Source organism: Capricornis sumatraensis, chromosome 17 (genome assembly GCF_032405125.1).
Source record: "Capricornis sumatraensis isolate serow.1 chromosome 17, serow.2, whole genome shotgun sequence".
Taxonomy (NCBI): domain Eukaryota; kingdom Metazoa; phylum Chordata; class Mammalia; order Artiodactyla; family Bovidae; genus Capricornis; species Capricornis sumatraensis.
The window spans coordinates 60633646-60772114 of NC_091085.1; the positions used below are offsets into that span (position 1 = coordinate 60633646).

The following is a 138469-nucleotide window of genomic DNA, read 5'->3' on the forward strand; positions in this document are numbered from 1 at the left end:
TGAGAGTCCCTTGGACTGCAAGAAGATCCAGCCAGTCCATTCTAAAGGAGATCAGCCCTGGATGTTCATTGGAAGGACAGATGCTAAAGCTGAAACTCCAATATTTTGGCCACCTCATGCGAGAGTTGACTTATTGGAAAAGACCCTGATGCTGGGAAGGATTGGGGGCAGGAGGAGAAGGGGACGACAGAGGATGAGACGGCTGGATGGCATTGACTCGATGGACATGGGTTTGGGTGGACTCCAGGAGTTGGTGATGGACAGGAAGGCCTGGCGTGCTGCGATTCATGGGGTCGCAAAGAGTCGGACACGACTGACGGACTGAAAGGAACTGAACTAAAACAGAGATTCACCACATGGAGGTGGTATTATCGTCTATTACGCGTAAGGATACACGGCTACTTGCAACCTGACCTGGCTCTCTGCAAATGGCATTCGTGAAATTCTAAGGAGGAAAAAAATAGTTTATTCACGCATTAAAACAGAGCTAAATGAAACTTCCGAACTTTGAATTTAAAAATTAACCTGATCAGTTAAATACAAATTTTAAAGGTGCACGTTTAATTTCGTTGCTTTTTCTTGTTTTTTTTTGTTGTTGTTGTTCGGACCCCGCAACAAGCGGGATCTTAGCTCCCGGACGCGGGCCTCCTGCAGTGGAAGCTCCCACTCTTAACCAATGGACCGCCAGGAAGTCCCTAACTTCGTTGACTTAACCTCACTTTAAAATTTAATTTTAACTATTTTCAAATTAACGGCCTCCTGGCCGTTCAGACCTTGACCGAAAGCGTCGACTCTTTCACGCCAAGTCCATACCGACCCGGAACCTGCCCTCCTGCAAAAGTTTCTGTAGGGACTCAGTCTTTAGGTGCGCCGCCTTTGCCCCACCCATCACGGTATTGTTGGGCATTTTTATTGGCTATAGAGCTCTGGTTTCGTTGCTCTGATTGGTCATCGCGAGGATGCCAGTTTCCTGGGATACGCCGTGGGCCAGCGGAGGCCTAGGGGAGGTTGTGAGGTTCCCTGAGCAGGAATCCGGCCAGGGCGCGCACCGGATCTCCCGGACTTAGTTCGTGGGTGCCATGGCCAGCGTCCACGAGAGCCTCTACTTCAACCCCATGATGACCAATGGGGTGGTGCACGCCAACGTATTCGGTATCAAGGACTGGGTGACGCCGTATAAGATCGCGGTGCTAGTGTTGCTGAACGAGATGGGCCGCACGGGCGAGGGCGCCGTTAGCCTCATGGAGCGGCGAAGGCTCAACCAGCTGCTCCTGCCGCTGCTGCAGGTGAGGGTCTCCGGTTCATCCAGCAAACCCTTACTGTGCACCGGCTCTGTGACGGGACAGCTCCCTGGGGGCTGCGGGCACGGGGGTTTATCGGATACTCTCTCTGCCCTTTTGGACCGCGAAAAATATAGTTATTACCACCGGCTAACAGTACTTACGGTGGACCAGGCACTTGACATGCAATTTTTTGGGCAGGTTTATATATGACTCCAGCATTTATTAGCAGAGTGACGGGGGAAAGAGTTATTTTCGCAGATCATCCGTCTTATGTAGAATGAGGCTACATGTAGGCTTGAGCGTTGGAGACACAGGTACAGGCGCTGTACCCTAGAGGACCGTAATAAGTGGTAACAATGACATAAAAGCAACAGCCAACATTGATCACTTACTGTGTACTCAGCACTTGATGGGCTTCCCTGGTGGCTCAGACGGTAAAGAATCTGCCCACAATGCGGGAGACCCGGGTTCAATCTCTGAGTTAGGAAGATCCCCCGGGAGAAGGGAATGGCAAGAACCCACTCCAGTATTTTTGCCTGGAGAATTCCAAGGACAGAGGAACCTGGCGGCCTACAGGCCATGGGTTCGCAGAGTCGGACACGACTGAGCAACTAACACAAACACTTTACATGTTTTATCTCCCTTTGCAGACTCAGATTGTAACTCTACTGCTTACCTGCTGTGCGACTTGGGCAAGTTCCATAACGTGTTTGGGTCTTTGCTTTTGCTCTGTAAAATGGAAGACCATGATAGGAACTGTCATGTGATGGCTGTGTTAAGTTAGAAAATCCATGAGAACATTTTACAGTGTTTGGCACATAATAAATGCTCGATCAATTTTAGCTATTTTCATTTTAATCTCATGCACTTTCCCTTAGATCAGTTGTGGGTTTTCCATTTATTCGGGTGATTATATGAGTGACATCTCTCTCCCCTACTAGACTGTAACCTCCATGAGGGCATTAGTTTGTCCTGTTCTTGCTCATCTTGTATCCCCAAATCCTAGTACACTATCGTTTATAACAGGCTTTTTTTCAATTAAGAATTTTTTAAAATGTGGACTGTTTTTTAAAGTCTTTATTGAATTCGTTACAATATTGCTTCTGTTTTATGTTTTTATTTTTTTGGCTGCAAGGCATGTGGGACTGACCAGGAATCAAACCCACACCCCCTGCATTGGAAGGCAGTCTTAACCACTGGCCCACCAGGGAAGTCCTTATAAAGGGCTTTTTTTAAATCCATCACCTTCTTTGGGGCAGGGGGAGGAGTACTGAGGACACAGATTAAGTGACTTGCCCGATTAGTTAATAAAAGTAGTAGGGTCTCTAGAACTTGCAGCTCCCAGTCCTGTCTGCATTACTGTTATAAGTGTAGATCCCCCCAAAATAAAGTCTGTCACTGTTTCCATTGTTTCCCCATCTATTTGCCATGAAGTGATGCCATGATCTTAGTTTTCTGAATGTTGAGTTTTAAGCCAGCTTTTTCACTCTCCTCTTTCACTTTCATCAAGAGGCTCTTTAGTTCTTCACTTTCTGCCATAAGGGTGGTGTCATCTGTGTATCTGAGGTTATTGATAATTCTCCCAGCAATCTTGATTCCAGCTTGTGCTTCATCCAGCCTGGGATTTTAATCAACATGGATATAGAATTCATCTAGCTAAGTTCCAGCCTTTACTTACTTGCTTATTGTTTGACTTTAAAAATTAGCTGATTTTTAACTACTCAACTAATACACAAAGATTCATTGTAAAACTTTAAATGATACTAAAGTTGATAGAGTGGAAGTTGATGGTTCTTTTGTAGGCCCTCTAATCCTGTTTCCTCTCAGAGATTATCAGGGTTCATATTCCTTCATTCAGCTATTAATACTGAGTAACAGTTCAGAATAGATCTTTCTAGACCTTTTGCTATGTATATGTGTATATAGATAGGTTGATGCATATGATTATAAGGATGTATGAAGAAGTGAAGTGAAATGAAGTCTCAGTCGTGTCCAACTCTTTGCGACCCCATGGACTGTAGCCTACCAGGCTCCTCCCTCCATGGGATTCTCCAGGCAAGAGTACTGGAGTGGGGTTTCCTTCTCCAGGGGATCTTCCCGACCCAGGAATCGAACCTGGGTCTCCCGCATTCCAGGCAGATGCTTTAACCTCTGAGCCACCGGGGAAGCCCATAAGTATGTATACTTGTATCCTTTTTGTTTAATTCTGCATTTTTTGTTTGTTTGTTCATTTTACATAAGTGCTACTTCTATTCTGCAGCTTGTTCCTTTCACTTAGTAAGCCTTGGAGGTCATTCCATGTCAGCATATTTGAGCAGATTTGCCTCATCCTTTGTAATGGCTGCATTGTATTCCACGGTGAGAAAAGAAACAGAATTTAACTAACTCACACTTTTTAAAAATTAAGCAGTTTTTTTTTTTTTGCCATACTTTAAGGCATCTAGGATCTTAGTTCTTACATCAGGGACTGAACCCATGCCCCCTGCAGTGGAAGCCAGAGTCTTACCCGTTGGACTGCCAGGGAAGTCCTTAACTCATACTTTTCATTAATGTTAAAATTTATAGATTATAAATGAGCTCTGTATTGATGGTCTCACAGATTCTTTAGTTTTTCTTCATTTTGAACTCATGGGGAATAAATTGGGAGATTAGGATTGATGTATACATATTACTGTACATAAAATAGATAACTAATAAGGACGTACTGTATAGCACAGAAAACTACTCAATACTCTGTAAGGGCCTATATGGGAAAATAATCTAAAAAAGAGTGGATATGTGTATATATGTGTATATATACATATGATTCACGTTGCTGTTCACCTGAAACTAATGCAACACTGTAAATCAGCTACATTCCAATTTAAAAAAGAAAGCAGAGAGGTTGATAAATGAGTAGTTCCTGTATGCAGCTGTTTATCAGTCTCCAGCTCTTTAAAATTTTTCTGTAACCTTTCAATCTCTCCTTTACCCAGGGCCCAGATATTACACTGTCTAAACTTTACAAATTAATTGAAGAATCTTGTCCTCAGCTGGCAAACTCAGTGCAGATCAGGTAAGCTCCATTTTCTTCTGTATATATGAAAAGATGTCAAAGTAGATGGAAATTAGAAAAGGGCACATGGTGATTATTTTGTTAAAAAAAGATATCTTTGTTATTCTAGCTTGTTTTCCTAAGTACCTTAATTTGATTTTTTAAAAAAATGGATAGCATTAAACATACTCCTTCAAAATTTATTACTCTTCTGATCTGCTTTGTTCCTTTTAGTTGTTGCAGAGAATTTCATTTTTACTGGCTGATAATGCTACTTTGAGAAATTTTATAATCAAGAAAACATCAGCAATGATACTTTTCAGAATATGGGGGTGACATTTTGGATTTTCAAATAGATTCATTTCAGGTGATTGTGGAATATGAAATGTGGGAAGATATTCAAAGGGCCTTCCTAAAATCCTTACCTCATTTTTCTTGTTCAGAATCAAACTGATGGCTGAAGGCGAATTGAAGGATATGGAGCAATTTTTTGATGACCTTTCAGATTCTTTTTCTGGAACCGAACCAGAGGTTCACAAAACAAGTGTAGTAGGTATGAAATTCTTCTAAGGAGAGCAGAGACTATTTTCACTGAAGTGAATGGCTGTCTGAGTCACACCTGTTGTTAACTCTGCGGTAATCCGAGCACAGGCAGTGGGGATGTTGGACGTTTTAGTTTGTGTCCACGGCCTTGCCATTTTGATCTGTGTTTAAATAACTGTCTCATGGGAAAGCGTCTTCTGTTTTGTCTACTGTCATCAGAGTATTAGACTGATTGTGGAGCCTTTCAGGGTTTCTCAGCTTTCTCCCGTGGTCCTCTGCTCACTTGTACACATTGCACAACTAAGTCAGGGTCACCAGCTAAGGTTTTATGAAGAGAGTAGGAGTAGATTATTGTTATAGTTTAGAAGTCTAGGGTATACATGAAGTTTCCTGATGCTTTTCTGTTAGCTTTATAGCTGTGCTCCATCCACCTGACTTTTCTTTCCTGGTAGTTTTTATGTTATTCACCATCAGTTATTTGTTGATCCTCCCTGCGCCAGGCTCTGGACTTGAAGAGAGACTGGAACCTTTCTCTTAACGCACATTACATTCTTGTGGCTGTGGGGAGAAGGGCGGGCAGATAGTAAAAAGTAAACAAATACGATAACTTCTGATAGTTGTAACAGTCACGAGAGGATACATTGGCTGGATAAAAAGTGGAGTGTGGGTGGAAGGACTGAGCTTTTAATATAAAGAGAAAATCAGCTTCAAAGGTGATGAAAGAACATTCTCGGTGGAGGAAATAGCAACTGCAAGTGTCTTTTTTTCAATTCGTTTGAAGGAACAATTGCAACGAATGGTCATTGACCTGGAGTCGCCTGGTTTTCGAGTTAATGCCTTCGCCTGGTCTGTGTCTTGTTTGTAGGCTTATTTCTGCGTCACATGATATTGGCCTACAGTAAGCTGTCTTTCAGTCAAGTGTTTAAACTGTACACTGCCCTTCAGCAGTACTTCCAGAATGGTGAGAAAAAGACCATGGAGGATGCTGATATGGAACTGGCCAGCAGAGAGGAGGGCGAAAGGAAAATGGAAAAAGAAGAGCTTGACGTATCTATAAGGTAACTTGGGTTTCTCCAGCATGAATCCCTTTCCTGTGAAATAGCATCATTACAGGCACAGTAAATCCTCATGCATCCAGAGTTTCTGCATTGGCTCTCATCTTTCTGTCCCTCCAGATCCAGGAAGTGGACCTTTACATCAGTTAGTTCCTTCCCGTCTAACTTGTGATTGGGAGGCACTGATGGGAAATTCAGAGGGTCAAGGAGAGTAAGGTCAGGGTGTTGATTCACTGGTTCCCTCCCTTCAAGGTCATGGTGGACTGGGTGTAGGGTCACCGCCTCCATCAGGTGGCCTGCTCTGCAGACCTTAAAGGTCTGGTTACTGGGAAGGTTTCCCAGGCCTGGTGCGAAAGGTGCCCCACTGTTCCCAGCCCAGGGGACTGTATTACTCACTATGGCTTCTCCATCCCCTGCCGCTGTTTCTGAAAGTGGTCCTTTATTAAACTTTTCTCATGTTACCCTATTTGAATATGCCATTTGTTTTCTGCTGGGACCCCGAGTGGTAGTGTAGTGTTCATTATATCACAGTGAGTTAACAATTGATTAATTCCGTGAAAACTTATTGAATGCCTCCTAATGTTTAAGCTCTGGGGATGTGGTGGCACTGTTCAGCTAGTTGTTCAAGCCCAAAGCCTAGGTGTGTCCCTGGGTCCTTCCCTTCCTTCACCCCAAGAGCCAGTCCTTCTGCAGATCCGGCCAGAACTTCCTCCACAGTGTGTTTGGAATCAGTTCACTTCTCTCCGTCATCACTGCTTCCCTGATGGTCTCAGTACCTGGTCTCTTTCCTGGATGACTGCTCCAGCCTCCTGGCTGCTTTCCCTGCCTCCACTCTTGTCTCCTTACTCTCAGTTTTTCCTGCAACATCCAAGGGAACCATCACGGATGTAAATCACACCACATGTTCTTACACCGCAAACCCTCCTTGCCTGTCCATGGAATTTAGACAGAAACTGGGGCTACTGTGGCCCTGGCACCTGTCTGATCTGGCCCCTGTCATCTTCCTCACCTCTTTATACTGCCTCTCCCTCCACTGCCTCTGGCTTGATTTCAGTTTCTCGACATGCCCAGCCGAGCTCTGCCTCAGGCTGTGCTCTCCCTGGCTTCTCACCTCCCGCCCTCCCTTTCACCCTTTGGCTCCCATGGCCTCACACAGGCCTTCCCTGACTACGTGTGTGAAATAACCTCCATCCTAAGAACTTCCATCTTCTTTATTTCCTTTATAGCTCTCCTCAGTAAGCAGCCTTTTGCATTTATTTACGTATTCATTTATATCTGCCTGTGTCCTCCATCAAGAGTTAAGACTCTCCTTCCTTTTCCTCAGGGCTTGGCTTGCAGTGTCTGAATATGTGTTGGACGAATGAGAATCAGAACATGTCATCCAATGAGACATGTCCAGTGAGAGAATCAGAACATGTCGTCCAATGAGACATGTCCAGTGAGAGAATCAGAACATGTCGTCCAATGCCCGCACTGGTGACTGGCCCCATAAAACACTTTGTGTTGACTCCCTTCCCTTTGCTGTTTCACGTCCCCTCTCCCCAGCTGTTACCTGGGATCACCTCCCAAATAGACCACTTGTGTTTGGAAGGAAAAACGCGCGCGCGTGTGTGTGTGTGTGTGATCTCAGGGAGCCCAAGGTCTGGGGAGGAAGACTGACATGGAAACAGATAACGACAAGTAACGGTGTGTTCAGAGCTCTGAGAGAAGCAAGCCCCGACCTGCCCTGTATAGGCTGGCCAACCCCCTTTGGGCCTGCAGGTGTAGCCAGAGAATATTTCCCTGCAGTTCTTAGGAGTGGCCTTTGTATGGTTATATGATTTGTTCAGCACACACTGGGAGCAAGAAGATTATAGTACCAGTGAGTACTTGCAAAAACTCAGACTTGCTCACAATGCTTCTCACGGAGTGGAAGGCTGTACCTTGTAGAGTTGAGTCTGGCTCTGGAGTCAGACCTCTGGATTTGAATTCTGGCTCTTCCACTCCCTCACTTGGGCAGGTCACCTTCTCTGTACCTCAGATTTCTCACCTGCAAAATGGGGCTTATGTCACCACCTCAGAGGGTTGTTGTGAGAATTAAATGATAAATCTGTATACAATGTTTAGAATTGTGCCTGGTATATTGGACAGATATATACTATTCTTCTTGAAATTTCTCTTTTAAGAAGCTTCCAGGAAGCAATGTGATCTCTGTTCTAGCTACCTTATATGCTTTTAAAGTAGGAGAATGTCAGTTCTTCAGAAATGTAAAATTCAGACTTTTCTTAATTAGGTCTGACTTTCTCCTAAATTAATCTCATTTATTTATGTCTAATTACATTGTTTTGATCCTGTTCTAAGAATTCATTTGTGTGTAATGTAACAGTATGTCTAATGTTAATGTGTATAGTTTCAGAAAATGGTAGGCATTCAGTAAACTGAATTTCATCACTGAAATAGAAGAAATGTATTTAAATGTTATTCTGCGGAGTTCCCTGGTGGTCCAGTTGTTAGTACTCGGCTCAGTCACTGGTTGGGAAACTAAAGATCCCACAAGCTGCACAGTGTGGCAAAAAAAAAAAAATCCCATTACAGAAGAACGTGCAGACTGACATTTAGCTTCAGCTTTTCATTTGCTTATTGTTGCTACGGGGCAGCATTTGTTTCTTGCAATAAGAGAGGAGGCTTATAGGGTTACACCATGTGGGTTTGCAGCAGAGACTATTAGTCGCTGGAACTACATCTTCTCTGTGCTCCAAAAAGGACCTAACAGAAATCCTTTTTTAAAAAACAAATTATTTATTCATTTATTTATTTTTGGCTGTGCTGGGTCTTCAGAGCTACATGCAGACTCTCTAGTTGCAGAGAGTGGGGGGTCAGGGGGGAGGGCTACTCTCTAGTTGCTTTGCACGGGCTTCTCATAGCAGTGGCTTCTTTCGTTGCAGAGCACGGGCTTCAGGGCCCAGGGGCTTCGGTAGTTATGGCTCCCGGGCTCTAGAGCGCAGGCTCAGTAGTTGTGATGCACGGGCTTAATTGTTCCGTGGTATGTGGAATCTTCCTGGACCAGGGATCAAACCCATGTCTCCTGCATTGGCAGGTGGATTTTTTTTTTTTTTTCCAACTGCTATTGCTCAAGCATCTCTGCTCAGACAAAACAAAAACATAAACCCAAATGATTGAGGTTAGAGAGAATACAAAATAACAATGCTGAGAGCTGGGATGGGGAGCGGAGGCACATCCTTCTTAGATTAGAGCCACCTGTGCCTTCTACTGTCTGTGGAGTTTGCTTCCTCCCACTGGGCTGTTGGAGAAGGAAATGGCAACCCATTCCAGTGTTCTTGCCTGGAGAATCCCAGGGACGGTGGAGCCTGGTGGGCTGCCGTCTATGGGGTCGCACAGAGTCGGACACGACTGAAGCGACTTAGCAGCAGCAGCAGCAGCACTGGGCTGTGGCTTGCGGGTCTGAAATCCATTCTCCACTGGGCGTCGACAGCTGTAACCACTGCTGTCAGTTGATGAGGCTCGCCTGTTGCCCTACCGAGGAGGTGCAGGATGGATTTTCAGTACCATGGGTCCGCCCGGTGCTGCTGGTTGTAGAACTGTAGTTTGATCTGATCTTTGATCTGACTCACAAGGTTCATGGACAGCAGGATTCCCCCCAGCTGCGGGATGGCCAGGCCCAGTGCCACACCACCACGTACGAAGAGGTTGCTGTGTATCCAGTTGACTAGTCTGTCAATACAGCCATGGATGTAGATGACTTGACTAGCTTCCAAGTAGTCAAAGGTCTGCATACCTTGGTCACACATGGTGTTGATCACTCCCTAGTTGGGGGTAGGCAAACAATAGGAGTAATGCAAAGAACAGTGCTCACGGCTGGGGTTGTCTTCTGAACAGTTAAAGTACATGTTCAGGGACCAGTCCTCGTAGGAAATCCCTCCACAGTAGCTAAACTCCTTCTGGCCAAAAATCCAAGAGGTTCTGAAGGTCCAAGTCATCTCGGTAGTGCACGATGGCATTATTGATAATCTTACTCACTTTGCCCCACACTTTGTCTGAGAAGACGAAGCCCAGGACCCCAGCTGCTAGCTGTAGCAGGAACACGATGGTCTGCCTCCTGCAGACGTTCTCGCAGAGAGATCATGTGATGCAGTCACAGAAGGTGAGCAGGAACCTCAGGATGCCCACCATGATCACCAGGATGGCTGGGCCCATGGCCAGGCAGGCCTGCGCTGCCTCTGGGGGCAGCGGCTGCCTCTCTGTCTGCTCTGGTGCTGACTGAATGGGGTACCCGGGGTGGGGGGGCACTCCCAGAACTGTCCTCCTCCCCTGGTGGGGGATTCTCCAGTGTGGCTAGGTAAAGGTTACAGGGAGCAGTACTGCCCTCCCACGGGGAGAACACCAAGGGCCCAGAAGGGTCTGTGGCCTTTAATTTGAGGAACTAACAACTTAAGAGCCTTTATTCCCAGGCTTGAGAGAGGAGGAACCATCTTCACTCCAGAAAAGAATTAGATTGGCATTAGGCTCACTGGCTTTTGCCGATTCTGTTTCCTGGAGACTTCGTGTAGAGGAATAGGAATGCAGGTTGCGTTTCTCCAGAACAGAGTGAAGGGAGGGCTGAAGCCTGTGGTTAGTCTTTGCACCCAGAAGCCTACCTTCTTCCCTAGACACACCCTAAGCCTAAAATGCAGGCGGATCTCAGAAGATTCGTGGGAGCTCGGGGAAATCCAGGTGACTTGGGTGGCCAGGCAGAGTAAACCTCCAGGATTTGGCTAGAGGGTGGCTGCCCCCTTAGCTCCATAGCTTCTGTGGGGAGGAGGGCTGAAGGGCCAGGGGTGAAAGAGACAGAGGAGAAAGGGGCTGGCAGGCTGATTCTTTACCATTGAGCCACCAGGGAAGCCCCAAAAGTCCCCTTTAACAAAAATTTCTAACAAAAGTAGAAAGTCTTTGGTGTTTCTTCACTTGTCAATGATTTAATAAAAATCTCCCAACTTCATTAATTTATTCAACAAATGCTTATTCAGTGCTTCTGGTGCGCCAGGTACTGTGTTAGGTGCTGTGCTTTCTCCGTGGAGGAAAGTCCCCGTCCTCGTGGAGTTTACGTGGGGAGGGTGAGAGGGGAGTCGAGAGGTAACTACATCAACAGGTAATGTAACTTCAGAGTATGCCACGCAGGAAAGGAATACCTAGGGCTTGAGGATACAGAGTAACGGGAGTGCTGTCAGGAAAGGGCCCTTTCAGACTGGGAGCTTGCTGACAGAGGAACCAGCCCTGAGAAGAGTTGTCAGACTCTTGCAGACTCACAGCTCCCAAGACAGGACAGACTGACATGCTGGAGGGACAGGAGGAGGACAGTGTGGCCTGAGCACGTGAGGTCAGGAGGGGGGGCTAGGTCACCCCTCTGGTCACATGCCTCCAAGCATTCAGGTCCTCTTGGCCTCCTTGGGTGTTTTGAAACTGTTCCCTGTCTCAGTCCTTCCCCTCCCCTGCTTTTGTCTTGTCACTATCCTGCTCAGGAAATCTCCAGAGACAGAGTCTCCCGGCCTGGTATCTGAGGTGTTCCCCAGTTGACCTTTCTGACCTCAATTTCTGTTCCTCAGCTTGGGTCCTTTACCCCAGCCATCCAGCTCTGCTCGTATCCCTCCAACAGGCCGGGCGTTTACCCATTCTGCGTCTTTTATTTTCCTTTTCTAGAATGCCTTCTTCCATCCTCATCATTTCTCCACTCCTTCCCCACTTTTAAAGTCCTCACCACTCCAAGTGGAGTGGTTTCTCCCGTTTCTAATGCAGCGATAATATTCATTCATTCATATTGTTTACTGCCATCACGTCACATGGGCTGGACTTAGCCTTCACCAAGACCGTGAACCCGTAAAGACGTTGTATTTTCAGGGACGTAGACTTGTGTTTTATGTATGCCCCGGCCCCATTTGTTGATTGTTTAATCCTGTTGTATTTTTAAAATTTCAGTTATAGTGGGTGATTTAAGTGCTTTAGAGGAGTTTCCAGAGTTCTTTTGAAAATCAGATGGATGCCATGTACTATCCTCGCGTTAAAAATGTGTATTTTGCATGCAGTTTTACAAGGCTCATGGGCTCCTAAAGCCCTTCATAGGCCCAGGTTAAATGCCTTTGATATACAGCCACTTGTAAGTCTAAAATTCTGTCTCAGCTGGTAATTGGATTCATAAACAAATTTATTTGAGTCCTCTTCCTAAATGAATAACACCCTTCCTAAACTGAATACCTTTGTGGCCTGTTAAGAGTTACTTTCTCTGGCATGTATTTGAGGCCCTGAGGAAGCACAGGAGGAGTCAGTAAAAGGATGGTTTGGGCAGTGGTATTCTCACTTGCTTTTCCCAACCTTGTTCACGTTGGCCACTGTTGCCACCATGGAAGAAAGTGAAAGTGAAATCGTTCAGTCGTGTCCAAGGCCAAACTTGATCTTCATTTATAGTAAATCTATTTGCCTTTATTTGTAGCTTTTTGCTTTGTGCGATTTGGGTTCTGTCTATTTTATTAACATTTATTGTTCTTGTGTCCTTTATTATAAACTACCTCAAATCTTTTTTTGGGGGAAAGCGTTAAGTAAATAAAGCATCTGGTGACGGTGAGCATCATGGACCTTTGAGGAGGGTGGGCCAGGAGCAGTGTATCCCATTTCATCCAGATCCTCATTGGCCTGTAGCCTTTTTGTGTACTGCCGTATTTATTTCAAGACTTGGGCTTACTTTCTTTGAGGGATATGTTAAGAGAAAAGGGCATCTTATTGTCCAGACACTTCACTCTTTTCTGTTTGAGAACTTGGCCTATGAATTTTCTTTCCATTTCCCTCTAGGTCACTGTTGTTTCACTGATCTTTGTTGTACCAGGTCGGGGCTGGTCCTGGGCCTCTGATACCTGCAGAATCTGATATACTTGCTGCCTTGTGAAACCAAGAGAATATTAGAGCAGCTTTTCCCAGAGTATTTTCTATGGGATGCTAGCCCTTCTTGATAGATGTGAGGAAAGAATTCCTTGTTCAGATGAATTTGGTAAATGGTGCATTAAATAAAAGTGAATAAAGTGTCTCTCTGTTGGATTTATTTAATGTGTGACTTGAATCTCCAAGGAGGAGAGGGTATAGAGCTGTCCCCAAGTGATTTAAGCTCAGCAGCATTTTTTCTTTTAGAATACCCATTTCCATATTGTTTGCATGAAACAGTTTGAGAACTGCTATATTAGACAGAGTACTTATAGAAATATTGTTGAGTAAACATTAATTTTTTTATCCATTATAATCCTGTATAGAGAAAGCATTTCTTCAGAATCATGTGGCAAAAGGGTATTATTCATACCCTGTTCTCAAAAATAAGACTGTGCATGCATAGATTTCTCAAGTTTAGATTATTATCAGTATATATCTTGTTTATTTGTTCTGTGTAATCTCAGCTTCTAGGCAAATGGTTATTTTTTAGATGAATCCTCTTGTTCTTGAGTATAGCACCGTCTTAGATCTGTAGTGAAGCATGCGAAACTATTCATTTATCTCCCAAACTCTGAGTGCCCATTGTGCGCCTGGGCACGGACTGGGTGTTCATATACGAATATACGAACAGCCAGTTTGACGGTGCTAGATGCTGTGACCCGTGTTTCTGGGAGACAGTGGGAGCTCAAATGAGAGATGTCAGGAGAGATTCTTGGAGGATATGGCACTTCAGGTATCTTGAATGATGGATGGTGCAACAATCAAACAGTAGATAGAAAAATGGGCCTTGCAGGTCAAGAAAATGGCTGGTGTGCATCTTGGCATGATAGGAAATTGTAAGGAGTTCATCAGGGCTGGGATGTAGATGAGAAGGCAGAAGAGAGAGGTAGGACCACTCAGGAAGCATTGCACCTGCCCTGGTAAGCACTGTGGGCTTTATTCTGGAAGGCAATGGGATTCCCCAGAGGGGCTTTAAATCAGGGGTGATATACTTGCGGCATGTGGGATCCTAGTTCCCTGACCAGGGATCCAACCAGCATCCCTTGCTTTGGAAGCGGCGTCTTAACCACTGGACCCCCAGGGAAGTCCCTAGACTTGCATTTTAGAAAGATCATGGTGGAAGCTGTATAGAGTTGAGATCTGCTTATTAAATCGTGTAAACTTTATCAGGACATTCAGCATCATTCCTGAGAAAAGAGAACTAATTTAAAAGTTTTTAAGCTTTTCTGATGAAGAATCTATTTGACTTTATAAGCATTACCATTTTTCACTATTGTGTAATTCTTTATTGTTTTTACTTAATTTTTTTCCAGAGAAGAAGAGGTATCTTGCAGTGGGCCTCTGTCCCAAAAACAAGCAGAATTTTTTCTTTCTCAACAGGTAAGTTGATTCTGTGATTTGTCATAATTTTTTTTTTTAAATTCTGACATTGTTTGTTGTTGCTGTTCCGTTGCTCAGTCATGTCCAATTCTTTGTGACCCCATGGACTGCAGCACACCAGGCTTCCCTGTCCTTCACCATCTCCTGTCGTGACATATGTTTGTTATGTGAGTAGGTTTATTAGTAAAGCGGCATTATTCTTACTCTTGGTCCTTTTTTCTTCACTAACAATGCAACGTAGCTATATGTCCCTCCCTATTTTGTATGTGATTTTATTTCTCTATTAGAGTTGTAATGCATGTTCATTTAGTAATGGTGTGTGACTAACACAGCCCCAAAACGTGATTTGGAAGATTTACTACCCTTTTCCCAACTTTTCATCAAGGACATTTTCAAACAGAAATAAAACTGAAAAGCCTTGTACAGGAAATACCCACATACCCATCATCTGGGTCCTACAATTAATATTTCGGTCTGTTTATCATACATCTACCCATCTGGTCACCATTTCCTCTTTTTTTTTGATACATTTCAAGTTGCAAACACCAGTACACTTTAGCCCAGACATTTCTTACTACTGTTTTCAAACCTACTTTAGAATTTTTTTTGTTGTTGTTAATACAAGCTGAACGTTTTTCTTTCATGTTGTTTTCAGCAAATAATTTTGATTTTTGCTCAATTTTTAAGTTTCCTCTAAAGTTTCCTTATTATTAATTTTCTTTCTGCTGAAAGATGTAATGTTTAGATATAGATGCAGATAATAGAGTCACCCCTGCAAATGAATTTTAGACAGATTAGAAAAACCCATCTAGACAATTGGTTACCTGTAGAGGAGAAAATAAAGCTGGACCCTCACCTCATCTTTGCACCTCAGTACTTTACAGGTAGATTAAAGGCTTCACTATAAACATTTAAAGTTATAATTAGACTAGAAGGAACTCCATATTAACTTTTAACTGATCTCTGGATGGGGAACTTTCTAAACATAAAAACTGTGGAAGAAAACATGTAGGAGATCATTTGACTTTTTTCAGCATAAAAATGAAAAATGTCTGCATGTTAGTACATGTTCTGACAAAATTAAAAGTCAAACAACAAAATGGGAAAAGGTTTTGCAATACATATGACAAAGGATTGATACTTTTGCTTTAAAAATGGTATTTTCAAAGACCAGTTGATGATGAGACAAATGTATAATATTTGAAAAGGGCAGATAGTAAAATGATATATTCTAACTTTGTTTAAAAAGAGTGCATGCTGCTGTTGCTGCTGCTGCTGCTAAGTTGCTTCAGTGGTGTCCGACTCTGCAACCCCATAGACGGCAGCCCACCAGTGTATATGTGTAAGCACATATACACACAAACACACATACATATACACACACATAGAAAAAGACTGGAATAAGATACACTGACATAAAAATGGTGTTATTTCTGGATGGAAGAGTAACAGATGATTTTCTGTGTGCTTTTCTATTTTCTTCTGTATCTTTTTCATATTTTTGGAATCTTAATGCTACAATGAATTAAAATGGAGTTAGAAATTATTGTTAATCAAAGAAAAATTTGTCTAGGTAAAATTGAAGTGTCTATAACCCAGTTAAGGGCTAATCATTAATTTAGAAGTAGTTTTCTACGTATTTTATATAATCGTTGCTGGTAACATCCATATGAAACAGATAACCAGGAGAAGGGCAAGTGTGTGCCATAAGGCTCTTTGCCAGACTATGAATACATACTTCCTGCCTTGAAGGCACTTATAGTCTGGGGGTGGGGTCAGCTAGCGCTTTTAATATAATTTAATAAGTACTGCAGGAAGGGTCAGTGCAGGGAGCTTATAGGAGCATGTAGGTGCTTATGGGAGAAGCAGGTGGCTGAAATCTAAACTGGGCCCTGAAGGCTGAGCAGGCGTTTGCATGGAAGACTGTGTGGGTGGGGTTGGTGGTTGCGAGACATAATTCCAGGAAGAGGAAACTGTTCTGCAAGGTCAAGAGGAGAGTGTAGGAGCTTTCTTGGTGGCACAGTGGTAAAGAATCCGCCTGTCAATGCAGGAGACACAGGTTTGATCCCTAGTCCAGGACGATCCCACATGGTGGGGAGCAACTTGGCCCACGTGCCATAACCATTGAGCCGGTGCTCTAGAGACTGGGAGCCATAACTACTGAGCTCATGTGCTGCAACTACTGAAGCTCTAGAACCTACGCTCTGTGACAAGAGAGGCCCTGGAATGAGAAGCCTGTGCACCACAACTAGAGAGTAGATCCCGCTTGCTGCAACTAGAGAAAAGCCCGCACAGCAATGAAGACCCAGCGCAGCCAAGAATAAATAAATGAATAAGATTGTTAAAAAAAAAAAAGGAAAATGTAGCTGCAGAAAAGAAAGTAATCAGATGATGTTGTTTAGCATATATGTCCATATGTTTATTGGCCATTTCTTTCTACTGAGAGTTGTCATTTTTAACTTTCAGGCTTCTTTGTTGAAGAATGATGAGACCAAAGCCCTCACTCCAGCTTCTTTGCAGAAAGAATTGAACAACTTATTGAAATTTAATCCTGATTTTGCTGAAGCGGTGAGCCTCTTCCAGAATCTGTTCCTAAATTAAAAAGCAGGGACAAGACTGTTGAATAGTCGAGTAAAGGTGGATTGGCCTGCCGACCTGGGTTCTTGGAAAGAAATCCTGCGGTTGGCACGGCACGTAACTGACTTAGCCTAGGCTCCTCCCCCACCCCGGGGCCCAGGAGGGATTTCTTCAATCTATTGATGTTCTATTTCATTCATCATCTCTCTGATGTTGTGAATTATGGACAGGAGATGAAGGAGATGACAGACTGATTTTTTTTAAGTTTGAGGCCCAAAGATTCTTTTCTCCTCTTTTGTAAATGTTTTTGGTTTTGTTGTTGTATATATTTTTTAAGTTAAAATAATTGTATTCCTTATTGAATTTTTATCCTGAGAACTTTCTTAATAGCACCTGGGTTTTGCCATCTGACTTTATCCACATATAGAAATACATCTGCCTTAGTAACTGGGATCTGCCTGCTGGAGGGAGTTTTAATTCAGTGAACCAAACAAAATGAAAATAGTGTCAAAATAGAAGATAATTAACTTCTAAAACTAATAAACTAGTAAAAGTCTCACTGGGTTTTAACTTGGACATTTAGAAAAATTGGTTTTATATTTGTATGAATTCAGGTTTTAAGACCTTTTTTTTATACTGACACAATTCCTTAATACCTAAGCTAGGTGATTCCCCCTCCATCCTCATGTATAATCCATGGATCCTAATATAACCAGTGGATGAATATTTAGGACAAAAGTCTGACACCCATGCTGGTGGAATTCCCTATTTTTTGTTTGGGGACACATTCTAGGGGAGAAACCAGCTAATGTACCTTAAGTCTATTTTATTCTGCCTGTGGGGAAAAGATTAAGCTAAACTGTGACTTAGGAGGGTAGGGGATACGTGGATGTCTACAGCCAGTGGACCTCTCTGAATTAATCTAACACAAGAGGAACAGAACATTTAAAATATGTTGAATGTTCCTCCTTTTAGCACTACCTCAGCTATTTAAACAACCTCCGAGTCCAAGATGTTTTCAGTTCAACACACAGCCTCCTTCATTATTTTGACCGCCTGATTCTTACTGGAGCCGAAAGCAAGAGTAACGGGGAAGAGGGCTATGGCCGGAGCTTGAGATACGCGGCTCTAAACCTGGCCGCCCTGCACTGCCGCTTTGGTCACTAGTAAGTGTATAAACTTTTGTCCATGTAGAAATTGAAGAAACTATCTCTCAAATGTTAATTGAGATGTGTTTTTAAAAATAGGCTGTATTTGACTTAAAGAATGAACTTAATGGTTACCAGACGGGAAAGGGTGGGGGGTAGGGATAGTTAGGGGGTCTGGGATTGACTGTTTTTATATTTAAAATAGATAACCAGCAAGGACCTACTGTGTAGCAAAGGAACTCTGCTCAATATTACATAATAATCTAAATGGGAAAATAATTTGAAAAAGAATAGATACATGTATTTAATAGATGTATAACCAAATCACTTTGCTGTATGCCTGAAACTAACACAGCATTGTTAATCAACTATACTCCAATATAAAATAAAAAGTTTAAAAAATATGCTGTGTATTTTTTAAAAAGGAGGAGGAGGGGGAAGAAAAGAGAAAAAGAGATTGTTCAACCTGACCTTGTCAATAACTTGCAAAGAAGGAAGCCTTTTCCACTGAACAGAAGATAATGAAAGAGTCTGCCCCCTGGAGTCACTATTTAGCATTACTGTTTAAGTGCTTGGCCTCTTGCATTACTTCTAAGAACAATGGGCACTGGATTAAAAGGAAATTAGGTCATTAGGCCAGAGATTCCCAACAGGATTTTTCAGAGGAAATAATGGGTATGTAAAAGTTATTTTCAGTATTTCAAAAAGCCAAAAGGAAGCTGTGCCTTTATTTGACAAAAGACTATGTGGCTTGCCGAAAGTCACATGTTTGTGTTTTTGGTTGGAATTCAGGGGACTCAGTGAGATGACAATGACTTATGCCATTGTTAAGGTATGCCTATGATTTTAATAAATAAAAATAGGAAATTGATCAGTTATTTTATTAATATTTAGTAAATAGAGTTAACAGGATAGTCTTTCAAAATATGGAATCTATTTTGAAAATAATGAGATAACGTGAATAATGGTGAAAAGGTAGGAAATTACTGATAGAGTCTCTCTACCTCTCTATGGCTTTTTCCCATTTAAGAAAAATTGGTTTCTGTCACAGGCATCTTTAAGTAGAGACTAGAGTGTATTTCTAGAAATGTAGTGTCCAGACTTCTACACCTTGCTCTATGGCCCAGGCAATAATAAGGAAATTCTATTAATTCTGCTTGTCACATTTTCAAAGGGACATAGACAAGCTGGAGCTTGCCTGGGGAACAGTCTCACTGGAGGCATTCAAAGTCATGCCATATAAATAGTGTGGGAAGGATGTGAGAATGTTTAGCCTGGAAAAGAGACAGTTTAGCTAAGCGTGTATTTGACATATCTTTCTGTAGTGAAGGTTGTGTGAAAAGGACTTAGATTGATTGAGGGTGTGACTACTAGAGGAGATTGAGAGCTGGTAAGTGCCAGTTAAAGGGCAAAACATTTTTGCTGCTTATGAGGAGGAGATTTCTTCGTATAGAACCTTCTGAGAAAGGTGTCAGCAGAGTGCTCAGGTGTGCAGCGGGGGTGGCATTCAGAGAATTCAAGCCTCAGATTGATACTTGACCCCAAAAATGTTTAAGGCTACTCTGAACTCCATGATTTTGTGAGAGTCCATATTCTAAGAGTCAACTTCTTTTTGTCTACCCAGCTTTAGTAACCTCTTTGATCACAGCCTTTCATGTTTTATGTACTCGTAGTAAATAGCAACACCATTTGGATATTTGCCAATAACCTGTTTTCTGTGTTACTCACAGCTTGCCCTTGCATTTGGAAGTTTGTATGTAGTCTGGTAGACACAAATAATTAGTCTGTTGTTGTATAGAATTTCTCTGTGTTTGCAGTATTGTCAATGGATAGGCAGCTAACTGTATGGAATTAATTACTAGTGAATTTCTGATTTACTTAACTCCAGGCTTCTTTATTTTTAGTCCTGGAGCTATGAGACTGTATAATTGCCCCTGAGCTAATAGGATTGTGGTAATTTCTTAAAAATCTATGTACTAGGCATTGTTCTAGGTGCTAAGGATACAGCAGTGAAAAAAAGGGAAAAAAAATACTCTGTTCTCATGGAGCTTCCAATGGGAGAAATAAATAATAAATAACACTAAGCATAATTTATCAGGTAGTGATAGATCAGGATAAGGGATTAAAGAGAGATGATGAGTGCTATTGTTTTCATAAGTAACACTCTTCTTCCAGATAATTGCACTGGTGTTAATCTTCAATTTGTAAAATTTCTGTTTAAATATTAAGGCCCTCCCTAACCTTTGTTAATATTTGAATAGAGATTTAAATAAAGGATTTGAGGGAGTGTATCTGTGTGTGTATCTGGAGAAAGAGTATTCATATTGCCTAGGACAGCAACTACAAAGGCCCTGAGGCAGGATTTACTTGGCATGTTTGAGGAGGAACAAGAAGTGTGGTCAGAGTGACATAAGTGAGGGGGGAATAGAAGCGAATGAGGTCATAGAAGTGGCAGAGGTCAGAGCATTTAGGGTCCTGTAGGCCCAAGTAAGGACATTGGCTTTTACTCTGAATGACATAGGAAGCTGTTGTTAGAGGCTACAGATCTTTCTGCTCTGGCATTTTGCAAACAGTGTGACAGCCAGCATGTTTCGAATATTTCAACCAGTTTGCTTCTTGCTCTTTAATGAAAATTTTTTTCAGAGGTGTTTCTGATGAGCAGCAATGGAAAACCATTGGTTCTTCAAGGATTTGCCAGAAACTTTGAAGTTTCTGTGCTGGTAATCTACTTTTTCTTCCTGTCTGGGAAAAATAATCTTTCTTTAGTCCTGTTTTAGCATCCTATCTGTACAATTCTCCCAGAAGACTTTTTCTAAACATAACATAATTTATTTGGTCATCAGATGTTCAACAAAGTTAAATTGACTGGTATTTATAAGGGGCCCCTGTGTGAAGATATGCTTCCTGCCTTCAAATAGCTTATATTCTGGTGCATCTTAGCATTAAAAGGGATTTAAAAGAAATATAGGGGCTTCCCTGGTGGCTCAGAGGTTAAAGCTTCTGCCTACAAGGAGGGAGACCTGGGTTCGATTCCTGGGTTGGGAAGATCCCCCGGAGAAGGAAATGGCAACCCACTCCAGTACTCTTGCCTGGAGAATCCCATGGATGGAGGAGCCTGGTGGGCTACAGTCCACGGGATCGCAAAAAGTCAGACACGACTGAGTGACTTCACTTCAAAAGAAATATAAAATAGGTTAAAATGTTTCTTTATCCAAACAGGTAGTTCAGTTCAGTTCAGTCACTCAGCCGTGTCCGACTCTTTGCGAACCCATGAATCGCAGCACGCCAGGCCTCCCTGTCCATCACCATCTCCCAGAGTTCACTCAGACTCACGTCCATTGAGTCCGTGATGCCATCCAGCCGTCTCATCCTCTGTCGTCCCCTTCTCCTCCTGCCCCCAATTCCTCCCAGCATCAGAGTTTTTTTCCAATGAGTCAACTCTTCACATGAGGTGGCCAAAGTACTGGAGTTTCAGCTTTAGCATCATTCCTTCCAAAGAAATCCCAGGGTTGATCTCCTTCAGAATGGACTGGTTGGATCTCCTTGCAGTCCAAGGGACTCTCAAGAGTCTTCTCCAACACCACAGTTCAAAAGCATCAATTCTTCGGCACTCAGCCTTCTTCACAGTCCAACTCTCACATTCGTACATGACCACAGGAAAAACCATAGCCTTGACTAGACGGACCTTAGTCGGCAAAGTAATGTCTCTGCTTAGTATTGAGGAAGAATTCAGCTCTCCCTGTTAAAATTAACAAAGTTAATATTGCTCTTATTGAAAGAAAATTTTCAATAAAATTTTCCCTACATAAGTGATACCCATAGAATTTCTGATTTTATTTTGAGATCTCAGTGACCCAGCATTTACAGAACTTCTGTGACTTGCCACTGGGAAGCCCCAAGTTTAAGACATCTCTGGTGCCTGCTGCAGGTTAAAGAAATAAAACTAACATTAAATAGAGGGTGGTATACAATAGTATTAATATTTAATTAAGCACTGCAAGCAGATACCATTTCTATGGACTTTTTCAGAAGTGAAGTCTCAGTGGGGCCAAGAATAGTTTGTTTTTTTTATTTTTTTGCCATGTTACATTTTATTTTATTTTATTTTTTTAATTTTTATTTTTACTTTATTTTACTTTACAGTACTGTATTGGTTTTGCCATACATTGACGTGAATCCGCCACGGGTGTACATGAGTTCCCAATCTTGAACCCCACTCCCACCTCCCACCCCATATCATCTCTCTGGATCATCCCCGTGCACCAGCCCCAAGCTTCTTGTATCCTGTATCGAACATAGTCTGGCGATTCGTTTCTTACATGATAGTATGCATGTTTCAGTGCCATTCTCCCAAGTCATCCCAGGGCCAAGAATAGTTGACTGAATTTCCACAAAAGTTTCAAGGTAGGGGGAGACATCCCAGATGGAGAGGAACCACATGAGCAGAAAAAAGAAATCTCAGAAGTGAAAATCTTCCAAATACTTTTCAAAACTAGTTTTGAAAAAAATTATAGACATATCAAATGCCATAGTTCACAAAATTTTTCAAATAATACTGAAAGGAAGGTGATGAAAAGTAAAATCTTACATCCTCTCCTTGTCCCTCCCCTCAGCAGGGTGTGTGTGTGTGTGGTGTGTGGGTGTGTGTGTGCCTACATGCATACGTGCTTAGTCACTCAATTTTGTGTCCAACTCTTGCAACCCCATGGACTGTAGCACCCCAGGCTCCTCTGTCCATGGGATTTGCCAGGCAAAAATACTGGAGCAGGTTGCCATTTTCTTCTCCATTGGATTTTCCCATCTCAGGGACTGAACCTGTGTCTCTTGCATCTCCTGCATTGGCAGGAGGATTCTTTTAATGCTAAGCCACCTAGGAAGCCCTCAGCATTAGACAACTAAAAAAAAAAAAACAAAAACTTAGGAGCTGAGATAGGGAAAAACCAGTACTTCAGGTCCCTTTTAGTAGAACTCCACCTTAGAAGGGACATGTTCTGTATCTCTAGTGTTACTGTTTCTTTTGCTACTGGGATGGGGGTGTCTGAGGAGTAAGCCCACGGTTTCAACTTCAACCCAGAGGCCTGCATGCTGGTGAATTACCATACAGATGACTTCCTGTTACCGTTGCTTACACATGTTTGCGGTTGTTAATGAGTTATTAATGTTCAGTCTGTCGTTAGTCAACAGGCAGAGCTTGCCCTGCAGGAGGCGATTAGGATTGCCCAGGAGTCCAACGATCATGTGTGTCTCCAGCATTGCTTGGTGAGGCCACCCTCCTGTCTTGGAAGTTCTGCCCTTGGGTTGGGTTGTTGGCCTCTGAAAGGTCCCATATAAATTAGGTTGTTTTGCAGTTGGAAGGTCCTCAATGGTGATGGGAAACTAGTTATATGGTCAGGGGGATTCAGGAAAGGCAACCCAGCTGTATTTATCTTTCTTAATTCCTGATGTCCGTTTCATTTGGGGGCATTTCTTGTCTACAAATTTAAATGCAGCTTGCCATGCAAAACTGTCACAGCAAACAGTGGCGCAAATTTAAATGCAGCTTCCCATGCAAAACTGTTGCACCAGACACTGGCATGAAGGAAATGTGTTTGCAGCACCTGGTAACTGGATAAGAGCTTGTGCTGTCAAAGTGTCATCGCCAAGCACATCATCAAACAAGTAGAACCCAGTTCAGCAACCACCTGAGAATTTCACTTTCTCACTTCCAAGCCTTCCAGGGGCCTCATGTCTTTTTTTTCTGGAACATTTGCCACTCACGGCTCTCAGAGGTGAAGAAGATAAATGGCTTGTTTATTTCAGTCTGATGGTTTTAATGTGTTAGATGGGTTTCATTTCAGTTCATAATTTGTGAAAGTGTGTTTTAGAGGGCTTATTTTGTCCCTTGTTAATTTGTTCTTACAACCATGCTGACGCTTTCAGTAGAACATTAGCCATTATTGTTGTTTTGATACATTTTGATGACTTCTCTTGCCAGAGCTGGCTTTACGTGCTGGGACAGAAGAGATCTGATAGCTATGTTCTGCTGGAACATTCTGTGAAGAAAGCTGTACATTTTGGGTTACCAGTAAGGCTCATCTTTCTATGAGATTGTTTAAACAGTTGGGGTGGTTTTATTCTTGGTAGTTTCATGTGCCCTTAATTATTAATCAAACCACTAAGTTCTTTGAATAGGTTTCTCTCTCCTCCTCTTATCCTAATAACATCCGTGAAAGTTCCATTTATCAACTTGATGAGATCTTTGTTTAGTATATTGATCAGCACTAAACTTGCACACCTTTATTTAGAAAATTGTTAAGAAAGACTTATTTTTAAACCAGTGACTGGCAAACTCTATAGCCTACGGGCCAAACCTGGCTCACTGCCTGCTTCTGTATGGCCCTCAAGCTAAGAATGGGTTTTACATTTTTAAATAGTTGGGGGAAAAAAACAAAGAAGAATATGTGGCATAGACCAAATGTGGCCTGAAAACCCTAAATTATTTACTCTCTGGCCCTTTATAGAACAAATTTACTGATCCTTGTTTTAAGTAATAAACAAAGCCACGAACCAGTAAACCTGTATTCCCCAATGACAGATGCTGAGGGGCCTTGAAAGGGCACAAGTCCTACACATGAAGTAGTAATGACTGTAGAATCTAGATTACTATTGCTCAAAGAACCTTATTCTGTCTCAAAAAAAAAAAAAATTGATAGACTTTGTAAGCACAATTTTTGTTATGGATTTAAGTGGACTTGTCTTTAGTTGAGCTTTCATCCTTGGAAATTATACCAGAAGTTAATGAAGAGATAGTTATGCCCCTAATAGGCATTTTTTCCTTAATCTCCTGCTACCTAATGTACCCAGCAGTGTTTGACATATACTATGTCATTTTAATCCTTAAAATAAGTCTGCATGATAGGTTTGATGCCCATTTTACAGATAGGCTTGTCTAAGAAGCTAAGTGACTGGCCCTAGGTCACACAGTCAGGAGCAGAGGCAGTGTTTAAGTCCAGATCCATTTAACTTCAGAGCTGGCCCTTCTCACTGTACCATTAGCTTCTCTTCCATCCTCTAGTTTTTCAGGAACATTTCTCATGTGGGTCAGGGTCAAGCTGCAGGTACTTTCTTTATAAATAGTGATGTCATTGTGCACGTGTTGAAATATGCCAACTTTCTGAAGAGCAAAACAGATTCTGTCTTGTCATCTCTGTCTTGAGTTGTGCATTTGTCTCTCTCCTTAGTACCTCGCCTCCTTAGGAATACAGTCCCTGGTTCAGCAGAGAGCTTTTGCTGGGAAGACGGCAAACAAACTTATGGATGCCCTAAAGGACTCGGACCTCCTGCACTGGAAGCACAGCCTGTCTGAGCTCATTGATATCAGCATCGCCCAGAAGACAGCCATCTGGAGACTCTATGGCCGTAGGTGCGTCTTCAAGCCCACCATCAAGGCTTCAAGCACGCAAGTCCTCTTACAGATGAGCGGAAGCCAGTAGACTAGCGCTCTGAGGGCCAAATGGATGGAGGCTGTTTGTGCAGGGGGTTAAAGAAAGTGCTTGAAAGTTTTAAAATATTTTCTACTTTGCACACAGACTTTGCAAAGGTTTTTCCTATGCTCATTTTTTTTAATCTACTTTTTAAAATTAATTAAGTAATTATTTATGTTTGGCTTCACTGGGTCTTTGTTGCTGCGTGCGGGCTTTGTCTAGTTGCAGCAGGCAGGCCTACTCTCTAGTTGCGGTGCACAGGCTTCTCATTGCAGTGGCTTCTCTTGTTGTGCAGCACTCATTCTCAGACAGGCAGGCTTCAGTAGTTGTGGCTCAAGGACTGTAGAACTCATGCTCTGTAGTTGTGGTCCACAGGCTTAGTTGCTCTGAGGCATTGTGAGATCTTCCATGACCAGGGATTGAACCCGTGTCCCCTGTATTGCAAGGCAGACTCGTGACCACTAGATCACCAGGGAAGCTCCTTCTCTGCCTGTTTTTATTTATTCCTCCCAGCTGCTCTGGGAGGTGACTTGGGGAGTGATCTCCATTCTCAGATACATAGGACAAGGTTCACACATCTGATCTGCCCCAGATAACAATTGAGTTAACAAGTGTGGACCTCCACACTCAAACTGAGATCCTTGGACTCCAAACACCATGCCCCTGTGCTCTGAGATGCCATGGGCCACAGTCACTCAAGTCGAACACCCTCTTAACCCCAAAGCTGTTATGTAATGAAAGCTGCTTCCCTGTTAACCAGGGTGTGTTTTCTGGACCATCTCCGGCCTGGTGTGTAATTCCCATTTAGCCTCCTTTGTTGCTGTTCATGTCTGACTCTTTACGACCCTGTGGACTGCAGCCCACCAGGCTCCTCTGTCCTCCACTCTGTCCTAGAGTTTGCTCAAATTCATGTCCAAGCTTGGAAGTAAATTCTGAACCAGATTTTTAATCCTGGAGCCCTGTTGCTACCTCACCTCTCACCTAGACAATCTGCTGTTTCTAAGAATTCGGTGATGAAAGGAAGTGCCTATTGTATCAGTCTTGTTTTTGTACTTGGAATAATTGTTGACACAGTGTGGTGTGAAACAGATGCAGACACTGGCCACTGCTTCCACTGTCAGAGCAGCCAGTGCCAAGATGGCATCAGGTCTGAATTTACTGTGAAAGCGAATTAACATACTGTGGCCCCAGAGAAGATTAGAGGTGGGGGTGGGGGTGGGGGTAGGTCTGGAACTTGGAGCTCCCTGTTGCATCATAACCACCACATGTTTCCTTTGAGGGCACACATCTAGATTGCTTTCCTGCTCTCCTTGTCCTGGCATTGGGAGACAGCTGCTCTCACGGAACCAGAACCTGCAGAGAGGCGTCACCTCCTCCCATTTCCTCTCGGGGTAACTGTACGGTGTAGCTGAGGGGCACCTGGGTCTCTCAACTGACGGGGATGCCTTTTCGTCCCCTCCCCAGCACTATGGCCCTGCAGCAAGCCCAGATGTTGCTGAGCATGAACAGCTTGGAGTCAGTGAACGCAGGCGTGCAGCAGAACAACACGGAGTCATTTGCTGTGGCACTCTGTCACCTCGCCGAGCTGCACGCGGAGCAGGTAGGCAGGGGACGGGGCCAGCGTGCTTCCGGAGCAGTACAGGCTCTGCCATTTCATTCCTCTCAGTCAGTTCAGTCACTCAGTTGCGTCCGACTCTTTGCGAACTCTTTGCGAGCCAGGCCTCCCTGTCCACCACCAATTTCCGGAGTTCTCTCAAACTCATGTCCTTTGAGTCAGTGATGCCATCCAGCCATCTCATCCTCTGTCGTCCCCTTCTCCTCCTGCCCCCAATCCCTCCCAGCATCAGGGTCTTTTCCAGTGAGTCACCTCTTCACATGAGGTGGCCAAAGTATTGGAGTTTCAGCTTTAGCATCATTCCTTCCAGTGAACACCCAGGACTGATCTCCTTTAGAATGGACTGGTTGGATCTCCTTGCAGTCCAAGGGACTCTCAAGAGTCTTCTCCAACAAAAGCACTGGACAGCTCTGGTTGGATGGAGGTGGTGGAATGTTGAAATCCCATGAGTAGAAATGGACTGGGTACAGAGTCTACAAGGTTTGTGGAGCTGAGGACCTCTTCCGGCATCAGGGAAGGGACTAAGAGATCAGCTGTTTCTAGGTAACAGATGGAATAAAAAGGAGCCTTTGAAATTTAGGGTGGAAGAGCTGTGTGTTTGTGGGAAAGGGAAGAACATAATGAGAACACAGCTAAAATGATAACAGCTAAAGTGTGTCATACATTTGTTCTGTACCGGGCTCAATGATTTCCATGTGTGATCATCCAGATTCCTCACAGTAGCCCCATCAGGTCAGCTTTGGTATCATGCCATTTCACAGAAGAGAAACCGAGTTTGCAGGAGCGAAGTCCCAGACCCACGACCAGTGAATGTCAGTGTCAGATCTTCAACCCAAGGCTTACTGATTCCGAAGAAAGACACTGGGAGTAGGGCATAACCTTGACTTACAGCCCAAGTAATTTTACATAAATCTCTTTATAGGGGATTGATGCAAGGGTCACTCACGTTGCTCTTGGCTTGCTTTTCCCTCTGCTCAAAAACATCTTTCATGAGAAAAGGTCGGGGAACGCTCTTATCTAGAGCTAACTCACTAACTGCTGCCTTGCTGTAAGTGCATTTCCTTGATCATATCATTTTCTCCACCACCTCTTTGTGGTGTAATAATGATCGCTAGGTTGCATCACAGCACTCAATATTCTTCAATCCTCAGCCTGAAGATCCTTGAGTGGTTTCCGCCCCTTTCAGAAGTCGGTAAATACTTCTCTCTGCTGGATATATTTTAGCATTTTACAATTCTCTAACTAGCTATGGAAACAGAGGGCGTGAATGAGCTCTGGCCGACGGCATCTGCCTGCACCTCCGTCAGCTGCTTTCTTCTTGTACCTGGGAAGCATCACCCATGCTTCCTAACATCAAAACAGGCCTGTGGCTCTTGCTGTTTGCTTTCCTCCAGGAATGCTGCACATTAATCACTTTCTCCTTGTAATGGCACTGGAACCTCTTTAACATTGATTCTTTTCCTCTGCTGGTGCCTTGGTTAAGTGGAGCATTTGTAACAAATGACTCAGGGCACATTCAGTTAGGTATTGGTATAAGCTTCATGTTGACTTTTTTACCCCAACAACTTTATTGAGATGTAATTCACATGCCCCACAGTCCACCCGTTTAAAGTGTCCCCTGGTGACTTTCTCATAGTATTCTCCCCACTGTTGTTATTTAGTTGCTCAGTCATGTCTGCCTCTTTGCAACCCCATTGACTGTAGCCTGCCAGGCTTCTCTGTCCATGAGATTTTCCAGGCAAGAATGCTGGAGTGAGTTGCCATTTCCTTCTCCAGGAGATCTTCCCAACCCAGGGATCAAACTTGCGTCTCCCGCATTGGCAGGTGGATGGATTCTTTACCACTGAGCCACTTGGGAAGCCCCTTTCTTACTGACCTGAGTCTTAAGCAGTGAAATAGGGAATTCTTTGGCTGTCCAGTGTTTAGGAGTCCACGATTTCATTGCCGAGTGTCCAGGTTCATTCCCTGGTTGGGGAACTAAGATCCTGCAAGCCAAGTGGCTCAACCGAAAAAGTAAAAATAAACAGTGGAGTAACTTCCCTTTGGTCCTTTTTGGGTTATGTAGGGTAGAAATTATTTCTTCTCTGCTGGAATGGAGAACTACTTGACAAAAATCTGGTCTTGGCTCACTTCTTTAGCCTTGACACTTTCTCCAAGGCCAGTTGTTAATTGTTCTGTGATTTTTACTGGGGGTTAGACCTGAAAAGTAACCTCGCTCTTTGACTCTGTATTAATCTTTCCATCTCCTGCCCCCACTTCCATCTCTAGGCATCTGTGAAAGCCCTCATCGCCTGGTTCCATTGGAAGTCTCTAATTGCACAGCTAGAAGACAGTGGCTGCTTTATTTCCATTCAGTCCCTTTCCCCCCGCTCTTCAACCTGCCTTAGAAAGACTTCTTTAATGTTAGAACATCGACCATGTAGATAAACCCACTGGGGCGATGACTGTTACATTTTCAGTTACACAGATTAGATTTACACCTGTGAAATTAAGCTTGGCCAGCTGCAGAGAAGGCAGTTTTATCACGAGTTTCTATTTGCTCTTTTATTTCCTTTGTGTGTGCTTTAAGTTGTATCCTGAAATTGATCTCCAGATAAACTGGATGCTGCCCTGTGGTATGGAGAAGGCAATGGCAACCTACTCCAGTACTCTTGCCTGGAAAATCCCATGGATGGAGGAGCCTGGTAGGCTGCAGTCCATGGGGTCGCTAAGAGTCAGGCATGATTGACTTCACTTTCACTTTTCACTTTCATGCATTGGAGAAGGAAATGGCAGCCCACTCCAGTATTCTTGCCTGGAGAATCCCAGGGAGTGAGTAGCCTAGTGGGCTGCCATCTATGGGGTCGCACAAAGTCGGACACAACTGAAGCGACTTAGCAGCAGCAGCAGCCCTGTAGTATATGGCAGTGTCTGGCGCTTGGGTGAACTGGTAAAGAAGTGATGGTCCTGAGCTGCTGTTGGCAAGCTTCCTCCTACAGTCCAGAGGAAGTGTTGAGAGAGCTGGCCCCCTTTGCTGTCTCTGCATAATTCTGATTGATTGTGTCACGTTCCTCTCCCGGTCTCAGGAAGCGACAGGTCACGATGGGAATGTTTTGGACGAGTATTGCCAGTTGTGCACTGTTCTTTCTACTTGGCCTGAAGGTTTGACAGCCATCCACACGCCCAACTCCGTAGGGTAGTCATGAAAATAACTGGCAAGATTAGCCAGTTAAAATCACAAAACTAAAAAGATTAATGATCTTCTATTGTAATTCAATTGTACTGTCCATTTCATCCACTTCAAATAGAAGTTCACTTGTGAGCTTCTATATAGACTGAAGATAAATTACCTAATCAGGGTCTTCCCTGGTGGTCCAGAGGCTAAGACTTTGTTCTCCCAATGCAGGGGGCCTAGGTTTGATCCCTGGTCAGGGAACTAGATCCCACATGGCGCAACTAAAGGTCCCATATGCGACAGTGAAGATGGCAGATCCTGCGTGCTCCATCTAAGACCTGGCACACCAAAATAAATAAACATTTTTTTAAAAAGATATATTACTTAACCAAAGGATTGGGATAAATTGAAAAGCTTTTTGGTTAATAAGATAAACAGCAATTTAGAAATGTGAAAAAGACATGGACATGTATTCACAGAAAAAAACAAATGATTATAAAACATGAAAAAAACTTCAATCTAGTCATTAAAGAAATTAAAATTAATACAGTGAAATAACCAGTTTCACCAAACAAGTAGGGAAAGAAGCTTGAATATAAGGGGAGGAGAAAGGTGCAGAATGCCAGTGTAAAAGTGCTTGGTATATTTCCGAGGGAACTTCCCTGGCGGTCCAGTGGTTGGGACTCTGTTCTTGTACTGCAGGGGGCACGAGTCTGACCCCTGTTCAGGGAACTGGGATCCCACATGCCACACAGCCAAAATGTAAGACAAAAACAAAAGTATGTGGTACATTTCTATATGGTAATTTAGTAATGTGTGTGTGTGTTAGTTGCTCAGTCGTGTCCGACTCCTCTGCGACCCCATGGACTGTAGCCCACCAGCTTCTCTGACCATGGAATTCTCCAGGCAAGGATACTAGAATGGGTTGCCATTCTCGTCTCCAGGGAATCTTCCTGACCCAGGGATTGAACCCAGGTCTCCTGTATTGCAGACAGATTCTTTAACGTCCGAGCCACCAGGGAAGCCCAGTTTAGTAATATATGTGTCAAAAAGTGTAAACGTGCCTCCCACTTAGCCCAGCAATTCTACTTCTAAGGTATTATCCTTAGGAAATAATTGGACAAGTATGAAGAGAGATATGCAGTAAGATAATCATTCTAGCATTTTTAAAATGGAAGAAATTGGAAGCAATCAAAATATTCCAAGCAAGGAGATTATTTTGATAGACTATAATTTATTCATCTAATAAAATACTATGGTGTATAGATTTGAGCTTGTTGACACTGGAAAGATTCATTCATTGAAAAAATATTTATTGAGTGCCTACTGTGTGGTAATGAGTACTATAGACAATGTATAAAACTGGTACATATACCTTGGAATACTTACATGTTTTATATTCATGTGCATATGAGAAGTTCAGAAGGGTATGTGCCAAGAAATTACTGTGATTATCTTCTGTGAGATTAAAAGTAATTTGTGTTTTCTCTCATTGTTCACATGTATTTTGTAAGTTTTTTTCCTAGAGTGAACATGTGTTACACGTGTAATTTTAAAAAATGATTTTAAGTATATGTGAAATACGTTAGAGCCTAAAAAAAAAAGGCCCTTTGATATTTGCCAGTCTCTGCCTAGGGGCATCCAGGGCTGCACAAGAATATGTTGAGTCGCAGCAACATCCTGTGGGTGGGGCAGCTGGCGGGGCATCAGCACCGGTCTGCTAAACAAACCGTGGCTTTCTCTCTCAGGGCTGTTTCGCCGCCGCTTCAGAAGTGTTAAAGCACTTGAAGGAGAGATTCCCACCTAATAGTCAGCATGCCCAGGTAACCTGCCTTTTCTGTGTCATCAATTTATTTTTGAAAAGACCATTTGTACTGTATTATTGTTGAAATAGAATACTGTAGCGTCTCCCCTTGCTTCCTTTCTGTGACGTCTGGACAGCATAGGAGACTCTGTAAGATGTGTTCAAGGTTGAGAAATAAACTCTGAAAAGAGATGAAAGTAGGATATTTTTTCATTCCTGTCTTCATGGTTTTAAATGAATATTCCTTATATCTCTAATCGATTGTCCTTTGATAGATCAAGAGTTAGATCTCCATTTTGTTACTCTGTCTTCTACTTGGCAGCTCCAGCTGCCAACCTTTTGGGCAGATGTTGTATATCCAGAGGGAATGAGCTTTATAAAGCAGTCCTAGGCTCTCTGTTCCTTGTTGCACCGATTTCCATCTCTGATGGAGCCAAGAAAATCTATTACGAGGGTCATCTTTCTATTCCTCCCCTTATCCAGTTTAGCCTTCAGACGATTAGGGAATTTGAAATCATAAGAGGCGATGGCCTGAGGATCTCCTACTGTTGGTCCCTAGAGGAAGGCTGCCATTCATGTGGGTTGTTGGCCCCACCTCAGTAGATATGGTGTGGATGCCCATCTGCTTATAAGCTGTGCTGGGATCCCATTGCTGCTCTCAGCAGACTGAGCTAAATTCAAAGTACCCAGACAGAAAGGCGGTGAGCAAACTAAATAGAAGCTTAGCACCCAAGGATGCTGTGGGGAAAAAAGAATTAAGCGTGGTTCTCGGGTAGCGCTCACTTTTAAAGAAGGTGCACAGTAAAGGAAAAGACAATTTAACTCACGTTCTACAAAATACATCTATATAGGGCTGATAAATAGATGAAAAGGTACTCAACCTGGCTATTGATCAAGGGAAATACAAATGAAAAAACAGTGAGATATTTCATACCCATCAGATGGGCCAGAAGTAAAATATCTGACACCACTGATTGTTGGTGAGTGTGTGAAGCAATAGCATATCATACACTGCCAGTGGGGAGTGTAAACTGGTGTGACCCATTTAAAGAACAAATGGGCACTGTGTTAAGGAGAAGGTGTGTATATCCAACAGCCCAGCCTTTCTGCTGCTTGCTGTGTACCCAGGATAAGTATTGCACCCAGGTGATGTAGGAGAGTGTCTGCTGCAGCACTGTTCAGAAAAGTGAAACTGGAACTACCATCAACACGAGAATAGATAAGTTGTCACATTTTCATACAACTGAAAACTATTCACCAGTGAAAAGAAATTAGAACTACTTGGTATTAACATGCATAAGCACCCCCGCCCCCGAATAATGTTGAGCTCAAAAGCAAGTTGTCAAAGAATGCATACAGTATGATTCTGTTTATTTATACAAAGTTTAAAAAAATGTAAGATCATACTATGTATTGTTTCAGGATGAGTAGATATTTTGTAAAAATATAAAAACATGAATGGGAATGATAACAAATCAAATGTTTCCTTTGAAAACAGAGAGGAGAATGGAATTTTCAAAGGACCTCAAAGTGTAATAGTATCTCAAGCAAATAAAGCAAAATGTTGTGATTTGACAAAGTTGATGGTTGCATGTGTTTATTTTATTTAGTGCTTCTTCTTTAAATACTTGAAATATTAAAAAAAAATTTTTTAAGTCTAAAAAAATATGTGTGTGAATTGCAAGGATATTTGCTAAGTGAGCCAAAATACTTTTGTTTCTATTGAATAATGATGTGAACATCTGTCATTCTGTTTTTAATTGTTTTTTTTTTCTCATTAGTTATGGATGCTGTGTGATCAAAAAATACAGTTTGACAGAGCAATGAATGATGGCAAATATCATTTAGCTGATTCGCTTGTTACAGGAATCACAGCTCTTAATAGCATAGAGGGTGTATATAGGTAAGAAATTTTAAAAACTCTTCAACCCCAGAATGAAGTAATTCTCAAATGGCTTTATTCTTATTAGTTTTGTCCGTGAATTAATTTATTAACTTTGGCCTAGGAAAAAAATTTTTTTTTCTGTTTATTACCTATTTATTACAGGCCGTTAGAAAATCCAAATAAGCAAAATGGAGAAAGTTAAGTTATTCAGAGATAATCACTAACATGCTATCTCTAATTCCAGATTTTTTTCTTGTGTGCATGTATATGTGTGTGTGTATGTTCACATATGTGCTCACAGAGACACACATACACTTTTTTTTTCTCTTTTAACACAAATTATATCAGATGCAATTATTCCCCTTGGGAGGTTTACATTCTAATTGAGGAAACAGCAATTCTAACCCTGAAGCTGACTCTGCTTACAACCCTCGCAAAACAGTGACATAACCATTCTCATCTATTTTCTTTCTGTAACAGAAAAGCAGTTGTCCTACAGGCTCAGAACCAAATGTCAGAGGCACACAAGCTTCTACAGAAATTGTTGATCCACTGTCAGAGAACCAGGCACACGGAAATGGTGATCAGGTAAGGGAGGGCTTTCGTGCATCTCCCCTCGGAGGTGCTTCGGGCTGGTTTTCCTCACACGTGCCTTCCTCTTTGCGGGCAGTGTCCTGCTCTCTGTGGCGGAGCTGTACTGGCGGTCTTCCTCCCCGACCATCGCACTGCCCGTGCTCCTGCAGGCCCTGGCTCTCTCCAAGGAGTACCGGTTGCAGCACTTGGCCTCCGAAACGGTGCTGAACTTGGCTTTTGCCCAGGTAAACCGATCGCTGTTTATATAGCACATGTTAGTACTCGAGAACTGGTGAGTCTGTTACTACTCTTTGGTTTTGAAAAGGAGCCTAAGAAGTGAGCTTTTTTGCTTCTCAATATTGAAATCTGGGTACGGAGTCTCACTGTGCAAGCCTTCCATGAAGTCTGGAGTTGTGAACTTGGTGACAAGCTGATGCCTCCCAGTGGCACTGGCTTTACAGAGCTGTGTGTTTACAAAGGAGGATGCACCTCTTCACTGAGGATATTGCGTGGTATTAATGACTTAGCTGGCCCAGAGCTGTGCTCGATTTAACAAGAGAACAGATAAGGAAATAAGGAAGTCATGTGTTCAGTGAAATGTTTCGGAAATTAAATTGCATTTTGCGTTTGTTTTCTGTCTCCCCCTGTAGTCTGTAAAGACCATGAGAGAAGAGACTGTTTCTTCCCTGGTATATCAACCTGGTAGGATCCACACATTGTTGTTGCTTAGTCGTGTCAGACTCTTTTGTGGCCCCATGGACTATAGCGCACCAGGCTTCTCTGTCCATAGAATTTCCCAGGCAAGAATACTAGAGTAGGTTGCTGTTTCCTTCTCTAGGGGATCTTCCCAACTCAGGGAGTAAACCTGCATCTCCTGCATTGGCAAGTGGATTCTTACCCACTCTGCCACCAGGGAAAGTGAAAGTGAAAGCTGCTCAATCGTGTCTGACTATTTGCAATCCCATGGACTGTAGAGTCCATGGAATTCTCCAGGCCAGAATACTGGAGTGGGTAGCCTTTCCCTTCTCCAGGGAAATCTTCCCAGCCCAGGGATCACACCCAGGTCTCCCACATTGCAGGTGGATTCTTTACCAGATGAGCCACAAGGCAAGCCCAAGAATACTAGAGTGGGTAGCCTTTCCCTTCTCCAGAGGATCTTCCCAACCCAGGAATTGAGCCAGGGTCTCTTGCATTGCAGGTGGATTCTTTACCAACTGAGCTATGAGGGAATCCTGGCCACCGGGGAAGTCCTCCCTTACGCAGCTACTTCAGCCTTTTTGAATCATCAATGTAAAAGATTTTTGTAAAGACAGAAACCTTTCTATAGTATAAATAACTACTCCCGCCTTCATCTATTGTAGTCTGAAATCAGATGGTGACACATTCTATTCTCGAAGAGTGTGGTACACATTAAAGATAGTACATGTTAAGGAGAAAGTAAGCCAGACATTGCAATTCAGGAGAGCAGAGCCAGAAATGAAGCCCTTCCTGTAGTGGGCAGTGGGTGCGGGTGTGTATAGCACCAAGATGTTTCTTTTTCAGCTCATCCTTGGAATCCCAGAACAGGCCTTAAGTCTTCTCCATATGGCCATCGAGCCCATCTTGGCTGATGGGGCTGTCCTGGACAAAGGCCGGGCCATGTTCTTGGTGGCCAAGTGCCAAGTGGCTTCAGCAGCTTCCTGTGAGCCACTGAAGAAAGCAGAAGGTAGGAAAGCATACAAGGATTTTTAGGTAATACAGTTACAAAAAACTTGTAAAATTTTGAGTGTTCACAAGTACATGTGAAAATTTCATGCAGCATTTAAAGTCCTTTCACTTGCGTGCTTGCATGAAGGTTGAAGGCAAGTGAATTGTTATTTTAACCCTGCAGAACTAGGTGCCAGGTTGGAAAGCAGGACTAAAGACCTAGTTTTTTGTTTATTTGTTTTTTTTTTTTTTCTCTTTCTCAAAGAGTAGAATGTAAAAGTTTCTGGTACATGCTAAATCAATAAAAATAGATATGAAGGCCTGAAAACTACATGTGAAGCATTGAGTTAAAAATGTGTGGTATTTCCCCCATTTTCCAATAGCTCTGGAGGCCGCCATTGAGAACCTCAACGAAGCCAAGAACTATTTTGCAAAGGTCGACTGCAAAGAGCAAATCAGAGATGTCGTTTACTTCCAGGCCAGACTCTACCACACCCTGGGGAAGACTCAGGAAAGGAACCGGTGTGCGATGCTCTTCCGGCAGCTGCATCAGGACCTGCCCTTTCATGGGGTGCCCTTGATAAATCTTCTCTAGTGAGAACATCCCCACTGGATGCCTGTGCAGAGTATAAGATTTTGGACTTGTTCATACTCCCTCCCTCCACAAAAATGATGTATATGATGTCTGTCTTACCAGTAAACTGCATTCTGATTAGTCTTGTCTTATTTTGTTGCTAAAATAAACTCATTTGTTTTTCCTCTTCTTTCTTTTGAAAAGATAGAAAGGATACTGACTTTTTCTTAATAAATGCCTGGTTTATTGCTAAATTAGTGTAAGTGTTAAAGATTATATTCTCTCCGGGTAAAACTGCCAATATCTTATTAGAAATCGTGCACAATCTCCACCACTGTGTAAAATTCATCTTGCATATGTGCACAGACAAGAGCTCTTGTGGGTATTGGTAGACCTCTTAAGGGGGTTGAGGCCGGTTTTTCAGAGGCTTGAGTTTTCCTTCGAAGCTGCCCTGCTTTGTTCTGCTGGACTGCTGCTTGTGGTGGGCCTGTGTGTGCCTGCAAGCACATGTCAGTCGTTGACTGGAGATTAAGACGGAAGAGGTCTTTTTATGGGTTTTGGACCCATGACAAGAAGCATATTTCAGTCACTTTCTGGGTGTTGACTTTCTCATCTCTTCTGCATGAGTATGTTTTTTCTTTACTTAACTAAGTAAATGAGGGGTGAGATAAGGAATTCATCATGAATAAGGTGATTATAAGTTGAGAAAGGGTCTGAAGCTCAGAGGTGTGTGGATGCTATCACTCAAATATGCACGGTATCTTATTAACATATCTCATCCCTTCAATTAAGCAGAAGCCGGTGGTTGTTCTGTTTGTGAATTTGTCTTCAGCAATTCACAGAAAAATCCCTGTGTTTCAAATCCAGAACAGCAACAAGGAACCAACCAAATCCTGCAACTTCTATCACTGGCTCTTTCTCTGTTAAATTTTAACCTTCGGATAGGAAACAATTTACCCCCAGAGCTCTTTGAAATAGTGTAAAACAACTCCCACTCATGAGGGTGCGATTATTCACTGGCCAAAGACAGCTGCTGTGAAAATAAAAGACTCAGTGTGGATAGAGACACTAATTGGTATGTTGATATTTAAAACTCTTAAAATTATTTGAAAGGTTATATATGTAGACAGTAAAACTTAAATATTGTTAGAGGCTGTGTAGTAAAATGTAATTCTTCCTCCCAGGAAGTAACCACTATTATCCGTTTCTATTCTTCCCATGTATTCTCTCATCCAATGTCATTTTTGGTCATTGTACTTAAGCTCCTTCCAATCTAAGAAGGGATCTTTCTGCCCTTAGTATACGAAAGTCCAAGAGGTGGAGTGACAAAAACCAGACATCATTACACCTGACCAGGACCAGCTACGTAAACTCTGAGGCCCAGAATAAAATAAAAATATCAGGCCTATATTTCAAGCAGAGCATTAAACCAGGTATGGGCCCTTCTAAACACAGAGCCCTGTTTGACTGCACAGTTGGCACCCCTGTGAAGTCTCCTGCCTGACCCTGTTCTCAGCTTGCTGCACGTTCACCCTGCCAGGCCTGCATCCAAAGCTAATAAAGAGTCTGTGGCTCCCGGCCGTCTGTGACTGAGATTGGCTGACTGGAGCCTGGCTTCTTCAGGAAGGAATAGTAGGTTAAATGGAAATTTGGAAACATCAGAGTGACCCCCAAACTCATAACTGTCTGGGTTACAGCTAATTAGTTTTTTTTTTTTTTCTTGGTGAAACATTTGGGAATGAAGAATCAGAACAGTATAATTGCAGGAGGTTTAATGTAGAGGTATAAGACTCAGTGATTTGCATGGATGGGCCTGGAGATTGTCATGTTCAGTGAAGTAAATCAGACAGAGAAGAAACATTGTATGACATCCCTTATATGCAGATCTAAAAAGAAATGATGCAAATGAACTTATTTACAAAACAGAAACAGACTCACAGTCTTAGAGAATGAACTTCTGGTTGCCCAGGGGAAGAAGGGGGAAAAGGGATAGTGAGTGTGGGATTGATGTGTACACACTGCTATTTTCTAAATGGATAACAAACAAGGACCTATTGTGTAGTTCAGGGAATGCTGCTTAATGTTATGTGGGAGCCTGGATGGGAGGGGAGTTTGGGGGAGAATGGATACATGTATATGTATGACTGAATCCCTGCACTGCCCACCTGAAACTATCACAGTGTTGTTAATTGGCTATAGTCCAATATAAAAGAGAATCAATGGTTTGGTTAAAGGAAGATGTTTGAAGAGGAGAAAACTAAAAGTAAACAGCCAATGGGCATTTGGGTCTCTACCAGAGACCCGAGGATAGATCCTCAAAGGGAAAGAGGGGAGTGGGGTCATGACCTATGCCAGGGGCTTGGCACGGTGGGAACTCTCCCCAGCAGGTTTGCTATTGTGTTTTCAGTCCTGGGGCAGGTGAGAACACACAGGTTGAGACTTACAGAGTGTTGTTATTTTCACTAAGAACACATTCTTCACAACTGTCCTAAGAGGTAGGCAATAATAATAATCCTATTTAACAGATGTAGAAACCGAGGCATGAAGAGGTTAAGTCACTCACCACCCAAACCCATAACAGCTAATAGGTTGCTATTGTGTTACCCTACAGCTGTTTGCCCCAGACTTTTGAAAAGTACTTTACTGTTTGGAAGAACATTTTGTCTGTTGAATACATAACTGATCAAATCAGTTGTCATTTATCTAGTACCCAGTATAGGCCAGATGCTGAGCTAAGTACTTTCACACATACCATTTCTAATGCCTGTGAGCCAAATACCATTTTGCAGATGAGGAAACTGAGGCCCAGAGACCTGACCTGACTCAGCCCCCTCACTAGGGAAGGCCACTCAGGATTCAGTGCAGGTGTGATAAAGTTCTCATTCCTTCTCTTCTCATCAGGCTGCCTTTGTGCTCATCTGTGTGTGTGCATGCTAAGTCACCTCAGTTGTGTCCGACTCTTCACGATCCACTCGACTGCAGCTGGCCGGGCTCCTTTGTCCATGGGATTTTCCAGGCAAGAATACTGGAGTGAGTTTCCATGCCCTCCTCCAGGGATCCTCCAAATTCAGGGATCAAACTTGCATCTCTTAAGTCTCCTGCATTGGCAGTTAGGTTCTTTACCACTAGCGCCAACTGGGGGGCCCTGTGCTCATCTGGGTACCTCGAAAACTACTACTTGTTCAGAGTGTTTTATGTTTTGTCATTTTTGGATGGTCAGGCTAATTATCTTCTTCCTCAAAATACATAGAAGGCAAATGAACTTCATCTATGCTCCTGCTGATGACTTCCCCTTTTATACAGTTATTTATGTTTGGGACTAACACACATATTAGTCTCACTGCCTGTTGAAGAAAACCAAGAAACTTCTTGGGGTCCTCTTCCTTCCTTCCTCTCTCTCTTTTTCTGTCATGCATGTGGGATGTAGGATCTTAATTCCCCCACCAGGGATCAAACCTATGCTTTCTGCATTGGAAGCCTGGTGTTTTAACCACTGGATCACCAGGGAAGGCCCCCCACCCCCGGCCAGTGTCTTTTTTTTTGTTGTTAATCCAAGCATTTTTCTACTGTCTTATTGAATGGGAGAGAATTCATCAAATAAGGTACATTGGTGCGATTAATTCTGCTGTCTCCATCTGGATGTTCAAGGTTTGGGAGGTGGAACATTCCAGTGGACAACGTGAGTAGAACACAGAACAGTTCAGAAAGGAAAAGACGAAGTCTTGGCAGGAGTTTGATGCCTTCTTAGTGGGTGAGATAATTTTAAAGTCTTGCTTTTTATCCCCTCCCTTGTACTGTCCAAGTTTTCTTAAAAATAAGATTCAGATGCTTTGTTTACTTATTTTCTTGGCAATCTGTGTTGTCAAGACAACAAGAGCTGTTTGCCTAGAATAGGTTTCTCTGGTGTTCTTGGAGAAGAAAACTCAAAAAGCAAAGCCAATTCTTAATTTCATATCTTTTAAGAAGAAAACAGTTCCCTTGAGTGGGATGACTCCTATCATAAGAGCGGCTGAATGTTAGTGAAAGGCAATTGTGTTTGCTCAGCTCTGTTCTGATTCACTTTAATCAGCATTGCACCTAACTGATGGGGTTTTTAGCTCTGTGCTAAGTATACTAATAATACCTTTGAGCAGTTTAGAGCCAGGCACTGAGTTATTATCTTTTATTTTGGAGGTAAAATAGTTACGTAACATTATGTTTCAGGTGTACAACATTATGATTTGACGTCTGTGTGCATTCCACAGTAATCATCACCAAAAGTCTAGTCATCAGCATACATGTGATTCCTTTTACTCATTTCGCCCATCCCCAACCCTCATCCCGTTGGTACCATCAATGTGTTCTCTGTGTCTATGAGTTTCGCTTTGTTTTCCTGTTTTTTAGATTCTGTGTATGAGTGAAATCATATAGTGTCTTTCATCTTCTGACTTATTTCGCTTAACATAATACCCTCCTAGTATCTTCCAGCTATGTTGTTGCAAATGGCAAGATTTCATTCATTTTATGGTTAAGTAATATTCTATTGTGTTTAAATATTATACATCTTCTTTATCCATTTATCCATCAATGGACCCTACACACAATATTGTATCTAAACCTCAAGCCAAGCCTCTGAGTTAGGTTTATTATCCCCATTTGACAGCTGATGAACCCAAAGTCACTCATGCAAGGCTCAGTTCAGTTTAGTCACTCAGTCGTGTCTGACTCTTTGTGACCCCATGGACTGCAGCACACCAGGCCTCCCTGTCCATCACCAACTCCCGGAGTTTACTCAAACTCATGTCCATTGAATCGGTGATGCCATCCAACCATCTCATCCTCTGTTGTCCCCGTCTCCTCTGGCCTTGAATTTTTCCCAGTATCAGGGTCTTTTCAAATGAGTCAGTTCTTCGCATTAGAGAGCTGGTAACTAGCAAAGCTGCGATTTCAGTTAGGTCTGACTGACTCCAAAGTCACTGCTTTCAACCACAATGTTCACAGTAAGCAAATGTTTCATTGTGGTATTTACCTGTACTCCAGGCATATATAGCTCTATTGGCAAGTCAGAAGGCAGGAGTGAAAAGTAAAGACTAAAGAAGACACAGTGGGAACTTTCTTGGTGGTTCAGTGGCTAAAACTCTGTGCTTCCAATGCAGGGGGCCTGAGTTCAATGCCTGGTCAGGGAACTAGATCTCACATGCTACAACTAAAGATCCCAAGTGCCGCAAATCAGACCTGGTGCAGCCAAATAACTAACTAAATATATAAAAGAAAAAGAAGACATGGTTGCTGAGCATCAAGTAAGTGGTCCAGTCCTTGCTGTAGGAACTAAGAAAGGGGAGAAGTAAAGGAGGGCCTGGGTCACAGCATTTCAGGAAATTCTTCCAGACAGAAGTGGGTCTTTGGTTTGAATTTAGATTTGAATGGACATACATTTCTCACATAACTAGCTTTTTACTTTACATAGCTGTCCCTGGTGGCTCAACAGGAAAGAATCCACCTGCAATGTGGGAGAACTGGGTTTGATGCCTGGGTTGGGAAGATCCCCTGGAAGAGGGCATGGCAACCCACTCCAGCATTCTTGCCTGGAGAATTTCCATGGACAGAGGAGCCTGGTGGGCTACAGTCCATGGGGTTGCATTGAGTTGAGTTGCAACCTTGGGGTTGCAAAGAGTTAGACACGACTGAGCGACTACCACACACACAGATATATCTGTGTTTGCCTGTATTAGCTCCAATGTTCTACTAAAATACAGACACTTGAGTAACACAATGTAAACATAGAATTGCAAACACAAATTGTAAACATATTTTAACAAGCAACAGGGAAAGATCAATATTTATTTCGGTTTCTTCAAAGCAGGAGTTGCTAGACTATTGCCCAGGGGCTGAATCTGCCATGCCACCTATTTTTATATGTCCCTCTAGCTAACAATGGTTTATACATTTTTAAATAGTTGAAGAAAAATCAAAACAATAATATTTTGTGACATTGAGAATTAAATGAAATTCAACTTTCAGTGTTTGTAAATAAAGTTTTATTCAAACACAGCCATGCCCATTCACTTGCTTTTGTCTATGGCTGCCAGAATGTGAAGAGTTTAGTTACAAGAGACCATAGAGCCTGCAAAGCCTAAAATATTTACTACGTGGTCCTTTACAGAAGAAGTTTGCTGACCCCTGCCATAGAGTCAGACATGTTCAAAATGCTCCCCATCACTCCCCCAAAATATATTTTTTCAGACAATAGAAAAATATAGAAAAATAACAGAACCATGCATCTGCCATTCAGAATTGACTGTTAATTTTGCCATATGCTTCAAATTCATTTATAAGTAAAAGGCATGACGCCTTACAAAAGCTTCCCTGGTAGCTCAGCTGGTAAAGAATCCAATTGCAATGCAGGAGACCTGGGTTTGATCCCTGGGTTGGGAAGATCCCCTGGAGAAGTGATAGGCTACCCATTCCAGTATTCTTGGGCTTCCCTGGTGACTCAGCTGGTAAAGAATCCGCCTGCAATGGGGAAGACCTGGGTTGGAACCCTGGGTTGGAAAGATCCCCTGGAGAAGGGAATAGCTACCCACTCCAGTATTCTGGCCTGGGTGGCAAAGTCAGACAGGACTGAGTGACTTTCACTTTCACATGACACTTCACAGCATTCCTTATGGCTCCCATGTCTATTCTCTCTCCTTGCCTCCTTATCTTAGTGGCAAGCTGTCATTTGCACGCATCCCCTTTGCCTTTTTCCTTTTTTTTGCTTTTATTCATTTATTTATTTTAATTGGAGGATAATTACTTTACAAAATTGTGAGGGTTTTTGCCATGTATCAACATGAATCAGCCACGGGTATACATATGTCCCCTCCCCTTTGCCTTTTAAAACACTTGTATGAAAAAATAAAACAATGAAAAAACCACTTGTATGTAGGGAATGTGTCTCTGAATAACGAAGACTGTGTTCTGCAACCTGCTTTTTCACTCAGCATTTTGTTTTGAGCTCTCCGCCGTCTGTACAAATAGATACGAGACATTCAGTTGAACTATTGCATCATATCCCATCAAGTGGCTATATAACACGTTTCATTGATCCATTCTCCCGATAAACATTTAGGGCAGTTGTTCCCAGGTTTTTATTCTTACCAACGAACGCTGGCATGTTGAATAACACCAGAATGGGCGGTCATCTTAGTGGAACGCTCTGAATTGCTTGTGAGCGCTTCTGCTGCGTGAAAATGCCAGAGGAACTAAACTGAAAGGGACATCGAACCTTTAATTTGGACCTTGACTCAGGACTGAGTTTTGCAACCATCCAAGGACAGGCGGCGTCAGGCAGCCCTTGTGAGGTCTTAAGCCCCTCCCCGGAGCGCTGTCACCCAGCTGGGAGACTAAACACTCTCCAAGGGTTACAGCGAAGTCAGGCGCCAAAGGGGTAAAATGTTTGGGAAGAATATGATGAATGTCACAAAAAGCATCTCAAGTAGTCTTTGGGAAAGCCAGAACTTCATTGGGTTTCCTGTAGTTCGGTACATTCAGGTGGAGTGGCGGTGGGAAAGGAACACAGTCCCCAGCCTTTAGCGGGGGCCCCGAGCAGCGGTCTCTGGGGAGGCGGGGACGGAAGGGGGTCCCCCGAACGAGTGCTGACCCGAAATCCAGGCCACATCCACCGCCGGGCGCCTGGGGCAGGGGTAGCAGCCGCGGACGTAAGCCGAGCCTCGAGGCGGGGCCGCGGGTGACTCGCAGGTTTGGGGAAGTTTCCGTGGCTCAGCCACTGCCCCGCAGTCCCCGCGTTTGACTAAATGAAGCGAGCTCAGCCGGCACGTCCGGCCTGCGCGAAGTGCCGCGGTCGCGGCGGGGAGAAGACGGGCAGGTGACGCCGCGGGCGGAGGCAAAGTTGCAGCGCTGTCTCCCGCGCTCCCGCGCCCCGGCAGGTCTCTGCCCTCCTCGCGGGTCCGCAACCTCTCCCGACCCCGCTCCAGGCCCTGCCTCACTTCCCTCTCCTCCGCCTCCTCCCCTGTCTTCTCCCTGCCCTCAGCCTCGCCGCTACTTTCGTCTCCTCAGGCTCCCGCCTCCTTCCCCTCCTCGGCGCGCGGCCGAGCCCTCGGGGGCGCGCGACGGGCGCGGGTGGCTCCGCGCCGGGGTTTCCAGAGGCCGCAGCCAATCTCCGCGCAGCCCGCGGCCGCGTCGCGCCCGAGCCGGGACCCGCCGGCTCCTCCCTCCCGGCCCCCCGCGCGCCCGCCAGGGCCGCGGAGAGGAGCGCGCGGCCGCGCCGAGCCGAGCGGAGCCGAGCGGGGGACGCAGAGCGCGGGAGGCGGCGGCGGCGGCAGCGTGGAGCCCAGGTGAGCCGGCGGGAGCTGGGCCGCGGGCGGGGGACACGGCCGCCGCAGCCCCGGCGGGCGCCCTCTTCCTCTCAGGGTGCAGGACCGCGGCCCGGATTGCAGACAAAGCCCTGAGGCCGACCCCGGGTTCCCGAAGCCGAGGGGACCCCACGTGCGCCGCCCCACGCCCCGCCACGTGGGGACGCGGCCCCCGGCGCCCCTTCCCCTGCGTCTTCGGGGCGCAGGGGGCCGGGGGGTGGCCGCCTCGGCTGGGCCGCGCCCCGGCCCAGGGTGGCAGGGGCGGTCCCGGAGTTTGGAACCGTTGTCACCGGCGGTCGGGGCAGTTAAGGATTTCGGAGGCGGCCTAGGCCCACCCCCTCGCGTTTGACAGGTGGCGAAAGCTGGGGCGCGCAGGCGGAGAGGGCTGACAGACTTTGAGCGGCTCATCCCCGCTCCCTTCTTGTCTCGAGGGGGTGCACGCCGGCGCCGTGGTGGGTTGGACATCTGGCGGCGGGACCCTGGACCCCTCAGCCTCTCCTCTGTTGGCCCTCTCTGCCCCCGCCCCCTTCTCTCAGCCGGAACCTCACAGGCTCGGTCTTTTTTTGACCTAAATTCACCTCGGGGCCGCTGCATTCTGTAAAGGCTGGGAGGTGCCTTCGCCGGTACCCTCCACCTGACTCTTGGGGACGCGGGGGTACAGGGCCCGGTCCCCGCTCAGCTTTGGTCTCGGTGCCTGGGCTGCCCGCCGCGCGCCCCCCCGCCGCCCCGCCCGACGCCCGGTTCCAGCCTTGCGCTTTTCCTGGCTTCCCCACCCCCTGCACTGCCCAGTTTGGGAAGCGGGGTGTTTTCACAGCTCTGCCAGCGGCCCTGCTGCTCTCACTTGGCGCTGAAGAGGTGGCGCCGAAGCCCCTCCTATCTCCTTGCTAAGGTTGGGGCAGAGGGATGATGCTTGCGGGGCCGGGGATCTTGGTGCCCGCAGTAAGAGGGGCACGCTGGCCCGGGGTGGGTCGTGCAGTGCCCTCCTCCTTAGGGACAACTTTTACCTTCCTCAGTCTGGAAGTTCCCACAGCCCTAGAGATAGAAACTTCTGTGCGTTAGAGCTTTGCTGTCATTTACCACCCCCCTCAGGTGGCTCTGCCCCCAGGGGAGAGAGCAGTAGATAGCTGTGTCCCCATAGAGTTCCTTGTTCCTAGGAGGAGGCAGAGGCAGCAACACGGGGAGGGCTTTGCGGGAGTTACCTCCCCGCCCCCTGCACCCCACCTCCCCAAAGCGCCTCACAAAAACATTCAACTTAAGAACAAACTGTGCATGCTTCCTGGTGGGTCCTGGAACTTCTTTCCGTACCGCGGGTCCTAAACCCTTCCTGTATAGAGAGCAGGTTTTTGTGATAAAAAGTAATGCCCATCATTTGATGGGCCCCTAACTTGGATAATGACTTCCCTGGTGGCTCAGACTGTAAGGCATCTGTCTACAATGCGGGAGACCTGGGTTTGATCCCTAGGTTGGGAAGAGTCCCTGGAGAAGGAAATGGCAACCCACTCCAGTACTCTTGCCTAGAAGAGGAGCCTGCTGTCCATGGGGTCGCAAAGAGTCAGACACAACTGAGTGACTTCACTTCACTTAACTTGGATAATAATAGTGTTCACAACCAGCATTTATGGAGTTCTTACTATGTGTTAGATGGGCTTCCCAGATGGCTCAGTAGTAAAGAATCTGTCTGGCAAAGCAGGTTCAATCCCTGGGTTGGGAGGATCCCCTGGAGGAGGAAATGGCAACCCGCTCCAGTATTCTTGCCTGGAAAATTCCATGGGCTACAGTCCATGGGGTCACAAAGAGTCAGACATGACTGACTGACTGAGAGCATGTGTTAAATACTATACTGTGTGTTGCAGGCATTATCCCATTTATTGCCTACCAAAATCTTGTAGGGTGGGGATTTTTATCTCCATTGTAGTAGAGATGAGGAAACTGAGGCTAAAAACAATTCTGCAGGAGTTAGGCCGTTTGCTAAGAGTTAGCTAGCAAGGAGTTAGCCCATTTTATAGAAAGGCTCAGGGAGGCTAAGTAACTTGCCCAGGGTCACACAGCCAACCCAGGTTGTGGTCCTAAAGACTATGCACTTTACCACCTGTTCTAGAACAGAGGCCTTTGCAAGGCTGTCCTAGGCTTCTTGAGGAGCCCAGAAATGTTTGCTAAAACAGCCTGAGGTGCCACGGTGGTGATGCTGATCGACTTGGGCTTGTGTTTGTTTCCAGGTTGTTAGTGGGCTGGTAGACAAGTATGTTCACTAATAACTATGCAGTAGTTCTCATCAGAGGTGTTTGCACCTTCCTGGTGAGCATTTGGAGAAGTGTGGGGGTGACTTTTGGTTGTCAAAATGAAGCTGAGCACTCCTGACTTCTGGTAGACAGAAGCTGGGGATGCCAAATATCCTGCAGGCAGGCCAGATTCACAGCAGGCGTGAAGAACTGCCCTGCCGTAAATGGCTAAGAGTGCTCCTGCTGAGATATACCGGGTGGAATAAGTGCTGTGCGAATGAGGAAGCAGAGGGCAGTGGGGTTTCTGGAGAAATCCCTTCTGGCAGGAGTGAATACAAGAGGCTTCCTGAAGGAGGTGTCATTCGTGCTGAACTTTGAAGGATGGGCTGAAAAGTGGAGATTGGATAGGAGGAGGGGAGGGGAGTAGGATGGAATGACCTAACAGAGGGAACTTTCTGGAGTAACCTGGAATCCTCTTCTTGAGAACTGCTTCCCAGATGGGCTGGTTGGTGGGGAAGCGCCTGTCTCAGGAGGAAGGGATGGGCGGGTGGGGCAGGCCAAGCGTGTTTTCAAGGCTTTTTGGCTGAGATTTTAACGTGGGCCACAGAGTTGCCCTGACTGCATCATGAACCCATTTCATGGATGGGCTTGGAGAGGCTGAGTAGCTCGTTCAGGATCATGGTGGTTGTGGGAAGCGTATGGTTCTCGTTTCCTGATGCCGGGGACTGTGGGCAAATGCTATTTCAGATTTTCCTTTGGGTCAGAGGGCCTTGTTTTGCTATTTTGCACAGATGTTTTGCTTTTCCCAGTAGCTCCTCCCCTTTGGGCTGGGCCAGATAACCCAGATGCGGGCTCCACTGCGCTGCAGCGGCCTTCAGCCTCACTTCTGTGCCTTCCTAACTGGAAAGTTGAGGAAATCGCCATTTCCCTTTGGGAACTGACTTTTCTCCCTTCAGGCTGTGCTTATTATATACTGACCTGTTAGGAATGTAGGACCTATTGTGTCTGGCTTTCACTGAACATATTTTCAAGGTTGACCCTTGTTGTAGAATATATCAGTGCTTCCTTTCTATGACTGAATAATCTGTGTATGGATACAACATATTTTGTTTATCCATTTATCTGTTGACTGACACTTGTATTGTTTCTGCCATAAGAGCTTCTTCTTTTCTTTTTAAAATTTTAATTAATTAATTTACTTATTTTTGGCTGGACTGGGTCCTCATTGCTACACTTGGGCTTTCTCTCATTGTGGTGAGCAGGGGCTGTTCTCTAGTTGGGGTGTGTGGGCTTCTCACTGCGGTGGCTTCTCTTATTGTGGAGCATGGGCTCAAGAGCTTGGGCTCAAGAGCTCCGGCTCAGAAGTTGTGGCTTAGTTGCCCTGTGGCATGTAGAGTCTTCCTGGATTATTGGTAGGTGAATTCCCATCAACTGGATCACCAGGGAAGCCCCATAAGAGCTTCTTAAGGTCTTTGTACTTTCTTAAGCTTCTTAAACTTTGTACTTTTCTTTGCCTCTGCAGCCCCCAACTAATAAACTTCTGGGTACAAGACATTACTTTGTCACTCTATTTGCTGGGAGAAAGTGATGGAACAAAGGTTCTCAGAAATCAGCTGGAGACTAGTGTCCTGGAACAAGGAAACTCCCTTACTTTTCAAAACTCTCTCACGTCACCTCCTAGCTCCAGTCTAAGCCCATCACTTCCCAGGTCAGCTCACAGTGTCATTTACAGGGAGAGCCTGGATTTTATTCAGTTTCATTCATTTCAGTCATGATTTGTTAAGTGCAGGTTCCTGTGTGATTTTATTGGTATATATATTGTGAGATCCTTTTCCAGGTAAGGAAATCCACAGAGTAGAGAAAGCCTCACCAGACAGATGGCGCTGGCAACCCTGTGGCCAGGTGTGGAGTCAGCTCAGGTCCTGATAGCTTTTCCAGGAAGGCCCACCAAGAACATGGAAATAGAGTGATGTGATCAATGAGCTGGGAGGAAGCCCAGAGAATTCCATCCCCTCAACTCCTCCTATATGATGGCTGGGAAAAGTGGAGCACAGAGAAGAAGGGAGAACGTAGTCTTTTTAGAGAGAGCATTGCTTATGGGCCATGTTGTATGCTGGGCATTTTTCTAGAAGATTGACTCTACAGCTACCCTCTAGGTAGGTTGCTGCAGCTCCATTTTACAGATGAGAAAATCAAGGCCCAAGTCCCCTGAGACCTGTATAGTTTCCTGACATACCTTCTCATCCTGAGCACTCATGTCTCCCTTGGCCTCCTTATGCTGCCAAATGATGCCAGTGTTCTCATGGATTGGAATCAACCTTCCCCGGGAGATTATGGTGTGGAAATGATTTCCAAATGGTTGTGCTCTCAAAAAAAAGAGTAAAAGATTTTGAATGGTTACTTTTTTCTTCCTTCTCTGATTGGATCCCTTCCTTGATAAAACCAAAAAGAAGGGCATATTTAAAAGGAGCACTGTTTGACTTCACAGAAAAGACCTCTGGCATTCCCTGCTGCGGGGTGCTAGTGACCAAAACGGGGAAGGAATTATTTTAGCTGCCAGTGTTTTCAGTTTCAGTCATGTGTGTAGTGTTGCTGCTGAATTTTTCTTGTCAATTATGAAACATTTGAAGGATGAGAAAAAAAGTGGATAGAGGAAAAAAAAATTTCGTTGTTGACTGGCTCATGGTTTTTGAAGGCTGGAAGGAGGCCCAGGGGCAGAAATAAGGCAGAGCAGGGCGCTGATGATCTTTCACTGAACCCACACTTTTGGGAGGGGCTGGTGACAAGCTCCGTCCTGGGAACCAAGGGACGCTGGGACTTGATCCTTGTCCCTAAGGAGCGCCTGAGTGAGCGGTCTGGAACTGTTGAGGATCAGTTTGGAAAAGATGAACAATTCTAGCATTTTTCCTTTTTGAAAAGGAAAGAAGAAAGAAAATAGGAAGAGTCTGTTGTGCCCCTACCCTCCTCACCCCCAGAAAGCTGCTGAGCAACTATTTTTATGTTGTCCGTTTTTATCCCTGTTGGCTTCTGTAAATAGTTGAGAGATGGTGGTTGCAGAGATAAAAATGCTAATTCCAACCTGGAGAGGAGATATTGATAGTCTCCCAAGGAAATGGGGAGGGAGGCCAAGGTCTTTCCCCTCTGCCCCTCTTGCTTGGGCATGGGGTAAGGAAGTAAGTGGGGGGTGGGGGGTGGAAAGTGAGTGGGGGTGGGAAGTGAGTAGGGGGGGTGGGAAGTTGAGAAGGGGGGGTGGGGAAGGCACACAGTGGGAGGTGCCTGAGATAAGCCTCTGTTGGAGAAGTTTAACTGGGGAACCAGTGGTTTGGTAGGGGGGCAGGGTGTGGAGGAAAGGACACCTCCTTTGTGAGTTTTTAAAACCGCTTTGGGATTTTGCCGTTAAGGCCTCTGTCAGAGATTTTATTTAGATTTTTTCACAGACAGTTCTACTGCCGTCTGGGTCCAAGGGTGGGCAACATGATTGGAACCCCAGAGCCAGCTTCCAGCCCTTCTTTGCCCCTGGCTGGTGCTGCTTTGTGCTGGAAGCTGGGAAGGGAGGAAGCTAGATTTAGCATCACCTCCAAACAGCAGGAAAGAGGAAGGGAGAAGGGCTGTGGGTGGGCGAGGCCCGGATGCCTGTAAATTCCCAGTCGGCCCCTTCCCTCTGATTTGTCAGGTTGCAGAATGTTGGAGTCAAGTCTTTTTCTTTTCGTTACAAATTGAAATTTCAATTGTTTCCCACTTCTTCCTTGTTGTTTAGTCATGTCCGGCTCTTTTTGGGACCCCATGAACTGCTGGACTTCTTCCTTAGGTTCAGTAAAAGACTGGGAGGGATTCAGTGGGAGAAGAGGAAGTAAAATGATTCCTACCTCACTTTTCTAAATACCCCCAACATCCACACCCACACTTACCCATTCATTCGTGCTCCTCAAGGCAAGGACCATCTGCACACACCTGGCCTTAGGTACCTGGCATGAGATGGGGGATGCTCTCTCTCTCTGCGATACTTCATTATTGACCTAACAGTAGCTGTCTAGGAACTCTTAAAACAGTGGAGGTTCTTACTCCACCAGCATCCAGGGCAGAAGGGGACACTGCAGGGGTCAGGGGTCATACCCTAGCCTACCCTGGGACCTGCTGGGCTGCCTAGGAGAGGTCATCTCACCTCCCTGGGTCTCAACCACTACTTTTGAAGCCCTAGTGTGTTGATTATGAAAGCTGTGAGAGTATGTGCAAAATTCTTGACATAGATAAACAAGGATGCGAAATTATAGGCACATTCTGCTTTTAATTTTGTAAAAAGTGATGCATATGGATAAGAATTAGAAGGGAAGATGGAAAGAGTTAAGTTAGCATGGTGTAATTAGAAAAAAAATTATTTTAATATAAATTAAAGGGGCTTGAACTTGATAGCCACTGAAGTGCTTTCTTGGCAACAGCTTCTATTTAGGGAGCATTTGCTGTGTGCAGGGACCTGTGTGGTGGTAGGTGAGGTAGGCATTGTTATCCTCAAGGTCACCAGCTAAGAAGAAGGGCTGTGCCCTTGATCACAGATGCTCCCCCCTCTCTGAGAGCCTTTGATTTCACACCTGTACTTTCCCAAATCACTGTGTGATTTGGTACAAGCCACTCAGATTCTGTGTTTCAGTTTTCCTTATCTGTGAGATAAGCATGATAATAGTACCTAACACATAAGGTTGTTGTGATGATTAAATGAGATGATACATGTACCATGTATCACGGTGCAGTGCCTGCCACTCGGCCAGCACTAAAGACTGCTGCTGCTAAGTCGTGTCCGACCCTGTGCGACCCCAGAGACGGCAGCCCACCGGGCTCCCCCATCCCTGGGATTCTTCAGGCAAGAACACTGGAGTGGGTTGCCATTTCCTTCTCCAGTGCATGAAAGTGAAAAATGAAAGTGAAGTCGCTCAGTCGTGTCCAACTCCCAGCGACCCCATTGACTGCAGCCCACCAGGCTCCTCTGTCCATGGGATTTGCCAGGCAAGAGTGCTGGAGTGGGGTGCTAGTTATCACTATTATTGCATCTACAACTACTATGGCTGCTGCTATAGTGATATCATTAAAAAAAATTTTTTTTAATTGGAAGAAAATTGCTTTACAATGTTGTGTTGGTATCTGCCTACAACAACGTGAATCAGCCTTAATTCTGTATATATCCCCTCCCTCTTGAGTTTCCCTCCCCTCTCCCTTTCCCACCCCTCTAGGTCATCACAGTCTGGCAGGCTGAGCTCCCTCCGTTATATAGCTCCCTCTGTTATATGTCAATGCCACTTTCTCAACTTGCTGATTCTTGTGTTAAAAATACTAGTCAGTTTCTTCCCTTCATTCCACCCTGTTGATAAGCCCTTTCCTTGCCTGTTTTTGATTTTTTTTTTCCTGTTAAAATTAAAAAAAATTTAAAAGCAATTTGAAAATGCTGGTGTCTGCCAAACTGTCAATGTGAAGGCTGTCAGGGGTTTCAGCTGCTTGGCAGTTTGGCCCGGTTGGGAGCCTTAAAGTGTAGGGAACTGATCATCTGTCAGGGAGCTTAATGGAGAAGCTTTTCTCTCAATCAACTCTGTATCATTTATCTGTTAGGACTTTGGGTTGTAAATATCAGAAAACCAACTGCAAACTAGCTTATGCAATAAATGGGAATTTACTGGCTCATGTAGAGTAGAAACTCCTGGGGATACATGGGGTTCAGGCAGGGCTGGATCCAGGTGCCACACAGTGTCTCCAACTTTAATTCTTTTTTGTCTCTCTCCTCTCTCTCTCAGCTTCATTCTAATGAAGGGTTCTGTCAAGCCCCTGGTAACTCTAGAAGTATATCTTCACTGCTCTGTGTTCCACAGAAAGAGACATTCTTAATACTTCCACAGAATCCTAGAATAAGACTTTAGTAGACTGACTTGGGTCACACGTCCACTCTTGAAACAATCCCTTGAATAGAGCAGTTGATGCCCAGTTGACCAGACTTGAGTCATAGTGGAGCCCCGAAAGCTGACAGCACAGCCAGCTCCACGGAGTCCCCTTTGACCCAGAAAGATCGGTTCCAGACGTGAATCAGGCTGCTGTTATCATACTAAAGGAACTTGAATGGATTCAAGGCCAGCTAAAGAAAGCGTCTGACCTTCTGAGTGGTCTTGGGATGAATAAAATAAACAGTGACCTCTGGCCAGTATTTATTGAGTGCTGGCAGTGTTCTAGAAAGTTCTTGGTCCTGGAGTCCCAAGAAAGGGAAAGGCAACGCTCTCACAAGTTAAGTCACACTGACATCTCTGTGCCCAAGCACATCTTCCCAAGCAGTGTAAGATACCACACCTTCACATTCTCGCTTCTCACACAGGTTGGAGTGTCAAGGAGCCAGAGGAATGGGCTTAGATATCCCTCTTTGATAGAGATTTTGGCTCAGCCTGGACTTCCTTCTGGACACAATATGTGGACATTGCAAGGCTGTACCTGCATTTTTAGCCCCTTTCTGAAAAACTCAACCAGTTTTAGCCCTGCTTGGAACACTGCGTAACTTTGGACAAATCAATAAATCTGTCTGAGCCTTCCTTTTCTCATTGGTGGAATGAAATGGTTGGAATAGGTGATCACTGATGCATGCCCTTTATAGCACTAAGGTCCAGTGCATCTCAGAGTAGGGCCTGTAGGGGTGGGATAGGTGATGAGAGGTGGAAAAGGAGGAGGATGTGTAACATGGCACTCAGCCTGTCCTTGGCGTTGGGAAGCCAAGGGGGAGCGGTGAGGACTGTGGCATGCAAGCCAGTGCGTCTACTGTCCACAGCTACAGGGAGTTGTTGCCAGGAAAGAATTCAGGCCCAGTGCTATCAGTGTTCAGTTTTTCAAGAGACTGGACATTTTGATTTTTTATCTGAAATCTCCTGGCTCTGAAATGTTGGCATCTCATTCAAATAGTTTTAAAGACAGTGTAGGCCAAGCAAAATACATTGCGTGGCCAGTCATCACATGAGAGGAACTTTTGGCTCCAGGGACTGTGATGGGGATGGAGTCTGTTCACTCCAAAGCCAGCACTATGGGAATTCCCTGATGGTCCAGTGGTTAGGACTCTGCACTTTCACTGCTCAGGGCCCTGGTTCAATCCCTGGTCGGGGCACTAAGATCCTGCAAGCTGTGCAGCGCAGCCAAAAATAAATAAATAACTAATAGATTAAAGAAAGAAAAGAAAAAGCCAGCACCATCCCTCATGTCCTCTGTCAAGGAAGGACCCTTGTCTCTGGGGGAAACGATCAGTTTCAATGCCTCCAAAGTAAAGACTATACAAGGAGAGGCAGTTTTAAGAGTCTCTGTCACTGAGTCTGATAAAGACTGCTTGGCTGGGCCAAGGCCCAGAATCTGGAATATTCCAGCTGATGTCAAGTCTCAGCGTTACATCAGCTGCTACAGCTGAGCCTCTCAGGTCTCCCACTTAAGTTCTGGGAGACACCCTCTGCATCGTGGCCTATGGGGCAGCAGGCTTGTGTGGTTGGGTGGGGAGCGGTGTTAGTTTGCTAGGATTGCCATGACAGAGTGCCACAGACTGGGCAGCTTCAACGACAGAAGTGCATTATCTCACAGTCCTGGAGGCCGGAAGCCCAAGAGGCCGGAAGTTCCAGAGGCTGGAGGTCCCAGAGGCCAGAAGGCCCAGATGGAGGTGTTGTAGGGTTGGTTCTTCCCAGGGCTGTTCCTTGTCTCTCTTCTGATGTCTGGTGGCTGTTGGCAGTCTCGAGTGTTCCTTGACTTGTAGGTGCAGGAGCCCAGGCTCTGCCTTCCCATTCTCATGGCGTTCTCCATGTCGTGTGGGTCTGTCCAGATTTCCCCCTTTTCTTAAGGATGCCAGTCATATTGCATTCGGATTCTGGCATATCTTTTTTGGGGGACACAATTCCGTAACCCATAACAGGTGCCGAGTGGGGCCTCTGTGGCTTTGCCTGGGCCACCCCGCCTGCTCCCATCAGCTTCCCACGAAGTTCTTGTGCTCTGGCCCCTCCAGCTGCCCACTGTCCCTCGGCCCCATTCAGCTCCAGGGGTCTTCTTTCTGCTCCCTCCCCTCTCCCACCTCTTTCCTGGTGCAGAGCTTTCTCAGAAGCGCTTTCCTCCTCCTGGAACAAGTTGTTGCCACCTTAGTACCTACTCACCATGTTGGTCTCAGCTGAAATGTAACTGCCCCAAGTGAGGCCTCTCTTGACCCAGACCCTCCCACTCAGACCGCCCCCCTCCCTGGGTCCCTGTGTTGTTCTCTTTGATATCCTGGTTTTCTCCTCCAGTTTGTGCTTATAGAGTCACTTGTGCACCTGCTTTTCAGAAATTACATTTATTCTGTTTATCTGGCACATAGTAGGTCCCCAGTAGTTACTTGTTGAAGGAAGGAATGGATGAATGAATTTCCTTTTGGACTTCCCTAGCCTCAGTTTCCCCAGGTGAGAGAGGATGTGGCTGGCCAAGCCTGTTATCCCAGGGAGGACATCGTCTCTGGCCTTGGCAGCATCCGCACAGCTATTTTGGGCCCCTGTGTTGTCCCGGAGTGTCTGCTGGGACCTCTGGGGAGCCCGCAGAGGACCCTGTGACGTGGGTCAGGGCATATCTCTGGCTCGTTCGCTGGCTACTTGCTGTGCTGAGGCTCCTGTGGTGGTGGCTTGGCACTTGGTAAGCAGGGCAGGTTGGAAACTGCCCCCAGGAAACGGGAGGAGTCCTGTTTCCTGGAGGCCAGTGCACTTGGCTTCCTGGCAGAGGAAGGAGTGTTCCCTTCATCCTGGCCTGGAGCCCGGTCCATCTGCTCCAGGAAGGTTCTGGTCCTCCATTTGAGCCACCTGTGAGGGGGAGGGAGTCAAGGGAGGGGTTGCCAGCCAAGGGCGGTAGGGAGGCTTCAGGGCCTGGGGAAGGACCCACGGATTGGGCAGGAGGCTTGAGGAGGGGACTTTTCAAATTTTCTCAAACCTCAGCTCTCCCACCCTGCCCCCCCAAAATCGAATGCTTAGCTGTCCCTCTCTTGCAGAGGGCCTGTGAGGATTAAATGATAACCTAGACAGAGCCTTAACCATGATTGGTAAAGAAGTGCTCAGTTGGATATAGCTGTTATAATGCAAACCATTGTCTTTTGTGTGATTCCACCCCCCCACCCTCCACCCCCAGTGTTGATAACTTTCGTCAGCTCCTTTAAAGGCTGTGACCTCAGAGGATATGTGACCTTAAAACCAATCAGACTCGGCTTAGACTCTGTGGGGTCAGTGGTGCTAAATGGCCAAAGGCCTTGCCTGCCAGCCTCGCTGCAGACCCAGTGAGTGGCCTCCAAGTGGCCTTGAGGCACTGAGGTTTGTGTCCCTTGGGGCTCTTTCTTGAGACCTGGACACACCTGCCCCTCCAGCACAGGGGTCCCCACTTCCATCCCAACCGCTGCTCCTGCCCCAGCAGGTGCATTTTTTTCCCCTCCTTTCTCCTCCAGGCCTCAAGAGCCAAGGCACAGGCCAGACACTAGCTTGTCATGGGGACTGATTAAAAGCAGCCTTGCCAGGAGTGGATGGCTTGGTGTCCTTGGCCTGGAGTGGCGATCGATAAACAGTTGTTTTCCTGTTGGCAAGAAAAAAAAATTCTCCATTAACTTTCTCAGGTGCTGCCAGACTAGTTTTCTTTTCAGGAACTCTGCAGCCCTGTCAGAAGTGGCCCTGGGAAGGAGGACGGGCCTGTGGAGGGGAGGCAGGCCCTCGATGCCAAGGCTACAGAACACACACAGGAGGAAGAACATTCTGGAACACAGCCTGGCAGGTTGTGGGCATTCAGTAGGTTTTTGTTGGAAGAGGAGGTTTTTGAGCACTTTAAGCATGGACCAAACATGAATATTGAGTTTTTAGCTCAGTTAATCCTCATGACTTTTGGGTGAGTGCCCGTTTTATAGATAAGAAAACCAAGGCTGCAACCCCAGGCAGTCAAACTTCAGGGGCTCTGCTTTTCCACTCCTGGGAAATAAAGATGATAAAAAGGATATGTAAAGTAACAGCGACTGGGACTATGGAGAACACTGAACTCAGGCTGTGTTCTTTCACTGAAGAGAAAGCCAAGACAGGGGAACCATTTAATGATTTTTTTCCTCAGATACAGCCAGAGTAGGACACAGGGTTAGGAGACAGGGTTAACTGTTCCCTCCTCCAACTGCTCCTGCAGTCAGGCCTGATCATCCTAATTCCTCTTGTGGTTACAGTTAACTTTCTTTTAAAAATTCGTTTCTGAATAGTTACTGTTTGCATACTTACTTTTATAGGAGTAAATGTAAATATAGTGAAAATTTGGTCCCTCCCACCCTGCCCCCCACCCCGACTTCTGCAAACCAGTTGTCTTCTCTTGAGGCCACTGTTTTCATTTTCTTGTGTATCTTTTCAGAAATATGCTGTGCATACTCGATTATGTACGGATGTATGGTCCTTTCTCCCTGTGCCAACAGCAGCATGCTAGTGCCTTGTTTTTTCCCATGTAACAGCATGTCTTAGAGCTAACTCATATTAGGATGTACAGAGTCACCTCTTTTAAAATAAATGCATGATTTTCTCCTGGGCTACATTAGCTCATTTTATTTACTCAGTCCACCATGGATAGTCATTTCAAACCACACTACCAACAGAATCTTGTACGTATATCATTTTTTATGTGTGAGATTGCCTATAGGCTAAATACTCAGGTACAGAATTGCTAAGTCAAAGGTATGTGCATTTGGAATTTTATTAGATAATGGTGAATTTCCCTTCATAAGGATGCTACTAATTCATTTGTTGTTGTTCAGTCGCTCAGTCATGTCTGACTCTTTGTGACCTCATGGATTGCAGCACGCCAGGTTTCCCCATCCTTTACCATCTTCCGGAGCTTGTTCAAACTCATGTCTATTGAGTCAGTGATTCCATCCAACCATCTCATCCTCTGCTGCTGCTTTCTTCTTTTGCCTTCAGTCTTTTCCAGCATCAGGGTCTTTTCCAAAGAGTCGATTCTTCACATCAGATGGCCAAAGTATTGGAGCTTCAGTTTTAGTATCAGTCCTTCCAATGAATATTCAGGGTTGATTGCCTCTAGGATTGATCATCCTCCCCATGAAAATAGTGCTGTTACTGTATTTTTTGTCTTTGCCAATCTGATAGTTGGAAAAAAGGTATTTTTTTTGTAGTTTTATTATTACTTTCTTAATTTGGTAAAATATGTATAACATAAAATTTACCATTTTAACTGCTTTCAGATGTGCAATTCAGTGGTCCTGTTTACATTCAGAATGTTGTGCAGCCATCACTGCTAATCCATTTCCTAAACTTTTTCTTCACCCCAAACAGAAACTCTGTGCCTCTTAAGCAATGACTCCCTGTTTCCCTCTCCCCTAGTCTCTGGTAACCTCTATTCTAAACTCCCTGTCTCTCTGAATTTGCCTGTTATCTAAGTGAAGTCATACAGTATTTGGCTTTTTAAATGTTTGGTTTGTTTCACTTAGCATGTTTCCAAGGCTCATCCATGTTATAGCACATGTCAGAATGTTATTCCTTTTTATAGCTGAATGATATTTTATTGTCTAAACAAACCACATTCTGTTTATCCATTCTTCCACTGATAGACCCTTGAGATGTTTCTCGCTTTTGGCTATTGTGAATAATGCTGCCATGAACATGGGTGTATATAAGGATTCTGTTTGAATCCTTGCTTTCAAGTTTTTAGGGGGTATGTGTGTGTGTGTGTGTGTGTATATATATATATATATATATGGAATTCCTAAGTCCAGTGATAATCCTACATGTAACTTTTTGATGACCCACCAGACCATTTCCTTGTGGTTTATTTGTTTTGGGCTGTGTGGTGAGCAGGGGCTACTCTCTAGTTGCATTGCTGAGGCTTCTCATTTTGGTGGCTTCTCTTGTTGCAGAGCACAGGCTCCAGTGGCTGTGGCTCGTGGGCTCTGGAGCGCAGGCTCAGTAGTTGCGATGCATGGACTTCGTTGCCCCACAGCATGTGGAATCTTCCTGGACCAGGGATCGAACCCGTGTCCCCTGCATTGCAAGGCAGACTCTTAAGCACTGGACCACCAGGGAAACTCTCCCTGTAGTTTGAATTTGTACTTCTCTTATTGTAACTGAGGCTGAGCATCTTGTCACATGGTTGGGTACTTTGTCATTCCTTTACATGGAACTCTGTGGGTTCATAAATCATGCCATGTCTGGGCTAGGATGCTGTTTTTATTTCCTTAATGCCGTTCCCAGTGGTCTTTCCCTGCTCAAGGGACCCCCATCTGCCCAGTCATGGTCCAGATTGCATACATAGACATTATTCCATAAATAATTCTCAGAGGACTGTCCCAAGAGGGCAGGTTGCATTTCTCTGGCCCTCAACCAGGCCCTCCAGGAAGCACTGGCTTTCTGCTCCCATCAGTACTTTCTTCTCCACGACCCCCCACCACTGTCACCAGTGTCTTAAAGAGATATCATTATATTCATTCATAAAGTATCTCTCCTCAGTCCTCACTGTTTTCCTGGCACCTTCGTGATGTGGGTGATCAGTGTGGAGCTACCATCTGTGGATGTACTTCCTGAATTCCAGTGGTACCTGTGACATTTGTCCAGCAGAATTTGTCAAACATACGAACCAAAGGTTAATATTCTGTCCCAGAGACAGAAGGAATGGACAGTCTGAGGGAGTGTCAATCTTTTTTTTTCTTTTCCTAAATTCATGTAACATAAAATTAACTTTTAAAAAAACGTATGATTCAGGGACTTCCCTGGTAGTCTAGTGGCTAAGACTCTGCTCTCCCAATGCAGGGGGCCTGGGTTCGATCCCTGGTCAGGGAACTAGATCCCGCATGCTGCAACAAAGACCTGCTGCAGCCACATAAATAATTAAATAAATATTCAAATAAAAATAGTTTTTAAAAATGTACAATTCAGTGGCATTTAGTCCATTCGCAGTGTTGGGCAACCATCACCTCTGTCTAGGTTCAAAATGTTTTCATCACCCTGAAAGGAGACCCCATACCCACTGGCAGTCACTCCCTATTTCCCCCAACACCTCCCCACTCCTAGGCAGCCACTAATCTGCTCCCTGTCTGTATGGATTTTCCTGTTCTGAAAACTTCATATAAATAGGATCATGCACATGTGATCTTTTGTGTCAGGCACCTTTCCCTTAGCATCATGTTTTTGAGGTTCACGGAGGTTGTAGCCTGTGTCGGTTCCTTTTTAGTCATATTCCATTGTGTAGACAGACCACATTTTGCTTATCCATTCATCTGTCAGTGGATGTGTGGGTTGGTTTTTTCCCTTTTGGCTGTTGTGAGTAAAGCTATTTGGGTATATACCTAGGAGCAGAATTGTTTGGTCATATGGTAATTCTCTGTTTAATCTTTTGAGGAACCACCAAGTTATTTGATATTAACTTTTTTTTTTTTAATCTCATGTTTGCCTTTCATCTTACAGGTACTAGCTGGGGGCTGAACTAGGGGAACATTAGATCATAGGTATGTGGAGCCTGACTCTTCACACAACACAAATCACCCAGGCTCACATACTCTCTGAGTGCCTGTTCTTCCTCTGGTATGACCCCTGACCCCTTACTCCTCAGTTGAGAATCGCTGGCCTGAAATCAGGCCAGGTGACTGGACTCCCGTGTGCATGGTCTTCACATTAGGAGACCTGGACAAATCCCTCTCCCTCTCTTGAGCCACAGTCTCCCCATTTACAAAATGAGGTTATAATGGCAAACCAACAACGTAGAGTGCCTGTGAAATTATCCTGATATGTGGAAGATATTTTATAAACTGTAAAGTGCTGTCTGAATTGTTGCTGTTGTGAAATGATGCGGCCTAGAGGTCACCATGCAAAACTGTTTCATTTCACCTGCCCAACATTTTAAAATATTTAAAATAACTGCTGATTTAAACAAACAAACAAAAAAAGAGCTCTCATTTAACATCCTGGCTTTAGATCTTCTTTTGAAAAAAAAAAAAAGAGGTGAGGATGTAACCAGACAATTCTAGGCTCCAGTCCTTGCTTAACAACAATTGGCTTGAAGTAGAAGTAGCTGCCACCTCTGTAGGGGTGTGGGTGCTCAGTTTGGGGGTTTTCTCATACTTAGTTTCTACAGGAATTGAATTTGGGATTCTTGTTTTGTGTGAGGAGGAGCTTTTAAAATAAGGAAATGTGAAACTACAAGGGCCTACGGTATAGTACAGGGAAGTAGATTCAGTATTCTGTGATAAGTCATAGGGCTTTCCAGGTGGTAAAGAACCCGCATGTCAATGCAGGAGACACAGGTTTGATCCCTGGGTCAAGAAGATACCCTGGAGGAGATTATGGCAACCCACTTCAGTATTCTTGCTTGGAAAATTCTCTGGACCTGGCGGGCTGTAGTCCATGGGGGTATCAAAGAGTCAGACACAACCAAAGCGACTTAACATGCACGATAGATCATAATGGAAAAGAATATAAAAAAGAATGTATACAATATATAACTGAATCACTTTTGGTGTACAGCAGTGACTAATGTAACTGCTGTGTAAATCAACTACATATTAAAAAAAAAGGATACAATGAGGAAAAGTAGCCCAAGCTCTTGTATATAGACTCAAAAGATATATGATCACACAGTTTTTTAAGCTTTTTTTTTTTTCCAAGGACGTCAACTCAAAGCAGGAATGAAGTATGGGCCTGGGCCAGCAGGAGAGACCCCTCTTGGCTAGCCCTGCCACCCAGGGTGGGGGCAGCTGACCCTTCCTCTTCCTGCAGGTGGCGCTGTTGCTGGATGGGAGTGCCCGGGCGCGTCTGCGTTGCATGAGGTCCCCACATGCACCATGTCATCATGCGTCTCTAGTCAGCCCAGCAGCGACAGGGCCGCTCCCCAGGATGAGCTGGGGGGCGGGGGCGGCAGCAGCAGCAGCGAAGGACAGAAGCCCTGTGAGGCCCTGCGGGGCCTCTCCTCCCTGAGCATTCGCCTGGGCATGGAGTCCTTCATCGTGGTCACGGAGTGCGAGCCGGCCTGTGCTGTGGACCACGGCCTGACCCGGGACCGGCCCCTGGAGGCCCATGGCGGAGAGATCACCCTTGACGCCTCGGGGTCTCAGGCCCGGCCCCACCTCTCCAGTCGCAAGCTCTCTCTGCAGGAGCGGTCCCTGCTGGATGCCAATGGGCGCTGCATCTACCCGGCGCTGCCCCACTCACCAGTGGGCTCCCCGCAGTCCTCGCCGCGGCTGCCCCGGCGGCCCACGGTGGAGTCGCACCACGTCTCCATCACTGGGATGCAGGTGCGTGAGCGGCGACCCCTGGTGCCCTACCCTGCACCCAGAATGTCTCTACCTTGGAGCTGGGGTCCCCCAGAAGGATCCCGGTGCAACCAGTTGATTGGAAAGGCTACCCTAGGAAACCCGGAGAGATGTCAATAAAACATATATGATGGAGCCAGTTACCACTGTGGACAACTGGGGCCCCGCCTCTGGGCAGCCATGTGGGACAGTGTAGTACATGAGCCCCAGACTTATTCCACCTGAGGGCAAGGGAGCTGGGCCTTTTACACCAGCTGCTGGCAGTCCCTGGACCCAGAGCATCTCTCAGTCAGAGAGAGCCTCTAGCAAAGAGACCCTCACGATGGCAGTTAGAAGCTGTGCCAGGGACTCTGAAATGGGGCTGACGGGTCAGTGAGCATCCTTGGCACTGTGAGTGCACTTCTCCCATGATTTTTACCATAAACTTCCGGGAGGTAGGTTGAAACTCAGATCCCCAGCTGGTTCACAGGGCCTGATCCACCCCTACCCCACCTCCTGCCCCAACTCCTGCCTTTGTACTTCCAACTCAGGGTTCCAGCCTTACCCACTTCTTTGTCTTCCTCAGATGTCCAAGCTCATTCGCTCCCTTAGGCCTTTACCTTCTTGTACCCTCTGTTTGAAACCCCTCCCTCCTGCAAATCTCTTCAAGGTCATCTCCATCTGGCTTCCAAATCTCAACTCAGATGTCAGCTCCTTGGAAAGACCTCTCAGATACCCCTTCTAAGCAGCCTTCAGCCCCTCTCTGTCCTGTTGACTGTCTTTCATAGCACTTGTCACCATCTGATTATCTGTGTGTCTGTTAAGTTGTTTATTGCCTGTCCCCCTGCCACCCCCAGCTAGGATGTTAGGAACAGTCCTGTTCACCACAGGGTCCCTAGCACCTGGCATAGTGCCTGGTGCCTGGTGGCTCAAAAATATTTGTTGAAGGAAGGAATAAATTTAACTGGGAGAAGGCTGGAAATCCAGAATGACATTCTAAAGGAGCTGATATTTAACTGCCTTCTGAGGGCTAGGTAGAATTTTCTCAGTTGGAGATGGGTACGCACTGAGAGTTCACTGCAGGGGAGTGAGCACAGCATGAGCAAGGGAGAAGGCCATTTTTAAATTGTTATTGTTTGTTTCATTTCCTAGTTTATTAACTAGCCACAGGCCACCTAGGTGGCAGAGGTAGTCGAATTCCTCTAATATTTTAGTTTTAGAAGTATGATTACCATAATCCAGCTAAGTACCAGCTATGTACACCAACATATTTCTTTTCCATAGAATTCAGGATAGGTTGGGGATTCAGTTAGTGAGAGTGTGGGCCCCAAAGGAGAACACTGTGGCAACAAGGCCGGAGGGAGAATTTCAGTTTATATCAACTTAGAGAAACAAATCTCCCAACAACAGTGGCTTTAACACAATAAGGCTTATTTATCATGTAAAATAAATGCATAGGGTTAGGCATTGGGTATTGGTGAGATGGTTCTGTTGTTGCTTTGGTCCTTAAAACCTCACAATGTCGAGATGGCTGCTGTGGCTCAAGCCTTCACAGCTCCATTCCAGGCAAGAAGAATGAACAGGGAAGGGAGGCAAAAGCTGTCTGCCTCCTGAGTCAGTCCTATTTCCTGGAAACTCTACCCAGCAATTTTGCCTGTCTCACATTAGCCAGAACATAGTGACATGGCCACCTTAGGTATAAGAGAAGCTGGAAAATGCAGTTTTCCAGCCTGGAATGTTGCCACTGTGTTCCAGTTATAAAGAAGAAAGGAGAGACTGGTATTTGGTAGGCAACTAGTCATCTCTGCCAAGGTCAGAGCTTTCAAGGGTCTGAAGGCCAGACCATGAAGTCAGGACTTGACCCTGGAAACAGCAGAGAGCTGGGCTGATGTGGTCAGAGTGGATTCTTAAAGATGAATTCAGCAGTATGTGGGGGTTGGATTCGAAGGCAGTGAGACCCCCTAAGACAGTTCTGCAGGGCCCCACCTCTGCCCGTCACATCCCTTCAGGACTCGGGGGAATGAAACAGTACTGGAGAGAAACATGAAACAAACTAAAAAGCCCGCCAGTGAGGGGAGAGCTCTGTGGGCCTAGCCTGGCCAGGTCAAAGATACAGATCTGACGTGGAACTACCTCCAGTCAAAGGAAGTTGAGAACTGATTTAGTGTGACACTATTTAGGCCTCCCCTAACCCCATCCCCAAACAGTACTCTGTATTTTCTGCAGGTGCATGTATGCGTGCATGTACACAGAAAAAGACCTGGAAGTTTATACATCAAACTGATACCAAGGTTCAGGGAGAGGGATAGAATTGGGGCTTGAGAGGGGGTTCCAGGGCAAGTTGGGCCTCTCTGTAACACTTGATGGTTTGCTTTCTATCATGTTTGTCTTCCCAGTTTCCTATATCACGTAACATTTTCCACCTAACTCTATTGAGGTATAATTGAAGTGAGATAAACTGCACATATTTCAGATGTGCAGTATGGTCAGTTCTGATGTATGTATACATCTGTAAAACCATCACCCCTATTAAGATCCCAGACCTTTCCAGCACACCCAGCAATGCATCCCTCCCCCACTTCCCCTTTCCCAGGTACCCACTGACTTGCTTTTGATTAGCTTTCAAGATCTGGAATTTTATATATGTGGAATCATTTAGTATGTACTCTTTTTTTTTTTTTTTTTGCTTAGCTTCTTTCATGGTATAGTGATTTTTGTGATTTATCCATGTTTTTGCACATACCAGTAGTTCATTCCTTTTTATTGCTAAATAGTATTGGACTGTACGGATATACCATGGCTTATCCATTTACCTGTTGATGGGCATTTGGATGGTTTCCAGCTTTTGACTGCTACAAATAAAGCTGTTGTAAACATTTGTATACCCCTCTCTACATAGACACGGGTTTTTCTTTCTTTTGAGTAAGCACCTCGATGTAGAGTGACTGGGTCATATGGGAAATGCCTGTTGAGAAGTTTTGCCAAACTGTTTTCCAAACAGGCTGTACCTTTTAAATTCCCACCAGAAGCCTCTGAAAGTTTCATTTGCCTTACATTCTAACAATACTTGGTTTGGTTAGTCTGTTTCACTTTAGCCAATTTGGTAAATGTGGTTTTAATTTGCATTTTCCCGATGAGTAATGATGCTGAGCATCTTTTCATGTGCTTTTTGATCATTTGTATATCTTTGTTAGAGTAATATCAAATCTTTAGCCAATTTTTTTTTTAACCGATGAGTGATAGGAGTTCTTTATATATTCTGTTACCAGTCCTTTGAATATGTATTGCAATTCATTTCTCTCAGTCTGTGGCTTGCCTTTTGTTTTCTTAGTAGTGTTTCAAAGAGCGAAAGTCTTAATTTTGATTGAAATCCAATTTATCATTTGTTTCCTTTTCTATTTTGCACTTTTTGTACAAAAGAGACCCTTTCAGAAACTGTTAAGAAACCTTTCTCTGCCCTAAGGCCATTCAGATTTTCTCCTCTTGTATCATTTTGCATTTTTTTTTACAGAATAGCACAGTCATGGATTATTGTTTAATTTTACCTTTAAATAAATAAGTAAATAAAATGAACTTTTGAAAAGTGGGAAGAACCTTTAAAATGGGTATTAAAAGAGTACGTACTATATGATTACACTCTCACAATGTAAAAAAACTGTGCTGGTAGAGACTTCTCTGGAGGTCCAGTGGTTAAGACTCCATACTTCCATTGGGCACAAGTTCAATCCTTGGTTGGGGAACTAAACTCCCACGTGCTTCATGGCATGGCCAAAACAAAAACAACTGTGGTACTAGAAGTCAGGATAATGGTTACCCTGGACATGGGCCAGCATATGGGAGATGCTCCTGGGGAGCTAGGAATGTTCCCTTTCTTGACTTGGATTCTGGTTAAGGCGTTTGTTTGTGAAAAATGTATCTTGCTACAAATTTACAATTCATATTCTGTGCGTTTCTACTTACTTTCCAGGATTGTGTACAGCTGAATCAGTACACACTGAAGGATGAGATTGGAAAGGTAACTATCCCAGGAGACAGGCTGGTTTTCCGTACCTACCAAGGATGTCTTGAATACTGTAGCTCTTCCTGACTAGAGCTGGGAGTGAGCGAGGAATCCTTGGAGAACAGACTGGGAGGGGGAGTGTTTTGTTTTATTTTGTTTTGTTTTTATATCAGACTGTGTGTTTCTACAAAAGCTCACAAAGCTTCCAGAGTAATTCTGTATCACCAACATTGGTGTTGGTTTTTTTCCTTCTTAAGGTATTCTCATATCTGTTTTGTTTGTACCCGTCTGTTTTGCTTTATTTTGTTTTGTTTTTACATCAGACTGTGTGTTTCTACAAAAGCTCACAAAGCTTCCAGAGTAATTCTGTATCACCAACATTGGTGTTGTTTTTTTTTCCTTCTTAAGGTATTCTCATATCTGTTTTTGCTTTTACATCAGTATCAAAAGTATCAAGTGGATAGTATCAATGGACAGTATCAAAATTCAAAAACTCAAATGCCAATAGAGAGCAAGTGAGTAATATATGTGAAAAAAACATGCTAGGTATAAGACAATAGGGAGTGATGAGGACTGTGGCAAACTGTTAACACATGGAAATGATTATGACTCCATATCCACATCAGAATCTGGATTTTTATAGCTGAACTGTTTTAAATGTTGGCCATTAATTCAAACATTCTAAAAACTGGAGATCCAACACAATACAGGGCAGATTTTGCCAATAGGCTACCACTTTGTCACCTCTGTATTAGGGTCCTGATTTTGTGGATCATAATTTCTAGATACTGTGTCACAGGCATCTCCCTTTCTTCAGGGCTCGTATGGCGTGGTCAAGTTGGCCTACAATGAAAATGACAATACCTACTACGTGAGTACCCACATCCTCCTCCCTGCCCTCCTCCTTGTCCAGAGAAAAGGCCTCCTATCCAGAACTTGGTTTCCTGGAAGGTTTTCTTAGCTGTTGTCTCATTTTATTCTTAGGTCATGTTTATTTTGTGCATTAGGAAGGAAGTGGGGAAGTGGGGAGGTGAAGCGATTGGCTCAGGAAGATTGAGTGAATAAATTCAGCAAATATCTCATATCCTTTCTCTGGGCTGCCCTTTTTACATCCTCCATAGCACCAAGAACTAATTGGTCGTGAGATAAATTGCCCTCGTTTCTGAGGCTTTGGAATTGGTCCAGTAGTTCATATCCTGACTCTCCCATGTGCCAGTTGTGTGTCGGGCAAATGACCTAAATGCTGAGCATCAGTTTCTCCACATGTGAAATATCCCTTGCCCATCATGCCAGCTCACTCATGTCTTGATTCAGTGGTAGCCAATCCCAGGGCTTGTGGTCTCCCAGCTGGGAGAGCCGATCTGGAACCTTAGAAGTACCCTCTAGGCTGGAGGGACCCTGAGAGTCCAGCCTCCACATAACCCATGGAGTTGACCCATTCCAATGGCAAGGTGCTCACTACATGGTCCCAAGGCTGCTGGTGCGCTGAGAGCTTGGGCAGGCTCAGGAGTGGAAGGAGCTCTCCCTCCATCTTCCTCTCCATTTTAATCAGGATGCGGGCTCTTTTCTCCCACAGGCAATGAAGGTGCTGTCCAAAAAGAAACTGATCCGACAGGCGGGCTTTCCACGTGAGTTTGTCGGGCCTTTGTTTTTAGGTGCAGAGGCTGGGGCAAGACAGGGAAGACTCACTGAATGGTGTCCCCTGTAGAGTGTGCCCTGGGTGGATTCCCCAAAGCTAGTACTGGACCTCCGGCTGAGGTTTTTAAAAGTTCATTTTCTTGTAAAAATATTTATGAAAGGAATATAGGTATCAAGTAAAAAAAAAAAAATCTGTTAGAGGAGAATAGCCTGGTGGTTCCTCCGGAAGTTAAACGTACTATTACCATATGACCCAACAATTCTACTCTTGGGCATATATACCCAAGAGAACTGAAAACGCACAATCACACAAGCTCATACATGAAGGCTTATATCAGTGTGATTCAGAATAGCCAAAATGTACAAGCAATCCCAAATGTCTGTCAGCAGATGAATGAGGAAACAAAAGGTGGTCTGTCTAGCCAATGGAGTATTACTCAGCCGTAAAAAGGGATGAAATTCTGATATGTACCTCAACACAGATAACTTTGAAAACATACTAAATGAAAGAAGCCAGACACAAAAGGCCATATATTGTATGATTCCACTTACATGAAATGTCCAGAATAGGTAAATCCAGAGACAGAAAGCAGATTAGTGATTTCTAGAACCTGGGGTTAAGAGGGAGTTGGGTATGACTGATGATAGGTACGGTTTTTGGTTTTTTTTTTGAGGTGGGGCCGTTGAAAATGTTCAGGTTGCAGAACCTTGTGAACGTACTAAAAAGCATTGCATTGCTCATTTTAAAACGCTCAATTTACAAAATTTAATTACCATAAGTTATTTTAGTTATATCTACAACATGCAAAAGAACAGAAGGATGTATAATGGAGGTCACAAATTTCTTGCTGTACTCCTCCCTCTCTCTATAGGCTCCCCACCCACCACTTTTAGCTCTTTTAGGAGCTGGTAATTACTGCATGTGATCGGGTGTAGGTGAGCATATCAGAGGCAGCTCCAGCATAAGCTCCCTGCCAGTGGAGCTGAGCAAAATGTCCGCTTGAGCCAAAAAGAGAAAATAGATAAATGTAACTTCCCCCAGCCCCACCCTATCAATACCAGGACCCTGATCCTGCTTATCTGAACTCTGAGCCAGATAATATCCTTATGTTATTATTTCCTGATTTAGTAATTTCTGACGTTTACTTCTGACTTCCTCTGAGGACAACTTAAACCAGTCCTTTCTCCTCCCTTTCCCCAGCTGGGCAATGAGGTGATACCAGGATGTTCAGCTCCCTGTTGTCACTGCCATTGTCACTTTCCTTCTTGTTCCAGCAGGTGCAGCAGGTTTCTTTCCTTTGAACTTGCCTTTCCTTGCTCCACATCCCACTTCTGATACCTGCACCTCGGCTTTTACTTTCCAAGGCTGACACATCTACATTCGGTTCTGTTAGTCACATTTAGACCCTTGCTTACATGGAATAGGGCTTCCCTGGTAGCTCAGCTGGTAAAGGATCCACCTGCAATGTGGGAGACCTGGGTTCGAGCCCTGGGCTGGGAAGATCCCCTGAAGAAGAGAAGGGTTACCCACTCTAGTATTCTGGCCTGGAGAATTCCATGGACTCTGTAGTCCATGGGGTTGCAAAGAGTTGGACAACTGAGCAACTTTCACTTTCACTTTTCACCTACATGTGATATGCAGTATAAGTGTGTTCACTGTGGACCTTTCTGTCATTGTGACCTTCTGAATGTCAGTCACTACTGGGCCAAGCAAGTTCTTTTTTTTCCTCTCATCAGTTATTACTTCTTTTCCTATCCCTGACTTATTTATCTCCTCTATTTCCACATGAGTTGTGGAGGCAAGGAATAATATTTTTGTCCCTCTTATGGAGTGGGAATACCGAGCCCCAGAGAGGGAATGTTGAGATTGCTCCACTAGACCCCAGACTTCTTTTTCTTGTACCTCAGTGAACTTTTGATGATCACTGTGATCTAGAGCATGGGACAGGAAGAAGAGAATTAACAGAAGGCTGGGCAAGGGAACTGGGTCTCCAGCCTCATTAATTTCCAGCATCAGAGAAGACAAATGAAAAGAAGGCTGATTAAAGCCCCTGGTGGCATCAGCCACTCCAGTCTTTCTGAGACACCACCCCCCCATAAATTGTCCTGCTTACAGTCCCCTCTGCAGAGGAGAGTCTCTTTGTCCTGACTCTGGGATGGTTCATGTTTCCTCCAGGTCGCCCCCCTCCTCGAGGTACCCGACCAGCCCCTGGGGGCTGCATCCAGCCCAGGGGCCCAATTGAGCAGGTGTACCAGGAAATTGCCATCCTCAAGAAGCTGGACCACCCCAACGTAGTGAAGCTGGTAGAGGTGAGATGAGGGGGACACAGAGGAGGGAGGGAGGAATGGGGATGGTCCAGCCTCGGCTCTGTGATTACCAAAGTGCGACACCATTGGTTCCCAGGGAGAGCCACGTCACCTCCAGCAGCCTGTTACAGGGCTGAGTGGTGGTTACTTCTCCAGGCTCCTTCACCCTGTCATTGCATGTAATTCTTGCCCCTTTTTTAGACTATTTATTACTCCCACTTTACAGATGAAGGAATTGAGGCTCAGAGGAGTACTGAGGCTTGCCCTTTACCTGTTTGTCTTTTTGGAGCTAGTTCTTTTTCTACTACACAAATGTGTATAGTTGTAGCATAAAAGCAGCCATTTGCCTGTAAACAAATGCGCCTGGCTATGTTTTGATAAAACTTTACTTATAAAACTGCTCTATATCAGCATTTCTCATGCTTTTTGGTCTCCAGACCCTCTTATGCTCTTTCTTTGAAGCATTTTTTAAAAAATTTATTTTTAATTGGAAGATAGTTGCTTTAGTCCATGAGGTCACAGAGTCGAACATGACTGAGCGACTGAACTGAATTGCTTTACAATGTTGTATTGGCTTGTGCCATACAACAGTGTGAATCAACCATGAATATAGATAAAGTCCCCACCCTCTTGAACCTCCCTCCCACCCCATGCTCTTAAAAATAATTGAAGATTGCAAAACCTTTTGCTTATGGGGGTTATATTTATTAATATTTATCAATTAGGATTTAAAATTGAGAAGCTAAAAATTATTTTTTAATTCATTTAAAATCAACAATAATCCTATACATTAATGTGATTTTTTTAAAAAGAAAAATAACAGAACTCTAGATAGGCAAGTGCCTGGGTCTGACTTTTCCTGGAAGGGCAGGGCTTAGGGGTTCCAGGTTGGCTGTCCTGGGCCTCTGCCTCGGGTGCATCCCTTTCTCAGGGTTCTTGTCCTGTGACTCTTGGGTGACTGGGGAAGTTGAGTATGATGTGTCAAGAGGCGGGAGGATCAGTCTAGCCCAGGAGCCTGCCTTTGGTTCTTCCCAAAAGGAGAGATGGCAGTTGCAGGCCATCTCCATCTGTCACAACAACTCTCACAATTTCAACCCATGGATGCTTGAGTTGCCGTCCTAGAGAAAACCCAAGGGCGCTTGGTTGGTGTGTGTGTCGGGTCCTGGCGGGATCTCCCTTCTCCTTCATGCCTTGTGGTGTGTGGGCTCCCAACAAGGCCCTTTGACAGCTTGCTTGTTCATTCACTCGTCAGACATTCCCTAAGGATCTACTAGGTCCCTAGTCGTGTACAGGGCACCATGGAGGCAGCCGAGGTGGATGCAACCTGGTGCCTGCCCTTTGAAGAGAGGAAGATAGAAATTATGATAAAGTGAAAACAGGAAGGCTGTGAAAGAGAGAAAGAAGGCACTGAAGCAGTTCCAGGCAAGAGGACATCATTTCCTGCTGGGGCAGGGGGTTGGGGACAGAATTTGAATTTTGACAATTCTGACAGCCGATCCATTGTCTCCTAGAAGACAAGTGGGATTCTTATTCAAGCTGAGACATTTTCCAGGGGAGGAACCTGCCCCCTCCCTTATGTAACCTCCTTTCTGGGTGCTTTGGACCCTTGTAGATTGGGCTAGAAAGCGCTTATTTTCCAGATGGCCGTTTGGATCACACATTCCTGTGCCCTTCATCTTAACTGGGAAAAACAGTGGAAAGCACAGCCCTCCCGTTGGCAAGTGCAGTCACGTGGATGCTGCTTCCTCTCTGCTCATGTCTTTTCTCTCTCTTCCTCTCCCCTGCTCCTCATCTCCGGCCTGTTCCATGTGGCTGTGCCAACAGGTCTTGGATGACCCCAATGAGGACCATCTGTACATGGGTAAGAGAGCCCTTGCCTTCTGCCACTCTTGCTCAGGCAGCTACGCCTGCCCAAAGCCCAGGGGTACTCTCCATCCAGCCTCTGCACCTGGCATCTCCCACCCTTTCCTGCTCCAGTGGGGCCCCTCACAGAAGGCTGCACCCGAGGTTTAAAGCAGGAGGTGGAAAGGAGTTCTTGCTGGGACTTTATCTGGGTGTCCTGTTCATCCATCTTCTGATAGCTGTTGAGTGCCTACTGTGTGCTGGGTACTGTTCTAGGCACTAAGGATGCAATGATGAGTAAGAAAGATGAAGCTGGTGTTCTGATCAGGGGAAACAGCCAGTCAACAACTATAGTTGGCCTTCTGTGTCTGCAGGTTCTGCATCTGCAGATTCAACCACCTGTGGAGCAAAAATATTACAAAGAAAAAATTCCAGAATGTTCCCAAAAGTAAAACTTGAATTTGGCATGCACTGGCAACTATTTACATAGTATTTACATTGTATTAGGTATTATAAAGTAATCCAGAGATCATTTAAAGTATAGGGGAGGATGTGTGTAGGTTATATGCAACTACTACACCATTTTACATAAGGGACTTGAGCAGCTGTGGATTTTGGTATCTACAGGGTTCCTGGAACCAATTCCCTGTAAATACCGAGGGATAACTGTAAATAAAGCAGATGATCAACTTCAGACTGATGCTCTGAAGAAGATTAAACAGGGTGATGTGAGAGAGAGATGGAGGGGCCACTGCAGATAGGAGGTGAGCATTTAGCACCTGAATGTCGAGGACTCAGCCCTGTTAAATCTGGGGAAGAGCATTCCAGGTAGAGGAAATAGCAGGTCAAAGGCCCCAGGGCTGGTGAGAGCTTAGAGTTTAAAAAATGTGGCTGCAGGAGAGAAAACCAGGTAGGGAGGGAAGGTGAGGATGGAGGGCCTAGGGTGGGGGTGGGCAGCCATGGTGGGGCATTTGGAGCCTTGAGGGCCTGTTGAAGGGTCCTGCACACAGACCTGGAAGGACTCAGGTATGTCCTCAGAGACCTCATTTTAAAAAATGATAGGGACACAGGACAGCGCTCAGTTCTCAGTATAAGCACTGATGAGGGAGGGAAGAACAGGACTAATGCAAAGCAGACTATCAGGCCCAGGAAGGCATGATCAACAGGCCACATGTCCTGGTGATGTGTGGCTGGGGGAGGCATTCAGACAAACTTGTGTATTTCGAGTGGGTACAGATGACAGCCAGGAGGGGTATCAAGGAGCTAAGTGGTGTGGGCAGGGCCAAGCCCAGCCCGGAATCCAGATGTCTGCTGGATGAGCACGGCACGATCCTTTGCTGCACAGGGAGTGATGGATCATAAAGTAATGGGTCTGGGTTGGAACTGGAGCTCAGAGCTCAGTTTCCCCTAAAGTAGTTGCTATGGTTTCATTCCAAGGATGCTGTTGTTGCTTAGGACATTTTATTTCTCTTGCCCCCACCCAGGTATTTTTTGTTTGTTTGTTTTTTAAATTTGGCTGTGCTGGGTCTTAGTTGTGGCACGTGGAATCTAGTTCCCCTGACCATAGGGTTGAATCTGGGCCCCCTGCATTGGGAGCTCAGAATCTTAGCCACTGGACTATGAGGGAAGTTCCCTCACCCAGGTTTTACTATGAAAAATGTTAAAGTTGGAAGAAGAGTACAGGGAATGCCTGTTTACCTATCACCCAGATCCAATAGTTAGTAACTTTTTGACATATTTGCTTTATCAGTTTAGCCACCCACCCATCCATTTCTCTTTTTTCTGAACCATCCAAAAGTAAAGTAGCAGACATCCTGACACATTAGTTCCTAAAAACTTTAGCCTGCGTCTCCTAGTCACTTCAGTCGTGTCTGACCCTTTGCCACCCTATGGGCTGTAGGGGCTTCCCTAGTAGTTCAGTCAGTAAAGAATCTGCCTGCAATGCAGGAGACCTGGGTTCGATCCCTGGGTTGGGAAGATCCCCTGGAGAAGGAAATGGCAACCCATTCTAGTATTATTGCCTGGAAAATCCTAGGGACAGAGGAGCCTTAAGGGCTACGTCCATGGCGTGTTGCAAGAGTTGGACATGACTTGGCGACTAAACCATCACCACCATGGACTGTAGTCTGCCAGGCTCCTCTGTCCATGGGATTCTCCAGGCAAGAATACTTGAGTGGATTATCATGCCTTCCTCCAGAGGATCTTCCCAACCCAGGGGTTGAACCCACGTCTCTTATGTCTCCTGCATTGGCAGGTGGTTCTTTACCTCTCGCGCCATCTGGGCAGCCCTCACAATACCACAATACCATTATTGCACCTGAAAAGTTAATGCCAATTCCTTAGGAGCATCTACTGTGTAGGTCGTCCTCAATTTTAGAACTTTAAAAACCTTCCTTTAGAAACATTTTAGAAGTACACAATAAATAGTCAGAAATGAAAACTTTAAAAAATTGTGAAACATTCATATAAAAATATGAATATCACAGAGTCACAATTTCTCAATGTGGTACCTGCACCACTTTAAATATATGAGACAGGAACTTCCCCGATGGTCCATTGGTAATGAATCTACCTGTTGGTGCAGGGAACCCGGGTTTGATCCCTGGCTCTGGGAATGTCCACATGCTGCAGGACACCTAAGCCCATGTGCCCCAACTACTGAGCTTGTGATCTAGAGCCCGTGCTTTGTAACAAAAGAAGCCACCACAATGAGAAGCCTATGCATTGCAACAAGGAGTTTTATATCCCGCTTGCTGCAACCAGAGAAAGCCCGTGTGCAGCAATGAAGACCCAACACAGACAAAAATAAATACAATTTTAAAAGATGATTTGAAAAAAATAAATATATGAGATCATTTTAGGTGGTATATGGACAACCATTTAAAACATTTTTTAGACTTATTTTACCATTTGTATAGGAAGAACTATAACCAGCACACTAAACTCATGATTTCATGGATTTTATTACCCGAGATAAGACTAAAAGTTTTCATACTAAATCAGTTTAAAAGTGTGAAATAAATGATAGTTTACATAGTATATAGATATAGCCAGATTATAACCATGGTAGGCAAACGAGTGAAGTTTGGGGGAACACAGAAGAAAGCACAAACTACAAAAGGTCATTTGGGGCCCAGAATGGCATCCCCAGCATTGTTCGCTCACCTGAGGCCCCGGACCTGACTCTAAATGGCTTTGAGCTGTTTTTGAGGAGGTGGGTTGTCCATTCAATAAATGTCACAGTTCGTCAGGCCCTGATCTCGCCCCTCGGGGGGTGGTAGCTCCTTTCGGCTGCCACCCCTGACCTCGCACGTTGGGTAGCTCCTCTCGGCTGTTCCTGCGCCGTCGCAGCCTGGCACTCTCGGCTGCTGCCCCTGACCTCGGACGTGAGGTAACTCCTCTTGGCTGCCGCCCCTTCGGCATGGGGTCCTCCTGGCTTCTGCCCCTGACCTCGGACATGGAGTAGCTCCTCCTTATTGCCAAATTCAGACTTGAAGAAAGTAGGGAAAACTGCTAGACCATTCAGGTTTGACCTAAATCAAATCCCTTATGATTATACAGTGGAAGTGAGAAATAGATTTAAGGGACTAGATCTGATAGATAGAGTGCCTGATGAACTATGGATGGAGGTTCGTGACACTGTACAGGAGACAGGGATCAAGACTATCCCCAATAAGAAGAAATGCAAAAAAGCAAAATGGCTGTCTGAGGAGGCCTTACAAATAGCTGTGAAAAGTAGAGAAGCAAAAAGCAAAGGAGAAAAGGAAAGATCTACCCATTTGAATGGAGAGTTCCAAAGAATAGCAAGGAGGGATAAGAAAGCCTTCCTCAGTGATCAATGCAAAGAAAACAGGAAAACAATAGAATGGGAAAGACTAGAGATCTGTTCAAGAAAATCAGAGATACCAAGGGAACATTTCATGCAAATATGGGCTCGATAAAGGACAGAAATGGTATGGAGCTAACAGAAGCAAAAGTTATGAAGAAGAGGTGGCAGGAATACACAGAAGAACTGTACAAAAAAGATCTTCATGACCAAGATAGTCACGATGGTGTGAGCACTCACCTAGAGCCAGACATCCTGGAATGTGAAGTCAAGTGGGCCTTAGAAAGCATCACTACGAACAAAGCTAGTGGAGGTGATGGAATTCCAGTTGAGCTATTTCAAATCCTGAAAGATGATGTTGTGAAAGTGCTGCACTCAATCTGCCAGCAAATTTGGAAAACTCAGCCATGGCCAAAGGACTGGAAAAGGTCAGTTTTCATTCCAATCCCAAAGAAAGGCAATGCCAAAGAATGCTCAAACTACCGCACAATTGCACTCATCTCACACGCTAGTGAAGTAATGCTCAAAATTCTCCAAGCCAGGCTTCAGCAATACATGAACTGTGAACTTCCAGATGTTCAAGCTGGTTTTAGAAAAGGCAGAGGAACCAAAGATCAAATTGCCAACATCCGCTGGATCATGGAAAAAGCAAGAGGGTTCCAGAAAAACATTTATTTCTGCTTTATTGACTATGCCAAAGCCTTTGACTGTGTGGATCACGACAAACTGTGGAAAATTCTGAAAGAGATGGGAATACCAGACCACCTGACCTGCCTCTTGAGAAACCTATATGCAGGTCAGAAAGCAACAGTTAGAACTGGACGTGGAACTACAGACTGGTTCCAAATAGGAAAAGGAGTACGTCAAGGCTGTATATTGTCACCCTGCTTATTTAACTTCTATGCAGAGTACATCATGAGAAACACTGGGCTGGAAGAAGCACAAGCTGGAATCAAGATTGCTGGGAGAAATATCAATAACCTCAGATATGCAGATGACACTACTATTATGGCAGAAAGTGAAGAGGAAAACTAAAAGCCTCTTGATGAAAGTGAAAATGGAGAGTGAAAAAGTTGGCTCAAAGCTCAACATTCAGAAAACGAAGATCATGGCATCTGGTCCCATCACTTCATGGCAAATAGATGGGGAAACAGTGGAAACAGTGTCAGACTTTATTTTGGGGGGCTCCAAAATCACTGCAGATGATGACTGCAGCCATGAAATTAAAAGACGCTTACTCCTTGGAAGAAAAATTATGATCAACCTAGATAGCATATTGAAAAGCAGAGACAATCCTTTGCCAACAAAGGTCCGTCTAGTCAAGGCTATGGTTTTTCCAGTGGTCATGTATGGATGTGAGAGTTGGATTGTGAAGAAAGATGAGCGCCGAAGAATTGATGCTTTTGAACTGTGGTGTTGGAGAAGACTGTTGAGAGTCCCTTGGACTGCAAGGAGATCCAACCAGTCCATTCTGAAGGAGATCAGCCCTGGGATTTCTTTGGAAGGAATTATGCTAAAGCTGAAACTCCAGTACTTTGGCTACCTCATGCAAAAAGTTGATTCATTGGACAAGACTCTGATGCTGGGAGGGATTGGGGGCAGGAGGAGAAGGGGATGACAGAGGATGAGATGGCTGGATGGCATCACTGACTCAATGGACATGAGTCTGAGTGAACTCCTGGAGTTGGTGATGGACAGGGAGGCCTGGCGTGCTGCAACTCATGGGGTCACAAAGAGTCGGACATGACTGAGCGACTGAACTGAACTGAACTGATCTAAGCCCTTCCGGGAATGAAACTCAAGCCCTGGCCCTACACCCTCAGGGCATTTTAGTGCTCTGATGGGGGCAGATGGATACACTCCACCTAAGTATTACTAGGCGTAGGGGTTCAGAGGTGACAGCTATGCTCTGTGTTTAGTTGTTTAGTCGTGTCTGACTGTTTGTGACCCCATGGACTATACAGTCCATGGGATTCTCCAGGCCAGAATACTGAAGTGGGTAGCTATTCCCTTCTCCAGGGGATCTTCCCAACCCAGGGATTGAACCCAGGTCTTCCACATTGCAGGCAGATTCTTTACCAGCTGAGCCACCAGGGAAGCTTGAAGGTGAGAGCACCATGGACAAAAGCTAACCTGAGCAGGGTCAGGGGAATCAGGAGTTCCAGGTTGGAGGCTTGGGAAACAGTGGCTCCTGGGATGCCTGACGGAGGTGAGACCTGTGCAGGACCCTGGGAACCAGATGGCAGAGGGCATTTCACATCATTGTAAGACTTTGCCTTTTACTTTGAGAGAGAAGGGGGCCCTTGGAGGATTTTTTTTTCTTTTTAATATTTATTTATTTGGCTGTGATGGGTCTTAGTTGTGGCGTGCAGGCTTCTCTAGTTGTGGTATATGGGTTTAGTTGCTTCACAGCACGTGGGATCTTAGTTCCCTGACCGGGGATTGAACCTGCATCCCCTGCACTGCATGGCTGATTCTTATCCACTGGACTGCCAAGCATGTCCACCTTGGAGGGTACTGAGCTGAGGAGTTGAATGAGCATGTAAAGAACATGACTCAAGCTTCAAAGAGGAGTTGCGTAAGCCATTTGGACCAGGCAGCTTCATGGACAGAGTTTTTCACTTCTTGAGGTGGCAAAGTGGGAAGGAACCGTGTGGTTTGGTGTGTTGATTCCAGTGATTTTGAAACAATCCCGATACTTTATTTTTTCATTTCCAGCCATAGCTGTGTGTGGCTAGGACAGAGTGGGCAGCGTGTGAAGCCAGTTAGCAGATATCGGCAAGGGTTCTGCACCTGCAGGCCTGACTCTCAAAGGGTAGAGAACATGATCAGTATTTCTTGGGGTTAAAAACTTCTCACCTGCCACTCAGGCCCAGGAGGGGTTAAACTGTGAGCGACTTGAAAATACACCTGTTTCAACAGGCCAGCTTCCCTCATGCCAACCGACCTTTGGTGCTTGGGAGGAAGCATTGAAATTCATAAAGCAGCTCTTGAAAGTTAAGTTTGCAAGGTGGGAAAGCAGGAGCTGAGGGGCCCAGAGCTCCTGTTGGTGGGAGACTTACCTTCAGAGCCATTGCCTTTGCCTGAAGCCACAGCAGATTTGCCCTAACTCGGGTTTGGCCATTGCCGGTTGATGAACCTGAAAACAGGGTGGGGCCCTGGGGGAGTTAAGTTCCTTTTCTGATCTGAACCTTTAAGCCTTCTTTTTGTCTGAGGAGCTGGTTCTTTCCCCTTGGCCATCTCAGCCCTTGGACAGCTTTGAAACACCTTTTGTCCATAAGAAGCTCCAGTGTGTGCTTCTAGAAAACAGAAAACTCGAAAACCATCCTCCATGGGACTTTGAAATCCACTGTGCTGTTTTTTTCATTTCCTAAAGTACAGCTTCATAGTCCCAGTTATATCTGTTCAAGCAGAACAAAATTAAAATAACTACACCACATGACCTGGCAATTCTGCTCCTAGGTACCCCCAAAGAATTGAAAACAGCCACACATAAACACTTGTGCAGGAATGCTTGTGCATGAATGTTCATAGCAGCATTATTCATAATAGCCAAAATGTGGAAATAACCCAAATGTTCATCAGCTCATGAATAGGTAAACAAAATGTAGCATAGCCATACTATGGAATATTATACAGCCACTAAAAGGAGGAAAGTACTGATACATGCTGCAATGTGGATGAATTCTGAAAACCTGCTAAGTGAAAAAGCATGTTACCAGGGGTCACATATTGTACGAGTCAATGTATATGACATGTCCAGAATAGGCAAATCTGTAGAAACAGAAAGCAGATTAGTGGTTGCCAAGGGCTGTGGGACGGGGTGTGGGGAGTGACTACTAGTGGGCACAGGGTTTCTTTTCAGGGGACTGAAAATGTGCTGGAATTAGATAGAGGCGATGCTTGCCCTGGAGGCAGTAGACTCTAGATACCACTAAATCATGCACGTTAGAATAGTAGTATATTCTGAAATTTCACCTCAACTTTTAGAAATGCAAAAAATACCGCCCCTCTCCAACAACAAAAACCCTGTGCATTCCCTGAACATAGTGTATCTAATACTTGATGGTGGGGTGGGGGATCCCACATATACAAGGCTGTGAGGAAGCTAGCAGGCAGTGAGTCAGGAAAGGCCCTGTTTAGGAGGAACAGAATCAGCTGGCCTTTGAGGTGGCAGAGAGATCACCATCCCCACCTCTAGCTCCAAGTCTTGATTTGATTTGAAGTCACAGGTTGGAGCGCCAGCTGACACAGAGTGCTAAAGAACTAGAACATTATCTGACAATTTTTGATTTACGTAGCCTGACACAGCCTAGCAGCTTGGAAAATGTGAGAGGGGTAATTGACATTTGTTCTTGCTGTTTCTTAAACTGAAACTTTGCTAGGGTTCAGAAGACCCCCTAGGGCTGCTGCTTTTGTGTCCACGTAAATCCACATTTGGGTTGCTTCCCCTTAGACCTGTTCTTTGGCAGGGCTTTGGCTCAGGACGTGGATGAGTGACAGGAGATAGTTTAGCATCAGTCGTATCCCTGGGACTCCCCTCCCACCCCCTCCCACCTAGGTATGAGAAGACAATGAGAGGCTGTCCCCACCTGTGCCAGTCTCCCTGCTTTGTCTCCTCTGGCAGAGGGTCCTCAGCTGTTTTGAGGACCAGATGTATAGCCAGCCTGGGGTCCCAGGGACACCAGAAATCTCTGACCGCTAGCCTCCTGGTGGGAACTTAGAAAAGCAGAACCTTCTGTGGTTTTGGTTCAGTGGACTGTTCCCCTCCCACCCCCCATGTTAGTTTCAGTGCTTCTTAGTGTTTCTAGGGGTGGCTGGGAGCTGGGGAGGAGGGGAGGAAGATGGATTTCCATTTTCCCAATGTAACCATTCACCCCCTTCTCTATCCTACAGTGTTTGAACTGGTCAACCAAGGGTGAGTGTCCCCATTCCCAGCAGGTATGAGGCCCGAAGCTTCTTGAGCTGCAAAGCTGAATGAGGTGGTGGGAGGGGGCAAAGGCTGGTGTGTCTGGTTTGCTTTTCATGTGTGTGTTGACCTTTCAGGCCTGTGATGGAAGTGCCCACCCTCAAACCACTCTCTGAAGACCAGGCCCGTTTCTACTTCCAGGATCTAATCAAAGGCATCGAGTACTGTAAGCGGGGCCCACAGGAGGACTCTCACCCAGGGGGTGGTTAGCCATCCCAGACAGTGGATGGAAAGTGGAAGGTTTCTTACTTCCCTCCTGGAGCACAGGGAGGTGGGCAGGAAACAGAATTGCCTGCGCTATGACGACACCCGCTCCAAGCAGAAACCCTTCTTCTGGCCACACAGAAAAACTAAGAGCAATAGTGTTAGTGACTGTTTATCCAGTTCTTTCTACCAGGCACTGTTAATTTCCTAGCATCACCCCTTATTCCCAGCAACCCTGGGATCTTGTTAACCTCCGGGAACCTTAGTTCCTCATCTGTAAAATGGGAATAAAATCTCTCTCACAAGGTCTGAAATCAGCCAGGACATCAATGTTCTGATTGGCAGGGTGTCCTTTCTGCTACTGGTTGTTAAACATTTTGACTCATACCCTTTGCCTGTTATTACACAGGATTGTTGTGACACTGAAATGGGGTCAATGGGAAGCACTTAACACACGGTGAGGGCCCAGACTGGGCATTCAGTAAAAGAAGCTGCTGCTCCTATTACCAGTATCATCATCATCATCACCCCAGAAACACAGTTGGGTCTTCCAGATCATAGGATTGTCCTTGCCCATGGGTGGACACCCAGGCAGGAACCGTTAGCCAAGTCCCAATCCTTCTGTGTTTCACACTTCAAATCAGATCTGCTCCAGTCATTGTTGGTTTGGTGAACAGGTTGTGAGGTGGCGTTAATAAATGAAAACATGCTTGACCGTCACAAGTTTTAAGGCTTCTAGCTGGGAGCCAAGCTCAGCAAAAGCTCTCCATGCACACATGACTTAAACTATGGCAGGCGGTTACCAATTACTATTGGCAGTCAGTATTTCACTCCTTACTTTGGAGGATGGGACAGCTTGCTTAGACATTCCCTTTAACTTTTAGAGCTGAGGGTGTTTCACAGGTTTGGGAGGGGAAGGCTGGGAAGGGCCTGGGACCCTGGAAGAACAGAGGGCCTCCTGCCTGTGTCTCTGGGCTATGTGGGCCACATGGAGCTCCTCGTGTGGATTCTCTGTCCCCTCTCTCCCATTCTGCCCCCAGTACACTACCAGAAGATCATCCACCGGGACATCAAACCTTCAAACCTGCTGGTGGGAGAAGATGGGCACATCAAGATCGCGGACTTTGGTGTGAGCAATGAGTTCAAGGGCAGTGATGCCCTTCTCTCTAACACTGTGGGCACCCCAGCCTTCATGGCTCCTGAGTCGCTCTCGGAAACCCGGAAGATCTTCTCTGGGAAGGTAGGTTTGGACCTGCCTGAGATGTGCAATTCTGCCTGTGTTAGGGTCCTTTCAGTTGTAAGTGGCAAAAATCTAACTCACTGGCTTAAAGAGTGATTTGTGGATGAGGAGTGGGGTTCTGTTGGCCTCAGGCTTGGCTAGATTCAGAGGTTCAAAGAGGAATCTGTCTCTCCATCTCTCAGCTGTTTTCCTGAATTGGTTTCCTCCCCAGGTGAACATCATCAGCGACTCTGGGCTACTTTCTACCAGTTTACAAGCCTCAGTGGAAAAGAGCACTTTTCTTTCTGTAGGACTCAAGTGAAAATCCTAGGATTGGCTGTAGTTGGCCCAGTGTGGGTCATATGCCCATCCTCTAACCAATCACTGTGCCTGCCGAAGTGTTGCTCTGATTGGACAGTTTAGGGTCATGTGCCAATCACACTGCCTGGGGAAAGTATTGCTTTCATTGGCCAGGCGTAAATCATACGCTCAGTGAGATGTGGGGTTTGATGGGCAGGAACAGCCCCATTCAAACTCCCATGGACTGAGCAGTCAAAAAGAGCTGCTTCCCCAAAGGAAAGCTGGAGGATTGGATCCTGGATAGGTGAAAGAAGGTTATGCCCTTTACTGCCCCTTGCCCCCTCGCACTGAGCTCTCTTTTTCTTGCAGGCACTGGATGTTTGGGCCATGGGTGTGACACTGTACTGCTTTGTGTTTGGCCAGGTAAGGTGGGGTGTCCTGTGTCCTGGGTGTTGTGGGTGGCTTCCTTGGACTAATAGTTACCCTTGCAGGGAGATAGAACTTACTCATTTAAAAGTTATTTCATTTTATTTCCACAGTTAGATCTGCATATGGAAAAGTATGCCTTCCCGAATATACATAGCTGTACATAACAGTCATATCTATCTGTGAAAAGACAACCTGCTAAAACAGGGTTTTGGCAGAGGCTCTAGAGATTGTAAATACAGTTGATGAATTTAGGTCAAGGACAGCAAATGTGCACCTCTTTCCACTTCTAAACAGGAGATAGGCATCACTAATCAATAACTGCAGTCTTTCTTTCTGAGCCTGGTACTGCTTTGATGTTCTTCTCAACAGTGTTCCTAGAAGCTGTTGTTGGAAGAATAGAATTGGAATGGAATTTAAAACATTTGGCATTATTGATTTAGGGAGTGCTGTTTGTCTTCATTTTGTTGCTCTTTTGTTATTTTTATATTACTCGTATTTGGGGGCTTCTATTTTTAATTCTAAAGTTCAGACTGATTATGTGAGCAGTAAAGATGAGAATTATTCCTTCTCCTGAGCTTATGCTCCTGTTGAGAAAAGCTTAAGAAACTGATCCCGTGAAGAAGTAAAGTTTATAATCTCCTCCCCACAACCCAACATTTGATTAGAAAATTTTCAATCCTGTAGTCAAGTTGGAAGAATTATACCTTCTTACATATGCTTCAGAGTGCAGTCATTAGCCAGAGCTCACTATCTGTGGCTTTCATCTTTTGGGCTAAAATGTACGCATCAGGGAATCTACAGATGTTAAAAGTGTACTCTGATGAGTTGTCACATGGATGCACCTGTGCAACTCTAACATCTCAAGTTATTGTTTCTCATGGCATCATTTTCCTTGGACAGGAGTAGACAAGGTCACTTTCTGTGACCTTTTGCAGCCTTTTGAGCACCCCGCTTAAAAAGGGTTGTTTCCAAAACAATCCCTGAGCTCCTCCTGGGTCAGGCCCTTCCCCCTGTGAGAAGATCACCTTGTCACCCAGGAGGTGGTGTGTGAACAGGCTTCAGGGTAGAGTCTAGGCTTAAATCCCAGTTTCATGCTTCCTAGGACATAGCACCTCTCTGAGCTTCTGTTTTCTCTCTCCTGTAAAATGAGAACAATATTTACTGTTTTTAAAAGTATTTATTTATTTACTCATTTTTGGCTGCACTGGGTCTTCGTTGCTGTGCGCAGGTTTTCTCTGGTTGCGGTGAGTGGGAGCTTCTCTCCAGCTGTGTCACGTGGGCTCCATAGTTGCAGTACGCCTTCTCTAGAGTGCAGGCTCAGTAGTTGGGACTCACAGGTTTAGTTCCCCTGTGGCATGTGGGATCTTCTTGGACCAGGTATGGAACCTGGGTCTGCTGCATTAGCAGGCAGATTCTTAACCACTGGACCACCACGGAAGTCCAGTATTTACTATTTTTTATGGCTTCTGAGAGGATCAGCAGAAATAATTCAAGCATTCATTAATTCAACAGATATTTATTGAGCCCTTACTTTGTGCCAGAAATGTTCTTGGGCACTGGGTGTCAGCAGTGAGCAAGACAGACAAAAATCCATGCCCTCTTGGAGCTGACATTCCCGTGCAGGAATTAAACAGTGAATAAATCCATATGGTTTTATGTTTTGGCCACACCATGTGACATGTGGGATCTTAGTTCCCCAATCAGGGATTGAACCTTTGTCCCTAGCAGTGGGAACACAGAATCCTAACCACTGACCACCAGGGAAATCTCCCCAATATATATGGAATATAATGTCAGGAGGGGACATGCGATGGTGAGAAATCATATGGAGGTGGAGTGGGTGTCCATTTTAGACAGGAACTCTGGAAGACCTCCCTGAGAGGTTGAGCTTTGATCAGACACCTAAATGATGGAAGAAAACAAGCCATGCACATACTGGTGTGAAGAACATTCCAGGCAGAAAGTGAAAGTGAAGTCGCTCAGTCGTGTCCGACTCAGTCGTGTCCGACTCTTTGCGACCCCATGTACTGTAGCCACCAGGCTCCTCAGTCTATGGGATTCTCCAGGCAATTGCCATTTCCTTTTCCAGGGGATCTTCCCCACCCGGGGATCGAACCCAGGTCTCCTGCAATGCAGGCAGATGCTTTAACCTCTGAGCCACCAGGGAAGCCCTTTCTAGGCAGAGGTAACAGCCAAATGAGATGTTGGTCCTGAGAAACCTCAATACAATGCCTGGCCCAGGCTGAGCCCTCACCAATCACAGCTACTGCTGCTTTGTCTTTTGTGTTGTTCTTTGTATTATTAATGTTCACAGGGCAGGTGGGTGAAGTGAGTGTTTGCTTTCGGTCTTTGCTTTATGGTCTTCCCTGATGGCTCAGATGGTAAAGAATCTGCCTGCAATGGGAGAGCCCCAGGTGCAGTTCCTAGGTCAGGAAGATCCTCTGAAGAAGGGAATGGCTACCCACTCCAGTATTCTTGCCTGGAGAATTCCATGGACAGAGGAGCCTGGCGGGCTATGGTCCATGGGGTCACAAAGAGTCAGACACGACTGAGCGACTAACATTTTATGTAGGTAAATTAACGCACAGCTACAGAGGAAAGCCAGTGTAGTTAGGAAGGCTCTAACCCTTCTGGAAAGATACTCCTGGTCCTTTCAGATCTCTGGGGAATGGGAACTGCTTCCTCCCTGGGCTGGGCTGCTGGGCTGTTTCTTTCTCTGCTGTGACCCATGTGGAGTGCCGTCCACCCTTGAAGGACAGCTGTGCCAGCCCTTGATTGCTGCTCTGTCCCTGACCTCTCTTTGCAGTGCCCGTTCATGGACGAGCGGATCATGTGTTTACACAGTAAGATCAAGAGTCAGGCCCTGGAATTTCCAGATCAGTGAGTATCCTTCGTGTACCGCAAGTCGCTATCTTCTCCGAGCCCTTGGTGACGTCTCCCACCCTTGATGTATCTCCTCCCGCCAGGCCTGACATAGCCGAGGATTTGAAGGACCTGATCACGCGCATGTTGGACAAGAACCCCGAGTCGAGGATTGTGGTGCCAGAGATCAAGGTATCTGCTGCCCCTTGGGGTATGTGCCAGGGGCTCAGCCTATCTCCTCGGCTTGGGATTTTTGGCTCAACCCTGCCTCGGTCAGGCCCCACATTCCTCTGTTTACAGCGCCACACCCTCTTCTGCACCACCGCCCTCCCATGCCCTGTGGCCTCTGGGATGCTGGAAGCTGGTAGGGGAGGATTTGGGACTTGTGTTAACTGTGATTGTGGAAGTGGGATCTGCTACCAGCCAGGCAACTAGCACTCGCTCCACTTGGCGTGAACTGATGGCCTCCACCTCCCCAGACCAGACCAGAGTCTCTGCTCCATTGTGGCTGCCGAAATCTTGGGGTCTTTTCCTTGACGCTTCCTATCCCTTTGAGAAAATACAATGGGAGTGAGAGGAAGTTAGTAAGCAATTTGACCGTCTACCTCTGGCCCTGGCCTGCTGAATTCCACTATGTTGCAAGAGCAGCATTAGATAAGATCCCTACTGATCCCTTGCAGCCATGTACACACACATGGACCTTTCAGAAATCTAGAGATTTCCTTCAGGAACTAGGCACCTCAGCTAAGCAGTTAGCAGTTGAAGAGGGGGCAGCCCAAAAGGTTACAGATAAAGGCTTGGATCCAAGGGGCACGTAGTTGGGGGGCAGACCTCTGCCAAAGTCCCCTCCTGATTGTGTTCTTCTCAGTGGCCTCCCTGTGCCACCCCGAGCCTCAGTTTCCCTTTCTGTAAAACGGGAAGGATGCTGCCTACTCTGAGCTGAGCCTTCCAGGCATCAGAGAGAGTTGCAGAGGAGTGATGGGTGCTCCTCAGACAACCATGCAAGGCAGATGGCAAATTCCAGGCCCTTCTGCCAAGACATGGGGCGAGATGGAGAATCCGGTCCCGCTCACATTCTGGCCTCGTGGCTCCCTCCCTCCGTCTATTTCATGTTTCCTCCCACCTGGCTTACCCCCACCTTCTGCCTGGCTTGCCTGCTCTCTTGCATCCCTGACCTCAGGCCACTGGCTCTCCCCTCCCGCGTTCCCTCCCTGGCTCTGCTCACAGGCAGGGTCTCTGGGAGCCAGTGGCAACGGCCCCTCACCCCTCCTGTCCTTCGTTGAAGCTGCACCCCTGGGTCACGAGGCATGGGGCGGAGCCGCTGCCATCAGAGGACGAGAACTGCACGCTGGTCGAGGTGACCGAAGAGGAGGTCGAGAATTCGGTCAAACACATTCCCAGCCTGGCAACCGTGGTAAGGCAGGATGAACCGCTGCTCAAGAGCAGGGCCAGAGAGCCACAGGCGGCCTGGCAGGGACGAACCAGGACACGGGCGGGCAACTGAGAACAGGTGTTGGGCCTGAGAGTCACGGACTGGCCGGTTCTGCCCCTCACCCACAGCTCCCAGCCCCTGGGCCTTGGTCACCTAGCAGGCCAGGTGGCCCCTGCAACTTCTAGCGTGAGTTCTCTCTGCAGCTGTGACCCAGGTCACTTAAACAGGGTAGCCCCTCTCTAAGGATTGTTCTGCCTCTTGTGGAATTCCTGCTTTCAGAGCGTGTTCAGGGGAGAAGGAGGAGCTTTAAAAGGATAAGGGCAGGTGCCTGGGGGGAGCTGGAGCCAAGGTCTCTTAAGAGGGGCTACCCCCTGACTGGGTCTCCTGTCCCCAGAGCAGACGGCTTAGCTCGTCCCATCTCTGCAGTGTGGGCAACTGCCAGGGTGACTCTTCCCAGCTCCTAGAGGTGGGTGTTTGCTCAGGGGCTACTGGACCTCCTTTTATGGCCTTAAATTTGGGTCCTGATCCAGGAAGATGAAGCTAGAGAATTACCTTGGAGACTCAGAGAATCACCCACTTGCCAAGGCTGTGCCCAGAGGGTGTCTGACTCCAGGAGGGAGACCCTCAGGGGGCTGGGGGTTGGGCAACAGTCCTAGGGGAGGAATTGAGTGGGCTGCCTCACCATGGCCACCTTGGGAGTCCTGGGTGTGTTCAGTTAGCACCAGCTCCAGCAGGCAGGGCCCAGGGCTCTGTGGGGAGACCAGATACTGCGTCCAGCCTCGAGTGACCTTAGGAGCCCCAGTGCTGGCTCCTTTGCTCCCAGCTTTGCACCTCGCCCTCTGCTTCCCCACACACTCTCTCTCTCCCTCTAGAACCTGAGCCCTGGGGGATCTATTCACATCCTCCTCCCCCACCAGGGGCCTCTGCATGATCTTCACTGTTGAACACCCACCCACTCCTCCTCGTCCGCCCACCACACCCATGTCCTGAGCCCGTGGTGGGGAAGGTAGCTGAGGTCGAGCTCCCAGCACCCACCGTGGGTTATTCCGTTCCTGGTTGTGAATATTCTTGGGAGAAGGCGTCTGATCCTAGAGGTCTGAAATAGGCATTGATTATTCAGGAAACACTTCTTGAACACTGAGTGGTGTCTCAGCCCTGTGGTGGGAGTGGGGAATACAGAGGTGAATAAAACCAAGATGGTGCATGCAGATGTTGGGCAAAGAACCAACAAGTAAATGTGCAAGTAACAGAGAGGCTGAGAGGGGAACCTCCTAGCGGGGATGCGGCCCAGGTGATGGGTTGGAGAAAGCCTCCTGGAAGGCGTGTGCTAAGAGAGTGGCGGGGTGTTCAGGCCGAGAGGGTAAAGGGTGGGGTGTTCCTGAAAAGGGAGCAGCAAATGCAGCGACCCTCTGTTGGGAGGCGGCTAGGCTCACGAGGAGCCTTAAGAAAGTCAGGGCAGCTGAAACAGGGCAAAGGAGGTGGAGTGAGGGTGGCATGAGGCTGGATAGGAGGTGGGACCAGAGCACACAAGTCCTGAGGCCACAGCAGAAATTTAAATCTTGGTCCCAGAAGTGTGGGAAGCACCTGTAGGATTTGATTCAGGGGAGTGGCATGGTCAGTGTTGGCCTTAGGAAGGTCCCATGTGGAGACTGAATTTTGGGGGACAAGGAGGCCGTGGGGGCTTCAGCTGTGTGTGCCAGGCATGAGGTTACAGAGATGAGCACGGGACAGTGCCAGCCCTCATAGGGCTTCTGGCCTCTTGAGGAAGACGAACCTAGAAAGAAAGAATCACCCTCTGGTGCCATCACACACTGAGTGTCCACACCGTGACAGGCCAGTGGGGAGAGGAGCGGGACTGGGAGGCTTTGCAGGGTAGGAGCCCCTTCCGCTGGGTCCTGAGGGCTGGCGAGGCTCACTGAGGGAGCAAAAACAGGTCCAAATGTTCCAGGAACCACAGAGCTGGGCCTTGGCAAGGGAGGCACCATGCATGCTTGTCAAGGGGCATGGCCTTCATTCTCTTATCTCAGCATTTTTCTTTTCTTTCTTTAAATTGAGGTCAAATTATTGTAATATAAAATTAACCACTCTGAAGTGAACAATACAGTGGCATTTAATACATTTACAGTATTGTGCAACCGTCACGTTTCTAGTTCTGAAACATTTTCATCATCCCCAAGAGAAACCGCATACCTGTTGACAGTCAGTCACTCTTCCCTCCCCAACCACCCCCAACCCCTGGCATCTACTAGTCGATATTCCCTGTTTCTATAGATTTGCCTATTCTGGACATTTCATATAAATGGAATCATACAGTAAGTGGCCTTTTGTGTCTGGTTTCTTTCACTCAACATAATGTTTTCAAGATTCATCCACATTGTACCCAGTCATTCCTTTTTAGGGCTAAATAGTGTTCCATTGTAGGGATAGAGCATATTTTATCTATTCATCAGTTGATGTACATTTGGTGGTTTCCACCTTTTAGTAAATCAGTGGTTTTTAAAAACACTTCCCCCTACTCTTTTAGCATGAAAATGTTTTTTAAAAAAAGTCCAGAGGCTTAGTATATGAAACAGCTTGAAGAGACATCATACTTTACTTGGAAGGGAGGCCAGAGCCTTACAGGTGTTGAGGCCACTTCTTTGAAAATTCTTTCATGAACGACAGCAGCCAAAAGCATCACCATGAACCTTCCATGGCTCTGTGGCCTGTAACAGGTTAACTTCCAAACTCATAGGGGTGAGATACCAAGTCAGGGTGGGAGGGAATCAGATACGGGTTTCAGAAAGGACAGGGCGAGAGACTTCCCTGATGGTCCAGTGGTTAAGAATCTGCCTTGCAGTGCAGGGGATACACGGGTTCAGTCCTTTGTCAGGGAACTAAGATCCCACATGCTTCTGCAGCTAAGCCCTTGTGCTCTAACTACTGAGCCCACATGCTCTGGAGCCCGAGCGCCCCAACTAGAGAGTCTGTGCACTGCAACAAACAATCCCACATGATGCAGTGAAGACCCTCTTTAGCCACAACTAAAGATCTGATGCAGCCAAATTAACTTTTTTTTAAAAAAAGAAAGGACACCCTGAGGGGCAGACTGGGAGGCAGAGGAGGGAAGCTGAGCAGTGGCTGAGGGGCATGATAGAGGGATAGTGACCCTTTCCCCAAAGATCCCCTCCTCCGGCATGTGTTTCCCAACCAAGCTGCAAACCCTGTCTCCTGGTGGGCGGGGTGGGGGACACCAAAGAGTTCCATCTCACGGCCGTGGACAGGCTGACTACCAGCGCCTCTCAGGATTAGAAGGGCTTTCAGGACCTCTGACCTCTCTTGCCCTCACATCACACCAACTTGTAGCTGGGCCACCCTCCATATCCTGGGATGTCTCCTCAGCTCCTTAGACTGGGACCAAAGCTTCTCATCCTCAACAAAAATGCACCCCCCCGCCCGAGGAACTGGTACCCTTCTGTATTGTTCCTGGGACTGTAGAATGGTTCAGCCACGGTAGAAGATAGATGGGCAGCTCCTTAAAATGCTACAGAGAGAGTTACCAGATGATCTAAGAATTCCACTCCTAGGTGTACACCCAAGAGAAATGAAAACATTTTGTGTGGAAAGTATGTCCATACCAACTCTTGTACACAGATGTACATAGTAGCATTAGTCACAACAGCCCCAAAGTGGAAATGGTCCAAATATCCACCAATGGATGAACAAAGAAGCAAATATGGTATATCCACACAAAGGATTTTTACCAGGTCACAAAAAGGAATAAAGCAATGTAACATGGTGGACCTTGAAAACATCATGCTTGCTGAGTAAAAGAAGCCAGACCCCAGAGGCTACATACTGAATGATTCCATTTATACAAAATGAGAAAAGACAAACCCATAGAGACAGAAAGTGGATTGGTGGTTGCCAGGGACTGGGGAGGAGGAATGGGGGTGGCTGCTAATGGGTACTGGATTTCTCTTGGCGGTGATGTAAATGTTCTGAAATTAGATAGTGGTGATGTGAATATACTAAAAACCATTGAACTGTACACTTTAAAGTGGTGAATTTTAAGCTGCATGAATTACATTTAAATTAAAAGTGCAGTGATCCCCTCCCTCTCAGATTATACCTGGGAAGCAGTAATTGGTTGCCTGTTGGGGTGGTTGTAGACAGCTTTCACCGCCAGTAAAAGCCTCGCCTTGAAGAGGAGACAGGTTGATGGGCCAGGAGGGCCTGTCCAGCGATGGCTCAGGTGAGACAGATGGTACCACGGATACTGGACAAACTGTGCAGGCCAGCCCTCCTGCAATTGGGTAGGCTGAGACTAGACTGTGACAGGCTCTGGATGTCAGACTGAGGAGTTTAGACCTTATCTTGTTGACAACCAGGGAGCCGTGGAAGATTCTGGTGGGCCAGTGAGACTTGGTGATGGCTTTGGTTCCTGTATCCTGGGTGGATGTTTCTCAAAGGCTCGCCATCAGCAATCAGTCCTGGGAACTGGCAGGGGGCAGGGTGTGTGTGTGCTGGGGTGGGGGGAGCAGTGGGAATGAGGGGAGGGGAAGGGAAGAAGATGGGAGACTTGTGCTATGGCACGAGGGAGCCTGTTGCCTGGAGTCCCCCCACCCCCAGGTTGCTGAGCCTCCTCCTCTCCTTTCCAGATCCTGGTGAAGACCATGATACGAAAACGTTCCTTTGGGAACCCGTTTGAGGGCAGCCGGCGGGAGGAGCGTTCCTTGTCAGCGCCTGGAAACCTGCTCAGGTGAGTATCCCCGGGGTGGGGAGCTAGAGGCCGCCCTGCCCCACCATCTCTGGGCCCATTCTCTCAGCAGTGGTGTCCAGACTCAGATCAGCCCGGCCAGGCTCTCTGGGGAAGTCAGAGCAAAGCTGCTGGCTTTGGTTTCTCCCCAACCCTGGATCCAGCCCGCCTCCTTGACTGACAGCCAATCCACAGGGAACTTTTACCTTTCTCTGGGGGTACATGCACTTTAACAGGGTTGGGAGAATGGTTGATTATCAGGCTGTTAGACCCCAGAGCATGCATGCTTGATGGTGGGATTGTGGCCCCATGATGAGTGAGCAAGGCCAGTCTCACTCATGGGACCACCCCCCACCAAAACGTCTCACAGTGAGGGGTGGTGTCCTGCTTCTGACCACCCTGGCAACAGCTCCGTGAAGCTGGTGTTTGGGGTCTGAGTGTCTCTGGGGGTTGGGGGACAGGCATGCCATGAGTGCCAAGTGTCCCTTCTCACTTCCCTTTTCCCTCCCCTCTGGCGATTCCAGCAAAAAACCAACCAGGGAGTGTGAGCCCCTGTCTGAGCCCAAGGTAACGCCTGCCTGCCTGTGCCTTCGCCTCTGCCAGGGCCTGGGGGCGGGGGCAGCTGCAGAGCACGGGGCATCTGCATCCAGGCGGACCTTCCATCCAGCCCGGGGCCTCCAGACCCAGGAGGAAAACGGGGCATCCAGGGGCTTGGACCCGGTGGTGGGTCGTGCATGTGGGCTGGGGCTGCGGGTGCATGGCGCTCCACCCGGAATGCCTGTGAACTCACCCGGGTCTTAGACCTAGTCTGGCACCCACCTAGGCTCGGTGCACGTCAACGGCCTTGAAGCTATGTCATGGGCCGAGGCCGCCCCTGATCTGGGTTGGTGGTCAGAGCCTAGAGCAGGCATGCTGTGCTCGGGGGCTCCCTGCCCGGGGCTCTCCAGCATCCTCCCCTTCTTCTCTGATGGGTTAAGACCTAGAAAATAAGTCCTCGTTCAGCCTGTTGCAAATGAGTGTGAAAGCTCCCCTGGTTCGGAGGAGGATCCAGACCTATTCCCCCGAGTCCGCCATCCTCTTCCAAACACATGCCCAGCTTAGCCATCCCAGCATCTCCCAGGACAGAGGAGCATTTCTGTCCCTGCAAGCCTGAGATGACAGGATGATCATTCCCCAACTCATGCCTGTGACAGGATAGCAGTCCTGGGACTCTCCCCACCGAGCCCATCTCACCACCTCATTCTCAGTTGGGAGCTCCAGGCAATCATTTCTAAGTCTCAAAAGCTGCTGTGTTGAGCTATAAGTCACATACCATATACTTCACCCATTTAAAGTATATAACTCAATAGAGTTTAATATATTCAGTTTTAGAATATTTTCATTAGCTCAAGAAGAAACTCTGTACCCTCATTTCTCACCACCCCACTCCCCCATCCCCCAGCCAGCACGAGGCTACTTGCAGTTTCTATAGACTTACATATTCTGGACATTTCATATAAATGGAATCAGTCTGTGGCCTTTGTGTCTGGCTTCTTTCGCTCAGCCTAATGTTTCTGAGGTTCATCTGTGGTGCAGCATGTGTCAGAACTTCTTTCCTTTTTGTGGCTTGACCATATTCCATTGTATGGATATACCCACACTTTGTTGCTCCATTCATTCGGTGATGAATACATTTTCCACTTTGGGGACTGTCACGCATGAATAATGCTGCCCTGAATGATGCCTGTGCAAGCAGCATTTGTTTGTTAGGAGTTGGCTTATGAGATGAAATTTCTTGGCCACCATAGGAGCCAGGTGCTCATACAGTAACGTAGGAAGACCATCTGTGGATCATTTATGCTCTTCCAGAGCAGGGAAAAAGGCAGTTAGCCCTCAGAACCGATCATGGACAGCCTGGGAAGGCTGCCTCCGTCCCTGCCACAATGTTCTCAGGCGTCTCTACAGCCGCGAGATGAGGTGGCCCCACTTACGGTGTGAGCCTTACAAGGTCACAGGTTGAAGCCTAATGGGCTGGCCTGTACTTATCCCTTCTCTTCTCAACCTCTTTTACGGTTTGCCTCCTTTTTTGTGCAAGTCTGTTTATTTCATCTTCTGTTTTTAATGAGATCAAAGTTGCAGGACACCAAAGACTGAGATTGGCCCAAAAGACCTTACTGCCTCTCTCTTCCCTCATCTCCGTCCCAGAAGCACCTGGGGATTACCTGCCCTTGCCCTTAGCCCACGGATGGATGCTTTTGCTTGTCACAGTGGTCCAGCACTCTGGAGCTCTTAGGGCTTAGGCAGTCTTTGGAGGGCTTAGGCAGTCTTTGGAGGCCTTGGGCCCATGGCCCGTAAGTAGTGAGACCAGCTGGTATGAGCAGACAGCTGTTGGGCCTCCCTGGATATCCAATTACATCTCTCCTCCCCAGAGACTTGACCCTCTCTTCTTTGGCAGAAACATAATAACCAGTGTGTGTGATTTTTAAACAAAGAGGAATTTCTTCCTAGGAATGTACGGACATCATGCCCTTGCCTCATGTACAGGGCAGTTCCCCTTCTGCCCAAAGGCACGCAGTAGATACCAGTCCTGTGTGGCAAGCTCAGTGGCTCTCCTTAGGACAGGCATTCTTTGCTTAATGTTGGTAAAGGGTTTGGGCCTCTCCTTAGGGACTTTCCCTCACATTTCCCATCATGCAGCCCACATCCGTCACCCCAGGCAGCTCTAGCTGGGGGCACTTCAGGGTATGGCCTCTTGGGAACATGGGGACACTTCCCACCAACCTAGTCTCTTCTGCTCTGGTCACACATTGCCAAGATGAGGGCCCTTCTCTCTGTTGGAGGCATCCCTTGGGCCTGTGTGCTCAGCACATTTCTGTTGACAACCATGTCCTGAAGGCTGGCTTTGTGCCAGGCCAAGTCAGGTGGTCCTGTTCGTGTCCCTCACGAAACACACCTGGAGACTGAAGACAGTACGGTTCTTGCCCTGCAGGAGCTTAGAGCCTAAAGCTGGGGGAGCGAAGATGCCTAAATTCTCTGTGAGCAGGCCCCAGTGTGGAGCCCATACGACCTGTGCTATGGTTTCAGGTGTCAGCCCATAGGTTCGCATCTATAGTTTACATTCCTTGCTATTTTTGGCACATAATGCTGGTTTTCCGTTTACCAAAGGGATGCAAGGTCTCCTCTGAAACTTTCACATAAGCAAAAAAAGGGGGAGAGACTCTAAAAACAAGTAAATAATGGTCCAGGCAGTGCAGGACTGCCAGAGACATTGGTTCAGGTCCCTGCCCGCATTGCCCCAGGACTTAATGTGGGTTTTTTTGTTCGGTGAGCAGGAAGCAAGGCAGCGAAGACAGCCTCCAGGGCCCCGAACCGGCCCCCGTAGGGGAGGAGGAAGTGCTCTCATGAAAGGCGGCCCTGGCGTGGAGAGTTGGGGGGTCCCAGGCCCCAGCTCCCTAGAGCACACTCATCCTGCACGGCCGGACGAGGTGATGGAGTAGCGCCGGACCGCGACTGCGCATGCGCGTCTCACTTCTGCTGGCGGCGCCCTGTGTTTCCATAGCAGCATGTCCTACGGGAAACCGAGCACGTGTGTAGAGCCTTGACAGTCATCTCTGGTTGTTTTGTTTTTGGTTTGTTTGATTTCTTTCTTATTTTAAAGGGGACAAAAAAAAAAAAAGACGAGACGACTCCATGACATCGACTTTGGCCGCTGGCTGGCTGAATGGGCGGGTGTGAGGAGTTGCAGACCCAAAGCCACGTGCATTGGGGGACAATTGCTTTTTAAGACGTTTTTATGCCAAAAATCTCCCTTGTGAACTCAGAATGGTGTCAAGAGATACCAAGTGAATGTGTGTGAGGTTTGAACGTCGGGAAGAACTGGCAGGAAACTCTGGTGGTGTGGTCCGAGGCCATACTTGGCTGCATTTGAAAGAGGAAGAGCAGGTGTGACTTCGTGCAAAACCCCAAACCGTGGCACGTTCTAGAATGTGGATTCATGGAGTCAGGACAGGGCTAGCCCTCAGTAGCTGCAGCCTGATTCGACGCAACTTATTCCTGCTGCTGCTAAGTCACTTCAGTCATGTCCGACTCTCTGTGACCCCATAGAAGGAAGCCCACCAGGCTCCCCCATCCCCGGGATTCTCCAGGCAAGAACACTGGAGTGGGTTGCCATTTCCTTCTCCAATGCATGAAAGTGAAAAGTGAAAGTGAAGTCGCTCAGTCTTGTCCGACTCTTAGCGACCCCATGGACTGCAGTCTTCCAGGCTCCTCCATCCATGGGATTTTCCAGGCAAGAGTACTGGAGTGGGGTGCCATTGCCTTCTCCAACTTGTTTCTAGGAAGGACTATAAATCTTTCTAATGAGTAGAGCTGTAATCAGGAAAATGGAAAGGGCTTGATACATAAGAGCTTGGGTGGGTGCGGGGGCCAGATTTTCCATTCCCAGAAGGGCATTCAGTGGTTATGGTGGGACATCTCCTCTCAAGGACTGAACGAGTGTGTTTATGACAGCCGCTCAGAGCTGAAACTTTTCTTAAAGGAGCTCTAGTCAATCTCTTGTTAAATTACAGAAACTTCAGGGTGAAATTAAATCCTACACTTCCATGTACATTACATGGCTTAAGAGTAAACAACAACAACAAATACTTTCAATTTTCTAACTAGTCTGAACTCTTGAGCAGTTCAGAAATCATTGCGAGCTTCCAGGAGCTATCCCATGGCTTCAGGTGTATGATCAGAGTTAGCACCAGTGACATCTACCTTGTATATTAGCAGCTCAGCTTGCTTATAACCTGTGTATTCTAGAGGCTGCTAAGAGTCTGTTTTCTTTCTCAGCAGTAGCTGATTGTTGTAGTCAGTGAAACAAACAGTTATCCAGTTTGTGGAGGGCTAGTTAGGAATACTTTCATTCAGCTGAGACATAAATGATCATCCTTACTGGCAAAGCTCTGTTAGGATCTAAACAATAACTGTAGGATGCCCTTTTAGAGAAGATTCTTGAAACCTAGAGCAGTCCTTGGGTCCAAGGCAACCAGGGCTTGGCACAGGAAGTCCCCTTTTGTAGCCAGCAGTCCAGAAAGAAAAAGTTTACGTTTTTTACTTCCAACTAACATTGGGAAATTTGGTTGCAGTTCAAGTGTGACTTCTTCCAGAGTCCCGTGTGGGTAATTGTGAAGTTCAAGAGGGAGGAAAATTGGAAGGACTTGGCCTGGGGGATTCCCAGTGCTTTGTGGAATCTGCCTTGAGGAAAATAGTGTCGGTAATCAGGATCAGAAGCATGAGTTCTCTTGTAGCTTCTGGCTGATCCGTGTTGAAAGGGGCACTTTCTGCAGAGACCAAGCAGCAGGTCTTGTGTCTGCTGCCAAGGGCGTTCACAGAGCTTCCGCAGATCTTCATAAGCTCTTGACTGTCGTTTAGCCAGACTCTTCTTTCTACCTTATAAGCAGTACAGAGTTAGAGAAGGCTGGTTTCCAAGAGCCAAGGACACCCATCTGATGGAGGGTCCTCTGGCCTGCTTTCTTTCTTTCTGTAATCTAGTACTTCTTCCTCCTGTGCTTGTTTAAATCTACAGGTTCCACCCCTCCTGGGAACAAATGGGTCTGGTTAGTTTGCAATAAGCACCTTGCAGTGGTTCAAGTCAGTCGGCTCTTTGTCTTAGTCCATGTGGACACTGACCTGGTAGTGGGGGGCTCGCCTGGAGGGGCGGGGGCTGGTAGCATGCAGAGCCTCTGCAGAACTCCTCCTGTGTTTACACAACTGCATCGGCGATGCCATTTCTCCCACCATGAAACTCTCCGTCGAAGATTTCACATGTGGAAAGCCAGCGATCAGACAGCACTGAACTGTTCAGGCAGGTGGGTTGGGGGAGGCCCATGTTCATTACTATTTTACTTTTTTTACACTAAGAAACACCAAAGAAAGCTGTGGAAAAGAACCACCCCACTGAGAAAAGGATAAGCAGAGAGGGCTGTAACAAAAAGCATTAGAGCTACTTGGAGCACAGACTCTTGGGGTTTGTCTCCACTCCTTAGAGCACAAACATTGATTTTTTCCCCTCAAACCCAACTGTCAGGAAAGGGCAGAAGCTGATATGAGCAGCTTTTCTAGGTAAGCAAAAAGGATGCCCATCCTCTTCCATTACTGGCTTATCTGTGGGACCAATTTTTAAGCAAGCTGTGGCCTGCACTTGTGGCCTTGAAGAAGCACATGTTCTTTATCCATCTTTCTTCCACCCTGTTTCACTTCCCCATCTGTTCCACAGCCTGGCCAGTGGCTCCCATAAAGCCTTATCTAGCCCCTTGCTGGCACTTGGGGCCGGAGAGGCCATCTACCCGCTAGTCTGGCCTTTCTCGTAAGCTAGGGCTCTTGTCCTCCAAGCCTTCCAGGACTAGGTGAAGAACTGTGCAATTTAGACCTATAGGCTCCACCTGTCGCTCTCACCCATCTTCCAAAGGGGGGCTTCTTGTCACCAGGGGGAAGAACCAAGACCTCCACTTGCTTCCAAGGTGCTAGGGAAGGTTTCAAGGTCGTTGATTTCAATCTTCTCTCCAGCTTTACAGGCCGTTTCATGGGACTACTGACTTTTCTATTCTGTGGTTGATTTCATACCCAATGCTTCTGTTTTATTCCTGATCCTTTCTACTATGCATTTTCCTTTTATCAGGTGTACAAAGTTAAATACTGTGTATTTATCACTGAAAAGTACATAAACTTAAGAGAAAAATAAGCCTTCAGTGTTTTTCCACAAATGTTTAAGCTTCTCTGTAAACTTGAAATAAACAGCAAAATGGTGCAAAGTCTGGGCCTCTTGGGGATGTTTTTTGGTTGTTTAATTCAGTCAGTGGTCTTGAGGTCGCCTGTCCTCATGTCTGTTTCCCTTCCTTAGGCTGACAGTAAAGTTGAATGCCTGAGTCAGGGCCGATGTACTCAGCAAGTCCCTAATTTAAGCATGTCCTAGTACCTCCCTCGGTCTTCTTGGTGGCACAGTGGTAAAGAATCTACCTGCCAATGCAGAGATGCAGGAGATGAGGATACGATCTCTGGATCCAGAAGATCCCCTGGAGTAGGAAATGGCAACCCGTTCCAATATTCTTGCCTGGAAAATTGCATGGACAGAGGAGCCTGGTGGGCCACAGTCCATGGGGTCAAAAAGAGTTGGACACGACTGAGCACGAGAGTACCTCCCTACTAAGAGGGTGGTCCCCACGTCAGCAGGATCAGCATCACCTGGGAGTGGCTTAGCAACTCAGATTCCCAGGCCCCGTTCAAACAGCCCCAGGTGACTCACTTGATGCTGAAGTTTGCAACACACTGCTCTGAGGCAGCTCACTGCCAGATAGATTCTTCTGGTGGAGACCAAACAGGTGAGCCGCTATGGGAGCAGTTTTAATCACACACTGAATACATCTTGTGGGCAGTCATACTACGTGAAACTTCACCGCATAAGGTGGGTATTGAGCCCATTTTACGGGTCAACATCTATAAACAGGCTCAGAAAAGGCTCCGAATTTATCAGCGAATTCAGTGTTCTGCAGAGCCTTGATGGTTGCCAGTTTTCATGACGTCTGGAGACTCTTTTAGAACTGCTGCTTTCTCCAGACTGTGGGCTGAAGGTTCCCTGCACTTCAAATGTGAATCCAGCCCACGGCACTGCGTTACTGGCTTTGAACTTCAGTTCTCTGTTATCAGGGAACAGTGGATGAAGTCTGAAAGACTCCTGTTCCGTTACTGCAGAAATAACAGCCCTGAAATACTGGCCTTCAAGTCAAGAGCAGCTGTTGCTATTTAAAGACTCCCCTCCCCCCACGGAGAATCTGATGAAAGCAAGAAGAAATGCCCCAGGTGCCTCACTTTGCAGAGTTTTAGGGGTTTCAGAATCTCCTGGAAGGTCATCCATGGATGCAAGGCTGAAAAAGCTCTACTTAAGAGGGAGTGCCAAGGAGTGCCAACAAGGAGGGCTGTTAGCAGAATGCAAGGCAATTCTGGCGAGTTCAAGACCAGTGCCACCCCCAGCCCTCACCCAATCTTTAGAAAGAGGGGGGGGGCCATAAGAAGTTTCTCCCACTCCAGCAACCATGACTTCTTAGCCTGCAAGAGAATAAACTTTTCCTAAACAGTCCACCTCCATGGGGCCTGTGTGTTCAAGCAGGCATTTTTCAAAACGGTAGCTCAAGGGACTTCCCTGGTGGTCCAGTGGTTAAGAATCTGCCTTTCAATGCAGGGGGTGTGGGTCTGATCCCTGGTCAGGGAACTAAGATCCACACTGTGTCCCATGGCTGGGGAAGAAGGTAGCTTGAACCAAAACTTTTTCAAAGGGGTTGGTAAACTCTTTTTTTTTCCCCCCTCCCAAAGCAAGAAAAGCCCAGGTTGTCAGTTACCCCACAGAAGCAGAGCACTTCTAAAATAAATGTTCCCTTTAACAGTTGGAAATGAATTCCTGACAAGGCGGAGGGGTGGGCTGCTTCCTTTAAGGAGACGCTGAACACCTGATGCAGAATGAAGTGGTGTGAAGGCCCGGCCAGAAATAGCTTCATTAACATTTCAAACCGGTGGCAAGGTAGATGTAGCTGGTGCTGCTTTTGGTTTGAGGCTTCTGGAAGGCAAATGGGGAGAGAGCATAAGCCAACTTCGTGTCCCCTAAAACTGTGTTCCCTGTAGTATACACCCACACACTTATGTAAAATGTAAGCACAGGTAAGACACCACAGGAAAAAAATCTTGTAAACTCCGTAAGAACATAAGCTAATGAAGAACCAGACTTCTTAGGCTTTTAAGAGAAGGTTAAAGTTGGGGGTGGGGGGCGCGGAAACCAGCTCCAGCAATAGACTTGTTTCAGGAACCTTTCTGAACACAGTGAGCTGGGGTAACAGGTGGATTTACTGGTTGAAATAAAAGGGCAGGAAGGAAAGTTCTAGCCCATGCTGTGAAACCACACAGAGATTAAGAAAGTCATTTGTTTTAATGTTTGGTCCTCAGTCATTTAGTGTAGCTCTTCACAAAGGAAAAACACTGGCTCCGCCTCACGAGTGTGGGGTTGAAGCCTCGGTTGGGGGAAGAGGAACAGTGGCCCAGAGTGCTAAAGAGCTATGACCGCACCCAGGGGTCCTGCCTTCCTCATAAAGTGCTTGAATGGAGCTGTCGGGCCTTGGAGGACCGGCCTGGTCTCCCAAGGGGCTGGAGGTGGAAGATTCTGAGGAAAGCCGGCCCTGGAGAAGGCCCCCACGCAGCCATTGCTGCATCACTGGCCTTGGGCCAGAGCTCAGCCCAGTAATGCTGAACTGAAGGCGCAGCAGAGGTGAGCCGGTTGCCACTGTGCAAAGTGGTTTACTGCACAAACCCTACACAGAGAACGCGGGAGCAGCTGGGCAACCCTGCAGTGCTGTGGAGACGACTCAGAATCTGGAACTTTCTCGGGTGACGTGGCAGCCTTTTATCCTTCCTCGCTGTGCTCTGACTAGGGCCATGGAGAGCCCAGGTGAGGGGTGGGCATCATTGGTCCATCTGATTACCAAGACCCTGCAAAGAACAACATGCCTGTCGTCAGCTGATGTGCTTATGGATACGTGTGCACCCACTAGTTGCTGCCTACAGGTAAGCCTGGACCATCTGGGACAAAGGAGGGTCGAGCACTTTCCCCGAGGACATCTGGATGACCCTCCACAACTGAAAGTACTCAGGTAGATCCTAGAGGTACCCAGCCTTTCTTGCTCTACAAGTCAAATTTAAGTAGAGTGTGGACACAGATTTTGTCTTGCTACATTCTCATAAATAACCTGTGCTTAGTCGCTCAGTCAACTCTTTGCAACCCCATGAACTGCAGCCTGCCAGGCTCCTCTGTCCATGGGGATTCTCCAGGCAAGAATATTGGAGTGGGTTGCCATGCCCTCCTCCAGGGGATCTTCCCAACCCAGGGATCGAACCCAGGTCTCCTGCATTGCAGGTAGATTCTTTACCAGTTGAGCTACCAGGGAAGCCCTAACTAGCCTGAGACGTCACTGTTTAAAATGAGGCTAGATTTTAAAGGGTGAGTCCATCTGAAGAAAAGTATGAAGCAAATGTTAGTACAGATGGTCCAGAAATGGAGAGGATGATGAGAGTGGTGTGTGACTGCTTGGGTGGACAATACTCCTAAATGTACTGGGTTCTCACCACTGGTACAAGAGGCAGGTGAGGTCAGGCGCTTTGGCCTTCCTGCCTGCTGGGAGTTCAGGAGGCAGCCTACCTGCTCATAATCTTCCACGTATTTATATTTTTTCTCGCGATAGTAATATCTCTTCTTCATGCAGTAGAGGACTATGACGTCACACAGCACTGTCGCCTGAATGTAGCACAGGGCAAGAAAGAATGAGCCAAGTTGCTGTGGTCTCTGCTCTTCTGTGTGTACCCCTTCCCATGACACCTGGGATCCTCCAAGGAAAGGAAAGGCTCCCTCATCTCTCGGGGGAAACAATTAGGCCCCAAGGGGCATGGTCTTAGAGAATGGCAGGTAGAGGCAGCAGGATGGGGAAAGGCAAACAAGCCTGGAGGGCTGAGTCTAGAAACAAGTCTGGGGTCGAGGGGAAGAACCAGAGTGGCAGTGGAGAGTCTCAACTTGCTGTGCTAGCCACTGCCGGGAGGGCTGCAACCCTGGGGCAGGGGTGGGGGTGGGGATGAGTAACTGGAAAGTCTAAATGAGCCACTCACCACCCCTAAGAGCGCCAAGCCGGAACCAATGTTGATCATGGTGGGGATGATGTCAAATTTCCCAGCCTGTGAGTGATAGGAGAAAAAGAAAAAGTTGTGATGGGGGTAGAGAGTGGGCCCTCTGGCCCCCACCCAACCCAGAAGACTAATGGGCTCTGAACAAGGGGAGCCGGTGGCCAGGCTACCTTTCCAAACACAATGATGTCAAAGCGGATGCCATAGGCTTTGATGAGCGTGCGGTGCTCAGCACCATTTGGGTCGCTGTAGTACTTGGCAAACCTGTGGAGAGAAGGCCAGGTTTCAGTGCAGAGGCACAGGGGCCTGAGACAGCATCTGGATCCTGGCAAGGGTTGTCAGGGTGAACTGCTGAGGCCCTGGCGGAGTTGGCACGGGCTTAGGATTCACTCATGCCTGCATGCTGTATAGACCACACTCTAGTATTCTTGCCTGGAAAATCCCATGGAGGGAGGAGCCTGGTAGGCTACAGTCCATGGGGTCGCAAAGAGTTGGACATGACTGAGCGACTTCACTTCTTCTAGCTCCTCAAGGCCTTTCCTGGCTAATGTGAGCCATGTGGGAGACACGCTGGCCTGCTGAGGAGGAGGGCGCCTGGGCCCACAGCGCAGAATGCCTGGAATGCAGGCAGAAGGGCACACAAAGAGATCCCCCCTCTGTCATCTCTGTCACCTGCTACGACTTAAAACCAGAACTTCCTCCTCTGAAAGTCCTTCCTGACACTGCTGAGCCCCCTGCCTCTGAGTAAGGAGACCTTGGCCACTAATAAAAGGTGGCCAGGCTACAGCAATCATGAAGACTGCTTTGTGGGTGGGGAAGATTAAGCATCAGGATTGGACCTTTTTTTAAAAAAAATTAAAGAACCTTTGACCCATCAGTAGGAAGAGTAGATAAAAATGGTATGTCCACACAATGGAATATTATTTAGCCACAAAAAGAGAGATACTGATAAATGCTACAACATGGATGAACCTGGAAAAAAAATGATGCTAAGTGAAAGAAGCCAGTCATAGAAGGCCACCTATTGTATGAGTCCATTCCTATGAAATTCAAGAATCAGTAAATTAGGTAGATTACTGGTTGCCAGGGGCTGAGGTAGATGGAAGGATAGAGAGGTGAAAGCTTAAGAGGCTGGGGTTTCTTTCTGAGGTGATAAAAATATTCTAAAATTGCAGTAATCATTGCATAACTCTGAATATGAATATGCTTAAAAAAACCCCTCTGAATTCTACTTTAAATGGGTGAACTGTGTAGAATATGAACTATATCTCAATAAAGCCATTTAAAAAGAACAAGAGAGGGAACATTGTGGGGAGAACCACTGAGACTTTCCCCACTTGCTGCCCGTGTTACACAGGTGATCCACCAGGAGCTTAAGCTGTGGCCTGAGATCTGTCTGGCCCCCAACTTCCAGGCCGTGGTCCAGGCCTGGGGAACTCAGGTGGGACTAATGCTGACGGGTGTCCTTGTGAGGACTTCTCTCTGTTCTGGGGTTCCAGCCCAAGCTGGAGGTTTTTCCACAGTGGTTTCTACAAGAACTGTGTAACCACAGAGACAGAGCAGTGCAAATCAGACTCCCTTACTAGGAACAAACGTAAGTATCTTCCCTTCTAATCAGTGAACCAGATGGTTCAAAAGGACAGCAGATCCTGCGTGTATTTGATTCCACACATCATCACTAGGCTTCTCTGATAGCTCGGTTGGCAAAGAATCTGCCTGCAATGCAGGAGACCCCGGTTAGATTCCTGGGTCGGGAAGATCCGCTAGAGAAGGGACAGGTTACCCATTCCAGTATTCCTGGGCTTCTCTTGTGGCTCAGCTGGTAAAGAATCTGCTTGCAGTCGGGAGACCTGGGTTCTATCACTGGGTTGGGAAGATCCTCTGGAGAAGAGAAAGGCTACCCACTCCAGTATTGTGGCCTGGAGAAGTCCATGGACTTTCTAGTCCGTGGGTCGCAAAGAGTAGGACAGGACTGAGCGACTTTCACGTCACTTCACTTCATCACCACTAGAGGGCGATAAGTGCAGGACAAGAGCACCATTCTTCATTCTTGTTTGGAGAATTCCACAGAGGAGCCTGGCGGGCTATACAGTCCATAGGGTCACAAAGAGTCGGACATGACTGAAACGACTTAGCACACAACAGCACAGCCTGCTCAGGTGGTCCTTCCTGGTCCTTGGTTTTGGTGTGGAAAACGCAACAAAGACTGCATGAAAATGTACGTGGTGCAGATTTCATTGGGTCAAGGAAGTGACAATTGTCAGCCAAAAAGTGACTGGTCCCTCAGCCCTCTCCTCAGATTACCAGCTGCACTGGTTTGAATACTGTCCCCCAAGTTCATGTCTACCTAGAACCTGTGAGTGTGACCTTACTTACAAATAGAGTCTCTGCAAATGTAATCACAGTTAAGATGAGGTCATACTGGATTGGGGTGGACCCCAAATCCTATACAACTGGTGTCCTTATAAAAGACGAGGGACACAGACACAGAAAGGAGGAGGCCATGGGATGACAGAGGCAGAGACTGGAGCAATGCACCTGTAAGCCAGGGACCACCAAGGGTGGTCAGGAGCCATCAGAAGCACGAAGAGGCCAGGAGATACACTGGCCTGTATATACAGGAGCCTGGCCTGCAGATACACTGATCTGAAGCTTCTGTTCTCCAGAACTGTGAGAAGACAGTCCTGCCGCTTGGAGCCAGCCAGTTTGTGGTCATTTGTTAGGGCAGTCCTGGGGAACGAGTGCACAGCACCTCCCAACGGATGTACCAGCAAAGGCCTTTCCTGAGACTAAAACCTGTATCCCTGCTCCTTGGAGATTCTAGGGGCCAGATCACCAGAAGCCAATTCATGAGTCAGGCCCCAGAGGCCTTTGGACTGGAGGACCACAGACTCAGCCACTCCTCAGAATCCTGGTAGCGGCTGGTCTGGGAAAGCTAAAACAGGCAGACTCTCTTGGAGGCAAGAAAAGGCAGGGAGGGCTCTCACGCGTTGGAATGCCATGGGGGCGAGGCCCTGCTTGGACCACTCTCCCTGGCGCATGCTTCCCCTCCTGCCCTTGGTCTTGGGTGGGCGTGGAGGCCCCCACTGGGGAGTGATCTAGTTGCCATCGCCCCCAACACATGAGGCATGGGGCCCAAGCTCGCACCCACCTGAAATTGTAGCCTGGGGATACGTTGTGGGCTGTGTCCCGGGTGTCCAGGCGGCGGAAGGAATACCTGGGCAGGCAGAAGGAGGCAGCCCTGTCCAGGTTGCAGTTCCACTTGATCTGGATGCCCATGATGCCTCCCTGTGGGGTGCGAGCAGAGCCCGTTCTAGAAGGTGATGTGTCAAAGGTTGTGCTAGAACAGCCAGGACTGGGACTTCCCTGGTGGTTCAGTAGCTAAGACTCCGAAAGCCGGAGGCCTGGGCTCAATCCCTGATCAGAGAACTAGATCCCACATGCCGCAACTAAACACCCTGCATGAGGCAGCTAAGGACCCCGCATGCCACAGTGTAGATCCCATGCACTGCAACTAAGACCATGTATGCATATTAAGTCGCTTCAGTCATGTCCAACTCTTTGCGACCCCATGGACTGTAGCCCGCCAGGCTACTCTGTCCATGAGATTTTCCAGGCAGGAATACTGGAGTGGGTTGCTATGCCCTCCTCCAGGGGATCTTCCCCACTCAGGGATCAAACCTGGGTCTCCCGCATTGCAGGCGGATTCTTTACCAGCTGAGCTACTAGGGAAGCCACAACTAAGACCTGGTACAGCCAAATAAATAATTTTTTTTTTTTAAGAAAAGCCAAGACCTGCACCTACCTCAGTGGCTATATCCTGGAAGCTGTGCCCTGCGCTCTCCACAATTTTTCCAAGTCGGAATATGGGGCAGAAGGGATCTGTTTTCGCATCATAAATGCATGTTTTGAGGTAGGCGGTGGTGATGTTGGGAAGGATATTCCTCCTAAAGTCAGGAGGAAGCAGAAAATAGGAGCGAGGAAAACCTCAAAGAAGAGCCGGAAGTTTCTCCAAGACATTGGTGAACTCACACGGCTGGTCGCCACTTACTTGCTGAAGTTAAATTTGGGATACCAGATGTTGTTCTTAACCAAAAGAGTGAAGTTTTCTGCAGCCCTTAAAAAAGCAGGCCTGAAAAAAATTAACATATTGTTAATAAAAGTACAAACATATGTACACTCCTAATATACCTAGGTAATATTTTTAAGCGGCAGACACGTGTGTCTTACAATATCACTTTGCTAAGAAAAAAGTAAAACGTTTCTCATGGTTTTTGTTTTTTTTTTTGCTACTCTCCTCTGCATAAACACTAGGTCAAGAGAGGAAACAGTAAACCAAGGTTTCTGGTTTCTTCCAAGCACAGAAGGGCAGGGCCTTTTCCTTGAGGCCATGGGAATTTAAGAACCTGAGGAATAGCTACCGACATGGGTGGGAGGGGCAGGGCCTCCTAGCCTCCCTAGCAATCACTGGGTCCGGCAGGTGCTGGGTTTCAGGGCTTACCTCAGGTGTTCCCAACAGATCTGGTTTAACAAGTGAAAGCAAAGGTGAGTTCACCTAGAGGCTGGAAACGGCATGTGGCGCGTGACTGCTGCTGCACCACCTCTTTCTGGAAGTGCCACGTCCACTCCTGCTGAGGGCAGAAGCAGAATCTGTCCCTGGATGGGGAGTCTTAGAGCCTTTCTACAGGGGGATATGGCAGTGTGAACTGACCCCTAGTGGAGGAGGCCCCGCCAACCCAGGTTGAATTTTTTTTTTTGGCTGCATCACCTGGCATGCACAATCTGTTCCCCGACCAGGGATTGAACCTGTGGCCCCCTGCAGCGTTAAGTGCAGAGTCTTAACCACTGGACCACCAGAGAAGTCCCTCAATTCACCTTTTTTTCTTTTAATTGACATTCATTTCTAAATAAAACTTTCCATCATAACTATAAAAAAATATTATTTGCCACAAGTCAGAGGTCATCACTCAAATAAATATAACTAAGTTAGAACAATGTCATTACAAACTGTGGTTCCCATGTTTGTCGTGTACTGAGCCTGGGGCTTGTTCTTGGTGAGAAATGGAAATCGGTGAGGGATACAGACTCCAGACCAGCACCTCCTCCTTGACATCCACTCAGGGCTGAATAAGAGTGAAGACGGGAATGCCTTTCCGTGTGACTCAGTGTTATTTCATGTTATCAGTAAACACTTAAAAACCATCCTACACTGATGAGATCTGTAACAGCGCTGTGCAGTGAAAATACACTGTGAGACACAAAGTGTTAGTCGCTCAGCTGTGTCTGACTCTTTGCAACCCCATGGACTGTACCCTGCCAGGCTCCTCTGTCCATGGAATTCTCCAGGCAAGAATACTGGAGTGGGGTGCCATTCCCTTCTCCAGGGGATCTTCCCAACCCAGGGATCAAGACACAAACTGTGTTGTAATTTAAGTTTCCTGATAGTCACGTTAAAAAGTAACAAGTGAAATGAACTTTTCTATAATAACTCCATATGTCTAAAATAAGATTCCAACATGTAAACAACAAAGAATATTATTAATGAGATACTGTGATTTAGTCGTTAAGTTGTGTCTGACTCTTGTGACCCCATGGACTGTACCCCACCAGGCTCCTCTGTCCACTGTATTTCCCAGGCAAGAATACTGGAATAGGTTGCCATTTCTTTCTCTAGGGGATCTTCCTGACCCAAGGATGTAACCAACATCTCCTCCATTGCAGGTGGATTCTTTACTGCTGAGCTATCAGGGAAGCCCTAATCAGATATGACATATGCTTTTCTTAAATTAATTTAAAGTATGCAGAACCTGGAGTGGATTTTACCCTGAGAGCTCACTTTGGACCCAGCTGCATTTCTTCCTTCCTTTCTTTCTTTCCTAGGCATGCAGCATGTTAATTTCCTGGCCGTGGATGGAACCCATGCCCCCTGTATTGACAGCATGGAGTCTTAACCACTGACTCACCAGGTAAGCCCCCCAGGCTGCATTTCAAGTACTCAGTAGCCACACGTGGCCACCAGCTCCATAAGGTCCTTTCCAGCCCCAGAATGCTAGGATTCCTGTCTTGTGGAATTCCCTTCCCTAGCTGGAACTGCTGCCCTCAACAACCTGCAGATCTCAACACTGTCTTGTGTTGCGACACACCCAGGATGATGTTCACCTGGTTACCTGCTCCCCTGGGCTAATCTAGGCCTCAGTCTGAATTCTGAGCAAGAAAGGCCTCCAGGTTGCTAGCAATTCCAGATTCCAAAAGCATTACCTCTAGCTCCACCCACTCACAGCACAGACGATCACAGTTAGGCTGTGTTACTCAATGTTACTCAAGGCAACCTTGAACCTGCTCTAGTTTATCAAATACACGTCCATGAACATTAATAATCTTCCTGCCCAGCATGTGCTCCCCTTTTTTCTGGTAACAGAATGCCATGTTTCCTTTAGAATCCATTCAGCCTGTGTCATCTGGGTGGATCTGACTTCACCTCTAGCCAGGAAGGCCTGTGACCCAGGCCCGAGTCATAAGCAAAATCCATCCCCCAACCACAGGAATGGGCTGGATGGTTTGACAGATGTGGCTGAAGATGTAAAGATGGACAGGTCTAGAATCTCTGTGGGTTTCCCAGGTGGCATAGTGGTAAAGAATCCGCCTGCCAATGCAGGAGACTCAAGAGATACAAGTTTGATCCCTGGGTTGGGAAGATCCCTGGGTTAGGAAGATCCCTGGGAGGAAGGTATGGCAACCCACCCCAGTACTCTTGCCTAGAGAATCCTCATGGACAGAGCAGCCCGGTGGGCTACAGTCCACAGGGTTGCAAAGAGTCGGACATGACTGAGCACACACAGAACCTCCATGGACAGCTGGGCAGGGAGACCTGGGATATGTCATGGGTCCTGGGAATGAAGCCAACATGGAAGAAAGCAGAGCCAAGAGGTGGAGACTCAGATGCTGTCCACTGAGGCCCAGATCTAGCCATGCTGGGATCTCTGTGGTTAGGTGAACAATAAACTGCCCCCACTGTGAATGCATGTGTGTGAGCATGCATGTGTGTATGTGTGTGTGTGCACATACCCGCTTAAGTCCCTGAGAACTGTTTCCTGTCAGTTACTTGCAACTAACAGATTTCTTACATAGAAATAAGTCATCTGCACTCTTATCATGGGTGATAAACACCGTGGCCCATCCACCACTGATGGTTGAGAACCGTCAGCCCAGGGAAGCCTGCCAGCACAGGCCGACACCGAGAGCACAAAGCACAATTCCCGGTTGCCTCCCCCAAGCCCGAGACCCAGCCTTGAGGACACTTGCGTTCCTTGAGTAGGACTCACTTTGGCACTTCTGTGTCGTCCTCCACCGGGCACCAGGCTGCCACCTCGCATGTCTTCAAGGTCCCATTGAATGACACGCACCTCCCTGTCGCGACTCCTACAGGGGAGAGGGGCACCCAGGTCTGCGGGGGTCTTCTACTTTTTACTTTGTGAGTCAGAGTGGAAGCTCTGCCATGCATCCTATGCAGTCAGTCTCAAGCTATTCTGATCCTGGGATTTACACTGTCCAGAGATTCAAACTGGAGGAAAAGATCTGTCTGAGACCTAGCCACATCTCTGCTTTGCCGATCACAGGGTGATGCTGAGCCACAGGACAGGGCAAGATCTGGGATGGTTTCTGGGGTGCAAAGAACAGAGATGAATTTCGAGAGGGTCCTGGGACCCCCGTCTGGGTCATGTGAAGGCACTGGGGGGTGCGGGGGAGTCCTCCACCGTGGATATCTCCCTCTGAGAGGGCCCCTCCCCCACCACGGGGAGGCAGTCTGCTTGGGGGCTGCCCGCCCCAGCCTAAGCGTCTCCTGTGGGGTCATGGTCACAGATTCATACCGCTGCTGTGGGTGCCTGCAGAGCCGGCAGTGCAGTTGGCATCAGTTTCACACACAGTGGTCTTACCCGGGATCTGGAGGAGGAAGAACCAGTGAAAACAGGTTTCACACAGCCTGGCCCCACCTGCTGTGGGACAAAGATGGAGAGGAGGGTATGAGGCCCAAGGCTCTTCTCCAAGAAGCTCCCTACCTCAGGACAGAAGCCTTGTGTCTGGTTCATGGTGATGACCATGTTGGTCATGATGAAGACAGAGTTTTCCTCCTGCAGAGAGGGTAAAGGGGAGACAGTGCTGCATGTGACCTTCAGGGGAGCCAGGTAGAGCCACAAGGAGGTTCAGACATGCCTTTATTACGACAGTACCTTTCACTTCTCCCACATGCCACACCAGAGATAGTTAAACACTGATCTTAGGGTCTCCCATTCTTGCCTAAGAGAGTTTATAACCGACTGGAAACAGGGACTCAAACACCTGCACGTGTGTTCACAGCAGCAGCATTTACAATAGGCCAAAGGTGGAAATAACTCTGCATCTATCATGGGGTGAATGGATAAACAAACTGCAGTCCACACCTGTAATGGAATATGACTCAGCCATACAAAGGAGCGAAACACTGACATGGCTACAAGGTGGATGAACTTCAGAATATGACGCTGAGTCCAAGAAGTCAGATACAAAAGGCCACGCAGTGTGTGAGCCCATCGATATGAAATGTACAGAAGAGGCAAATCCAGAGATGGAAAGTAGATTAGTGGTTGTAAAGGGGTCGGGGGTGGGGGGGAGGTGGACGAGGAGGTGACAGCTTAATGAGCGTGGGGTTTTCTTTCAGACTGATAAAAATGTTCTGCAGCTAGATTGAGGTGATGTTGCACATCCCTGTGAATGTGCTAAATGCCACTGAATTTGTCATTCTGAACTGGTTAATAATGCGATACGTGAATTTCACCTCCATTAAAAAAGACACAAAACATGTCTACACCCTGAAATGGCTCCTTAATAAAACTTGACTTGTTGAGGGGAAAGAGCCAAGAAGTGCCTGGAATGTCCTCTGCCAACTGGACTACCTCAGAGGCCCAGAAACATGAGAGCTCAAAGGTCTCAAGTTTGGCTGGTTCTCTTTCCTAACAGAAACTGAAGTAAATACATCAAACATACTATACAGAAGACCCAATGACACTTCTCCCTTAGAGAAGGTTCTGTTTCCTCCTCCGAAGTATGAAAGCGCCCAATGGTTGATTTGAAGTTTGTGATCAACAGGTCGCTTGGGGATGAGATTGGAGAATTGCTAACAGTGACCTGCTGCTGCTGGTGCTGCTGGTGCTGCTGCTAAGTCACTTCAGTCGTGTCCGACTCTGTGCGACCCCATAGACGGCAGCCCACCAGGCTCCCCCGTCCCTGGGATTCTCCAGACAAGAACACCAGAGTGGGTAGTGACCTTCTAGTATATGGAATAAAAGACAAAGGTCCTGCAAACTCAAGTTGGACCTCCCACAATGGCCACTGGTACTCTAAAATGAAATGCTCTGAGCAGTTCACATTTCCAGGAAGAGCAGTCAGTGCCGGGAGCCATCAAGGAAACTCAAGGACCAAAGAGTTTCCAGATGTTTCCACCCTCAGGTCTGACAAGGTGATGGAAGCTCTGGGAACAGTTGGCATCTTTCAAGGACACTTCAAGGACACGTGAATGTGAAGTTTCTCAGTCGTGTTTGACTCTTTGCAACCCCATGGACTGCAGCCTACCAGGTTCCTCAGTCCATGGAATTTTCCAGGCAAGAGTACTGGAGTGGGTTGCCATTTCCTTCTCCAGGGGATCTTCCCAACCGAGAGATCGAACCCAGGTCTCCCACACTGTAGGTGGACGCTTTACCATCTGAGCCACCAGGGAAGCCCCTTTCAAGGACAGGCCTGGAGCAATGCATGTTAGCAGTGGAGGAAATGGCTGGAGGGGGAGGCATGATGATGGGGCAGGAGGCCCAGGTCAGGTGCCCTGTCAGGCTCCTGTGTTCCATACATAGACACACTGCTCGCTTGGTATTTACAGAAGGCTACTCCTACATTGCTCCTGAATTAGACCTGAACAAGTCAGTGAGATTTACTTTTTGTTTCCTATTTCTTATCTCCTTTAAGTTTAGAGAAATTTAGGTCTGGAGGTGAGCTGAGTAGATGTGGTGCAAACAGATATTTGTGTTCTGTCTTTGGAGAAGCACAAGGGTATCATGAGAGCTCGTGAGGAGAACCCTGCAGAACTCACATGGCCCCCAGCCCTGATCTGAGATGGAAGGCAAAGTTGCTGTGTTTTCTCTTCCACCGAGGATCACAAGCAGGGTGCCGTATCCTTCTGCGTGTTCAGTAAACAGGCTGAGCATGATATTCCTAGAACCTGCCACAATGAGGCTGTGGCTTCACAGGAAGCAGAGGTCTCTCTGTTGGGACAGGTGCATGCCTACAGGACCAGCTTCCTCCAGCTAACTATAAATCCTCTGTTCCATTTGACTTTTACGGCTCCATTAGCTCTGACTTCTCTCTGGGCATCCCACCAGACCCTTTCCTTGAGAAGGCAGAAGGAAAATGAACACACTTGAAGAAAAAAAGAGTTTCTAAAGTCATTGCTCTAAGCCAAGAGTTGGCAGCTTATCTGCACCTGGCCAGCGCAGTCACCTGAGCATGGGGGCCATCTGGAAAGATATGTGGGGACTGGCTATGGATCACAGTCATATCATGGGTAAAGAGAGTCAATATTTAACTTGGAGCTTGTGGATTAACAGACGGAAGACTACGATGCTGTGTCAGCTTCTTCCCTTCCCTTTGTTCCTGATGGAATCCCATGTGGGTAGATCTGTTTCCTTCTTTTTGGCTCTGGGTCTCTAATAGCTGGGGCCTTCCCAGGTGGCTCAGTGGTAAAGAATCTGCCTGCAATGCAAGAGATGTGGGTTTGATCCCTGGGTAGGGAAAATCCCTTGGAAAAGGAAATGGCAACCCACTCTAGAATTCTTGCCTGGGAAATCACATGGACAGAGGAGCCTGGTGGACTACAGGCCATGGGGTCGCAAAAGAGTTGGACGCAACTCAACAACAACTCTAATGACTGAAAAGATTTACCTTGCAGGTTTACAACAATAAAGTTAAATCACAGAATGTGGAAAGGTGAAAGTTTCACCTGCACTTTTCCCAGGATTTAAAACATATGCTTTTTCACCTTTCAGGGCCTGAGACAGACCGAAGTGTCCATATGGAAAGCTTTCTCTGTTTAAGCCAGCCATGTTTCAGGGCTGAAGAAACACAGCCAACTGAATATTGCCTATTAGACCCTAAGCCAAAAAGAGGCCTGTCTATACTGCTTTCTTGGACTAGAACAATCAATGTGGGCACTGGTGATGTGAGCATGCTGATCTGGGCACACTGATCCCCAGTCAGGTGGGCAAAGTCAAAGGGAAAGCAGTGAACTAGGGGCCTGAAGTTTAAAAGACAGAGTCACAGTGGGAGGCTTACCTGAGCTGGAATCACATAATCAGCTACATCCCAGATCCGGAATCCAAGTTTAGAAGTGTTGGTCATGGTGACGCCCTTGGCTTTCACAGTAACTGAGCTGACCACAGAGTCTGTTTCCTGGTAACCCTTTTCCCACACAAACACCCACCTATAAAATAAAACAGGTCTCTTAAATTGCAGATATGGAGAGCCTACTGGACAGTGAGTTGCTGTCAGAAGTCAGAAACAGATGGTTTCACAGCAGTCACTATGTAAATAAATATTACCTCATCCTGTGACTGATAACACAATTAGATAACTGAGAAATGTTCAGTCTCTTTTTGAAGGAAGAATTACCTTTGATCACATTTGGAAAAGAGATCACAATTTCATCAAGAGGAACTGAATCAGGAAGTAGTCAAGAATCAGGAAGTTAAGAGATGGTGTTTTTCTTTCCCAAATCCCCTAAATTCAGATCCTGAGTCAGATTTGATCACAGCAAGACGTATAAAAGCAAAGCATTTACTGCTTAAAAAATCCCATAACAAAGGCAGACAACCCTCCACAGGAACCCTATGAAGCTACACTGCCCAGGAACTTCACTGGTGTCCCAGTGGTTAAGAATCCACCTGTTAACACAAGGGACATGGGTTCACTCCTGGTCAGGGTAGATTCCACATGCCTCAGGGCAACTAAGCCCGTGTAACACAACTACTGAGCCAGTGCTCTAGAGCCCGACTCTTTGCGACCCCGTGGACTGTAGCCTATCAGGCTCCTCCATCCATGGGATTTTCCAGGCAAGAGTGCTGGAGTGGATTGCCATTTCCTTCAGGGGATCTTCCTGTCCTAGGAATTGAACCCAGGTCTCCCGCATTGCGGGCAGATGCTTTACTGTCTGAGCCACCAGGGAAGCCCCGCAATAAGAGAAGCCACCACAATGAGAAGTGCGAGCTCAGCAGCGCAGAGCAGCCCCCACTTGCCACAACTAGACAAAGCCGTGTTGCAGCAGTGAAGACTCAGTGCAGCCCAAAATAAATTGATTAAAAAAAAAAACTGCATTGCCCAACAGAAATACAACATGAGTCATATATGTAATTTAAACATTTCTAGTAGCGATGCTAAAAAGAAACAGGTAAAATTAATTTTAATATATTTTATGTAACTCAGTATGTCCAATATATCTTAACATTATCAATATAAGATGTGTTAATATGATATTTAACTTTTTTTTGTACTATTTCCTTGAAATCTGGTGTGCATTTTACAGTGACAGCACATTTCGATTTGGAGCAGGAATACTTCAAATGCTCAACAGCCTCATGGGACTTCTGGCTACCATACAGTACAAGTGCCAACGTACTGTATGTAGTCAAGAACTTTAAGATACCGCAAAGTAGGTGTAAACTGATCCTCCTATGAGCAGCAAAAGCCAAAAGGAAAAAGCTGCATGACAATTCCTGATTCCAAAGGTCCAACCTAGCACTGTGAGTTTAGTGAACCCACTAGTGGTGGTGGTTTAGTCACTAAGTCGTGTCCGACTCTTGCGACCCCCTGGACTGTAGCCCACAAGTCTCCTCTGTCCATGGGATTTTCCAGGCAAGAATATTGAAGTGGATTGCCATTTCCTTCTCCAAGGGATCTTCCCAACCCAGGAATTGAACCCCGGTCTCTTGCATTGCAGGCAGATTCTTTACCAGCTGAGCTAAGAGGGAAGCCCAACCCATTAGTAATGGGTTTCAAAATTGAAGGGTCCATCCCAATCACTGGGTTGGTTGTGATGATACTTTATGTGACTAATGAGTCCAATCTTGGGGGTTGGCCAGGTGGTTGTGATGTAGACTCCATACCTGGAAAAGCTATTTTACTGAACACTGTCAGTACCTACTGCTGCTGTGCCGATAGATGGTAGAAGCCAAACCTGCCAGATTATGTGGATTCTTTCAGAGAGTGTTAACAGATTCCAAGCCCCACCCCAGTGGAGGGGGGTGGATTCCTGTTACCTTTAAACAATTCCTCCGATGAGTCTCTCATGATCAGATAGGTTTGGGAAACACTAAGAAACTGGTTCCTAAACTTTGCTGCACACTGGAATCACCTGGGGAGGTGGTCATACTCTACAGCACTTCAATCAGAAGATCTGGGTCTGAGAGCCAGTAAGCAGTATATTTTAAAGATCCCCAAATGGCTCTATGTGCAGTTTGGGGAACACTGTATTAGGCATTTTAACAAAACAAAACAAACAAAAAATGATGCATTAGATAACATCTGTCAGCTCAGCACCTGTAGACACTCCAGGTGGACCACGAAGGCAGGCCGATTTGGTAAATTAACTTCCACCTTCTGGCTAGAGTTTAATTTTAGTGTAATGGGTACATCAATTAAAGTTAAGCACTCGGTAAGGACTTACGGTGGCAGGACAGGTAAGCAAAAAGGGCAGCATGGCAAATGATGAGGATAGGGCTGGTGCCTATACCAAAGACTCCAACAACCCCACAATAGGAAGGAACTGAACTTTAAGTGATTTTTCAAAGTGTGACCTGTTATCCTGGGTTACCACATGATGCTCAAAGGAAAGGACAGGAAGCCACAGACCCCAAAGGAACCAAGTGGAAGTCTCAAAACTTGGCTTCTGTTAGCAGACCATCAGAATGGGAAAGTGAAAGTGAAGTCGCTCAGTCGTGTCCGACTCTGCGACCCCGTGGACTGTAGCCTACCAGGCTTCTCTGTCTATGGGATACTCCAGGCAAGAATACTGGATTGGGTTACCGTTTCCTTCTCCAGGGGATCTTCCCGACCCAGGGATCGAACCTGGGTCTCCCGCATTGGAGGCAAACGCTTTAACCTCAGCCACCAGGGAAGGGAAGCTCACAGCGGGAAGTGAAGAGCAAAGAGTGAGAAGTTTAGGGCGAAGCCCTCCCAGCCCCCGTCAAAGGCCATCGGGGAGCAAGTCAGAAGGGCAAGAAGCAGGAATGGCGAGGATGAAGGTCTAGCTAGGCTTTGCCTTCAAGACACAACATCAAAGCAGCCTCCGGACCCAGACCCGGGACAGAGCCGGTCCCCCTCGAGGCTGGGGGTGGAGTGGAGTAGATGGAGGATTTGGGGAGTGGGGATATGTCACAGGCTTCGGGTCGCTGTCCCCAGGACCCCACCTGGAGGGCGCTCGCGGGGCTCAGCCGAAGACCTAGGCCAGGATGAGCAGGTGCGCGGCCGGGACCCAGGAGGAGCTCCCGGCCTTCGGGCCACGCCCTGACCCCAGGACCCCGGCGGGGTGGATGCCCGCGGCCGCGCTCACCCGATGACGTAGGCCAGGATGAGCAGCTGCACCGTGCGGTTCATGAGCCCCACTTTACGGCTGCGGATGAGCACGATGCGCGGCGTGTCGTACTCGAACAGGAAGGCCCCCAGCACCGCGCAGCAGCCCGCCATGGCGCCGCCGCCGAGCCGCCCGGCTCTGCGCTCTAGGCCCGGTTGCCGGCTCCGCCGCCGCGTCCCTTCCCGGGAGCCCCGCCTGGAATCGCTGTTCGCGGCGGGGAGGGCCCGGAAGGAGGCGGCGCTGGCCCTGAGGGGACGGGGCCGGGCGGAAGGCGTGACCTCCCCCTCGGGTACGAGTGCCCTGCCGCCTCAGGGGGGCCGGAGGACGAGCGACCTTCTCAGGGGCAATGAGCCCGGGGGCTGAGGTGACTCCTCCTCGGGAACGAATGATCCCTGAGGAGAGGGGCGAGGGAATAATGGAGCGAGCGACCCCTTCAAGGGGGATGAACTCCACGGGGACGAATGACCCCAAGAGGAGGTCCAGGGAGGACCAGTGAAGCTCAGGGGAGATAGAGCCCCAGAGACTGACCACCCCCTTGGGAACAAGATACCCTGCCCCCCCACACCTTAGACGGGCAGTGCGACCCCCGTGGGATGTCTAGAAGTGACTGCAGGCGGAGGGGAGGGAGGCTAAGGATGGGGGCAGCTTAGGAGAAAGAGTAGTCCGACTGGAAGTTCAAACTCATGCAGGCCCCAGTGGCGGGGTGGGGGTGGGGGGTGTGCAGCGGCCGCCTTCTCTATTGCGGGGGGGGGGGGTTAGTTGCTCAGTCATGTATGACTCTATGCGACCCCATGGACGGTAGCCCGCCAGGCTTCTCTGTTTATGGAATTCTGGAGTGGGTAGTCATTCCCTTCTCTATCTTCCTCACCCAGGGACCTAGAGATCGAACCCCAGTCTTCTGCATTGCGGGTGGACTCTTTACCATCTGAGGCACCAGGGGGAAAAGCCTAAATATTTGGTAGCCCAGGAGCTCTTGGCTGGTGGAGAAGGAAATGGCAACCCACTCCAGTATTCTTGCCTGGAGAATCCCAGGGAAAGAGGAGCCTGGTGAGCTGCCGTCTATGGGGTTGCACAGAGTCGGACACGACTGAAGTGACTTAGCAGCCACAGCAAGTAGCTCTTGGCTGGAGCCACAAACGCTGTAAAATACCCCTCCCCAAACTGAAGGCAGGCACATCCCTACTCCAATACGGATGCTTCCTTCGTTGTAGGACAGAGGAGGAAGCAGCCTGAGCCTGGTGAGGAATTTCTGTGACCATCCTTTGAACTGAGAAAGTTTTATCACAACTTTAGGGAGAATTGGAAAACAGAGGGAAAGTGGAGGGAACACCCACAGTTGCACCACTTGAACATAATTTTCCACCTGTGTTCATTCCCTTCAGGTATGTTTTCATAAGTGTTTTATATTTAGTTTCATTGATTCATTCAACAAGTGTTAATAAACGCCTTGCATATACCAGGCACTATCTAGTGAATAGAACAAACCCAAACATCCTACCCTTATGGAGTATATATTCTAGCAGATAGTTGTATATAATTTGTAAGCAGTCAGTGATAGTGCCTTCCAGTTCCTGATTCACACTTCATTTTCCATGTTACAGCAGGCTTGTCATTATAAATCTGTGGATTGTTTCCTCAGTTAGGGATAATTGCCCTAACTGCTCTCATCTGATTGCTTCTAGTTTGTGGATCCTGTGCATAATCTTTGACACACCATTCTAGTTCTTTTCCTGGAAATGAGATTCCTAAGCCACATCGTCTTGTTTTTCAAATATAAGAAGGTGAATAATAAAATTTGAGGAAGACAGTATGTGCCTCTGGAGATGGACTTGTCATGTTAGAGGGAGGAATAGAGCTGCCATCTCCCTCAGTCCAAAATGGCCCCAGGAAAAGATGGTAATAGTTTAAATGGGATTTTATTCATTCTTTGACAGAAATTTACTGAGTCCCCATTGTATGCTGGACAGTGTTCTAGGCACAGGAGGGGAACAGACAGATGAAGTCTCTGCTGAAATGGAACTTTGTGCCTTTGGGTGGAGGTGGGGCTTAAATTTTATGCAGAAAAGGAAAACTGAGTCACTCAGTTCTCATTGGAAAGAGACTTCAAAATACTTTTCCTTAAAAGTCAAACACATTGCCAGCTCTCAATACTTATCTCGTAGTAATGATGGTCCCTGCCTTACAGATCTAAAATTTAAATGTTTGATTGTGTTCTGAAACAATACTCAGTTAAGAGAAATGTAGAAATAAAAAGTTTTTGTGAGTGCCTAGTTGATAGTGTACCCCTAGGGCCAACCAGAGTAGCTGATCCTGAAAAATAATTAGGAAAAGAATATTATTTCATTTACTTGCCTTTAGTTCATCTCTTTTAAAAAACAGCTTTCTTAAGGCATAATTGACATACAAAAAACTGCACATATTTAAAGTATACAATTTTATAAGTTTGACATATGTACACACCCATGAAACCATCACCACAGTTAAGATAGTGAATATCCAATGTGTTAGCCAGATAAATTTTAGTGTATAAAGTGAAAGTTACTGCAGATGGCAGTTGGGACTTTTCGCATATGTCTTAATCACATTGAGTTCCGTACTGTGTGCCTGAGTATAGTCGGTTACTGAGCAACTTTGGAAATTTTTCTTAAAAAGATCTTAGCAAAGATAACTCGATAAGGAAAGAATAGTCTTTCCAACAAATGGTGCTGGAACAACTGGATATCTAAATACAAATGATGAATTTGTACCCCTACCTCTCACCATCTATGAGAATTAACTCAAAATGGATCAAAGACCTAAATATAAAAGTTAAAACTATGAGTCATATGAAAACATAGGTATAAATCTTTGTGACCTTAGATTAGACAGTGGCTTTTTATGATACCTGCAGTACAGCTGACAGAAAAAAGATAAATTGACTTCATCAAAATTTAAAACTTTTGGGCATCAAAGGACACTACTGAAAAAAGACAACCCACATAATAGGGAAAACCATATATCTGATAAGGGTCTAGAATCTTAAATAAGAGTTCTCTAACTCATAACTCATCTGTAGAATGGCAACAAAAAATGGGCAAAAGATTTGAACAGCCATTTCTACAAAGACGATACACAAATGGCAGTAAGGATATGAAAAGATGTTCAGTATCACTGGTCACTAGGGAAGTACAAATTAAAATTACAGTGAGGTGCCACTTCATCCCACTAGCATGGCTGCAATCAAACCAATTGACAGTCAAAAAGATGAGGCTGGAGAAAATTGGGATATTCACATCCTGCTGGTGGGAAAGTAAAATGGTGCAGCTGCCTTAGAAAAACAGTTTGGCAATTTCTCAATACGTTGAACAATTACCATATGACCTAGCATTTCTACCTCTAGGTATATAACCAAGAAAATGGAAAAGATATGTTCATGTAAAAACTCACGCATAAATGTTCATAGTAGCATTATTTGTAAGTTCCAAAAAGGGGAATTAACCTAAAATGTCCATCAACTGATGAATGGATAAATAAAATATGGTTCATCCATATAATGAAATCTTCAGCCATAAAAAGAAATGAAACACTGATACATACTACCATGTGCATGAATCTCGAAAACTATGCTAAGTGAAAGAAGCCAAGTACAAAGGGCCACAAATTGTATGGTTCTGTTTTTATGAAATGTCCAGAATAGGCAAATCCATAAAGACGAAAGTTGATCTGTAGTTGCCTAGAACTAGGGAAACAAAATAATCAGGAGTGACTGCTGCTGAGTTTGAGGTTCCCATTTGGGATCATAAAAATGGTCTGAAAAATAGATAATGGGGATAGTTGCAGAACTCTTGTGAATCTATTAAAAGTCACTGAATTGCACGTTTTTAAAAAGATGGTTTTTATGGTATGTGTGTGTGCTCAGTTGTGTCCAACTCTGCAACCCCATGGACTGTAGCCAGCCAGGCTCCTCTCCATGGGAGACAGGCAAGAATATTAAAGTGGGTTGCCATTTCCTACTCCAGGGGATCTCCCAGACCTAGGGATCGAACCTGTGTCTCCTGCATCAGCAGATGGATTCTTTACTGTTGAGCCACCAGGGAAGCTCTTTGTGGTATGTGAAGTATATCAAGTTAAAAAAAAGAAAGACACAGGGAGTAGGCAATCAAAGACCTAAAAAAAAGAAGTACCTGCCACATAATGGGGCCAAACCTCATGTTCTTTCCTAATAGGGGAGCACCTCAGGCCCTTATATGGAGTTAATTCTTATTTTAGAATCTTAAGCTCCAGCAGTCTGGATTATCCGATTCCTTTGTTGCACATTAAGCCAGTTTATCACAACATTCGTCCTCTAAAAACTGCCCTTCCTCACCAAGGTGGCCCCAGCAGCCATTTTTATACTACACGATCTTATCAACTGGACCACAGGGGAACTTAAAAGGGCCAGTCTTTCCTCTAGACTGGCACTGGGAGAGAGGTAGCTCTTGGTTCTCTTCAAGTGAGTTGATGTAACTTCAGGTTTTGTAGAGTCGGAAGCCAAAAAAGGGAGTTTACAGAATCAAAAGAAAGAAATGGACAGGCAAAGGGAGCAGAGGTAAGGATACTAAGAAAATGGCCTCTTTGGTTTCTGCTGAGTTTCCACTTCCTGGTTCTGCCTCCTTGGTTCACTTTTGCCCTCAAGGTGCCCCCATAAACTTGTAATAACTGTTCGTTTTTTTCTTAAGCTAGTAAACTTTTAAAAGTTGTGGTTGGAAAGGCTTTGGCTATGGCACTAGGTTCCAAGAGATGAAAAATGTACTGTCACTGGTAATGTGGGTGTTAAAACAAATGTTTGTATGAATGCAGCATCTTAGAGGTGGGAGGCACCGCTTGAGGCTAACAGTGCTAAGATCAGCAATAAATTAATTAATAGCCTATAAAAAGAAATAAGTTCCTATAAAAAGCAGAGCCAGGAACTCCAAAAACCTCATCTGTCTGGGACCATTTAGTTGAGAGGCCAGCAGTAGCTGACCCTGTTGCATGTTAGGGCGTTTAATTGCATGGTCATTACAGTGGCCTTGAGCTGCCAACGGTCAGCCTGATGAAGCTGTATCTTTTGTTCAGCAGTATCTTCAACGAAAAAAAAAAGTTTAAATTACCGTTCAGGCATTTATAGATGCAAGATTCTCTTATCTGGCACTGTAGACATTGTAAAATATGTCATTGTATAACATAATGACAGATGCATGAGCTCCACATGTATAATTATATATCTCCAGAAACAGCACATTCCCTAAATAAAGAACAAGTTGGTAGCAAAAGTGAGGAGTAAGTTACTTTTAATTTTACTGTTGCTTTTCCCATGGAGTCCTTAAGGCTGAAGCCTTTGTGGAACAGAGCAGAGGAAAAAACCCTGACTCTTATTTAACAGGCCATGTGTTGATCATATCTGCTAGATCACTGGATCGCAACTCTATCAGACTCAACATCCCTTTAAGAAGAAGTGTTTTCTAATACCCCATTAGGAGACTTGAAATAAATTAATATGAAATATGATTGGCCTACACTCATATATAAATATGTGAATATGCATTGTGCGTGTATATACATAAACATTTAGTTTACATTTTCATAATGATTAATGTTGAGCTTTTCATGTGCTTACTGGCTGTTTGTACATCTTTGGAGAAATGTCCTTTCAGATCCTTTGCCCATTTTGTATTTGGGTTATGTGTCTATTTTCAGTTGTAAGTGTTCTTCATATATTGTAGTTTCAGTTCCTTATCAGGTGTATGATCAGCAAGTGGGAGGAGTTACAGCTTATCGAAATGGAAAAAGTGGAAAGTATATTCTTGCAGATGAGCTGGACCTGTTTTTGAAACTGTGTCTTGAAATCTCAGCACATTTGGTTTCTTGGAAGTGAAATGATATCAGAGACCACATCCTTTGAATAGAGGACGGATAGGGGAAAAAGTTGTGAATACCAGAGGTGATGGAACAATTGTGAGGTCACCCTGTGGGGAATTGTATCTGACATTGCTGAAAACAAAGGTATTCAGCAGTGGATACAATGTGTGCCAGGCACTGGGATATGTATAAGATTATTTACTAGTTATACACCCTTTAGATGAGCTGTTTATGTTGGGGAGTTGGTTTCTTTATATGTAAAATGGGGGTCAATGTTACTGTGTCAAGTATATTGCTTTTATGACAGTGATAACAACAGCTAACATGCTGCTAAAAACTTTATAGGTTTCCTTTCATTCAGTCTCACATGAACTGTGAGGTAGACACTGAGAAGTACAGACTCGATCATGCAAGGGGGTGAGTTGGGATTTGAGTCCATGTCTGTTTTATTTCAAGATTTTTGCTCTGAAAGATTTCATTATGTAGTTTTAAAATGCTGTGAAATTTTGTCCATTCTAAATACTTGGGTTACCTAACAGATTCAAGATAATAGGACCTCAAGAAAATAGGACCTCAAGATAACAATCCTATTAACGTCAAATCTGATAACTTTCCAAGATGGTGTCTTAATTACTTTGGGAGGCAGAACAATGACCGCCTTGAGATATCCAGGTTCTCCTCCCCACGGCCTGTGACTATGTTACCTCATATGGCATAAGGGACTTTGCTAATGTAATTAAGTTAAAGATTTTGAGAGAGTGTCTTGAATTATCTAGTTGATTTTAATCACAGGGGTTCTTTAAAAAATGGAAGAGAGGGACTGAAGAGTCAGAGTCAGAAAAGGCCTGTGACAACAGAAACACAGGTGAGCGTCATGAGACTGCTAATTGGAGGCCGTGAACCAAGCAACGAAGCTTTTTTCAAAAAGAAATGGATTTCCCCTAGTGCCTCCCTGAAGGAAACACAGCGTTGCCAACACCTTGATTTTTGCCCATTAGACCCATTTTGGGCTTCTGGTCCCCAGAACTGTAAAATAACATCTGCATTTTCTTAAGCCACTGTAGTTTGTTATAGCATCAGTAGGAAGCTAATACAGTTACTAACTCTATAGAATCACTATAAACATAAGATTCTTAATTCAGATTAAGCCACAGAGAATTTAATTTACTATCTCTTAGTCTTTAATCTTGGGACAGCTTGATTTATTGTCTTTGGAGAGGATTTTGGTGTTGTTTTTCTGTGTATACTCGAATACATGGCAAGGGACCAGAGCTTGACGGAGATGTACAAAGCTAACTCAACTAGGTAAATTATTATTCCTCCAGGTAAATCATTATTTCTCCCCACAACATATTTTTTATAAACACAGAAAATAAATCAGCCAAACAGGTTTGAAGTTTAAAAAAAAATTCAAGACTATTTGCATGAATTTAGATTTTTTCTTTAAAAAAAGATGGAAAATAAAGATCTTTAACAGAGTAAAGATGTTGCACCATTTAGTGTTCTTTATGACTTTTGTGGTAACTAGATGGGCCTCCTATTCAGTGGTAGAAAAAGGCTGATGATGAGATTGTTAATGCACAGAAACAAAGGCTGCAAAATACAGAGATTTAACTTGAAACCTTTGTAGTACTTTGAATCCTGCTCCCGGTGTCTTGTTTGCACAAGGTATGGTTTCTGCAAGGAAGGTAAATCTTCAGATGATTGATAAACATCCTGGTTTGCCTGGGACTAAGAAGTTTCCTGGGATGTGCTTGCGTGCATGCTAAGTACCTTCAGTCACGTCCGACTCTTTGTGACCCTATGGACCATAACCAGCCAGGCTCCTAGGCAAGAATACTGGTATGGGTGGCCGTGCCCTCCTCCAGGGGATCTTCCCAACCCAGGGATCAAACCCACGTCTCGTATGTCTCCTGCGTTGGCAGGCAGGTTCTTTACTACTAGTGCCACCCAGGAAGCCCAAGAACGTGGGACTTTGCTAAAACTGGGAAAGTCCATGGCAAACAGGATGAGTTGGCTACCGCCAGAATGAGTAAGTCAGCTAGCTTCAGGAAGGCTCACGATAGCATGGATTCTGACCCAGGGCCCCACAGGCTGTTGACACCACCCACCCCACTCCACTCATCGACTTCAGGCTTCACTCTCTGGGGACTGGTACGGGTTAACTGGAACTAGGTCTCTTTAAAAAATAAAAAGACTTTTGCAAGAAGCAGGGAGACTTTGTAAGAAATGTAGCCTCTAACCCATACTTCTCCTGATCTTGTATCAGATAACCTCTTGCTTTCTTGGAAGCCTGAGTGAAAATGAAACACAACAACAAAAACCATCAAAGGTGTACCTTTTATATGACTTGGCTCAAATGAAAACCCATCAGCTTTCTTCTCTAGTAGAGACAAAAGAGTTTTCTGGAATATATAGACTGTCTCTCCCCATCCTCCATCCCTGCCCTACCCCTGCAATTTTTGGATTATTAACCAAATAAACAGCCTGTAGCAAATCTAAATCCAGCACAGTGGAAATTCAGGTTTCTTTGGGTCTTCACAGCAATTTCTGTTCTGCAAACCACATTCAAGTGAGTGATACTCAGAATCCCTTTTTACAGTTTAGTATACGCTCAGCCTCATGATGTGTGTGTGTGCATGTTCAGTCTTTGCGACCCTATGGATTTTCGCCCACCAGGCTCCTCTATCCATGGGATTTCCCAGGCAGGAATACTGGGGTGGGTTGCTATTTTCTTCTCCAGGGGATCTTCCTGACCCAGGGAATGAACCCACATCTCCTGCGTTGCAGCTGAATTCTTTACCTCTGAGCCACTGAAGAAGCCCAAACCTCATAAATGTTTTATAAGACATCCTGGAGTTCCTGCTTTTTCTAGTTATTAGGCCTCTCTCTGTCGGTAACAGATTTCTCTTCCTAATTGGTGGCTGGGAGAGAATGAAAGCACAGAGGAAAGCAAGGATTCATTAGACTCTGAAACCATCCACCTGAATTTCTGTTGTCTGGATGCAGACAAGAATAACCTCTAAGTTCACATAAGCAAATCACAAAGCATTCTCTTGGGATTTTCTCAATTCTTTTCTAACTTTAAGTGTAGGCCCTGCAAACTTAGTGAACACTGTGTACCTGGGTAGTCTTAGAATTCTTAGTGTTGGGTGTGTGTGACGAGAGCTGTGCTATAGTGTGTGCTGACGTGACCTGTATAAGTGTTAGTACAAACAACAGGAAGTGTTTGGAGGGTAGCATCCTATCTCTTTGGTTGCTTCCCTTTTTCTGTTTCCTTGTCAGTAGGAAATTCCATGGAAAATGGGGTGACAAACTGCAGTCACTTTCTTTGGGTCAGGGAGGGCAAAAATTGCCTCTTTTCTACCCTGAGAATTATCCAGATTGCTCAGCCCCTCTGGCTCCCTGGTCTCGCCTTCTTACTAGGGGTGAAATGCCATCAGCCTCAGCCTTCTGTTTTGCCCAAATCTGTCATTTGGCTTGGGTTTTAGTCTCAGCCTTTGGAAGGCCAGGTAAGTCAAATGACTACTTCAGCACTGGGTGGCCTCTCTGAACTTGCGCGTAAATGTGGGATCCCATGCTGTGTGTGCTGTGCTGTGCTTAGCCGCTCAGTTGTGTTTTGACTCTTTGTGACCCCATGGACTATAGCCCGCCACCCTCCTCTGTCCATGGGGATTCTTCAGGCAAGAATACTGGAGTGGATTGCCATGCCCTCTTCCAGGGCATCTTCCCAACCCAGGGATGAATCCAGGTCTCCCACATTGCAGGTGGATTCTTTACCAGCTGAGCCACCAGGGAAGCCCTTGAGTAACCATCATCTCTAATCAGAGCATCAAAATGTGATATGAATGAGGCCTGGGATATGTTGTTAATATGTGAACATTCAGTTTCAAATGTAGATGAGCATTCTAGTTATAAGTGAAGTGGAAGATTTCCTTACATGTTGAGGTTCTATCAATAGTTTATATGTTTAATAGAATAAATTGATGGATAGACTATTAGGAGAGAGTTTTGTTGGCTAGATAATAATTTGGATAATAATAAAGGCCTCAAGATGTTAGGAATTTAAAATGTGAGTGAAGGAATAATCTTTCACTTGCTCTGGAAAATATTCAGAAAGTATCTTAAAGCAGTGCACAAAGCTTCATTTGTGGGATTGCTCCAATGTCATCACCCGGTTTTCAAGTTACGGAAGTTGAAGAGGACATAAGTCTTTATCTTGGTCATGTGCTGGCAGCATGACAAGCTCTGTCCTGTTCTGACAGAGCAGCCAAAAATATCTTACTTAGCTCCACCTGCCAACTGTCGAAAGCAAATATCTAAGCAATATCCAGATGTTCAGTGGAATAATCATAGGAGCAATCTTGAGGAATGAATGCTTGTATAGCATTAAAACCAAACTGTAAAACTTGATTGGAAGGTATAAGAATAAAATGGAAATAATAAATAAACATCAGGACAATTTTCAGATTTATTTTTGTCCCATGGACAGAGGAGTTGTCCATGGAGTCACAAAAGAGTCAGACACAACTGAGCAAATAAACAACCACAGTAACAGTATTCTCTTGTATGGATACATCACATTTTGTGGGTGGATTCCCTCGTGGCTCAGATGGTAAAGAGTGCCTGCAATGCGGGAGACCTGGGTTCGATCCCTGGGTTGGGAAGATCCACTGGAGAAAGAAATGGCAACCCACTCCAGTATTCTTGCCTGGGAAATTCCATGGACAGAGGAACCTGTCCTCTGCAGACTGGCAGGCTACAGTCCATGGGGTCACAAAGAGTTGGACACGACTGAGCAACTTCACTTTCATATCCTCATTTGGGTTGCTTCCACCTTTTGGCTGTCATGAATAGTGCTGCTGTGAGCATTCGTCTATTAGTGTTGCTCTGAATTGGGTTTTCAGTTCTTTGGGGTATATACCTCAGAGTGGAGTTGCTGAGTCATACGGTAAAGCTATGTTTGGCTTTTTGAGGGACCACCAAACTGTTTTACTTCTTTAGTCTTCATACTCAGGATTTCTGCACGCTTGTGGCCTGCTGAGGCAGAAATTCGTAGTTCCTTTGAGTTGCTCTCGAAATTACTAAGGTACAGTAACAGTGTGCCAGTGGTGTGATCAGATCCCAGAGACCTTTAGCAGGATTCCTTTGCAGTTGTCCTTGTTGTGGGCAAATCTGCTGAAGACCAAAACATTTGTGTTGAGAACTTATCTGACCTCATTGTGCCGGCTTATTGGGGACATTCATCTGTGCATTCATCAAATAGTTGCTGGTTATCTGTGAACCAAAGAGACAAAAATCTCTGCCTCAAGGAGCATACATTTCAATTCCGGGAGACAGATAATAGACGATAACAATACTAAGTAGGAGCAGTCAGGGAAAGCCACGTGAATTTATTACCCCATGATCATTTGTAACTCTTTTAATATATTTTTTTAAATCCGTTGTGACTGTGGTTATATTCTATTTTTTATTCTATAATTTGTTTGCTGCCCCCCTCCCTTTTCTTAGGCACACCTCCAGTAAGACTTCTATCTTATTAATCTTTTCATGGAAGCATTTAGTTTTGGTAGCCGTCTCAGCTATTCTGTATTTTGTTGATTTCTGCTCTCCTAGTTATTTTCTTTTTGTTTCTTTCCGTTGGTTCTGCTGCTGCTTTCCCCGTGTTTGAGTTGAATGCTTAGTTCGTGTCTTTTTCAACCTTTCTGGTTTCCTGATAAATGTATGTGAAGCTATAAATTTGCCTTTGCTAAGTTAAGTCGTTTCAGTCATGTCCGACTCTGTGCGACCCCATAGACGGCAGCCCATCAGGCTCCACCATCCCTGGGATTCTCCAGGCAAGAACACTGGAGTGGGTTGCCATTTCCTTCTCCAAATTTGCCTTTAATGTAGTACTTTCACTGTCTGTGCCCCGGCAATGTTGACATGTGGTGTTTTCACTATCATCCAGTTTAAAATATTTCCAAGAGTCAATGAGCCATATTTTATTTGGTTTCCAAATATTCTAAACAATTATCTTTCAAAAATTAATTTCAAATTTCACTGAAATGCCATTGGAGAACCTGATCTATATCATATTGTTCATTGGGAGTATGTTGAAGGAGATACATGCATGTTTATTTTTGTAACTGTTCCATGTGTACCCTAAAAGAATTTGGATACTCAGTGGGTGTTGAATTCTCTGTATATCTATTAGCTTCAGGGAGGCCCTCTGTAAGGAAGTACTTTTGAACTGAGATCTGAATGTCCAGAAAGAGTCAACTCGCTGGAAATCAGGGGGGAAAGGATCTCAGGCAAAGGGGACAGCAAGTGCAAAGGCGCTGAAGTAGGAATGAGCTTGATGTGTTCCAGGAATGTAAAGAAGGCCTGGAGCAAAGTGGGCAAGGAGGAGAGTGAGGTGAGGTCAGACCCTGAGATGCAGGCAGGGGCCTGATCAGGCAGGGCCTCAGAGGCCATGGTATGGATGTTTGATTTTAAGTAACAGAGTAAATTCATTGACCACACTTACCAGATGATGTGCTATGTACTTTGTGTAAGCCTGATGTCAAGTATAAGTTCAGTTCAGTTCAGTTGCTCAGTCTTGTCCGACTCTTTGCGACCCCATGAACTGCAGCATGCCAGGCCTCCCTGTACATCACCAACTCCTGGAGTTTACCCAAACTCATATCCATTGAGTCGGTGATGCCATCCAGCCATCTTATCCTCTGTTGTCCCCCTCTCCTCCTGCCTTCAATCTTTCCCAACATCAGGGTCTTTTCAAATGAGTTAGCTCTTCGCATCAGGTGACCAAAATATTGGAGTTTCAGCTTCAGCATCAGTCCTTCCAATGAACACCCAGGACTGATTTCCTTTAGGATGGACTGGTTGGATCTTCTTGCTGTCCAAGGGACTCTGAAGAGTCTTCTCCAACACCACAGTTCAAAAGCATCAATTCTTTAGTGTTCAGCTTTCTTTATAGTCCAACTCTCACATCTATACATGACCACTGGAAAAACCATAGCCTTGACTAGACCGACCTTTGTTGACAAAGTAATGTCTCTGCTTTTTAATATGCTGTTTAGGTTGGTCATAACATTCCTTCCAAGGAATGTCTTTTAATTTCATGGCTGCAATCACCATCTGCAGTGATTTTGGAGCCCAAAAAAATAAAGTCTGACACTGTTTCCCCATCTATTTGCCATGAAGTGATGGGACTGGATGCCATGATCTTAGTTTTCTGAATGTTGAGCTTTAAGCCAACTTTTTCACTCTCCTCTTTCACTTTTATCAAGAGGCTTTTTAGCTCCTCTTCACTTTCTGCCATAAGGGTGGTGTCATCTGCATATCTGAGATTATTGATATTTCTCCCAGCAATCTTGATTCCAGCTTGTGCTTCTTCCAGCCCAGTGTTTCTCATGATGTACTCTGCATAGAAGTTAAATAAGCAGGGTGACAATATACAGCCTTGGCATACTCCTTTTCCTATTTGGAACCAGTCTGTTGTTCCATATCCAGTTCTAAATGTTGCTTTCTGACCTGCATATAGGTTTCTCAAGAGGCAAGTCAGGTGTTCTGGTATTCCCATCTCTTTCAGAATATTCCACAGTTTATTGTGATCCACACAGTCAAAGGCTTTGGCATAGTCAATAAAGCAGAAATAAATGTTTTTCTGGAACTCTCTTGCTTTTTCCATGATCCAGCGGATGTTGGCAATTCGATCTCTGGTTCCTCTGCCTTTTCTAAAACCAGCTTGAACATCTGGAAGTTCACGGTTCACGTATTACTGAAGCCTGGCTTAGAGAATTTTGAGCATTACTTTACCAGCGTGTGAGATGAGTACAATTGTGCAGTAGTGTGAGCATTCTTTGGCATTGCCTTTCTTTGGGATTGGAGTGAAAACTGACCTTTTCCAGTCCTTTGGCCATGGCTGAGTTTTCTAAATTTGCTGGCATATTGAGTGCAGCACTTTCACAGCATCATCTTTCAGGATTTGAAATAGCTCAACTGGAATTCCATCACCTCCACTAGCTTTGTTTGTAGTGATGCTTTCTAAGGCCCACTTGACTTCACATTCCAAGATGTCTGGCTCTAGGTGAGTGATCACATCATTGTGATTATCTGGATCGTGATCTTTTTTGTATAGTTCTTCTGTGTATTCTTGCCACCTCTTCTTAATATCTTCTGCTTCTGTTAGGTCCACACTATTTCTGTCCTCTATCGAGCCCATCTTTGCATGAAATGTTCCTTTGGTATCTCTAATTTTCTTGAAGAGATCTCTAGTCTTTCCTATTCTATTGTTTTTTTCTATTTCTTTGCATTGACTGCTGAGGAAGGTTTTCTTATCTCTCCTTGCTATTCTTTGGAACTCTGCATTCAAATGAGTATATCTTTCCTTTTCTCCTTTGCTTTTTGCTTCTCTTCTTTTCACAGCCATTTGTAAGGCCTCCTCAGACAGCCATTTTGCTTTTTTGCATTTCTTTTCCATGGGGATGGTCTTGATTCCTGTCTCCTGTACAGTGTCATGAACCTCCATCCTAAATTCATCAGGCACTCTGTCTATCATATCTAGTCCCTTAAATCTATTTCTCACTTCCACTGTATAATCCTAAGGGATTTGATTTAGGTTATACCTGAATGGTCTAGTGGTTTTCCCCACTTTCTTCAATTTAAGTCTGAATTTGGCAATAGGAAATTCATGATCTGAGCCACAGTCAGCTCCCGGTCTTGTTTTTGCTGACTGTATAGAGCTTCTCCATCTTTGGTTGCAAAGAATATAATCAATCTGATTTCAGTGTTGACCATCTGGTGATGTCCATGTGTAGAGTCTTCTCTTGTGTTGTTGGAAGAGGGTGTTTGCTATGACCAGTGCGTTCTCTTGTCAAAGCTCTGTTAGCCTTTGCCCTGCTTCATTCTGTACTCCAAGGCCAAATTTGCCTGTTACTCCAGGTATTTCTTGACTTCCTACTTTTGCATTCCAGTCCCCTATAAGGAAAAGGACATCTTTTTTGGCTGTTAGTTCTAAAAGGTTTTGTAGAGTACGAGTACAAACAGATTGCATTTTATGCACTGGAGGAAGCACTATGAGATTAAAGGTAGCTTAGAGATCATATTTATCTCAATCCTTTTGCAAATATGAAAACTAAGTTAAGGTTTAGAGGGGTTTCACAGCTAGCCAACTGAAGTTCAGGCTTTGGACATCTCCTGTTACTCTGATAGATAAAATCCTAAAAGAGAGGACTCCACGTTTATATAATTTCATTCAAATGTTATCGAAAGGAATCTTACCTTGTTATAAGGAAAAGTCATGCTTACCCATCCTATTTACTTATTTTGTAAATCTAGACTTTTATAGATGAGGTTTATTCAAACCCAGTTATTTTATAAACTGAGTTTCCCAGGACTTCCCTGGGGGTCTAGAGTTAAGAATCCACCTTCCAGTGCAGGTAGCATGGGTTTGATCTCTGGTCAGGGAACTAAGATCCCACATGCCAGGGTGTAGCTAACCCCATGTGCTGCTGCAACTCCCGAATCTGTGAGTGCCACAACTAGAGAGAAGCCCATGTGCCGCAACTGAGACCTGATGCAACCAAGTAAGTAAATAAGTATTAAAAAAAAAAAAATCAGCTCTCCATAAGGAAAAAAAAAAAGTCCAAAGAACAACATGAGTTTCCCACAGGGATTCCTTCCTCTGCTCAAATGTTCTGGTCACTCTGATTATACCCCTCTCTGCTTCACTTCAGTATTTGGATCTGTTTCTTTGAGGCAGCAGCTTCAACCCGCCTTATACTCTCAGGCCGCTGCTGTCCCTTTTCAGGACAACCTACCCGAGCACTTTTTTTTTTTGATAAGGCCTTTGTGGCAAATTCTGAAACCTCCGCATTGCAAAGACACTCAAAGTAATTACCCACTAGCACTGCCTGGCTGCATGTGGGTTTTCTCACCTTACCCACCTTGGAGGCCGAGCCAGTCTGCTCTCCCAGCAGCACCGGAGCTAATGTGGATGTGCCCTGAGCAAGCAAAGCTGATTCAGGTGCCTCTCTAGGCAGTCCTCAGACTGTGAATGGTATGCATGTGCCCAAGGTATGCATGGATGCCTCCCCACCTATGAGCCTGAATCCTCACAGGCAACAGCAAGTGCCTGTGGGAACCAAGTCCTTTAGTGCTTTATCTGAATCTGAAGGCAGATTTATTCCCAGAAGAGCGAAAATGTCTTTCCTGATAATGGATGGCAAAGTCAGTGCCTCAGGCAAGGCCAGTGCCTCAAATTCCACACTAAGAAAGCCCAAGGTAAGATATATATCCACCAACCACTGGCTTATCCCTTCTACCTTGCATGTCCTCACAAATATTGTTCTCCTGGCTTGCTGACCAGGCTGGGGATCTCCATTGGAATGTTTTCTGACAGGATACATTTATGTGTTTGGAGGGAACAAAATGTATGAACAACAAGCTGAGCCAAGCCTCCAACTGAAACTCAGACTAAAACAATGTATTGTTGCTGTTGTTCAATTGCTACGTCCTGTTGGACTCTTAGAAACCCCACAGACTGCAGCACGCCGGGGCTCCTGTGTCCTCCATTGTCTCCCGGGGTTTGCTCACATTCATGTCCTTTGAGTCGGTGATGCTACCTAACCATTTCATCCTCTGTTGTCACAAAGATTCTAGATGCTGCAAAAAAAAAAAAAGTTTATACTTTTAATGATATACGGAAATTTCCATGAAATGTAAAAATCCTACAGTTGCCTAAGCATTGGTTTCTGCTTTTGTTGATGTGAAAAATTGTGGTAAATATACATAACATAAATTTAACTACTTTTCAGTGTACAATTTAGTGGAGTTAAACACATTCAGTGTTGTATAACTGTGGTCATTATCCTGTTCTAGAATTTTTTCATCATCAGGAGCTTTGTTCCCATTAAACACGAACTCTTCATTTTCTTCTCCCACCAGCGGCCCCTGGTAATCTTTATTCTACTTTCTGTCTGTATGAATTTGTCTTCTGGATATTTCATATCAATGGACTCATACAACATGTGGCCTTTGTGTCTCGCTTACTTCAATTACTATAATGTTTTCAACGTTTATCCATGCTATAGCATAACGTCAATACTTCATTCCTTTTTATGGCCAAATAATATTCCATTGTATGTGTATAACCCATTTTGTTCATCCATTCATCTCTCCATGGACACTTGGGTTGTTTCCATCTTTTGGCTATTGTCAATAGTACTGCTATGATCATATGTGTACAAGTCCTTGCCTTCAGTTCTTTTAGGTATATACCTAAGAGCAAAATAGCTGGATCATAAGGTAATTCTGTATGTCAGTACTTGAGTAACAAATACTTGACAAACTCAAGCATTAGATTTTGTACTTAAAATATATTCATCACAGTTAAAAGGAAGAGAGTTATTTGGTAGGACTACCATAAAAAAGCACCATAGACTTGGGGCATGTGTGGGTGCTCAGTTGATTCAGTCACGTCCTACTCTTTGTGACCCCATGGACTATAGCCCACCAGGCTCCTCTGTCCATGGGATTCTCCAGGCGAGAGTACTGGAGCAGGTTGCCATTTCCTTCTCTGGGGGATCTTCCCGACCCAGGATACGCTGTGGCAGGGAGTGGGGCGGTGGGGGTGGGGGTGGGGCTTAAATAGCAGAAATTTGATGTATGAGATCAAGGTGTGAACAGAGTTGATTTTTCCTGAGGCTCCTCTCCCTGTTTGTTAGATAGTCATCTTCTCCCTGTATCTTCATCTGATCTTCCCTTTTGCCTGTGTCCTAATCACCTCCTCTTATAAGGACACCAGTCAGATTGGATTAGGAGCCACCCATGTGATCTCATCTTACCTTACTTGCCTCATTAAAGACTGTATCTCCAAACATAGTCATTTTTTGAGATAATGGGGGCTAGGACTTCAGTATATACATTTTGGTGGTGGTGGTGGATATGCTATTAGTGACTTACCCAAGACAAATCAGGGTATAGGAAAACCCAAAAGATGGTTTTTAAACTTGATTTTTGGATTTCAAGAAATGCCATCAACCATTCCTGCTGTCTCTGAATTTGTCATTATCCATGACATTTTCCAGTGTGGAATGAGGTGATTCTTTGTCTCTTTAGATGTGCATTCAGGCTTAAATGTAATAAATACTATCTTTGCAAGAAAAAAATGAACTCTAATTGAAGATTCACATTTCCCTTAAGCAAGAAACATCATGCAGATTGTGTTTTGTCTTGAACGTATTTCAGTGTCACTTACTATCCTTCTATGGCATCATTTTAAATAGCTGCATACAACTCTGTTATATGAGTGTTCCATAATTTATTTAACCAACCTTCTAGTGTTGGAGTTAATGGAATTTTTAAAATTCTTACTCAGATTCTTTTCTTTCTATCACCACCACCCAATTAGTAGTCCAGGTTGCTGTTTTGAATCCCTCTAACATGATTCCAGCAGACGTCTAAAAGTAATCTTCCTTCCTGGGATCTCTCCCTTCACCCACCATCCTCATAGCTGTCTGAAGACGGTTCTTAAGTCACTGCTTTCCTCACTTCACCTGCCAACCCAAGAATGGCTCCATCTTAACTTTGCAGTCACTGCAGTGGAAGCACAGAGTCCTAACCACTGAACCACTATGAAATTCCCTTTTTTTTTTTTAATTTATTTTTTAAATTTTGGCTGAGCTGGGTCTTTGCAGCACTCAGGTTTCCTTTCGTTGCCTTGTGGTATGTGGGATCTTAGTTCCCCAACCAGGGATTGACCCTGTGTCCACTGCATTGCAAGGTGGACCACCAGAGAAGTCCTCCCCCACCCCCACCGCCTTTAAAGAAAAAGATTTCCCCAAATCACCCTTTATTTAATTTTCATCCACTTAATTCCCAACATGGGGAGCCAGCCAAGTCTACTTGTAATCTCAGCACGTATCATACTTACTTCTCTGGACCTGCTGGTGCCACGTCCTGTTGGGAATCCCTCTTCTCATCTCACTGAATATTTGCAGTCTTCATCTAGGAGGGCCAGCACATGTATCATAAGCTGTATGAAGCCCCCTGTGGTTATCCTTGTCAATATGGATTTTTATTTTGCCTTTCTTTGAGCTTCTGTCTCACTGAGATGGGACCACACAGTTTATGAAGCAGTATGAAAATAAGTAAGTTTGTGTCCCTTCCTGGCTAGACTAGAAGGTAAGGGCTTTGTTGTAAATGTCCCAGTCACGCTGGCCATCCTACCATTCTTGGGATGTACTCATTTCTTTCCCACTTCGGTGCTTGGTGCTTGCTGTCCCTCTGCCTGAAATGTACTGCCTCCAACTCATCGTGGTTAGTTCCTTCTTACTATTCAGATCTAGTTTAAATGTCACTTCCTTGGAGAGGCTATCCCTGACCCCTGTAACCCCATTGCTGGGACTTCCCTGGGGGTCCAGTGGCTAAGACTCTCCTCTCCCAATTCAGGTTCAATCCCTAGTCAGGGAACTAGATCACACATGGTGCACCTGAGGATCCCACATGCTGCAGTGAAGATAGAAGATCCTGGGTGCTGCAACTCAGACCTGGCACAACTGAATAAATAAATATTCTTTTAAAAAGAGATAAGTAACTCCATTTTTGAAAAAATTAAAGAACATTGCTTGTTTCCTTCAGACCCTTTATCCCAGGCTGGGTTCATTTCATTTATTTACACGTTGCTTGCCCATCTTTCCCATTGCACCTAACCTCTTGTTCCCTTGTTTATCCTGGTACCGTACCTACACAGTGCCAGGGTGTTCAATAAATTTTTGCTGAATGAATTGGTGTGGGATTGGATGGAATGGAGAAAGAGATGATGGATGCTGAGGCTGTCCCTTGGATTTCTGGCTTGGGAAATTGAGCTGATGGCAGATGTTGCTGCTAACTGAGCTTTGGAGTTCTAGAAGAACACCTGTGGGAGGAGCGGAAGAAACAGAGACGATGATTTCTCCTCTGTGCTTATTTGAGGTGCCTCTACACTGTTTAAGTAGAATATTCATCCATAGGCAGTTAAATATAGGGGCCTAGAGCTTAGGACTGGAGACGGCGATGGCACCCCACTCCAGTACTCTTGCCTGGAAAATCCCATGGACGGAGGAGCCTGGTAGGCTGCAGTCCGTGGGGTCGCGAAGGGTCGAACATGACTGAGCAAATTCCCTTTCACTTTTCACTTTCATGCATTGGAGAAGGAAATGGCAACCCACTCCAGTGTTCTTGCCTGGAGAATCCCAGGGACAGGGGAGCCTGGTGGGCTGCCGTCTATGGGGTCACACAGTCGGACACGACTGAAGTGACTTAGCAGCAGCAGCAGCAGAGCTTAGGACGGAGAAGGTAATGGCACCCCACTCCAGTACTCTTGCCTGGAAAATCCCATGGATGGAGGAGCCTGGTGGGCTGCAGTCCATGGAGTCACTAGGAGTCAGACACGACTGAGCGACTTCACTTTCATTTTTCACTTTCATGCATTGGAGAAAGAAATGGCAGCCCACTCCAGTGTTCTTGCCTGGTGAATCCCAGGGAAGGCAGAGCCGGGTGGGCTGCCGTCTATGGGGTCGCACAGAGTCAGACAAGACTGAAGTGACTTAGCAGCAGCAGCAGCAGAGCTTAAGAGTGATACTTGGGTACTGTCCAAATAACAATATAGCCAGCATCGTTAGACATGGTTAAACTTAAATAATAATCATGCCTCACACTTATTGATCGCTTACTCTGTACCAGGCAGTGTGCTGAGTGCTTCACATACATTTACACTTGGAACATTTAATATTAAATACAACCCTTGGACACAAAGATACAACAAAAGTTTCTAAGGATTCGATAAATTGCCTGAAGCCACTTGGTTAATTAATGGGTAAGCTAGGATTTGAGCCAAGGTGGTCAGTTTCCAGTGTCCCAGCTCTTCCCCACTGCACCACTGTGCTGGAGTAGGCAAGCAGGCACGCAGAGCTAAGCCCTTTGCCTTTGAGGAGCTTCTTGTTTGCTTGGGGAAGTAAAATATAACTCATAATTTA

General features: G+C 45.9%; 3 protein-coding genes, 2 non-coding genes and 1 pseudogene across 11 annotated transcripts; 3 read left to right on the forward strand and 3 right to left on the reverse strand.

Moving 5' to 3' along the window:
- The first annotated feature begins 1041 nt into the window (after positions 1–1041).
- ANAPC5 (anaphase promoting complex subunit 5) lies at positions 1042–36795 on the forward strand. 3 transcript variants are annotated; one of them, XM_068989722.1, is made up of 17 exons: positions 1042–1286; positions 4259–4338; positions 4761–4870; positions 5726–5918; positions 14174–14240; positions 16707–16808; positions 17793–17983; positions 23143–23224; positions 23940–24029; positions 25186–25367; positions 26893–27028; positions 31946–32020; positions 33783–33904; positions 34367–34474; positions 34557–34704; positions 36002–36164; positions 36529–36795. In XM_068989722.1, the coding sequence occupies exons 1-17, from the start codon at positions 1080–1082 to the stop codon at positions 36738–36740; spliced, it is 2268 nt and encodes a 755-aa protein (XP_068845823.1). In that variant the 5' UTR covers positions 1042–1079; the 3' UTR covers positions 36741–36795. The 3 variants fall into 3 exon arrangements, with proteins under 3 accessions (XP_068845823.1, XP_068845824.1, XP_068845825.1); XM_068989723.1 differs by having other exon boundaries at positions 25225–25367; XM_068989724.1 differs by lacking the exon at positions 23940–24029.
- TRNAS-GGA (transfer RNA serine (anticodon GGA)) lies at positions 3377–3449 on the reverse strand. Its single transcript has one exon. It is a non-coding gene; the product is annotated as a tRNA-Ser (tRNA).
- On the reverse strand, positions 9455–12287 carry LOC138094021 (tetraspanin-33 pseudogene; annotated as a pseudogene).
- An 8191-nt stretch (positions 36796–44986) lies between the features above and the next one.
- Positions 44987–95992, forward strand: CAMKK2 (calcium/calmodulin dependent protein kinase kinase 2). Of its 4 annotated transcripts, XM_068989898.1 has the most exons (17): positions 44987–45034; positions 62013–62527; positions 66492–66539; positions 67342–67395; positions 68101–68152; positions 70339–70472; positions 72294–72330; positions 81034–81055; positions 81184–81272; positions 82351–82550; positions 83199–83252; positions 86065–86138; positions 86225–86312; positions 87406–87534; positions 92193–92293; positions 92815–92857; positions 95602–95992. In XM_068989898.1, the coding sequence occupies exons 2-17, from the start codon at positions 62078–62080 to the stop codon at positions 95764–95766; spliced, it is 1740 nt and encodes a 579-aa protein (XP_068845999.1). In that variant the 5' UTR covers positions 44987–45034; positions 62013–62077; the 3' UTR covers positions 95767–95992. The 4 variants fall into 4 exon arrangements, with proteins under 4 accessions (XP_068845999.1, XP_068846001.1, XP_068846000.1 ...); XM_068989900.1 differs by lacking the exon at positions 92815–92857; XM_068989899.1 differs by lacking the exon at positions 87406–87534.
- TRNAG-CCC (transfer RNA glycine (anticodon CCC)) lies at positions 60008–60080 on the forward strand. The gene has a single exon. It is a non-coding gene; the product is annotated as a tRNA-Gly (tRNA).
- A 5256-nt stretch (positions 95993–101248) lies between the features above and the next one.
- P2RX4 (purinergic receptor P2X 4) lies at positions 101249–117757 on the reverse strand. Of its 2 annotated transcripts, none has more exons than XM_068989939.1 (12): positions 117591–117757; positions 114320–114467; positions 111022–111093; positions 110833–110905; positions 110368–110383; positions 107016–107096; positions 106770–106911; positions 106116–106252; positions 103135–103228; positions 102950–103015; positions 102489–102584; positions 101249–101782 (listed from the first exon to the last, which is right to left on the reverse strand). In XM_068989939.1, exons 1-12 carry the CDS (start codon positions 117722–117724, stop codon positions 101756–101758), a joined length of 1086 nt encoding a protein of 361 aa, XP_068846040.1. In that variant the 5' UTR covers positions 117725–117757; the 3' UTR covers positions 101249–101755. The 2 variants fall into 2 exon arrangements, with proteins under 2 accessions (XP_068846040.1, XP_068846039.1); XM_068989938.1 differs by having other exon boundaries at positions 110287–110383.
- Between the last annotated feature and the right edge of the window lie 20712 nt (positions 117758–138469).

Excerpts from the sequence above, each read along its gene's own strand:
- ANAPC5 (XM_068989722.1), top strand. The coding sequence starts at position 1,080 with ATGGCCAGCGTCCACGAGAGCCTCTACTTCAACCCCATGATGACCAAT. Across the intron at positions 25,368-26,892 it reads TGGAGACTCTATGGCCGTAG|CACTATGGCCCTGCAGCAAG; the intron begins GTGCGTCTTCAA and ends TCCCCTCCCCAG. Across the intron at positions 32,021-33,782 it reads CTAATAGTCAGCATGCCCAG|TTATGGATGCTGTGTGATCA; the intron begins GTAACCTGCCTT and ends TTTTCTCATTAG.
- CAMKK2 (XM_068989898.1), top strand. The coding sequence starts at position 62,078 with ATGTCATCATGCGTCTCTAGTCAGCCCAGCAGCGACAGGGCCGCTCCC. Across the intron at positions 67,396-68,100 it reads AAAATGACAATACCTACTAC|GCAATGAAGGTGCTGTCCAA; the intron begins GTGAGTACCCAC and ends TTTCTCCCACAG. Across the intron at positions 92,294-92,814 it reads GCGCCTGGAAACCTGCTCAG|CAAAAAACCAACCAGGGAGT; the intron begins GTGAGTATCCCC and ends TGGCGATTCCAG.
- P2RX4 (XM_068989938.1), bottom strand. The coding sequence starts at position 117,724 with ATGGCGGGCTGCTGCGCGGTGCTGGGGGCCTTCCTGTTCGAGTACGAC. Across the intron at positions 103,016-103,134 it reads ACATCATTGTGTTTGGAAAG|GCTGGGAAATTTGACATCAT; the intron begins GTAGCCTGGCCA and ends TATCACTCACAG. Across the intron at positions 101,783-102,488 it reads ACGTGGAAGATTATGAGCAG|GGTCTTGGTAATCAGATGGA; the intron begins GTAGGCTGCCTC and ends TGTTCTTTGCAG.